Source organism: Rhinoderma darwinii, chromosome 3 (assembly GCF_050947455.1).
Source record: "Rhinoderma darwinii isolate aRhiDar2 chromosome 3, aRhiDar2.hap1, whole genome shotgun sequence".
Lineage (NCBI taxonomy): Eukaryota > Metazoa > Chordata > Amphibia > Anura > Rhinodermatidae > Rhinoderma > Rhinoderma darwinii.
The window spans coordinates 376,077,876-376,222,054 of NC_134689.1; the positions used below are offsets into that span (position 1 = coordinate 376,077,876).

General features: G+C 44.4%; 2 protein-coding genes across 11 annotated transcripts; both read left to right on the forward strand.

Annotated features, from left to right (window-relative positions):
- The first annotated feature begins 7,352 nt into the window (after window positions 1-7,352).
- On the forward strand, window positions 7,353-74,361 carry WIZ (WIZ zinc finger). 7 transcript variants are annotated; one of them, XM_075858766.1, is made up of 13 exons: window positions 7,353-7,482; window positions 23,663-24,016; window positions 24,332-24,389; window positions 24,797-26,322; window positions 31,621-31,854; window positions 50,130-50,255; window positions 60,006-60,269; window positions 60,649-61,422; window positions 64,031-64,384; window positions 65,337-66,170; window positions 66,275-66,631; window positions 67,011-67,200; window positions 69,636-74,361. In XM_075858766.1, the coding sequence occupies exons 2-13, from the start codon at window positions 23,788-23,790 to the stop codon at window positions 69,793-69,795; spliced, it is 5,106 nt and encodes a 1,701-aa protein (XP_075714881.1). In that variant the 5' UTR covers window positions 7,353-7,482; window positions 23,663-23,787; the 3' UTR covers window positions 69,796-74,361. The 7 variants fall into 7 exon arrangements, with proteins under 7 accessions (XP_075714881.1, XP_075714883.1, XP_075714885.1 ...); XM_075858768.1 differs by having other exon boundaries at window positions 23,705-24,016; XM_075858767.1 differs by lacking the exon at window positions 7,353-7,482 and adding an exon at window positions 10,947-11,044.
- A 9,888-nt stretch (window positions 74,362-84,249) lies between these two features.
- Window positions 84,250-119,063, forward strand: LOC142750037 (A-kinase anchor protein 8-like). Of its 4 annotated transcripts, XM_075858776.1 has the most exons (13): window positions 84,253-84,457; window positions 84,803-84,912; window positions 88,050-88,182; window positions 94,650-94,956; window positions 97,764-97,857; window positions 101,831-101,868; window positions 102,057-102,093; window positions 109,903-109,975; window positions 111,398-111,539; window positions 113,497-113,602; window positions 113,961-114,091; window positions 116,893-116,988; window positions 117,915-119,063. In XM_075858776.1, the coding sequence occupies exons 3-13, from the start codon at window positions 88,163-88,165 to the stop codon at window positions 118,119-118,121; spliced, it is 1,251 nt and encodes a 416-aa protein (XP_075714891.1). In that variant the 5' UTR covers window positions 84,253-84,457; window positions 84,803-84,912; window positions 88,050-88,162; the 3' UTR covers window positions 118,122-119,063. The 4 variants fall into 4 exon arrangements, with proteins under 4 accessions (XP_075714890.1, XP_075714889.1, XP_075714891.1 ...); XM_075858775.1 differs by lacking the exon at window positions 84,803-84,912 and having other exon boundaries at window positions 84,250-84,457; window positions 94,653-94,956; XM_075858774.1 differs by lacking the exon at window positions 84,803-84,912 and having other exon boundaries at window positions 84,252-84,457.
- The last annotated feature ends 25,116 nt before the right edge of the window (window positions 119,064-144,179 follow it).

A 144,179-nucleotide genomic window follows, 5' to 3' on the forward strand; every position in this document is an offset into this window, starting at 1 on the left:
TTTTTACTTTTTTACAACATTTTTATTAACTTGTTTTAACTTTTTTTTTGTCCCACTAGGGAACTTGAAGGCATGAAGCCCTGATCGCTATTCTAATACACTGCACTACCTACATAGTGCAGTGTATTAGAGCTGTCAGCTATTCACTGACAGCAAGCCTATTAAGCTTCGCCTCCCGGCGGGGCCTAATGGGCTTCCGTACTAGGAAGCGATTGTTAGGCTACGGTTGCCATAGCAACCATCGGAACACCCGCGGGTGCCGATGGTTGTCATTAGCAACCATAGGATGCGATCGAATCACTTAGATGCAGCGATAGCCTAGCTCCGGTCCTGGCCGTTAGAGCACGATGTCAGCTGTGACAAACAGCGGACACCCACGCCCGTGGCAACCATCGTGGTTGCAGACAGGCTACAAGACACTTCGATGCATCAATCGCGTTGATCGATGCATCGAAGGAGTTAATCGGCCGGATCGAAGCCTAGCTCCGGTCCTGGCCATTGCAGAGGGGTGTCGGACAGCCGATACCAGGTGGTGATAGCGCTGACTCAGCTTCTGAGCCAGCGCCATCACATACACCACGTCATGGAGCTGTGATTGGTCAGTCTGCTTTGACTGACCAATCACAGCGATCGCCGGCAGGAGACCGCTGTGATTGGTCCCCTGCCATCTTACTGTGCCGATCAACTGTCATAAACAGTTGATGGCACAGTTCTGTCACCTCGTCCTTTGACAGGGTGACAGTTTTTAGCCAGGACGCACCGGTACGTCCCGGTGCCTTAAAGCACTGCAATACAGGACGTACCGATGCATCCTGGTGCAGTAAGGGGTTAAAAGAATTAAACCTATTTAGCCTTGAAAAAAAGAAGACTATGGGGGGGGACATGATTAACTTATATAAATATATGAATGGCACATACAAAAAATATGGTGAAATCCTGTTCCATGTAAAACCCTGTCAAAAAAACAAGTGGGCACTCCCTCCGGCTGGAAAAAAAAAGGTTCAACCTGCAGAGGCGACAAGCCTTCTTTACTGTGAGAACTGTGAATATATGGAATAGTCACCGCAGGAGCTGGTCACATTCATATTTATATGAGTTAATCATGTCCTCCCTCAGTCGTCTCTTTTCGAGGCTAAATAGGTTTAGTTCTTTTAATCTTTCCTCATAACTTAGATTCTCCATGCCCCTTATTAGCTTCATTGCTCTTCTTTGTATTTTTTCCAACTCCAGGGCATCCTTTCTATGAACTGGAGCCAAGAACTGAACTGCATATTCTACATTTTCTCATTTCTGTAAAAGGGGAATTCTTGGGAACCAGAAGAAAATGTCTATGTTCCTAGACTTACAAAAGCATTTCATCAGAGATATCCAAAGAAGCCAGCCCCTAGGACGTCCAGAGGACATCCATCAAGAGGATTCAAATCGAGAAACTCCTGTATCCCAGGTAGTGGCTCTTCTCATTGAGCTACTGGTGCTGCTGGGCAGCTCCAATGCAGAATACATTGTCTAGATTCTTGTAGAGGATCTGCCAGGCACAACTTCTGTGTATACGCCCATGGGTAGTCAGTCTGCACCTGAGTCTATGTCTCTGAGACTGACTCCATCTTCCACCACTCAGAATGGCGGGCTTAGGAGTGGGAGAGCCTATCGCAGCCTGGCCGGACGGAGCTAGCTCCCGCCCTCTGTCTATTTATACATGCCTTTCCTGTTCCTCCTTTGCTTGTGATTCTTCTCGTGTGGTTTCCTGGCCCAGCTACAGCTTCTGACTATTTGTTCCTGCTCCATACTGACCCTGGCTTACTGACTACTCTCCTGCTCTGCGTTTGGTACCTCGTACACTCCTGGTTTGACTCGGCCCGTTCACCACTCTTGTTGCTCACGGTGTTGCCGTGGGCAACTGCCCCATTTCCCTTAGCTTTGTGTACCCTTGTCTGTTTGTCTCGTGCACTTACTGAGCGTAGGGACCGCCGCCCAGTTGTACCCCATCGCCTAGGGCGGGTCGTTGCAAGTAGGCAGGGACAGAGTGGCGGGTAGATTAGGGCTCACTTGTCCGTTTCCCTACCCCCATCATTACAATTCTCTTGTGTCTTGCCTTTTGAGATTCCTTGCATCGATTACATGATTAGTTTCACCCTTTTGGCTTTCTATATAAGCCTGGCCCTTACACTTCCTCCTTTTCCGACTATTGAGTTTTCTGCCTCTAGTCTAGTTCTTTGCTGCCGATCTACAAACTATTGCTGTTTATTTGTGTACTGAACTTAGGCTGTTTCCTGACCACGTCTCTACCTTACTTTATAACAGTTTCTGCTTATATGCATACAAAACCTGGACTGTTACTTGACTAATCTTGCTATTATCATCCAATTTTCCAGATTGTTTCAGCCACTGAACTCCAGATCTGTTTCCAGCTCTTGACAGCATCATTAATACTTGCCTGTCCTTGCTCCTGTGATGCAGACTGCTCCTCTTCCCTATGACAAGGTAAATATGTTCAACTAGTGATGCCATAACATAATCACAAGCCTTTAAAAATGATCTTTTTTCACTATGGAACCTATGCACGCCCTGGTGGAACAAATGCACGATCCGACTCATACTTTTGAACTAAAATAATTTTATTTAGCATCGCCGCTTTCCAAGAGCCATAACTTTTTTATTTTTCCATCAATGTCGCCATATGAGGGCTTGTTTCTTGCGGGACTTCATTGCTACCATTTTGTGGTACATGGGACTTATTGCTTAACCTTTTATTATTCTTTTTTGGGAGGGGAATGGGAATAGCAATTTTTGCGTCGTTTCTTGCGTTGTTTCTTGCGGATTTTTTTACGGCGTTCAGCTTGCGGTTTAAATAATATGCTAACTTTATTTTTTGGGTCTTTACGATTGCGGGGATACCATATATGTATAGTTTTTATTTTTACACTTTTACTAAATAAAACCATTTTTTTATGGCAAAAAACATGGTTTTATTTTTTTAATGTGTACATTTTTATTTCACATAAATAATTTTTTCAGTCTCACTAGGAGACTTCACTATGCAATCTTTAGATCGCAGATATAATGCTTTGGTATACTTTGTAAACCAGAGCATTATTGCCTGTCAGTATAAAACGGACAAGCATCTATTAGGACGTGCCTCCGGGGCCACCGATGGGTGACAGAGGGAGCTCACTCCCTCTGTAAACAACTCATATACAGCAGTCGCTAATGACCGCGGCATTTGAGGGGTTAAACGGCTGCGATCTAAGTAAACTTTGATCGCTACCGTTGGAGCAGGAGCCCGGCTATTATCAGACAGCCGAGCCCCAGCTCCAGCCTGCAAGGGAGACCCGCGCAGGACGTTGATTAGGCCGTCGTGAAAAGGCTGCAGCCTAGAATAAAGCCCATTAATGACCGCCGTGAAAGAGCGTATCGGCGGTCATAAAGAGGTTAAAGACAGTCTCCGTAAGGGTCATATTCGTCCACCTACTTCTCCGGTGGGTGCAGGTCTTTTCTTTGTTGAAAAAACAAGATGGCGGTATCGACTACCGTGAATTAAATAAGGATTACCATTAAGGCTACATTCACATGAGCGTATCAGATTCACGCACATGAAAAACGCGTGTGAATCTGGTCCGTGTGTTGCATTATGCATCAGTGAGCTTTGCGAGTGGCATGCGTTATTCACGCACTCGCAAAGCACATCTTTTTTTTTTAAATTATTATTTTCAATTGAATTGATGCACAAATCACGCACCCATTGACATCAATGGGCGCGTAGGTACCTGAAAATGCACCAATATAGGACATGCAGTGAGTTTCACGCAACGGACTCTCGCTGCATGAAAACTCATGCATGTGTGAACGGCCCCATTGAAATCAATGTGTCCGTGTGCTGCGCGTGATTTCCATGCGCAGCACACGGACGTTATTCACATTTGTCTGAATGAGCCCTAAGAATGAATATCCTCTTCCACTCATCCTGGACCTGTTTAATCAGATCTCAGGAGCCAGGTGGTTCTCTAAACTAGAGATTTACGCGAGGGCTACAATTTGGTTCGTTTCCGCAAAGGGGATGAATGGAAGACAGCATTTAATACTCCAGATGGTCATTATGAGTATTTGGTCATACCTTTTGGGTTAAGTAATTCTCCAGCGGTTTTACAGAACCCGGTTAATGATATTTTCAGAAATTTTATTGGAAGCTTTGTGGTTGTGTATCTGGACGATATTCTTGTGTTTTCGTCCGATTGGTCTTCTCATGTTCAACATTTAAGATCTGTCCATCAAGTACTGAGGGAAAATTGTCTTTACGCGAAATTTGAAAAGTGTCTTTTTGGAGTTCATGAAATTCATTTCCTGGGGTATGTTCTGTCTCCTCATGATGTTCGCATGAACTCCGCTAAGGTTCAGGCGATTCTTGATTGGGTCAAACCCACTCCACTAAAAGCTCTGCAGAGGTTCTTGGGTTTTGCTAATTATTACCAAAAATGTATTGATAATTTTTCCTCCATTGCCAAACCTTTGACGGATCTTACAAAAGTGAGTTCTGACCTTGTAAATTGGAAACCTACTGCGGTCTCCACCTTCGAAACCTTAAGACAGGGTTTTATAGAATCGCCTGTACTTGTTCAACCTGACCTTTCTAGCCCCTTTATTGTTGAGGCTGATGCCTCAGAAATAGGTGTGGGGGCTGTGTTGTCTCAAGAATCTTCTGTACTGACTAATTTGGAAATTAAATCAAATAAACTGTGCACAGTTTGGGCTCAGGTTCAATTGAACCTAAAGAATTCCCAAGTTATTCAAAAGAAAAATGTTGACAACAAACATACGGTTTGTGTTTAGTGTGGGTCAAAAGGTTTGGCTTTCTACTAAGAATCTACGACTGAAAGTACCGTCTCATAAGTTTGCTCCTAGGTTTATTGTTCCATATGAAATTGTTGAAGTTATTAATTCTGTGTCTTTTCGTCTGACTCTTACTTAGTCTTTTAAAATTCATGATGTTTTTCACAAATCCCTACTTAAATTTTTTTTGCCACCATCTACTGCACTCGAGAAACCTCGCCCTCCAGTTCAGGTAGGAGATATGGAGTTTGAGGTTCAGAGGATTGTGGATTCCAGAAGGGTCAGGGGTACTCTCCAGTACTTGGTGCACAGGAAGGGGTATGGACCAGAAGAACAAACTTCGGTTCCTTCCTATTCTGTAAATGACAATCATTTAAAGTCTTTCATTTGAAGTTTCCTTTGAAACCTAGGCCAAGATTTAAGGGTCTGGGGGCCCCTCGTAGAAAGGTGGGTATTGTTAGGAAATGTCCGTCCCTTTAAGATTGCCATGACTACTAGTCTAGCTTCTTGCCGACTCTGGTTTTCATTGCCTATCCCACTTCTCTGTCTTTCTTCCTATCAGATTGAAGGGATGTGTATTTAAATCTGGGTTAGTTCTGTCTGATTCTCCTTGTTTTGCATTTGTTTGATCAAGCTACTGATTATACCCTGTACCTGTGACTATTTGGACTCGGCTTGTCTCTGGCTTTACCCTTTGCTTACTGATTTGCACATTCTGCTCCCGGCTGGTTTTGACCTCAGCAATTCCTGATATCCTCTAGCTTTGTGATTTGGGCTTTCTGTTTTCCCTCTGGCTGTTTATCTGTTCTGGTATTGCCTGCATTGCAATTTTCCAACACCGAACTCTGTTAAAGCAACCTGGATTGTATGCAGCCAAATCCAACCTGCCTTGCGGTGGGCTCTGGTGATGACCATGGAGTAGCCTTAGACTCTGCTGATCAGAATAGAGACGGATTTGAGGTAGCAGATTTACTTGCACGCTTGTTCCAGACAGTCTCCAGCTGCCTTTGGGGAATCACTCACATAGCAATTCCATCAACGTTCACTCTGGGAATTGCTCAACTAGTGATTCCATAACAAAATACAGGTGACCAGCTTCCACGACTTGCACTGATCTCTATAATCCATGCAGGAAGGAGAAAACAGAGCTAGTGACGGAACTCCATTCTCAGGATGTGGCAATCTTTGGATTGTTGTGTCTTTCAGGACATTCAGGACTCAGACAACCCAACCACGCCTTGATTGCTGGATGCCGTACAGTATGGCATCACGTGCCGCATGTTGTGCACCCCTTTAATAGCTGATAAAGACAGCTCAGCTCCTACTTCCTTTTATTGCACAGTGGTTACTGCACGTCACAGAGCACGCTCACAACACTCTTCCATTTTAATTAGTAAAACAATATAAGCGGATACATTCCCTTCAGTGTTTCATTAGAGGGAGTTCCAGTGGTCACCAGAGTGGGAGTTCCATGTACTCCATTGTACACATCAGTCAAGAGGAGGACTGAGACACAGGAGGCACACACGGGGGTCTGAGAGGTGTGGAGACATCAAGAAGAAGAGATCCAGTCAGACAAGTGAGTCTAGACAGTCTCTATTGGTAACTGTGGCAGGGAGATCCTAAAGCTGCGGCTAGTCTACTTAAAGAGCCACTGTCACCTTGTACCCACCCCCACAAACCCATTATCCAATTGGCCCTCCCCTCACACAGAGTCTCTGCCACCTACTGTGTCCCTGCTGCCCAGCACAGCCTCTGCCACCTACTGCCTCTCTGCTGTCCCGTGCAGAGCTGTTTTCCTCGACTGTGTCTCAGACCTGGACCCCCACAAAGCCCGGGTACCTGTCTTATCCCTGCCCTTGCAGAGCCTCTACCACTTTGTGCCACCCCTTCCCCCATAGAGCCCCTATCACCTTCGATCTCCCTATCTACCCGCAAAGCCCTACTAATTTGTGTCCCCACTGCCCCCTCTACCTCACCCTGTGTCCTCCTCAGTCCTCTCCCCCTCTCTACAGAGCCATGCCAATTTTTTACTCCCCCACCCTGATATCATTTCTGGTGCACATGACTGACGGTATTCCAAGAGGAAAAACTTCAAATGTGAATGGAGAAGAAATCAACATTTTTATGAATTTTTGTCACACCAATAGGGGGCGGTCTCTACCCTTCCTATATATTCTGCTATATTCACACAGGGATGTTGACATTGCTCATTGATAGGGTTAAAAATAAAACATAGCTCTTCCTTTATATATAATAAAGGCTTTTTTTTTTTATTATTGGAAATTTAAAGAGCATTATCTGGAATAGAACAATGAATATGAATGAAACTAATGAGCCCCTGCAAACCATGAAACATAATAAGGTTATAATACACTGACAATATTACAACCTGCTGTCCATATGGAGCCTCTGCCATTTCCCTCTTCAGCCACGCTGCACTGGCAGAACGCCTTGATATAAGCCACACCCAGTCTCCTGCCTCCTTCAACATGGCGACGTGCCTGGGTCGGCGTCGCTGCTGACGTCACTTTCCTGCGTCCTGCCTGTATTCTCCAGCTCCCCCTTGTCTTCTGTCTCCGGACGCATCGTCTTGTACCGGAGCCGCTCTTAAAGGGGCAATGCACCAAGACCGAAGCCCGATACCCGGCCGGGGGGGTGAGACACTGGGTTGTAGAGTGGGAGGGGGCACAAGAAGGGGCAAAATTGCGACTTTATTAGCTGTCACTGGGGGGGGAGGGGGAGGAATTGTGCGGGGTAACGGGGCAAGTGTATAACATGAGCTGCATTTATGTATGGAGTCACTGATAAGTAGTACACGGGCACCTGTGCCAGATGTGGAGTGTGGACACTGGTCCTGAGCCTGGCACTTAATATTGGGTGCCCTGTTTGCTGTGTGTTGGTGAAGATGGACATTAATGCACGGCTAGTTATGACCGACTGCGAGCGTACGTACTAATAATCTGTGCGAGGACGATGCAATTATTATTTTTAAATTGTATAGGATGTTTGCAAAAAAAATTTCCCCAAGAATTGTACTTTGGTAAAGTTTGTTCTGATTACTCAAGTATATGCCATGCGTGCAATAGTAATATTCAGCTGGACGGCGTTTTCTTGCTGTGATCGGCGGGTATACGAGACCTCTGATCCGGAGAACAAGACGGGAGACGTGACCACCAATGGGACCGATGTCCTATAAAGGCCTAACCGCCATGTTTTATTAGGCCACGTTCAGACATGGAAGACTTTTTGGTATGTAAGAAATAATTGTACACGTTCTGGTAAAAATCGGCCTTCGAAGTTGATTTTTACTATTTCACAGCGTGCTTGTTTTACTGCAGATTTATTGGAGAGTTTGACTTTAATGGAAAAAAATCTACAATGAATTTGGATTTGATTCGTGTTTTCAGTGCGAATTGCTGCCCGGGGCCTGGAAATTATTTTATTCAAAGGAGGAAGAACCACGTTTTTGATGAATTTTCTTCCTAGAAAGGGAGCTTGGCCCTAAAAATATTAATGTAAAATATTTTAGGCTTTCTGCGGCAAATCCGCATCTAAATCTGTGTCATATCTGAACGTAATCTAAGGCATTAGTTGTGGATTTTTCATCCGGATTTGCGTGCGTCGCGGGCAAGTGGATGAGGTTTTAAATAATTTTTTCCACGTGCTGCTGAACGTTTTCCGCACGGAATTCGGAACGTGCTGTAAGTTTTCTAATTTGAAACGTTCTCGTTCTGGATGTTCGCTGCAACACTCAGTCTCAGGCTGGGTTCACACTGCGTTTTTGTCGCGGTTTTAACATGCATTGTTTTTTTTTATTTTAGTTGATGATCTCCCATTTATAGACCTGAGAGATTATCTAAAACAGAAAAGCACGTAACCATTAACAAACGCAGTGTTAACTCGGCTTTATGTAAACTATAAGGCTGGGTTCACCCGACCTATTTTCAGACGTAATGGAGGCGTTTTACTCCTCGATTTACGCCTGAAAATACGGCTCCAATACGTCGGCAAACATCTGCCCATTCATTTCAATGGGTTTGCCGACGTACTGTGCCGACGACCAGTCATTTTACGCGTCGCTGTCAAAAGACGACGCGTAAAATGTCAGCCTCGTCAAAGACGTGCAGGACACTTCTTGGGACGCAATTGGAGCCGTTTTTCATTGAATCCAGTGAAGAACCGCTCCAAATTACGTCCGTAATTGACGCCTCGCAAAACACGAGTACGAGCAATTACGTCTGAAATGCAGGAGCTGTTTTCTCCTGAAAACAGCTCCGTAATTTCGTCCATAATTGTCGTTATCGTGTGCACATGCCCTTAGGGCACATTCACACAATGTATTACCTGCAGATAAGCTTCATCAAAAAATGGATGGGCCGCGGACTGTCACCCGTATTTGCGGACAGTGCTCACAGTAATAAGTATAGAAGCACGGTCCGTAAATGCGAAAAATAGGACGTCGTATTTTTTTGTCGGTTATTTCTATGTCCCAGACACACCCCTGTAAATATACTGATAGAAATGAATGGGTCAGTACTTTATCCACAATTACGGATCTGTAATTGTGGATAAAAATTCCGGTCGTGTGCATGAGGCCTAAGTGGGGGTTTTCCCTTCGGAATTTCCTGCGGTTTTGATGCAGATTTTCTTTATCGAACTCCACAACGTGTGCGTGTAGCCTTAGGCTACATGCACACGTTGTGGAATTTCGTGCAGAAAATCCGCATCAAAACCGCAGGTAATTCTGCAGTTAAAATCTGCTCCTAAGGCATTATTCACACGAACGTGTTATACGTCCGTGAGACGCGCGTGATTTTCACTCGCCTCGCACGGACCTGTGTTAGTGAATGGGGCTGTTCAGACTGTCAGTGGTTTTCACGCAGCGTATGTGCGCCCTTGTTTCGTGCAGCGTGCACCCATTGAAGTCAATGGGTGCGTGCAAATCGCGCACGGCACACGGAAGCACTTCCGGGTGCCGTGCGTGATTCGCGCAACTGCAGTAAAAAGAATGAATGAAAACCGAAAAGCACCTCCTGCTTATATGTTTGTAATAATGTGTCATAATGATGGCGGCTGCGCGAAAAACACGCAGCCATGCACCATATACAGATGCCACACTGAAATTTTGCGCACGAAAAACGCAGCGTTTTTTGCACGCGCAAATAGACACGCTCGTGTGAATAAGGCCTAATGTTGCGGTTTTTTAATGCGTATTTAGGTGTGATTTTTACATTTTGATGCGGAAACAGGTGTTATTTTTTTATTCTGTGGGTTTTGGTGCGCTTTTTTAAAAACGAGTCCGATGCAATTCGCAAACGGAAACGCAAGATAAATTGACATGCTGCAGATTTTAAAATACGCACAGCAGCTCCATTTACGTGCAGAAAAAAAAATCTGCAACGTGTAGATGAGATTTCTTGAAATCCCATTTAGGCTACGTTCACACAGAGTTTTTTGCAGGCGGAATTTCTGCCTCAAAATTCGTTTGGAAGTTTGAGGCAGATTGTCCTCTCCCTGCACGCCGATTTTCGTGGCGTTTTTTGCCCGTGGCCATTGAGCGCCGCGGGCATAAAACGCAGCGAAATATGCTTTCTCTGCCTCCCATTGTAGTCAATGGGAGGTCAGAGGCGTAAACGCCCGAAGATAGGGCTTGTCCCGTCTTTCTCCCACGAGGCAGTTTTACCGCTCGCGGGAGAAAACCGCCCCCCATTGAAATCAATGGGAGGCATTTTCGGACCGTTTTTGATGAGTTTTGCGGTGTGGTTTCCGCGTCAAAAATCTCTGTGTGAACATAGCCTTACTTTGCTGGTACTGTATTACACATGGCAAATCCGCACGTAATACACATTATGTGCGTTTGACCTTAATGGGGTTTTATCCCTAAATTTCCTTTCAATTACCTTTTAAAATGTTAATAAATATATATATTGATTCAACTTCGGCGCCATTCCTGTGCCACCAGTTACTGCTGTTTCCTGTTGTCAATGATGACGTGTCATCCACCGTCCTTCTTACATCGACAGCCAATCGCTGGTGACGATGGTGATGTGTGGTCATCCATAATGCTGTAACCGATTGGGCCAGCGATGTCATGACAACAAGAAGCAGAGTGGGGACCCCAGTGTTTGGTGGGAACAGCAGAAAGTCAAGCCCCTTTGGCTCTGTTCACATGGCAAATTTCTAGGTGTATTCCTGAGTGTAAAACATTCGTGTTAGGGTAAGTTCACACGTAGCGTAAATACTGTGGATTTTCTGCAACAGATTTTTTTTGCGGAAAATCTGCATCCTAATACAGTAGCAGCAAAGTGGATGTTTTGTAATCCGCAGCATTTCAATTGTATTTGCGTAATCGCTGCTTTTTTGATCCGGGTCTTCCCCCGTTGAATACAATGGGGCGGTAAAACCCGCAATAAATAGCAGATATTGCGACTTTTGAGGAGGAAAAGCTGCGATTCCACTGCAAAAATCGCAACTCAGAAAAAAAGCTTATACTTACCCAGAATTCTGTGCTTCATCCAGGCTGGCCTCCTGGGATAACGTTTCATCCTATGTGACCGCTGCAGCCAATCACAGGCTTGAGCGGTCACATGGGATGATACGCCATCCCAAGAGGCCAGGCGGCAGAGGGACGCGTCTCCATGGCTGCATAAGTTTGAAACTTTTTTTTTTTTATGTGCAGTTTTCCGCAGCGGACATTCATGCTGAAAAAATTCCCAATATGGTGCGCTTTTTTTCAGCCGGAATTCCCTGCGGCCGCCAGTATGCTGTGTACTTTTACGCAGTGTATCCGCCCCGTGTGAACATAGCCTAACGCTCAGAGATTTTCCCGCAAACAGCTTCCTATTGATTTTAATAAGAAACACAGTGTGTCGTTTATACAAGGTGGATTTTTACGCTGATTACTTAAAAAACAGCTCTTAAAATTACGCTTATTAAAAAGTGACCTGCCACTTCTAGAAGCGTTTTACAAGCCGATTTTTTATTTTTCCCACTGATGTTTCAAAAAAGCGCTTCAAAATAGTTTCGAGAAATCCGCTCCGATTTCGGACACTTTTCTATTGAGATCAGCCTTGTATTTTCCAGCCTTAACATATGACTACGTGTGACTATAGTACCTATGAGGACAATCGGGCTTGCGTGTAGAAAGAGATCCCATCATTCTCGGATTGGTCTGGGGGTGATCTCACTTAAAGAGGCTCTGTCACCAGATTTTGCAACCCCTATCTGCTATTGCAGGAGATCGGCGCTGCAATGTAGATTACAGTAACGTTTTTATTTTTAAAAAACGAGCATTTTTGGCCAAGTTATGACCATTTTTGTATTTATGCAAATGAGGCTTGCAAAAGTACAACTGGGCGTGTTTAAAGTAAAAGTCCAAGTGGGCGTGTATTATGTGCGTACAACGGGGCGTGTTTACTACTTTTACTAGCTGGGCGTTCTGATGAGAAGTATCATCCACTTCTCTTCAGAACGCCCAGCTTCTGCCAGATCACGTTGTGACGTCACTCACAGGTCCTGCATCGTGTCGGCACCAGAGGCTACACTTGATTCTGCAGCAGCATCAGCGTTTGCAGGTAAGTAGCTACATCGACTTACCTGCAAACGCCGATGCTGCTGCAGAATCATCTGTAGCCTCTGGTGCCGATGTGTCCTCGCTCGTCTGACACTATGCAGGACCTGTGAGTGACGTCACAGCGTGATCTCTTGAGAACACGGCTGTGTCTGCACTGCCAGAAGCTGGGCGTTCTGAAGAGAAGTGGATGATACTTCTCATCAGAACGCCCAGCTAGTAAAAGTATTAAAAACGCCCCGATGTACGCACATAATACACGCCCACTTGGACTTGTACTTTTAAACACACCCACTTGGACTTTTGCAAGCCTCATTTGCATAAATACGAAAATGGTCATAACTTGGCCAAAAATGCTCGTTTTTTAAAAATAAAAACGTTACTGTAATCTACATTGCAGCGCCGATCTGCTGCAATAGGAGATAGGGGTTGCAAAATCTGGTGACAGAGCCTCTTTAAAGAGGCTCTGTCACCAGATTCTCAAATCCCTATCTCCTATTGCATGTGATCGGCGCTGCACTGTAGGTAACAGCAAAGTGTTTTTTTTTGTTTTTTTTTTTCAAAACTATCATTTTTGCCCAAGTTATGAGCAATTTTAGATTTATGCAAATGACCTTTTCAATGGACAACCGGGCGTGTTTTCTTGTTTTACCAACTGGGCGTGTATTGTGTTTTTACCAACTGGGCGTGTTTACTCGTTTTATCAACTGGGCGTTGTGAATAGAAGTGTATGACACTAACCAATCAGCATCATACACTTCTCATCGTTCCCACCCAGCTTCTTTCACTGCTCAGACACAACGTGTTCTCGCGAGATCACGCTCTGACGTCACTGCCTCCCATAGGTCCTTCACTATCGCGTCGGACGAGAGAAGACACATCGGCTTCAGTTGAATCTGCAGCAGCATATCTCGGACGCCTGGAGCCGATGTGTTTTCTCTCTTCCGACGCGATGGTGAAGGACCTATGGGAGGCAGTGACGTCACAGCGTGATCTCGCGAGAACACGCTGTGTGTCTATGCAGTGAAAGAAGCTGGGTGGGAACGATGAGAAGTGTATGATGCTGATTGGTCAGCGTCATACACTTCTATTCACAACGCCCAGTTGGTAAAACGAGTAAGCACGCCCAGTTGTCCATTGAAAAACTAATTTGCATAAATCTAAAATTGCTCATAACTTGGGCAAAAATGATAGTTTTTCAAAAAAAAAACAAAAAAACTTTTACACTTATCTACATTGCAGCGCCGATCACATTCAATAGGAGATAGGGATTTGATAATCTGGTGACAGAGCCTCTTTAAACCCCTATTACTCCGGCCGAGACGTCGTTGATCGGCGCTCATTTGCTCCTGTCACACGGAGCTATGGATGGGGACGAGCGGTCATTACTCCCATCGCTCGTCCCCATACATTATCATCATGTCGGCAGCGCGTCTCCGTTTACACACCAAGATGTGCTGCCGACAACGATAATCTTTTACTTGTTTAAAACAATACGACCAGAAGATGATCAAGCGTTTGCTCGATCATCTGCTGATCGCTGCCCTGTTTACACAAGGCAATTATCGGCAACAAGCGTTGTATGAACACTTGTCTGCCTGAAAGTCGCCCGGTGTAAAAACCCCTTTAGGACGTAGTTCAAGACAATGCAGTGACTATATTAAGGATATGACCATGCCTTGTAAGTCTTATTCTAGATGAGTCAATCGTTTCCAAATATGTCTGAACAATGGTAGATGTAGCGTCATCCCTTAGGGCTTGTTCACATGGAGTTCTTTGGCCCTGTGTTTGACACGGAAACCGTCGCTCGTAGGAAAACCGCCGCTCTTGTTTTTCTGTCTCTGACCTCTTATTGAAATCCATGGCCGCGGCCGAAAAACAGCGCAAAATACGCAGCAAAGAAAGTACAGGCAGGGAAAAAATCTGCCTCAAAATTCCTGAAGGAATTTTGAGGCAGGTTTTTGTGCCTGAAAAAAAACCTATGTGAACAGGGCTTTAATCTACTATTTTCCAATATACTTTCCGTATCAATTTCGCTTGGTTTTTGAGATCTCTGCTTGCTGTCGTTACTTGCTGGGAATGAAACCCTGTACCGGTCATGTGATGGACACACAGGTACACAGCTAGTTACAAGAGAGCTCGGAAACTGTAACAAGCTGTGTTTCCATTGAATGACGGCAAGCAGAGATCTTAAAACTGTGAGGAATTGATATAGAAAGTATATTGGAAAATGTTTTTGAATTTTTTTATTATACGGTATAAGTTTAATTTGCTGAAATCTGAATACTCCTTTAAAACCAAACATTCTGCCTTGTTTGTCGCGGATGTTTCAATATAGTTGAATGGCGCGGAATATTCTTTGGCTAGATAATTAATGTATCCCAGAAATGTTTTAGTGGAATGTTATACAAACAGTTTTTTTTGGTTTATGTAATAAAGTTTAGTATAATAAAAAGTTCTGCAACTTGCAAATGTACTTTGTTTAAATTCCTCATCCTTTTCAAGATCTCTGCTTGCTCTCAGTGAATGAAACATTCTTGGTTACATCCAGAGACTGAAAAACTGTCTTGAAGTGCGCGGCTCGTTACAGTATATTAGAACTTTGTCTTGTAAAAAGCCTCGCACAGCCTTGTGAATGGCATATTTTCATGACTGGATGTAAACGAGAAGGTTTCCAGTCACTGACACAGATTTTGAAAATGGTGAGGACTATAAATACAAAGGGGCAGTTTTAACAACTTTTTTTTTTTTTCTCAAACAATGTCACTCTTGTTTACGGGCCGTGTTTGGTATTGCAGCCTAGTCACAACCAAGTGACACCACCCACGGGCAAGAGGGGAGCAGCCTTGGCGGGGGAGAGACTCCGATAACTTTTCCTATCTCATACAACCCTTTGACTGTAACTTGAATCTTTACTTGGGGGGGGGGGGGGGGGGGTTGGTTTAGGAAGACAGGCGTTTCATGCGCCTGTCTTAATCTAAAGAATGTTGGCGTAAGATGCGCCTAATTTATTAAGAAGCGCCCGCCTCCTAATCTATCTCTGGTGGTCTGTGCACCACAAAACAAAATTTACGCTAGCTAGAATCTAGCGTAGATTTGCTCTCTAATTTTAAACCAGTTTTCTCGTGTAAATGTATTGAACCATAGTGGCCACGTACAATTATTCAGAAGAACATGTCAAATCGGACCTGTGCGGGACCGGTTTTCACAGATCCCTCATTTAAGTCTATTGATGGATCCGTGAAAACTGTCAAAAATAGGATGTCTGCAGCCAATCACAGGCTGTAGCGGTCACATGGGCTGCACAGATGTCGGGAGCAGGGACGCGTCGCTATGGAAATGTCAGTGAGGTAAGCATTGATTTGTTCATTTATTTTCTGCCTTCCGCAGTGGCGATTTCGGCTGAAAATTTGCACCAAAATTTGGTGCGGTCTTTCAGCCGGAATTTCCTGCGAGTTCTAGGTCGGACACGCTGCATACTTTTGCGCAGCGTATTTGACCTGTGTGAACGTCCTCTAAATGTTACATGACCATTAGGGTTGCACGATGCATTAAACTATCGATACTATTTCGATACTTCGCACTCTCAAACGGGTTAATACCGTGAATTCATGTATTTCGATACTAAACTGTGCGGCCGCACAGCTTAGTATTGTACTGTCAGTGAACAGGCTAATGTACTGGCATATAGATAGATGCCCGTACATTAAAGGGTAACTAAACGTTCCACAAACTTCAAGTGACATGTGAGAAGTTTTGATTGGTGGGGGTCCGAGCACTGAGACCCCCACCAATCGGCATAACAAAGTGACAGAAGCGCTCGTGTGAGCGCTCAGACGCTTAATTTCTGTTTGGCTTTTTGCGGAAATCAATGTAGCGGTGTACGGGCTCAATAGAAAGCCTATGAGCATGTAAACCGCTACAACGGCTTTCCGTAAAAAGCCGAACAGAAATTAAGCGTCTGAGCGCTCACACGAGCGCTTCTGCCGCTTCGTTTTATCAATTGGTGGGGGTCTCAGTGCTCGGACCTCCACCAATCAAAACTTCTGACATGTCACGATGACAAGTCAGAAGTTTGAACGTTTAGTTACCCTTTAAAGTTAAAAAATAAAGTAAAAATTGCATTAAAAGAATACACAAATGCAATTTTTATTATTTTTTTTACAATAAATAAACATTATTAAAATATAAGCCCTAATACTTAAAATAATATACACATATTTGGTGTCATTGTGACTGTAATATGTATGGTGTCATTTAGGATGTTTGGTGTATTCTGTAAAAAACAAAAAAAACCTGCTTTTTTTTAATGTATTTTTGCCAAAATAAGAATTTGTATAAATTGTGTAAATATACCAAAAATAGCACCTTCATAATATGTCCTGCAAAAAACAAATCTCAAAGGCTCATACAGCTACGTCGACCAAAAAATAAGAAAGTTATAAATGCCGTGATGCGAAGAGGGAAAAAAAAAAAATGATTCTGTCCAAGTGTTGTTTTGGTATCGGGAATCGCAATACTACACAAAGTATCGGTATCGAAGTCCAAAATTCTGGTGTCGTGACAACCCTAATGCCACATGCACACAACCGTGTGTGCCGTCCGAATCCGTGATCCGAGGAAAGATAGGACATGTTCTAACTTTCCTCGACTCGGACAATTTTTCACGGACCCGATTCACCCGCTAAAGTGAATGGGTCCGTGAAGACTATCGGGTGCCACTCGGATGCCGTCAAAAACGGCCCGAGTGGCACAACGGTCGTGTGCATGAGGCATTATGACCATCACATGAAATTTAGATAGACTTGTTTTGGAGTATACAACGTGATTTCTGCAAAATCCTATATTTGGATGAGGGCATGAAGCAATAGCCAATCGTCTTGGATTTATTTTTCCCTGTGAATTCGTATCGATCTCACCCGTTTAACCCTTCAGATGCGGTGCTGAATAGCGTGCACCGCATCTGAGTGGTTTTGGAGAGAGGGAGGGAGCTCCCTCTCATCCCACTGACACCCGGCGACAAGATCGCCGAGTGTCTGTGTCTCCGATGGCAGCCGGGAGCCTAATAAAGGCCCTCAGGTCTGCCTGTAATGAATGCCTGCTAGATCATGCCTCTGGCATGACCTAGCAGCTGCCTGTCTGTTTTACACGGACAGGCATAATAGACTGCAATACAGAAGTATTGCAGTGTATTATAAATGCGATCGGATAATCGCATAGTGAAGTCCCCTAGTGGGACTAGTAAAAAGTTTAATAAAAAGTGAAAACAAAAATAAAATTAAAAACCCACTTTTCTCCCTTACAAACTGCTTTCTTATTAACAAACAAAATAAAGTAAAACAGTTACATATATTTGGTATCGCCGCGTCCGTAACGACCCCGACTATAAAGTTATTACATCATTTAACCCGCACGGTGAACCACGTAAAAAAATCATGCAAAAATTGCTGTTTTCTTTGAATCCAGACTTTTAAAAAAAATGTGATAAAAAGTGATCAAATAGTCGCATCTACTCCAAAATGTTACCGATAAAAACTACAATTTGTCCCGCAAAAAAAAGCCCTCATACATTTGAATCGGCGAAAAAATAAAAACATTACGGCTCTTCAAATATGGAGACACAAAAACAAATAATTTTGAAAAAAAGTGTTTTCACTGTGTAAAAGTAGTAAAACATACAAAAACTATACAAATTTGGTATCGTTGCAATCGCAACAACCCACTCAATAAAGTTATTGTGTTATTTATACCACACGGTAAACTGTATAAATTTAGGACGCAAAAAAGTTTGGCGAAATTGCTGTTTTTTTTTGGGGGGGGGGGAATAGAAAGAAAAGTTAATCAATAAATTCTATGTACCCCAAAATGGTGCTATTAAAAATTACAACTTATCCCGCAAAAAACTACCTTATACAGCTATGTCGACACAAAAATGAAAAGGTTATAGCTCTTGGAATGCGACGATGGAAAAACGTAAAAAATTGCTTGGTCATTAAGGTCTAAAATAGGCTGGTCATTAAGGGGTTAATACGTGGACGGGCTTTTGGCCTCTTCGAACACGATGACCTGTATACACCCTCTGCCATTCAGAAGTACCATTTTTATTTGGTGGATGTGTGTAAACTCATAGCACTTACTATGTTAGCTGGAAAAGGGCTGGCCTCAGAATGACAACCTCTGTCCATGTCACCCCTTAAATAGGCTCTGTCACCAGATTATCAAACCCCTATCTCCTATTGCATGTGATCGGCGCTGCAATGTAGAGAACAGCAAAGTTTTTTGTTTTTTTTGAAAAACGAGAATTTTTTCCCAAGTTATGAGCAATTTTATATTTATGCAAATGAGCTTTTCAATGGACAACTGGGCGTGTTTTCTCGTTTTACCAACTGGGCGTTGTGAATAGAAGTGTATGATGCTGACAAATCAGTATCGTACACTTCTCATTGTTCCCACCCAGCTTCTTTCACTGCAGACACAAAGCGTGATGTCACCCACAGGTCCTTTAACCTTGTCGTCGGACAAAGAAGATACATCGGCTCCAGGCGTCCAAAAGGTTAATATGCTCGTCTCTAGGGAGTTTGCTATGCTTGCCTGCACATGGTGATGCTGCAAATGCAACTGTACTCTCTGAAGCCTGGAGCGGATGTGTCTTCTCTCTTCCGACGCCAAGGTTGAAGGACCTGTGGGTGACGGTCACGCTGTGTCTGCAGTGAAAGAAGCTGGCTGGGAACGATGAGGTCACCCACAGGTCCTTCGTGAGACAGTCCCTTAAAGGACATAGATGTTAGATCTGAAGAAAAAACCTGCTTCGAAAGTTTTGGATTAAAGATGCTCTGTCACCACATTATAAGTACCCTATCTTGTACATAATGTGATAGGCGCTATAATGTAGATTACAGCAGCGTCCTGGTTGGTAGTGATGTCTATTCACTGTCAGGACGCTTCAGTAACGTGTGTGTGTGTGTGTGTGTGTGTGTGTGTGTGTGTGTGTGTGTGTGTTTGTCTAGCTAGATCACTATGTGCTGTGTAAATGAATCGAGAGAAGTGTATGACGCTGATTGGTCAGCGTCATGCACTCCTCTGTACAACACCCATTTGGTCAAAAAGTAAAACACGCCCAGTTGTATATTAAAGTCATTCGCACAAAGCTAATATAGGTCATAACTCCGTCAAAAATGATAGTTTGTGTAGGACCCCTTATTTCATCTTCAAGGCTCAGTTCACACTTTGCATTATGATATCATTTTTGCATGCAGTGTCTTATGGCCAAAGCTAGGAATGGAATGGAAAAATGAGACTCGTCTGAGACTGGAGATTTGTTATGCTTTGTTCAGTGTAGGGTCCACTCTACAAAGTGTGAACTAGGCCTTTTTTAGATGGCCGTTATATGGTACTCGGACACCCCACAATTCTACTTAACCAACCTTGGGGGGTGATGAGCTGTTAGAAAGAGGGGGGTGACCCCCTCTAACTATTTAAATCCCACTCGTTACTGTGAAGTGTCTGCTGTGCGTTACAGCCGACACTCGCATTGCATGGAGCGGACCCAGCACGTGAACCCGCTCCATACTTCCCCCTACGCGGCTATGACATAATGCTTGATGTTCTTCAGGTTTAGCACAATTGCCCACATTTACGAAGTCTGGACTATCTTTCTAAGTAATAGGAATAGCTTAGGTGATATGCGCCACAATTTTCACCATTGTAACTTCGTTTTCTTAATAAATCTGACCTAGACTATGTCTCTTTGGAGACCATGTCCACATTTCTTGTAAAGTTTTTTTTTTAATTTGACCAGCAACGAGAAGTTGCAAACTTGTCATACAACACTAAAACCGGCGTAAACTGCTTTGTAAATGTAAGACAATATTAGGGGTATTAAGGTCTGCCCATTTGAGTGCCCAGAGACGTAGCTATAGAAGGTGCAGAGGTAGCAATCGCACCAGGGCCCTGGAGCTTGAGGAGACCCAAAGGCACATAGTAGGTTGGAGGACCTGTTATAGATTTTGCAGTGGTGCCATGGAGCTTCACATTACTCATCTGTCAGTGCTACTTCAAAAATGAATGGACTGCATACCATATGCATGGCTGATTCTGTAAAATGTGCTTCAATAGCTAATGTCTGCACAGCATTCTGGGCACAACCCAAAAATCAAGGAGTACCAGAAGTTGTTTTTTTTTCTCACATGACCAGTGGTGAATGGGGTTTTATTTCGTTTGGGAAGAAGGAAATATAGTTTTGGGGAGTGGACTAGTCTAGATAAACACATAGGGTAGCCACATGTGAGACCCCTTGTAGGGTCCAAGATGCCAAGTGTACCTATTATTTAAACTGACTTCTAACAAGACATAGAGACCTGTTAGAAGTGGTGACTGGCGGGGGCCTGAGTCCTGAAGCCCACCACCAATCTGGAACAAACTGAGCACAAGATTTTCAATAAGTGCCATGTCTCTTTAGCTCCCCCTTAGATCTCTTCGACAGGTGAGAGTGAATTATTATTATATTTTTGTTTAATATGTCACCTCCTCGCCCTATCCCTCGGGTGGTTCCACATCTAAAAGGGAGAATCTTGTGACGAAAGCTAGAGACACGGCACTCGGTAAAGAGCTTGTGCTCCTTCATTCCGATGATTGTACCCGGGCCCCCACAAATCACAACTCTTGATTCCACCACTGTTTTATTTTTTTCAACCCCACATTTTAGAGATATGGTCCACTGTTGTGTTGGAGCGCTATATGCTAATTTGCTGTAGAAGGCCAACAGGGTTGATACCCTGACCAATCAGCACAAGGCAGCTTGAGGGTAGTTTACGCCCTGCTGGCTAACTACAGAAAATTTGCATGTGGGGAGCCAACACAACAGTAGACCATATCTGGAATTGGGGGGGGGGGGGGGGATGAAAAAAAAAACAGCGCTAGAATCCGGAAGAGAAGACAGCGCTATTCAGGTCCGTAAACCGGTTCAACTTATGACCTAATGACAGCCTCTTTTAAAGGATCTTTTTTTCAAAGACCAATCCAGTTCCTTAGACCCATTAGGCCCAATAAAAGCAATTAAACTGGATGATGGCTGATAAACATGCAAGTTCTGCTGGCTAAATATACATATTCTTTGGAGGTGAGAAAGATGAACACCCACCAGACATCTCTGCCGCTGCTTAACAATGGACCGGAGAAAATCGAACTTCTCTTATCTACTATAGCAGCAGGCCTCACAATTGGCCTTTACATCATCTTGCTAGCAAATCGCAATAAAAAAACAAACGTGCCACCAAAAAATAGCTAATATCTATAGACCGCTTACTAAGCACTTCTTTTTCTATAAGTCTGTCCACTTCTTTTCATTTCTGGGTACAGAAGGGCATCAAAAATCCAACAGTAGGTGCATCTATTTTTAACATTGAAGAATAATCTAACCAGTTGTGTTTGGGTTTTTCTAAAAATGTAACGTCTTGTCTAGACTAGCCCCTTTCTAGAAACTCCTTGTGCTGCATTCCAACTAGAACTTGACTCGAGTGTGCTACGTAGTGCTGCATAAATACTTAAGATGAACAGGAAACCTGTGAAATTTTGCTTTGGAAAGAGTAGAATGCGAGGCAAATTAGTCAAAAGAAGCATGAAATACCTGTATCGGATTAGGAAGATCGGGATATTGGCCAAATAGAATTCCTTTCTACGGCTATTGTTAAGAATGAATAGACTTGGGGTTACATAGTTGAAAAAAGACGCAGGTCCTTCAATTACAACCTCTAAGGCCTTGTTCACATGGCGCTAAAAAAAAAACGATGTGTAAACGTGTCAAAAACGCTAGCGTTTTTTGCAAAGAGCGTTTTAAAGTACAGGCGTTTTGGCACGTTTTTGACTCATTTTTGGGTGCGTATTTAGGACTCCCGTTGACTGTGGGAATTTTGGCGCATTTTTAGCACGTTTTAAGAATTTACCTGATGCTGCTTTATTTTACACTACGTGTTTTTTAAATGCGCGTGTAATGAAGACGCATCGTATACACCACAATGCGATTTTTCCATTGATGTCAATGAGAAGCTTAAAGTATGCGGTTTTTTTCGGCGCAAAAAACGTGGCAAAAGCTTGTCAAATAAACGATGTGTGAACAAGGCGTAATCCTACCATGTTGAGCCAGAGGCAGGCAAAAACCCCTTTGAGGCAGTTGCCAACTGCTTCGTATTAGGGGGAAACATTCACTCCCGACTCCAAATATGTCATTCAGAGTAAATCCCGGATCAACATCCCATCTCTAGAATCCAGTACTCATAACTTACAATATTATATTTTTCAAGAAAGGCATACAAGCCCCTCTTGAAAATTTTCAAATAATCAGCCATCTCAACCTCCTGTGGCAGCGAGTTCCATAGTCTAGCTGTTCTTACAGTGAAGAATCCCTGTCTGTGATGGTAAAACCTTCTTTCCTCTAGACGTAGAAGTTTGATAACCTTTCTTGGTACTACCATTCACCCATTCCGTTAATTACCTTGGTCTCCGTCCTTTACACCCGCTCTAGTTCATCTAAGTCCTTCTTATACGCAGTTGCCAAATATTGTAGACAATATTCCATATTTGTTCTGACTAGTGATTTGTATAGAGGCAAAACTATGTTCTTGACATCTGTCCCTCTTTTGATGCATCCCATAATTTTATTTGCCTTGGCAGCAGCTGCTTGGCATTGGTTTCTAAAGTTGTTTGTCTCCATTACTGGTCAAACATGGTGTTGCCGCATTAAAAAAATAATGTGGCCTTTCTAGGTGTATTATAGCGCAAAACGTAATACTGGGACCCTATACTTTTCATCCCAACTAAGCTTGGCCAAGGATTGATTCATAAAATAATTTAATGTATGTAGCCTATTGGTTAGGAGTAATCTTTCAATCTCTTCTGCTCATGTATGGCCATTGCATGTTGAGATGAGGTCTAGAACTTTTAGTTCTGATTCTTTGTTTATTTTTATTAAATGTAGCTGAAAATATGATGAATTTAGTGAATCTTTACAGAGCTTCGGAAACCATGGATCTGGAGTGCAATTTCCAATTACATAGAAATATGTTGAAGACTTTTCTTTTATGTGACGCCTACAATTTGTATCTATAGTTAAATTTAGTAAAAAATAAATAAAACTAACTAGTTCCCTTTTTTTTTTCTCCCCCCCCCCCCCCCCCCCCCCCTTCTCCAACTCTCCTCTCTCTCTATTTCTCTTCTCTTTTTCAATCATGGCGTCTTTTCCATCACCATCCAACTTGACCATCTTTGTAGATTTCTCATATTCTTGCCTTTGATTTCACTGTGGTGTGCTAGGTCCCCGCTTCCATTGTGTTGTCCACCATTTTGTCTTTTTGGTCTTCCTCTCCTAAACCTTCCTCCTCCTCCTCCTCCTCCTCATGGAGGACGTTCCCTCCACATACCTCTCTGCACAGGATGATGTGGATAATTTACCCTACCCATTGCCATCCATTGGCAAGAATGAAGCTTGTGCCCCAATGCCATGCCCAGGAGGTGTGGAGATTGTCCTTGTGGGAGGTGGAGAAGCCAATGTTGGAGCCTATCCTGAAGAAGGTGGTGTCCTCACATCCTACCCACGCATGGGATATAGAGACGAAAACCGAGAAGGTGGGCGGTGTATGTGACTGAAGTATCACATTTTTATTTTCTTTCCTTTTATAGTCTTACATTTCAAATGTTTTTTTTATACAGTTCTTGAACTTTAAATCTCATCAGCTTTCCATACATTCTAACCTATTAGGCCTTTATACATATATATACCACATTTTCTAGATATCAAGAACTTCAAATTTCAATGTAAGAAATAGGTTCCACTTCCATGTTTCCCTATATTCCTTTAGAAGACCAAGTAGTCAGAGAACATCCTTACTGTGTCCTTGTTTGATCTGATTTTGCTACACCATGGTTTCTTTTATATTTTAGGCATCAGACTGACCAAACCCAGGGATTCGGATGGAATCAACTGTGGCATTATGGGGCGGTAAGGACTAGTGTGTAGCTTTGTTAGTTTTCTGAAGGCTATGGCTATAACCTTCAAATATTTCAGTTTAACGTTCGATACAGCATAGCTCCTGTTATAAAGTCAACCTGTACCTTCCTCCGACAGTGTTGTATTTTCAGTATTTGCCACTTTTTGTTACTGTGACGTAAGTGTTGTCCATGCCCAGTAATATCCTGCAGGTCTTGCAACAAGAGTGTTAAACACTTCCGAGTGCTGAGTTTTCTCTCAAGCAATCTTGACTATTTTAATAAGGTCGGGGCATTATGTTATGTATTGTTGCCTGCTGCTGAATAAAGCTCATAATAGTTGGGAAGGTTAGCATGAAGTCCTTCTTAAATTACATCCAATCATTATTTAGCTTATTTTGCCTGCCTAATATCTTACAGCCCAGATCAAGACCAACATTCATCTTCTAAATATACTCTTCCAACACCTGACCATCATCGGAACTTACATCATCTTGGGTCACACCAGCCCGGCACCCACACCTCTACTTGGGGATATTCAACCTCAGGTGCTCATGAAGAAGGTGAAAGGGAATCTGATGGAATGGCTTCAGAAGATCAATACTTGCAGAGCGGAAGGTATGAGTGGTCTTCAGGTTTGGAGGATGTAGAAGGACATTCACAGTTAATGATGATCAGATCAGACCCACCATCCATTAACATGCCATCCTTCAGAGGCGCTCTGCAACTGGGAAGAGCTCATGAGGCCTGGCAAGGAGGAAACTACTCCGAAGAAGATGCACATGTAGAAGTAGAAGAAGACGAGGAGGAAGAGGAGGGTTCGGTTTACACTTGCATTGAGTGCAACATTTATTTCAAGAAAAAAGCCCATCTTTTGGAGCATATGTTCCAGCACTCTCAGGAAGGGGAAGCCGAGGGTGTGCAGGCAGTTGAAGGATCTCACACCTGTGGGGAATGTGGAAAGGGATTTGGAGATGAAGAGAGTCTGGAATCACATCGTCAGCTTCATCAGGAGTCAAGACAGAAAATAATAGAAGAAATTAGTAAATTGGAGAATTTAGTAGATGAAGGACGTGATGCCCGTTTGCAGTGTCCCAAATGTCTCTTTGGTACAAATTCTTCCAAGGTTTTTGTTCAACATGCCAAGACTCATGTGAGGAAGATCAGTGGAGACACTCGGGGAACCCCAATGTCTTTCAGAACATCATCTGAGATGCTAGAAGGAGGCGAAACCTCTGAAACGACAAATGAAGTTATGTGGAAGAGTCCAGATGCGGAGGCTGCAATTGAACAGGGATGGAGATCAGATGTACCTCAACCTGTGGTGCAGGGACCCAGTAAGATGAAAAGAAAAATTTTGGCTGGCAAAGACTCCGGCAATTCTTTGCCTGAAAAGCTTGGTACTGAGGGAGAAATTGGTGAGCCCACAAAGACTATCCAGCTCCCAGATGCTGCAGTAAAGCTGAAGAAGAAATTTCGAGAGGCCCTTCAATCCGGTGCCGGAGCTGAGGAAGACCAGAGTCGACAGTTAAGAGATCAGGTTGCTGTTGTCGTCCTAAAAAACATTGGCCCCAAGAAGAGGAGACCAAAGGGACATCAGCCTTGGGGTTATGGAAAAAAACTTACAGCAGCCAATAAAGCACTGCTATCACGCTTTGAACGCCATCTAACCAGAGATGAATGGGGAGAAGATGATGATGTACCTATAGATGCCCTATTAATGGATCCCAAATATGCAAGTCAACTTGAAGCCCTTGGGCTGAGGAGTGAGGAAAGAGAATGCCCATATTGTCCAGATCGCTTCCATAATGGGATAGGTCTCGCCAATCATGTCAGGGGCCACTTGAACCGAGTTGGAGTTAGTTATAATGTACGGCACTTCATATCGGCAGAAGAAGTCAAGGCTATTGAACAAAACTACTCTTTTCAGAAGAAACGCAAGAAAGGTAAGGGATGAGTTCATGTTGTTCATTTACCTGGAGCATATCTGACAACGTTTACATAAAGCTGTAACAATGTGGATGCAGGTTATTATCGTCCAAGCCAATGATTAAAGAGAGAAGCTGGCTCTATAAAACTATTCAATCTGAAATTTGGCACACTCCTTCACCAGGCAAAACGAATACACTGTTATTCCTAGTGCACGATCCAAATGCGGGGGTTTCACCTGCACTAGGTATAACCGTGTATTAGTTTAAGCTATTGGCTTGAAGATGACCTGTCACTTTTTTTTTTCTGACCTGTCTGTTTTAGTAAATACTTGCGTTTCCTATGAAATAATTCTGGAATTTTTTTTCTTCGAACTCCGCATAGTGGCGTTCACACGTCAGTTCCTCCTGGGCATTACTATTCTCTTTGTCAATAGATTGTGTGTGACACCATCAGCATTGATTGGACAGTGTCCGTCTGTGGAGAAGCCCCATGGGCAAAGGGAATGTTATGTCAATTTATTCATATATTTCCAGAAGGCATAACAAAGAAACCGCACAATGCAGCGTTTTAACTGGTTGCCAACACAGGACGAGAATACACGTCCTGAGCGGCAGGTACTTGGCACATTAGGACGAGTGTTCTCGTCCTGTGTTACAGGCAGTGTCCGCGTTCCACGATGAGCGGGGGAGAGAAGAGAATCCTCTTCTCTCCGCCGTTAACCCCTTGAATGCCGCTATTAAAGCTGAGCGCGGCATTCAAAGCTAAAGTGAGAAGGGGGTCTCCCCTTTGATCACGTCACAGGAAATCCCTGTGACGCGATCAATGGCTATACCTGGTATGGGCAGACAGCCCAGGGTCCATTGAAGGACCCCAGGGCTGTCTGACCAGATTTCCTGTTGTTCGGGCATACTAAGGTATGTCCTAACAACTGCCTGTGTACTATCCGTACGTGGGCTAATGTACTGGCATATAGATATATGCCAGTACATTAAAGTTCAAAAATAAAAATCAAACTGACATCTGTTTATGGGATTAAAAAAAAAAAGTTCAATTAATAAAAAAATTTAAAAAAAAGTAAAAACATTACACAAATACAATTTCTTTTTTTATTACAATAAATAAACCTTTCAAAATATAAGTACCAAAACATGAATTAATCTACGCATATTTGGTTTCGCCACATCCGTAACAACCTGTACAATAAATGTATAACGTTATTTATGATCGGTGTATGTTGTAAAAAGAAATAACGAAAACTGCAGCGGAACTGCTTTTTTTTTTTTTTATTTTATTTTTTTCTCCCTACGTTTTTGCCAAAATACAAATTTATAGAGATTAAATGATAATGTAAATGTACCAAAAAAATGGTGCCTACATAAAGTACAACTCGTCCCGCAAAAAACAAAGTCTCATACAACTACGTCGGTCAAAAAATTAAAAAGTTATAAGCACCGGGATACAAAGAGGGAAATATAAAAAAATTGTTCGGTCCTCAAGGCCAAAATTGGCTGTGTCCATAACCGGTTAAGAGATGTTCACAATTATTTTATAGGGAATCTGAGTACTTGGATATGTAACCAAGATTCATATTCTTAAAGGAGAACTCCACTTGTAAAGCAACAGTTTACAACATACAATGGTCACAACGTACATACATTGTTGAGCAACTTTGTGAATACTTTGCTTTACTTATCTTGTGCCATGATGTTTTCTTCTCTGTTCGTGTCTAAAGCCAAATCCAGAATTCTGCTGGTATCCTGTTACCAGAGAGCAGTGCATTGTGGGAGCTCAGCTAAAAGTTACACACTTAGAACAAAGCCGTCATGTCACATGTCTGACAGCTGATTAGAGATGAACTTCTGTCTGTTTCCATGGGCAACCAGTAGAAAATTTTAAAGGATTTAAACTGTGCAGCGTTGTAGAAAGTGGAATTTTCCTTTCTAAGAAGAGTGATCAATATTCTATTCTGAATAGTTTTATAGAGTCATTTAGGGCATTTTATTTGCTGGTAATTTCTGTATTTCATTTTCGAACAGTTACAGGGGTTGTAGTCCAGTCCATAAAAATTGACGTCCTATCCTCAGGATAGGCCATCAATATCTAATCGGTATGGGGCTGACTCCCGGGACCCCCACCAATCAGCTGCTTTGATGGGGCCACAGCGCTAGTACCTTATTTCATTCCTTATCTGAGCGTACTGTGAATCGCCGACACGCTTGTAGCAGCGGTTCATAGTACTACATCCTTCTCCCGTCGTACCAGCGCTGCAGTCCCTTCAAAACATCTGATCGGCGGGGGTCCCGGGAGTCGGACCATGACCGATATATAAAATTTTATTGCTATGTATTTTTCCATCATCGCTATAGTATTAAAGAGAAATGTAATCTTTATCACTGATCATTTTGTCATGTAATGCATTGTTGTATAGTCAGGATCCATATGTACAGTGGGTGCGTGTGCAATAATTGTTTTGGGTAGCGGTCTTTTATAGTGAAGAAACTAGTTCAGCTGCACAGGATGACCAAGAGCATTTCCACCTTTTAAAGGAACACTCCAGGTAAAACTAATACACTGTGGTATGTCTAGTGCCAGGCCAGAGGGTGCAGTGCATGATTTTCCCTTTGGTTTTCTTTAAATCCCTGTGTCATGCCCCGCCCCCTCAGGCACTGCACTAGGTATAACACCGTGTATTTTACTTGGAATGTTCCTTTAAAATAATAAAAGACCTGTAAATCTAAGTCTTTGTTGTCCTTTTCTGCTGTTTTTCTGTTCAGCCATTTCTAAGTTTTGTTTCTTGGAAAGCTGGGTGACTGCCATTATAGGTCCGCCCACCTATCCCAGGTTGTGTATTGCTAAATATAATGCAAATGTTTTATCATTCAGACTTCTGGGAAAGATGGGTGACAATGCATGTGGGATCTATACTGGCTGCCAGAAGATGACCACTCTAGGCTGGGTCTCCTGCCCGTAGTTTAAACCGGTGGCGGGAGGCGCTGCAGGGGAGGCAGGGCGGGTAGCTTGCTATGACCATCATCAGACTCTGAAGCCTTACCCTCATGAGTTTTGCGGGTGAGACTTTGGCATCTGATAGTTGCCGTTAGCAGCCAGCCCATCTTGCCTTCACTTCAACTTCCCCTCTTCAGCTTCAGTTTTAAACTTCGAGCTTGAGACCGAGCATGCTTCATAACTGGAGCTACACTTTTTAATTGTAGTTGGAAATGCTCTAAAAATGGAAAAATAAATGTTCTAGAAGGTGGGGTGTAGGCCGGAAAAAGATTAGTCCTAGTCTAAATAGTTTAGAACTTATTCAGAACTGTAAAGTTTTACCAGGATAGCAGGGGAGCCAATATGACACCTGAATGGTGCCAAGCATAAAAAAAATACGAAGGGCTTTGGAGGTCGGGCAATCAGGAGAGCTGGAAACATGTCTGACAACAGTGGAACACCCGGCCTGAGGTGCAATTTTATCCTGTCTCTGTATGGTTTGTAGGATATCTATGACTATGTTAGGTGGCGTGAGCCTGAGCTGAGGAGGATGGGGAGACTGTTAGGTGGAGTGAGTCGAGGATGGGGAGACTGTTAGGTGGAGTGAGTTGAGGATGGGGAGACTGTTAGGTGGAGTGAGTCGAGGATGGGGAGACTGTTAGGTGGAGTGAGTCGAGGATGGGGAGACTGTTAGGTGGAGTGAGTCGAGGATGGGGAGACTGTTAGGTGGAGTGAGTCGAGGATGGGGAGACTGTTAGGTGGAGTGAGTCGAGGATGGGGAGACTGTTAGGTGGAGTGAGTCGAAGCTGGGGAGGATGGGGAGACTGTTATGTGGAGTGAGTCTGAGCTGAGGAGGATGGGGAGACTGTTAGGTGGAGTAAGTCTTAGCCAGGGTTGCCAACCTGCATTTCAGAAATTTCTGGACAACGGAGCTAAACTTCACGGACATACCAAAATTTTTACAAACCAATTCCAGAATCATTGCCTGTCCACTGTGTTAGGAGTGACTCCCCAATTACAGCTCAGCTTGTAGCTTTTTCCCGCTAACTTAGGTGATTTCTCTGATTAGTCGTTCACTTTCCTTTATATACTATACCCCATCCTCCACACCTATACCCCATCCTCTAAACAAACTCGTGATCCAGATGGTAATAATAATCCCTTAGTGCTCAACACAATAAGTGCCCCCTGCAGATAACGCCACACACAGCTCCCCCTTGTAGACGGCGCCACACACAGCTCCCCCTTGTAGACGGCGCCACACACAGCTCCCCCTTGTAGACGGCGCCACACATAGCTCCCCCTTGTAGACGGCGCGCCCCCCCCCCCATCTTCCCTTGTACTTCGTGCAAACCCCGCAGAGAGCGGTAGCCTACCGCTACCACTCTCTGCTCTGCCTGACACGACTCGCCGTCATGAGGGGGAGGTGTCATGAAGCGAAGCGGCGCCGCGGGAGATCACTTTTGACTGGGGTCGGTAACTGCACAGGACTGGTCCAGTCACCTGACCTCCTGTCCGGTGACTGGATTGGTCCATTCCCAGCACCGGCCTCACTTAGCAGCAGCCGGCCTGCATATTTTCAGATTCAGTAGAAACAGAAACTATGCTTGGCCGCAGCCTACTATTCCTTTGCACTGCGCACGTGCATTTTGGCGCATGCGCAGTGCAAAGTTCCAGAAGACTGCAGAAAAATCCTGGATGGTGCTTTTTTATTTCTGCCAGACACTACGGACGACAGAAAAAAAAACTCCCATTTTTGCGGACTGTCCGGAAGTTTATGGACGGTTGGCAACCCTGGTCTGAGCTGAGGAGGATGGGGGAGTATCTTAGGTGGAGTAAGCCGGAGCTGAAGAGGATGGGAGGACTATGTTAGGTGGAGTGAGCCAAAGCAGAGGAGGATGGGGGGGGGGGGAGGAGAGTATGTTAGGTGGAGTGAATCTGAGATAAGGAGGATGGGGGGGTATGTCAGGTGGAATGAGTCCAAGCTGAGGAGGATGGGGGGGGGGCTATGTTTGGTGTAGTGAGTCTAAGCTGAGGCGGATGGGGGGAGTCTGTGAGGTGGAATGAGTTTGAGCTGAGGAGGATGGGGGGGGGGGCTATGTTAAGTGTTATGTGTCTGAGCTGAGGAGGATGCAGGGGCATAGTGAGCTAATAGAGCAGCACAGGGTGAAGGAGACCCCAGCTTTGTAAAGGAAACTGGTTGCCTTTATTGGTTAGCACAGTTTAAAAAAAAAAATGTAAATAAATAAGGTGAGCAGGGTTAAGTTGCAGAGGAGGCCGGGTGAGCAACATTGAGACGACAGGTGATCTCATCTCCCCCTCTGCAGTGGCGAACTTCGACCCCAGTACCTTCAGCCTGATGCGATGCGATTTCTGTGGTGCTGGTTTCGACACTCGTGCTGGCCTCTCCAGTCACGCCCGTGCCCACCTGCGAGACTTTGGTATCACCAACTGGGAGCTCACAGTGTCTCCCATCCATGTCCTTGCTCGACTGCTAGCCCGCTCACCCGGTCGTCCACTGCCACCCTTTCCACCTTGGCAACAAGACACTGACACAGACGGTAAGAAGCCATTGTGCCTGTTTTCTGACATCACTGATGACATCATATTGCATCATCACCAGCCTGTAATCAGACCCAAGTGTGTATCCTGGCTTTTTTTTTTTTTTTCCCCCCCTTTCTCTGCTAACAACCTTTATCTGTGGCTGTGCATCTCCTCTACCCTTGATTTACCCTTGCAGTGATAATGTCACGAGCCGTAACATCGTTGGTGGCATCATCACACGGCCGTCCTCCTGAGATTAAAAGTTTACAACCATTTTGGAAATCGTATGCATTTCACTAAATCATAAATGTGAATACAGAGGGATGGGATGTCTAGCCATCCCGCGAAGAACCCGGCTGTTGCAGAACGTTCCCCTATAGAAGCTCAAACAAGTTATTTTATTAACCTTAGAATCACTTTGATAAGCAAAAGCATTACGAGATTTTCTCGTGACACATTGAACTTGGGTGTAAATTTTGTCTGATTCTTTCTGTGGTTACTTGGGAAAAACACCAAACCCCAAAATGTATTGAAAATTTTGAGAAAATAGCATTTTTTAAAATTTTAATTTCTCTGCTTGTAAGGCCTCATGCTCACAACCGTAGTTCTGCGCCGCATACTATCCGCAATTGTGGATAGTATAGAACACATTCTATCCTATGGGCCAATGCACACGACCGTGGTTTCCCAGACCGTAAAAAAATAGGACAAGTCCGTTTACGGGCCGCCTTTGCAGTCCGGGCTCTTTAAAGTCAGTGCACATCTTGTGTGTGCAAGGTCCGTGATCGCTGATGACACTCCTAGGGCTGTCCATGCCGTAATCAGACCGTGCACGCGACTACGGTCGTGTGCAAGAGGCATTAGACGGATAGTTATACCACATAAAATAGTTACTAATTAACATTTCCCATGTGACTACTTTGTTGGCATCATTTTTTTAACCCCTTAAAGAGGCTCTGTCACCAGATTTTGCAACCCCTATCTCCTATTGCAGCAGATCGGCGCTGCAATGTAGATTACAGTAACGTTTTTATTTTTTAAAAACGAGCATTTTTGGCCAAGTTATGGCCATTTTTGTATTTATGCAAATGAGGCTTGCAAAATTACAACTGGGTGTGTATTAGGTGCGTACATCGGGGCGTGTTTACTTCTTTTACTAGCTGGGCTTTCTGACGAGAAGTATCATCCACTTCTCTTCACAACGCCCAGCTTCTGGCAGTGCAGACACAGCCGTGTTCTCGAGAGATTACGCTGTGACGTCACTCACTTCCTGCCCCAGGTCCTGCATCGTGTCGGACGAGCGAGGACACATCGGCACCAGAGGCTACATTTGATTCTTCAGCAGCATCGGCGTTGGGAATGATGATGTCACCCACAGGTCCTTCAACCTTGGCGTTGGAAGAGAGAAGACACATCAGCTCCAGTTGAATTTGCAGCAGCAGCATCACCATGTGCAGGTAAGCATAGTAAACTCCCTAGAGACAAGCATATTAACCTTTTGGACGCCTGGAGCCGATGTATCTTCTTTGTCCGACGACAAGGTTGAAGGACCTGTGGGTGACGTCACTCTGTGTGTCTTTAGTGAAAGAAGCTGGGTGGGAACGATGAGAAGTGTATGATGCGGATTTGTCAGCATCATGCACTTCTATTCACAACGCCCAGTTGGTAAGAACACAATACACGCCCAGTTGGAAATACGAGAAAACACGCCCAGTTGTCCATTTGAAAACCTCATTTGCATAAATATAAAATTGCTCATAACTTGGGAAAAAATGATCGTTTTTTTTTTTAAAAAAAACGTTACTGTTCTCTACATTGCAGCGCCCATCACATGCAATAGGAGATAGGGATTTGATAATCTGGTGACAGAGCCTCTTTAACATCACGTTTTGTTTTTTTTACTACGTTTCACATATACGCCAGGAGTATGCTCCATCACATAGACTTTAATGGTATCCATTAAACGCATACGTCGTGAACTTGGAGAGTTCATTATGACCTACGGATACCATTATAGTCTGTGTGATGGATGTCACTATTAGGCATCCGTTTAACGCATCAGTCGCCCCTTAGACTATAATGGTATTGTTTAAAGTATACATCATGAAAGGCTATTGAAAAGCCCATGACGTATAAGTTAAACGTATGCCATACAGTGGCAAAGGTCATAGGCTCCTATGTTAAAAAAAAAAGAAAAATACTGCGCAGTATACGTTTTTTGCAGAAGTCTACTGCGCTATTCTATTCTTCAAAAAAAAAAGCCAGCCTGTCGGATGCCAGAGATGCTTCTTTTGACCTCCGTTGAGCTAATGGAGCCCTATGGACACATTTAGCGTGCATGTCAGAGCTTTCTCGACGTAAGTGCTGAACGTAGGGCATAAACGTGATGTGACAGGGCCTAAAGTGCGCCCCTGAAGCTATAAATGTAGCGCTACAAGCTGTTCTGAAATAACATTCGTTTGCCTATTGATTGGCATATGGCACGTGGCATCTGGGCTCCTGTGGTATCCGCTATGAAAGGATGTGATATGCAATGTGGTGGACACTTAGTTATGATTCTTTCTCTGCGCAGTAGGGTTGATGCCCTCGTGCTAAGGCTTTATGTATGCAGCCGTAATAGGACTCCCGTTCTATTGCAGGGGGCCTTTACTGGACCTCAGTTGCCTCTGATTTTGTGGCATTCTCCATTAAATTGCATATGTATGGAGGTATTTTTTCCTAGCAGTAATACTCTTTTACATACGGGAACTCATTTTTAGTTCTTGTTTCTGACCTATAGTCTCTGGAATATTTCCACATGTATTCTATGTTTGCATCTACATTACAGAGCCATGTTTATGGTTAATGTGCCATTTTTATAGCTATTTCGCTAGTGCAGTGTAAATGAATGGAGAGGAGTGCATGACACTGATTGGTCAGCGTCATGCACTCCTCTGTACAACGCCCACTTGGTCTAAAGTAAAAACACGCCCACTTGGGCATTAAGCAACTCATTTGCATAAAGCTAAAAATCGCTCATAAAGTGGTAAAAAGAGATTTGTTTTTCTAAATAAAAAGCACTGCTGTCACCTACATTATAGCGCCGATCTCCTTATGTAGGAGACGGGACACTTATAATGTGGTGACAGGGCCTTTTTAAGGGAGCATAGTTAATGGGATTTTCTGATTTTCATTCTTGTATATTCACCTTTGAACACCATCTTACAGTTTTCATATAGAAGTAATCTACAGAAAAAGTAGTTTCTTTGTAAATACACAACATTACTTATCTTGTACTGATCCTGTATTATGCTCCAGAACTGCATTCACAATTCTGCTGGAAACTGTCAGCAAGATTGTTGTCCGGGAAATTCCTACCAGCTGAGCGGAGTTCCTATGCTGTGTACAGTGCCTGGTGTAAAGACAACACTTACTAGCATGCAAATCACCAGAACAAGGAATGCTGGGGGACTTCTTTTCTGTACTTTGCAGAATTGTGAATGCTGCTCTGGACTATAATAATGGTTGTGACAACGGATCAGTACAAGATAAGTAATGTCATGTATTTACAAAGTTACTGAACTTTTTATTTAGGTTAATTTTATATGGAAATTGGGGCTCTGTAAAATATACTGCAGTACACATGCCCCTCCCCAGGATAGTCAAGTGTCTGATCACTGGGGGTCCCGAATTCCCCACTCCTACTCGCTGCACCCCCCCCCCCCCCTGCAGTAAGGTGGAGCTTGAATGCAATGGCACCACGGATTCTCGGCATCCACTTCATTCAAAGTCCTCCCCACTATGGAGTGTGGAGCAAGGAGGATCTGGTCTTTCGTAACCCCCTGTTCTCACCATCAGTTGGGGGTTCCAGATCTGGGTCCTAGTGATCAGACACTTGTCAATTCTGGGATTACGCCTTAAATCAATTCTGCCATGTTTTTGTTTTTTTTTAATCTTTTATGGCATTACTGTGCAGCTTTAACCCCTTAATGACCGGGCCATTTTGCCCGTTAATGACCAAGGATTATTTTTTGTTTTTTCATGGTCGCATTCCAAGAGTCGTAACTTTTTTTTTATTGCGTCGACATAGCCGTATAAGGGCTTGTTTTTTGCGGGACGAGTTGTATTTTGTAATTGCACCATTTTTAGATGCTTACAATATATTGATTAACTTTATTTTAGGAGAGAATTGAAAATAAGCAGCTATTCCAGCATTGATTTTCACGTTATAAATTTACGCCGTTTACTATGCAGCGTAAATAACATGTTCACTTTATTCTATGGGTCGGCACGATTACGGGGATACCAAATATGTAAAGGTTTTATAGGTTTTCCTATGTTTGCACAATTAAAAACCCTTTTAGAAAAAAATTTACTTGTTTTTCCATCCCCGCGTTTTTATTTTTCCGTCAATGTGGCCGTATGTGGGCTTGATTTTTGCGGGCCAATGTGTAGTTTTCATTAGTACTATTTTGGGGTACATAGGACTTATAGATGAACTTTTATTTTATATGGGGGGAATGGGAGAAAAGATAATTTTGCCGTTGTTTTTTGCGTTTTTTTTGGACGCCGTTCATCCGGCGGTTTAATTAATGTGTTCATTTTATTGGTCAAGTTGTTACGATCGCGGGGATACCATATATGTGTGTGTGTGATTTGTTTTGACACTTTTACTGAATAAAACCACTTTTTGGGCAAAAAAAAGTAGTTTTATTTGATTTTGACTAATTATTTTTATTATTTTTCCACAAACTTTATTTAACTGATTGCCATTTTTTTTTTTTTAGTCCCACCAGGGGCGATCGCATATATAATGCTTTGGTATACTTGGTATACAAAAGCATTATTGCCTGTCAGTGTAAAACTGACAGGCAACCTGTTAGGTCATGCCTCCGGCATCGCCTAACAGGCAGTTGCGGAAGACAGACCTGGGGGTCTTTGTTAGGCCCCCGGCTGCCATGGAAACCCGACGGCGACCCGCGATTTGTTTGCGGGGGTGCCGATCGGGTGACAGAGGGAGCTCCCTCCCTCTGTCAAACACATTAGATGCCGCTGTCACTATTGACAGCGGCATTTAATGGGTTAAACTGCCGGAATCGGAGCGCGCTTCGATTCCGGCAGTTGCAGCAGGAGCCAGGCTGAGTATAACAGCCGTGCTCCTGCCGCTGATCTCGTGGGTACGCTGGCAGTACTCGCGCCATCACAGGACGGATATATCCCTCCTCCTGCGCGAACTAGCAGCTGCTGAGGACGGATATATCCGTCCTTCGGCGTTAAGGACACAGCCTGTTTTTACCTAATCTGACGTGTCACTTTGTGATAACTTTGGAATGCTTTTGTTTTTTCAAGCGATTCTGAGATTGCTTTCTCGTGACATATTGTACTTTAAGATGGTGGTAAAATTTGGTCGATAAATTCAGTATTTATTTGTGAAAAATACCAAAATTTGGAGAAAATTAGCAAAAATTTGCATTTTTCTAGATTTAAATGTATCTACTTGTAAAACAGAAATGCCACACAAAATAGTTACTAGTTAGGCGAGATTCACACGACTGGGTCCCGCCCGAGTATCGGCCGGTAAAATCGGCCATTTTGCCCGGCCGGTTTGCATAACGTTTTGCATCCGTTCCAGGCCGGGCAGATCTAGACAGTGACATCAGCGGAAACTCCTGAAGGGGAATCCCCATGTGTTCGGGGATTCCGCTTCAGGAGTTTCCCCTGATGTCACTGCCCAGATATGGACAGAGACATCAAGCGCTCTGTCCAGGAGCGGAATCCCCGAAAACACGGGGATTCCGCTCCTTCAAGGAGCTAAAGTGGGGCTAGCACATAGCAGAGCGGGGAGATACCTCCCTGCTCTGCTATAGTGGCGTCGCTACAGTAGTAGCAGCAGCAGCAGCAGCTGCTAGCGGCGCCATGGAAGTGTGGCCGGGACAGGGCGCTTTTAAAACAAGCAGGGGAAGGGAGCCAGCCCCATTAGGGGTCTATTATTCCTAATGCGGCCGGGTGCCGGCCGATTTTATGAACGGCCGGCACCCGGACGGGAAACCCTGTCGTGTGAATGAGGCCTTAACATCCCCCATATGTCTACTTTGTTTGCATTGTTTTCTGAACATTCTTTTATTTTTCTAGGACGTTACGAGGCTTAGAACTTTAGCAGCAATTTCTCATATTTTCAAGAAAATTTCAAATTACCATTTTTTCAGGGACCAGTTCAGTTCTGAAGTGGCTTTGAGGACCTTATATATTAGAAACCCCCAATAAGTCACCCCATTTAAAAAACTGCACCCCTCAAAGTTTTCAGAACAGTATTTAGAAAGTTTCTTATTCCTTTTGGTGTTTCACAGGAATTATAGCAAAGTAGAGGGGAAATTTACAAATTTATTTATTTTTTGCAGAAAATCTGTTTTAATTCATTTTTTTTTCTGTAACACAGAAGGCTTTACCAGAGAAACGCAACTCAATATTTATTGCCCAGATTCTGCAGTTTTTAGAAATATCCCACATGTGGCCCTAGTGTGATAATGGACTGAAACACCGGCCTCACAAGCAAAGGAGCACCCAGTGGATTTTGGGGCCTCCATTTTATTAGAATATATTTTAGGCACCATGTCAGGTTTGAAGAGCTCTTGTGGTGCCAAAACAGTGGAAACCCCCCAAAAAGACACAATTTGGCAATCTACACTCCTCAAGGAATTTATCAAGGGGTATAGTGAGCATTTTAACCCAGCAGGTTTTTTTGCTGAATTTAGTGGAATTAGGATGTAAAAATGAAAAATCTAAAATAAAAATTCCAAAAAAAATGTAGAAATCTTCAATATTTACAAGATATAAATGACAAAAAACACCCTAACATTTGAAAATCAATTTCTCCCGATTACGGCAATACCCCATATGTGGTGATAAACTGCTGTTTGGACACACGGCAGGGATCAGAAGGGAAGGAGTGCCATTTGGCTTTCGGAGCTCCAAATTTTCTGGAATGGTTTGTGTCGCCATGTCACATTTGCAAAGCCCCTGTGGGACCAAATCAGTGGAAACCACCCTAAAGTGACCCCATTTGGGAAACTACACCCCTGAAGGAATTTATCGAGGGATATAGTGAGCATTTTGACCCCACAGTTTTTTTGCTGAATTTAGTGGAATTATGCTGTGAAATTGAAAATTACTTTTCTTCTGATAAAACGTGGAAATTTTAAATTTTTACAAGGAATAAAGGAGAAAAAGCACACCGTTTGAAAAGCAAATTCTCCCGATTTACGGCAATACCCCATATGCTGTCATAAATTGCTGTTTGGAAACACTGCAGGGCTCAGAAAGGCAGGCGTGCTATTTGGCATGCAGATTTTGCTGGCTTGGTTTTTGGGCGCCATGTTGCATTTGCAAAACCCTAAGGTACCAGAGTACAGTGGTAGGCCCCAAGAAGTGATCCCATTTTAGAAACTACACCCCTCAAGGCATTTATCATTTGCCTGGACAAGACAGGGCTCAGAAGTGAAGAGCACCATGCGCATTCATTTCAGTTCCATTTTGGTGATTTTCACAGCATTGGCCCACAATTGCAGGGCTCTGAGGTCAAATAGTGAAACAAACCCCAAGTAGTGACCCTAATTTTGAAAACTACACCCCTTAAGGCATTTTAAGGGGTGTAGTGAGCATTTTGACCCCCACAGGTGGTTTTTTTTTTTTATGAAAAATTAATGCACAGCAGATGGTGCAAAGTGAAAATTGTCATTTTTCGCTGATATGCCATTTTAGTGCACAATATGTTGTTGTGCCCAGTTTGTACCACCAAAGACAAATACCTCCTAAAATTTTAAGCGGATTCTCCCGGGTATGGTCGATGCCATATATGTGGACGTAAACTGCTGTTTGGGCACGCTGTAGGTTTCATAAGGGAGGGAGCGCCATTGGCTTTTGAAGCGCAGATTTCGCTTGATAGTTCTGTTTGGGGTATTGATGATATTTCAGTTTATAATGCGGGGGCATATGTAAGCTGAGGGGTACATGAGGGTATAATAATGGGGTAAAGAAATAATCCGCAGATATGTGGCCAGTGTCGCACTGATAAATGGTGCCCGATCTTAACCGCTTTTGGAACGCTCTGCACCTTTTGTCGCTATAGTCTGAGAGCCAGAACTTGTTTTATTTTATTTTCACTGGAGCGGTGTGAGGGCTTATTTGTTGCGGGACAATTTGTAGTTTTCATTGGTACCATTTTGGGGTACATGTGATTTTTTTTTTTTTTTTTTTTTTTTGATCACTTTTTATTCCGTTTTTTGCAAGCAAGGTGACCAAAACCAGCAATTTTATTTATTCATTTTTTGTGTCACCATATTCTGAGAGCCATAACTTTTTTTTTTTTTTCAGTCTGTGTAAGGGCTTGTTTTTTGTGGGACCAGTTGTAGTTCTTATTGGTACTGTTTTGGGGTACTTGTGACTTTTTGATCACTCTTTATTACATGTTTTGGGAGGGGTGGTGATAAAAAAAAAAATAGGGATTATGGCATTGTTTTAAATTTTTTTTTTTTTTGCGGTGTTCACTGTTCAGGAAAAATAACATAGTTTGGGTCGTTACGGACGCGGCGATACCAAATATGTGTACCTTTTTTAACGTGTTCATTTTTTTCCTATGATAAAATACTTATAGGAAATAAGGCAGTTTTGTTGTTTTTTTTAATGTTAAACTTTTATTTTTACACTTTTATTAAACTTTTTTTTTTTTTGTCCCACTAGGGGACTTCAGGGCCTGCACTTCTGATCTTTACTCCACTGGATTGCACTACCCATGTAGTGCAATGGATTAGAGCTGTCAGTCATTCACTGACTGCAAGTCTATTAGGTCCTGTCTCTGGGCGGGGCCTAATAGGCTATCGTACGTGGCAGACCAGGAGGCCATTGTTAGGCCTCCGGTTGCCATAGCAACGATCCTCCGCTTCACCATCAAATCGTGTCGATGCTAATTGCTACAAACCACTAAGATTCCCCAATCGCTTTTGATCGCGGCATTTAAGAGGTTAATAGCCGGGATCAGAGCTAGCTATGCCCCGCCTCCGGGCAGGACCAGCAGGCTTCCGTACTTGGCAGACAGGAGGCCATTGTTAGGCCTCCGGTCTGCCAGAACAGCCATCGGAACCACGCGATTTGCATTGCGGGGTTTTGATCTGCTAGGAAACGCCATAGATGCAGCCCTCTCTTTTGAGCGCTGCATCGAAGGAGTTAATCGACCAGATCGGAGGGCAGCTCCGGTCCTGGCCACTCAACCGGGTGTCAGCTGTAATATGCACCTGACACCCGCTGGCGATGGTGCGGGCTCAGCTTCTGAGCCGGCATCAGCAACACAGCAAATCAGTACGTTGTGTTGCGTTAAGTCCTTAACGACAACGATGTACTATTACGTTGGATGTCGTTAAGGGGTTAAATGACATTAACATTATTCTGCGGGGCGTTACCATTACGGCGATAACAAATGTAATTATTATTTTTTTCGTGTTTTTACTACTTTTTTTTGTCAACTAAGCTTTATGCCCCCTGTACACGCGGAAGATTTTGTTGCAGGAATTTCTGCGACTGAAAATCAGTCCTTCATTTGAATGGAGTTGTTTGTGCAGCAAACACAAAATCTGCAACAAAACCTGCTGCATGTGCACAGGGCCTTATGAGGGCCTGTTTTTTTTTATTGGTACTGTTTTGGGGTATGTAAGGCTTGACTAACTGTTACACACTTTTTGGGGGGGGGGGGGGTTTGCGATAGGGATAATCACAAAAAAACGTTTTTCCTTAGATGCTATAGTCACTATTGACTATGGTATCTGAGGGGTTAAAGGGTTTTCCTGTTTAACTAATTTATGGCAAATCCACAGGATATGCCATAAATAAGATACTCTGGGACCTGCACCTAGAACGAGGGTCACTCAACCCCCGTTTCGTCTGGTGCAGCGGCTGCAAGTTGCTGATTCCAGGCAGGGACTAGTGGAAAGGGGGCCACACAAGCACGTGGCTCTCTCCATTATGTTCAATGGGGCTTGCTCGGGGGTTTTTTGTTACCCCCATTCAATAAAATGGAGCGAGCCGCACGCACCCGCAGCCCCTTCTATACTGGTCTCCGCCTGGAATCTGCGGCTAGAGGCCGCCACACCAGGCAAGACAGGGGTGGGGTGAGCTGGGACCCGCATCTATCAGACTAGACATTTATGGCATAGCCACACAAATATCGGATAGTCATCCGATCCCGACCGTTGCAGCCTTGACACCTGCTGAAGATGATTCTGTGCCCTCACAATGCCCGCCCTGTTAATTTATGGCGCTTGGTGAATTTGTTTGTTCTGATAAATGCGGCTCATTGTGCCATTGTCAATTCCAGCTAAATATCATTGTATAATGAATAGTTCTTCTACATCTACTTTGAGGAATTCCTCAACCTTTTCAAAATGTCTGCTTGCTGGCAGTGAATGAAACCAACATAATCCTGTATGGTTTCTATTCACTGACAGCAAGCAAAATCAAAGTATATTAGGGAGTTGAAGAACTTTTTATTATCAAATGAAACGAGTGTTACGTCAATAAAACCATAACCAAAACCGCAAGGTGTCGGTGCCCAGCAGATGCCATTGCTGTCAATTGACTGGCAGGATGTTTGGCAAACTATGCAGAAGTTGCCAAGGGGACCGTTGATCGCAATAATGTGCAACCCCAGAAATGGTTGATTTCTATTGGGGGAAAAAAAGCCTAGCACTGGTGACCGTGACCAGCCTCACCAGGAGAGACGGCCAGTCATGCTCACAGCCATTTTTAACTCTGTATAAATATACAGTGGTCTGCAACCTGCAGTGAAACTACAACTTCCAGCATGGCATTCTGGGAGTTGTAGTTTCATAAACCGCTGTAGAGCCCACAGGTTGCAGATCGTAGTTACTGTATATACGATTGCTCTGTGCTCTATTGATCCCGCCTGCCCTGCTGTGTGTTTCTGTATACTCCATCTGTGTCCTTCCATCTGATTGGCTACTCCCCGATTCTCGCCGCCTCTCGGTACTCCATTGAGGGAACTTGTGCTCGTATCCGCGCATTCTCACTCCTCCCCCGCCTTTACTTTTTTTTTTTTTTTTTTGTAAATAACCCATCATGTCTGCGCCCTACCAGCGGACAAAAGAGGCCGGGTCGGGCCAGTCACCAGAGAGCGCGGTCCTGCGCGCCAGCGGGCCAGGGGAGCTGGGGACACCGCCGGAAAGGAGGGGCCAAAAGGAGGAAGAGCAGAGTGCGGCGGGAAGAGGCGGCCTTCCGTGGCAGCGGGAGGAAGCAGGGCCTGCGCTGTGGGGAGAAGTGGGGCCTGAGCTGTGGGGAGAAGCAGAGGAGGCCATCGGGGATGAGGGGTCTGACGGTGAGACTCCGGGAAAAGTGAGGAGGATGAGGCAAAGCTGATGTCCCGTACACATGATCGGCCATGACAGGGGCCTCATAGGTTACATATATACAGGCTGCGTGTTACGTGTGTCCTCATGTATCTTATATGTACATATAGTGGCTGCATAATACTGACCATATATTACATGTAATATACAAATAGTGACCTCGTATATGACATGTAATATACACGTAGAGACCTCATATCACATGTAACCTACACGTAGAGATCTCATATCACATGTAATATACGCATTGTGACCTCATATATCACGTTAAATACACATAGTGACCTCATATATCACATGTTCTATACACATAGTGGCTGTATAACACACCTGAGCTCATATATCACATGTTCTATACACGTAGTGGCTGTATAACACACCTGAGCTCATATATCACATGTTCTATACACGTAGTGGCTGTATAACACACCTGAGCTCATATATCACATGTTCTATACACATAGTGGCTGTATAACACACCTGAGCTCATATATCACATGTTCTATACACATAGTGGCTGTATAACACACCTGAGCTCATATATCACATGTTCTATACACGTAGTGGCTGTATAACACACCTGAGCTCATATATCACATGTTATATACACGTAGTGGCTGTATAACACACCTGAGCTCATATATCACATGTAATATACACATAGTGGCTGTATAACACCTGAGCTCATATATCACATGTTATATACACATAGTGACCTCATATATCACATGTTATATACACATAGTGACCTCATATATCACATGTTCTATACACATAGTGACCTCATATATCACATGTTATATACACATAGTGACCTCATATATCACATGTTATATACACATAGTGACCTCATATATCACATGTTATATACACATAGTGACCTCATATATCACATGTTATATACGCATAGTGACCTCATATATCACATGTTTGTTATATACACAGACTGCGTTTATATCCATAATGGCAGCATATTGCATGGAATCTGATTGTGGTCTCCTGTAGTGTAGTATACATTCTATAGTGACTGCGCAATACGTGTTCTACTCATTCAGATATCTATTCCTATTCTGTTACTTAAAGGCTATGTGCACCTTTTTGAAGGCAATTATTTTTTTTTATTTTTTTAGTAAATGTTTTTTTATTTCATTCTGATCAACTTTTGAATTGGGTTTTACTTTTGAGATTGTTTCTGTGTATCCTGTTTACATGTAGGTCAGGTCAGCAGGACTTATATGCCTTCGGTGAACGCCGGTCTCACGCAGGATCCAGCTATTCATGAATTTAGATGTGGTCGTTGTTAGCTGGATGTCAGACACGCAGCACCAGCCCTCACCAAAGCAGTCCGTCCCGCTGACCTGACCCATTCAGCTTTGACCGCAAGATACATCTCAAAAAGTAAAAACATCTTTTAATAAAACCCAATTCAAAAGTTGTTCAAAATGAAATAAAACATTGATTTATTATTAATAATAAATAAAAATTGACTTCAAAGGTGTATATAACATTTAAGGCTCTGTTTACATTGACGGTTTTAGGTTTCCATCAGGGCTACAGGTATTTTGATGGCACAGTTGGGGCTTATTGACACGACAGGGTCCCGCCCGAGCCCGAATGTCGGCCGATAAAATCGGCCGTTTTTTCCCGGCCGGTTTGCATTAAGTTTTGCATCCGGGCCGGGCATATCTGGACAGTCACATCAGGGGCAACTCCTGAAGGGGAATCCCCATGTGTTCGGGGATTCCGCTTCAGGAGTTTCGGCTGATGTCACTGCCGAGATATGGACAGAGACATCAAGCGCTCTGTCCAGGAATGGAATCCCGGAACACACGGGGATTCTGCTCCTTCAGGGAGCTAAAGTGGGGCTAGCACATAGCAGAGCGGGGAGATACCTCCCTGCTCTGCTATAGTGGCGTCGCTGCAATAGTAGCAGCCGCAGTAGCTGCTAGCGGCGCCATCGAACGTGTCGCCGGGCCAGGGCGCTTTTAAAACAAGCAGGGGAAGGGAGCCAGCGCAGCGCTCCCTTCCACCTGCTGTACACCCCGGCCCTGCCACACAGTGTATAAACTTACCTCCGAATGGCATCAACTCCTCCTCCTCACATGCACTCTGCGCTGTGAGGCGGGAGCGAGCGACGGAATACATGGCCATCACTCGGGACACATTCCGGTGATGGCCGTGTATTACCCGCCCCCATAGACTTCTATGGTGGCCGGGTAAACGGCCGAAAATAGGACATGTCCCATATTTCGCGGCCAGGTTTCCCAGGCCGTCAAAAAATCGGTCGTGTGAATAGCCTCATTAGGGGACTATTGTTCCTACAGCAGCCGGGTGACGGCCGATTTATGAACAGCCGGCACCCGGCCGGGAAACCCTGTCGTGTGAATAAGGGCTTGGTGTAGTCAGCAGTGTTACTCAGAATATGGAAGGAAGGCATGAATGACGCAGTGTAAGCAGAGCCTTGTTCTGTGCATTGTACTTGCACATGGTATACAAAGGCTCTTTATTTTCCGTTATGCCTTTTCTCTTTGTTTCCTTGATTGTATATGTATGGTTATATATGGCTCTAAGTGTTTATACCGTATTTCTAGTGTGTATATATATATATATATATGGTTATATATGGGTCTAAGTGATGCTGCTGCAGAATTATCTGTAGCCTCTGGTGCCGATGTGTCCTCGCTCGTCTGACACGATGCAGGACCTGTGAGTGACGACACAGCGTGATCGCTGGAGAACACGGCTGTGTCTGCACTGCCAGAAGCTGGGCGTTGTGAAGAGAAGTGGATGATACTTCTACACACAACGGCCAGCTAGTAAAAGTAGTAAACACGCCCCGATGTAACACACATAATACACGCCCAGTTGTACTTTTACTTTTAAACACACCCACTTGGACTTTTGCAAGCCTCATTTGCATAAATACAAAAATGGTCATAACTTGGCCAAAAATGCTTGTTTTTTAAAAATAAAACCGTTACTGTAATCTACATTGCAGCGCCGATCTGCTGCAATAGCAGATAGGGGCTGCAAAATCTGGTGACAGAGCCTCTTTAAAGTTTGTGTCCCTTTTGCTGTGAGCGGCTCGCTGGTGGGGGGGGGTTACTCTAGACCACCCGTGTGTGTGTGTGTGTGTGTGTGTGTGTGTGTGTGTGTGTTTTACATTGCACCATATGTGATGTAAGTTCAGCGTTGTTTAGTACAAAAATGTCCTGTGTGGTGTTGACGTATGTAATAAGTGTTGACACCCGGATACATTGTTACACAAGTGATAAGATCTGTGTGTGAACACTGCTTGTACAGCTGATGTTTGCTTCTCACTGTGGGGGAGAAGTCTGAGCCTACAGGATAAAGGAAGGTTTATAGGACGGATGCGATTTGTCAGTCCAGTAAACCCAAATGCGATTTATGAGTCCTGTGAGTGCGATTTTTGTGTTGTTTCTATATAGCGGTCGTCCCTAATCTTTGCAAAACTACAACGCCACACTGTAGGCTGTCCGGTCATGCTGGGAGATGTCGTTTGAAAAAATGCTGGAAAACCCCAGATTGGAAACCCCTGCTATATAGTATGGATTTAACTGATCGGATGGAGGACCCAGCCGTACTAAATATAAATGCCATATTCATAAAGAACCCCACTACTACTGGTGGGATAATGGGTACGGCTTAGGTACAACATGGTGGTGTTAATGGGGTTGTCCCACAATAGACCTTTATCACCTTATTTACAGGTTCGGTAATACTTGTCTGATCGCTGGGGGTTTTGAGCTGCCCTTTGTTCCTCACTGCATAATGTCCATAGGCCTGATGGAAACCGCTGAGTAGCTGTAGCGTCCGTCAGTCTCAAACTTTGAGTGCAGCGGCATCGCACGTGCTCGACCGCCGCAGCCGCTCCATTCAATGTTCTCTGACCTGCACACTGATTTAGGATACGGTAAATTAGCGCTTTAACTTCCTATTACACATGGCGGCACGTTTACTAATGCAGCACGATGTCTGGACAATCTAGCCTACACTTGTCTTTCCAAAGACAGACCGTGGTGATTAAGATACTAAACTATGCCGGGGTGTAATGGTCATAGTTCACCGACATTTTTCTGTATTTTTTAAGTTTATTGCGATTCAGTGACCGTTTTTTTTTGGGGGGGGGGGGGTTTCTCTTCAAAAAATACATTAATTTCCTATGTATTGGAAAGAGTTTTGGGGGCTCCTTACAGTAATAAATGGTCCCCACTGAGTTAAAATTTAGTTACTGAGAGGTGGTACTTTTCAGGTTATTTTTGAGGCTTACTAGGTGTCTTGCCAATAAAGTAAACTGCAACCCCCACCCCCCTCGGCTATGTATACTTCTGAAGCCAAAATGTATCATTTTTAATCGGTTTTATTTGATTTTAAATAACTTTTATATCGTTTTTTTTTATTAAAATGTTTTACTTTGTAAGATTCAGCTTCTATGTATCCTGTAAACACGGAATCGCCTTTGAATGTAAGATACAGATTATCAGGCCAGCAGGACTGACGGCTCGGCTGAAAGCTGGTCCTTGCAGGATCCTACTAATAATAATCACGTCTAAGCTGATGAACTTAGATGTGATTTGTTATTCGCTGGATCCAGCATGTCCGAGACAAGCAGGACAAACTTTCACTGAGCCGTCAGTCCAGCTGACCTGACGGAAGGATACAGCTTCTGGGTTTACAGGATGCATAGACACTCATTTTTTTTTTTTAAATCAAATAAACTTAAAAGATGTGTAAAATAAAACTAGTGCAGACTCCCCCCCCCCCCCCCCCCCCCTTCCACAGGGCCCCCAGAGCAGAAACCACCTTTTAAGACCGACCCCCAAACCAGTCGTCCACAGCGTCTCCCCTTCTGCCCGCCTGCTCCCTGGAAGAAGCATGAAAGCAGTTAAAGAGGCTCTGTCACCAGATTTTGCAACCCCTATCTGCTATTGCAGCAGATCGGCGCTGCAATGTAGATTACAGTAACGTTTTTATTTTTAAAAAACGAGCATTTTTGGCCAAGTTATGACCATTTTTGTAATTATGCAAATGAGGCTTGCAAAAGTCCAAGTGGGTGTGTTTAAAAGTAAAAGTCCAACTGGGTGTGTATTAGGTGCGTACATCGGGGCGTTTTTAATACTTTCACTAGCTGGGCGCTCTGATGAGAAGTAACATCCACTTCTCTTCAGAACGCCCAGCTTCTGGCAGTGCAGATCTGTGACGTCACTCACAGGTCCTGCATCGTGACGGCCACATCGGCACCAGAGGCTACAGTTGATTCTGCAGCAGCATCAGCGTTTGCAGGTAAGTCGATCTTACCTGCAAACGCTGATGCTGCTGCAGAATCAACTGTAGCCTCTGCTGCCGATGTGGCCGTCACGATGCAGGACCTGTGAGTGACGTCACAGATCTGCACTGTCACAAGCTGGGCGTTCTGAAGAGAAGAGGATGTTACTTCTCTTCACAGCGCCCAGCTAGTGAAAGTATTAAAAACGCCCCGATGTACGCACCTAATACACGCCCACTTGAACTTTTACTTTTAAACACACCCACTTGGACTTTTGCAAGCCTCATTTGCATAATTACAAAAATGGTCATAACTTGGCCAAAAATGCTCGTTTTTTAAAAATAAAAACGTTACTATAATCTACATTGCAGCACCGATCTGCTGCAATAGCAGATAGGGGTTGCAAAATCTGGTGACAGAGCCTCTTTAAGTGAGCGCAGGGACGTTACATCAGTGTTTCCAATGGCAGCGGATGACATGCCGCTGCCGTGGGGAGCGGGGGCTTAATTTGATTTTGATAAAAACGTGGCGCATTAAAAGGATGAATTAACTTGGTAAATCGCCCAGCCCTAATCTTAGGTTCCTTCAGCCGATCACCCTATATTCTGCTTATGGTCATGGACACTCCTAACATATAAGGTTGTCCACTATGTACAATCCCTCTAAGATAGATATACTCTTTAAGCACAAATGGCCTCACAATATACTCAGCGACTACAACCCTGAGGCCGTTGAATAAATGTCGGTGCCCGAATATCTTGATATTGCTGAAACATCACCTGGTGTCTGTGGGAATTGGAGAGTATTACTACACTAAAGATCCGATTACCTATGATCTGGGCCATGTAAACGAGCGCCGATCAATGAGACAGCTCGTTGATCGGCGCTCATTTGCTCTTTTCACAAGGAGTAATGATTTCTTATGTATGGGGACGAGCGATCATTACTGCAATCGTTCGTCCTCATACATTTTCATCGTCGACAGCACATCTCCTTGTTTACACATCGAGATGTTCTGCCGACAACGATTATTTTTAACGCTGCATAAAAGATGGGATCAGCCGATGATCAAGCCTTTACTCGTTCATCATCTGACGGTTCATATGAACGCTCTCTTGCCCAATCATTGGCCAGTGTAATGGGGCCTTTAGGCAGTGTTGGTGTAACCACGGTAAACATCTGTATTGTGATGAGGCAGGTCTGATCTTTACAAGGCTCACCTGTCGGTACTATAGAGAAGACATTAGGTCCAGTCCCTTCCATCCATTCCAGCTTGTATCATACAGGAGGATCGCTGCTTGCATGTCACGCGTTATTAGTTGGGGCTTTCTCCATTACATTGGTGGGAATACTACGCAAATTTGGGGGCCATGAATTCTCCACCGCGCGTCTCTTGCCATTCATGAGTTTATTAAAAAAAAATAATAATAATTCCATGAGCGACAAGAATTGCGGGAAGCCAATCACTAACACCCCTACCCCCCCTCCTCAATATTGATTTCTGCCCAGCAGCTCTCATTGTCCTGTTACCCGCCTATTCCTTACTGCTGGTGATAATCAAATTGTTTGTTTTCTTTCTCACCGCCTCCCTATTCTCCCTTCCCGTGTTTCTCAGCATTGTCGGATGAGGATGATGGGACACCGTTAGATCTGGGACGTCCACAAATCTCCAAACCAGATCAGGGCCGAGTAGAGAAAATGGCGTCCGATCAGAGTGGGGAGAAAACGGAAGAGTCCAAAGGTACGTGACTCCTATCTTATATAGTACTCTTATAGGACCAGTCTACCTTGGCTGCTCACAACTGCACCACCCTAAGGCTGGATTCGCACATGCAGTTTTTGATGCACTATTTGAGCCAGTGTCACAAGAGGATCCGAAAAGAAGGAAATGTATAAAGGAAAAACTGATACATCTCTTCTTTACGGTGTCCTCTTCTGCCTTTGGCTCAAAGAACTGTAAGTGTGATTCCAGACTAATAGTTATACAGAGTCAGTGGAACTGCATTTACTAGATGGGCTAGACCCCCACAAAGTGCCATTTGAGGGCTGAAAAGGATGCACTATCTAGTTCTGTGGAGTCACTTGGCCTATCACATGATCTCTCTTGGCCAATCGGCAGCTCTGATCATGAGACATCACAATTCCTCAGAATTTTGACACTTTAGGGGGCTGGTTAGTGGATGTAATTACATCTTCTAGTATAATTAGCACATTGATTTTCTTTATTTCTATAGGGCTGCCATGGTGACAGTCTCTTTTTAAAGCAGATCTGTCACCTGAATATTCTGCTCCTGGGTAAGGGTAGCAATTACAGGTACAGGTCCGTTCCTCTAATAACCAAAAAGCAACAAAACAATATTGCGCCATTTGACTAATAGGAGTGATCAAAGAAGACAGCAGGCTCCTAGTTACCGGTCCGGTGTATTCATGAGGAGAGCGCTGCCTCCGCCTCTCAGTGATTGACAGCTGGCTGTTGTGTATCTGCATACATAGCAACCCGTCAATCACTGAGAGGCGGAGGCAGCGCTCTCCTCATGAATACACCCGACTGGTAACTAGGAGCCTGCTGTCTTCTTCGATCACTCCTATTAGCCAAATGGTACGATATGTTTGTGCTAGCTAATAGAACGTGCCTGTAATTGCTACCCTTACCCAGGAGCAGCATATTCAGGTGACACCTGCTTTAAAACCATTGGCTCGAGTCTGAATGAACACTAAACGGAGGGGTTAGAGAAGCTGTGAGGCAGCCTAGGACTAAAAAAGGGGTTTTAGGGACTTTCCACAGTAAACGGTATCCAGCCTCGTTAACCATATTTAAAAATCGAATGATTATTTTGATGGAGAATCCCTTTAAGTCTAGAACCATACAGCAGCATGCAGACACTTGTCTCGAACTAGAGCCTCAATTTTACTTTCCTCTGAAAGGAAATAGTGATTTATAGTGGTAAGACTTGTCCCTGAGGTCTGATGTGTGCAGTTGTACCAGTCTATGGCCAGTGGCAGCAGAAGTCAGCACAGACTAATCAGGTGTCACCTATGTGGATTGTTCTCATAGCGATGAATGGGAAGCAATTCCATGCCATACAGTGTTGCAGCGATCAGCTCGTGTAGACCTGTAGGAGCTGACACCTGGCCATGTGCCGTATGAAAGTATTCACCCCTTGGGTGTTTTTCCTGTTTTTTCTTTTCCTGCAGTCACAGATGTGAGTCTCTTGGGATATGTCTCTATTAGTTTAGCACATCTAGACACTGGCATTTTTGCCCATTCTTTCAGGAAAATCTGCTCCAACTCCGAGTTACAGTAGATGGTTGTGTTGGTGTCCAGCGTCTTCGTCATCCCACAGATTCTCAATTGGTCTGGGCTGTGACGAGGCTATTCCAATAAACTTCCATTTTTGCCCTTAAACCCCTCTAGTATAGCTTTATTAGTATGTTTGGGGTCATTGTTCTGCTGGAGCGTAAACCTCCGTCCCAGTCTCCAATCTCTGCCAGACTGAAACTGCTTTTCCTCAAGAACTGCCCTGTATTTACGGTCATCCATTTTTTTTTTTTCTTTCAACCCTGATCAGTTTTCCAGTCCCCCCTCTTCCCCTGCGTGATGTGATGCTGCCACCACCATGCCATGCTTCACTATGGGAATGCTGAACTTGGGTGAGAAGTGTTGGGTTTGTACCACACACTGCATTCCCATGAAAGTCAGAAAGTAACATTTTTGTATCCTCTGACTAGAGAATCTTCTTCCTTGTGTTTGGAGAGTCTTCCACATTCTGTTAGGCAAACGCAAAACATGTTTTCTTATAACAACAAAAAAACCTTTAACCCCTTAATGACCGGGCCTGAATATGCCTTAATGACCAATGACATTTTTTTTCTTTCAGCAGCCATAACTTTTTATTTTTCCATTGATGTGGGCGTATGAGGCCTTGTTTTTATGCGGGAGAAATTCTATATTTTTTTCGTAGTTTGGGGGTAGAAAAAAATATATTTTTACGGCGTGAATATAGGAAAAAGCTATTTTTGGCATCGTTTTTTGGGTTATTACAGTCGTTTAGATATCTAGTGTGTAGGATTTTTTTTTTTTTAATGTAGAGGCAATAAAATATATTTTATGCAAAATAATGACTCTTTTTTTTTTTTTTTCCTAATCCCTTTAAGGGATAACTTTTATTTTTTACTTCTAATGTATTAGCATACTCTTGTATTCTGATACATATGACTGTGTCACTATGACACGGGCTGCTATTAGGGCAGTACATAGTGTGCCCTAACAGCAGGCAGACTCCGCAGACAACACTGGGGTCCTTTGTAGGTCCCCAGGGATGACTGCAGAGGGATTCCCTGCTCTTTGATCAAGTCACCGGGTTTCCAGTGACATGATCAAAGAGGGGAGTTCCCTTTGATAATGCCGCGGTAACGGACCGCAGCGATCGAAACAGCTGGGATCTGAATGTTTTCTGACCCCAGCTGTATTCAGCAGGCTGCTCTAAGATCTGGAGCTGTTAGTTACAGCTCCTGCTTAGAGGATGAGCGCTCATCAGCCTGATCTACAGCGACGTCAAAAGACCGTGCGCGGTCGTTTAGGGGTTAAAGGTGTTGTCTCAGATCGGGGTTTTAGAAACCGTTCACATGTCTATTCAGGTAACTTTAAAATTAAAGACACTTAGGCCCGATTCACACGTCCGTATTTTTCATCCGTAATTACAGATCCATTCATTTCTATGGGCTACGGACCGTGTCGTAGAAAGTATAGAACATGTCCTTTTTTTTGGTCCGTAATTATGGCACAAACTCCCCATGGAAGTCTATGGGCGCTTCCGTAAATACGGACTGCTACGGGTGTGCACCTGTAGCCGTCCGTAACTACGTAAGCGTTGCTAGGCGACGCTAGGTGTTTTGCAACATCTGTACATTTGTGGTTTTCTTCGTTTTGCGGATCTGTAAATACGGATGCACTACGGACCGTATTTACGTACACCGAATGATTTACGGATGTCGTGTGCATGGGGCCTTTGTTTTTAAAATGTTTTGTACTTACCTGCCCCTCCTCCTCCTCTTCCTTGCTCACAGTGAGCTGCATTTGACTTCCTGGTTTGGCGGCAGGCTGACATCCAGGCCCCACGTGACCTCTGGCGGGTTCTAAACAGAAATAGAATGTCATGAAATCTCAATCTGCAAACCAGGTTCCTCTCTGCGCTACCATGAATTCACTTCTGAGAGATTAGATGTATTTCTAACTACTATTTTATTGGTTTGGAGTTTTTTTTTTGGCATACGCAGAGAGCGACGACTGATAAGGTAACAGGAATATGTGTTTTAGTGAACAGGTCCGATTTCACTACAGCACAGCTCTATAGGACAGCAGTGGGATTGAGCCATGCTACCAAACACAATCAATTGTTCAAGTTGTCCGTCACTGAGCAGCGCGGTGCCCCCCTCTACTACTGTGTAAGTGCAGGACTGACGCCAATGTAATAAGCATGCCCAGAGGCTGTGTTCAGATAGGACCTGGGACAGGATGGCAGAGGGGTTAGTGCGCGAGGATGGCTCAAGTAGCAACCAATTCTTACCGGAACCCCCCCCCCCCCCCCCCTCCTGTGGAATGTAAGTGCTTCTTTATCTGGAAAAGGAAGTATTTAAAGGGAATATGTCGCTAGAATTTTTTTAGTTTAACAGTTCGTATATACATGATTAGACATTGTTCTAATTTTTATTTTTTTTTCACAAGTCAGGAAATATTATAAATGACTAAACTACTGATCCGTAGGAATGGATCAGTAGTTCGCAATTTTGGCCCCTACGCACTACTGCTCCATTCCTGCGGGGCTCCCAGGAACGGCAAGGTCTCATCCCCACCGATCATTATTTATCACCTATCCTGTGGATAGATGATAAAGATCTGATTATGGGGAAACCCCTTTTGTGTTATCATGGTGACTTTATTGAATCTCTGACTAATGCCCTCCTTGCCCCCTTTGAGTTTTGGTGGGCGGCCTTCTCTTGTCAGGTTTGTAGTTGTGCCATATTCTTTCCATTTTGTTACAATAGATTTAATGGTGCTCCGTTAGAGGGATTGGGATATATTTTTTATAACCCAACCCTGATCTATACGTCTCCACGATGTTGTCTCTGACCTGTTTGGAGAGCTCCTTGGTCTTCATGTTGCTTTGCGGTGTAGTAGACTCAGAACGGGTGTATTTATACTGATGTCATGTGACACTTTGTACCTAGGGACCTTGTTTAACGAATTGTGACTTCTGAAGTTAATTGGGGATTAATAGCAAAGGGGGTGAGTACATATGCAATCGCAGCTTTTCAGTCTTTAGTCATTTAAAAAAAAAAAGTAGCGATTTGGACTATTTTGTCAGGTCCATTACATAAAATCAGATTTTAAAATTCCTTTTAATTCCAAGTTGTAATGCAACAAAACAGAAAAAACACAAAGGGGGCAGATGTTTTTGCAAGGAACTCGTAGGTATTGCAGTAAGAACGAATAAGATAAGTTTACCCTGTGGTTCATTTTCTTTAAAGGGAATGTGTTGCCAGAAAAACATGTTTTGTTTTTTTTTTAATTAAACATTTAGTGTGTAGGTGATTAAACATTGTTCAAATTTTTTTTATTTTTTTTCACGAGTCAGGAAATATTATAAATTAGATTCTAATTTATAATATTTCCCATTGCTGGTCACTAGATGGAGCTATTCCCAAAATTGCAGCATTGCAAAATTGGGTAAAAAGCCAGTAGCCAAAAGCCATTGGGTAAAGAACTCTAGTGAGCTCTCAGCATCCCCCCCCCCCTCCTTTATCCTGGCTAGTGCCGGGATAAACGAGGGGTTTGAACGGTCTATCCTCCTACACTGTGTGTCGCCATTTTTTGAGCTAACACACAGTGTAGTAGGTTTACATACAGTAGTAAACGTACACAAACACGAACATACATTGAAATCTCTTACCTGCTCCTGCCGCCGCGGCTCCCTCCGGCCCGTCCGCTCCGTCTGCTGCCGCTGGTCCAAGTGCACAAGTCCAGAAGCCGCGACCGGAAGTAGTAATCTTACTGTCCGGCCGCGACTTCCGGTCTACAGGAAAATGGCGCCGGACGGCGCCAATTTCAAATTGGACTGTGTGGGAGCGGCGCATGCGCAGTTCCCACACAGACGGCGTACACAGAAGTGCATGGGACGGGAGCCGTTCGCAGTCCCTATGGGACTGTGGCTGCCGTATTCCATGTCTGTATGTGTCGTTAATCGACACATACAGAAATGGAACAAAAAATGGCAGCCCCCATAGACAAGAAAAAGTGTAAAAATAAGAAAAAGTAACACACAAATAAATATAAACATTTTTAATAAAGCACTAACATCTTTAACATATGAAAAAAAAAATTGTGATGACACTGTTCCTTTAAGCTGATATCTTAGTGCTGTGATCCTTCTTTTTTTGTTTTTTTATGTTGCTTGTATTTAACACTTGCATAGTGTTTTTGTGTAACTGATTACAACCACTTTGACTACTCTTAGGCCCAGTTCACACAGAGTTCTTTGGCACTGATTTTGGCGTGGAAACCGCATCGGAATCTGCGCCATTGAAATTAATGGGAGGTGGAGGTGTTTTTGGTTTTTTTTCCCCCTTGGCGGCTTGAAAGTAATTGGAGGCAGAAAATGCCATTTTCACAGTGTTTCTTTGCCCGCAGTCAATGGCTGCAGGCAAAAAAAACACTGCGAAAGCCGTGGCAAAAGTGCAGGCAGGTCAAAATTTTCCGGTCTGAAAATACTTGTGTGAACTAGGCCTTTAAAGCGCCACTTCCAGATTGGCATTACAAATAGTTGACAAAAAAAATTTCGTCACTGTGCAGCCGTAGCTTAAACACTTGGGGATGGTGAGTTACCAAAACAGGTGCAAATTAAAAGTAGAGGAGTTGCCCAAAGGAAACATTCAGATGGCCACTGAAAAATGAGGACTGGAAGATTGAAGTTTATTGGTTTCCTGGGGCATCGGCTCCACTTTTCCTTTTACCATTTCTTGATCGTCCCTTTTAGTTTAAAAAAGAAATTTAGGCAGACCTAATGCTTTTAAGGGCTGTTCTTTGTTGCCCATAGTTTTTTTTTTTTTAATTATATATGTATATGACAGGCCACAGACCTCCAGTGAGTGGATTGGGGTGGATGTTTTTGAAGGACTCCTTTTCTAGTCATCACATGAAGTAGCAACGTTGCGGTTATAAAAAAAAATTGTCCTAATAGTTTAGGATTATTAGGACTATGATGTGTGCTATGCGAGGTACATGTCCATGCATGTCAAGTAGATTTATTTTCCCTCCATCTTTTCACCAGGTAATGTAGTGCCGGGAGGTTGCTGTTCTGTTGGTCCAAAGTTTAAAGGGAATGTGTCGGTAGAAAAATATATATATTTTTTTTTTTTAGTTCAACTGTTCGTGTATAAATTGTTCTAATTTTTTTCACAAGTCAAGAAATATTATAAATTAGATTCTAATTTATAAAATTTCCATTTGCTGGTCACTAGAGGGAGCAATTCCCAAAATTGCAGCATTGGCATGTGGCAAAGCAACCTCATTGCTTTATGCTACAAAATTGGAGAAGACGCACTCGCTCTAGTGTCCTCACACAATCCCCCCTCCCTTATCCTGGCTAGTGCCAGGAGAAAGGAGGGGGTTGAATGTTCAAACCTCCTACACTGTGTGCTGCCATTTTTTGAGCAAATGCACAGTGTAGGAGGATTAGATACAGTGGTAAATACACAGTATAACACTAACATACACAAACATAACTTACCTGCTCCTGCCGCCGCCGCTCCTAGTCCTTGCTTCTGAACATATGGACGGAAGCCGCGACCGGAAGTAGTCATCTTACTGTCCGGCCGTGGCTTCCGGTCCACATGAAAATGGTGCCGGATGTCGCTCGGCCGAAGACCTTCCTTTTGGACTATGTGGGAGCGGCGCATGCGCCATTCCCATACAGACGGCGTACGCTATAGTGAATGAAACGGCTCCCATTCACATTCTCTATGGGGATGTATGTGCCGTATTCCATCTCTGTATGTGACGTTAATCGACACGTAGAAATAAAAAAAAAAATGGCAGCCCCCATAGAGAAGTAAAAGAAAGAAAAAAGTAAAACACAAATAAATAAAATGTATTTTAATAACCTACTAAAAGCAATAACATAAAAATTTTTTCCCCCTGACACCTGTCCTTTTAACATATACACCGGGTAAAGCTCTCGTCCTACATGTTAAACGTAGGCTGTGACTGATGCCTAGCAGTGGCATCCGTCACCATAGAGCTTTTCTGGTGTATGTTTAATGAAAGGCTATTAAAAACGCTCATGATGAATACGTTAGACATAGACCTGTGATGTATGCCTTGCAGTGGCATTTGTCACCCATTGACTTTAATGTTAAAAAGAAGTATATCATGCAGTATACGTATTTTTGCGGGTACCCGCGGGATAGAGTGGCGTAGTCTACTGTTATATTCCATCCTCCAAAAAAGTATACTGATATATTGCCCTTTTGGCCTCCGTCGGGATAGTATACAATTGTGCCGTAACAGCAGGCTTGCAGAAGAGACAGCCTTGGGGTCTGTTCAAGGTTCCCAGGGCTGTCTGCAGAGGGAAACCTGGTGACATTATTGAAGGAGGCAATCTCTTTTTGAACATTCTGCAGTCACGGGCCGCGGTGATCAAAGGGTTAGATGGCAGGAACCTGCGGTCCCTCCAAACCCTGCCGTACTCGGCAGACTTCGTTAAGAACAGAAGCTGTTAGTAACCGCTCCTGCTTAGGCCACATGCACAAGAACGTAAAATCGCCAATAATTACCGGCCCATTCATTTCCATGGCCGACGGGCACCTTCCCGTATGTCTACGGGAGGATGTCCGTGCCATAGAAACTTGCCAAAGAAAATAGGACATGTCCTATTTTTTCATTTTACTGACCGAGCTCCAATACTTTATAATGGGAGCACGGCTCATAAAAACAGCCGGCTGTCATTTTTACGAGTTGACGGTTTTTACCACACGGTGAAAGCCGTAAAACGAAACCCAAACCACAATTGAGGAATCGCAGTTTTTTTCAAACTTCAGCCCGCAAATAATTTTTTTTCAGTTTCCCAGTAAATTACGTGGAACTATAAGGCCCTGTTCACACTAAGTTTTTTTGCAGGGAGAAAATTCTGCCTGGAAAAATCAGCTCCATTTTATTTCTTTTTTGTCGCGTTTTTTACCATTTTCTTAAACAGGCAAAGCGAAAAACCGCGAGCGGTTAATGACCTAACCCACGTCAATTACCGCGCCAGCATGTTTTCCATCTCTGATTGATTTCAATGGAATTTTTGAGGTGGAAAACGCCAAGATAGTGCATGTCGCTTCTTTTTTCCCACAATGGGAGGCAATTTCGGCCATTTTTTGCTGCGGTTTCCATGGCAATAAACTTGTCAAATAAAACTCTGTGTCAACAAGGCCTAAATGGTACCAAAAGAAACTACAGCTCCTCCCTGAAAAAATAAGCCGCCCTCACACCACTATATTGACGGAAAAATAAAAAAGTTATGGCTCTTGGAATGCAGGGAGAGAAAAACGAAAATCAAAAAACGGCTTAGTCCCAAAGGGGTTAAACTCCATGAGAATCTCCAACCGTATTTTAGATTCATGTGGAGCATATTTTCCTGCACTTGGGTATAAAGGATTGTGTTAGTTTGCAGTGCAACTTAGAATGCGTCATCTTTTCGGGGATAAAGTTAATATAGTATCATTTCAGCAGTGTCAGGCGGTGTAGGAATAAACCGCATTGACAAGGGGAATAGTAACACCCAAGTTGTCAATTTGTTCATACATTTCCAGGAGGCATAACGGAGCAGCGAAATATAGACTCTTAGAATTTATTTTTATTTATTTTTTGGTTTTTTTTCCCAAGAATTGATGTTTTATGGAGAATGCAGGTAGTTACTACAACTGAGCCGCCAGCTCTCCTGACATGTCTTTGTTCACTTGGGTAATCTAGTCACTAGACTCTGTAAGACATAATTTGACAAGTAAACTTGCGCTGCAAATGGTAAGCCTTTTCATGCTGGGCCTTCCCTGTAGTGGAGACGCAGAGGACATATGGATTTTTCTTTGTAATTCTTGGCAAGTAAAACCTGGGACTCCAAGATCCCGCAACAATAAGAGGTTCATACAAGGCAATCCTATTATCATGAAGAAAACCTCTCCCAAGTGATGAGCATATTGCTCCATCTAAGCGCTGTAGAATAAGAGACTAGATCCTGTATGTCTGCCAAGAATAAGCGTTTATCAAATTGTGGCTTGGTTTGTGTTCTCTTCTGAGTTAAGCATTGCTTATAGCACAATAATTGTTTTGCATTAGTCACAGGATTGTTTAGAAACCTAATTTGGCTTCATAGTAGAAATACTCTTGGGCCCTTTTTTTCTAATTCTCACGTGCCCACTTAGTAATTCAGTTTGTGATTGGTACCCCTGCCAGGCCTAGGTTCCACTACGTGTGAGTTATGTGGAGCATGCTTCGAGACCCGGAGGGGCCTATCCAGCCACGCACGCTCCCACCTGCGGCACCTCGGGGTGCCAGAGTCGGAGAGCAGTGGGGCTCCCATTGACCTGCTGAACGAGCTGGCTAAACAGGGCAAGATGCCGAAAGACGAGAGCTTAATGGGGGCCAAGAAGGTGGCAAGCCCCCAGCCAGGAACCCCCAAGGCCCAGTGGGGGGAGGAGGACGGGCCTCTGAATCTGAGTGAGTGGTGTTGGGGGCCACTTTGGCCACAAGGGATGGGGCGTGAGGCTTTTTTCAGGGCTTTTTGGTGGGTAGATGCCGTCACCTCTTGTACTATACAGCCTATCTTGCCCCCTTTCTTACTTCATTCCTTTCTTCTTTCCTTGTTTCCATTCTTTCATCATCTCTCCTGTTGCATGTTACCTCTTCGGTCTGTTTCCTTCCCTGTATTATTTCCTTACCCCCTTATATTCATAAACTTTGTTATATTTTTAATCATGTATGTATACATTTTTCATGCATCATCTTTCATTACTCACCCATTTCCTCATTTCATTTGTGTTGTCTACTTTTTTTTTTCTCCCCCTTCCCGTCCCTGTGTCATTCCTTCATTTCACAGCTGTAGAAGGTGAAACCAGCAGAGAAAATGACTGTCAGTTTTGTGGTGCTTGGTTTGAGACTCGAAAAGGCTTATCCAGCCATGCCCGTGCTCACTTGCGCCACTTGGGAGTGAATGACCCGGATGCTAAAGGTGCCCCAATTGCAGCTCTCAACTCTCTAATCAAAAGTGAAGAGTTCAAGAAGAGACTGTCTGGACACATGCCGGCTGATGATGGTCTTACCAAAACTTCTGTTGATGGCACGTCCAAAGAACCTGGCACAGATCTGAACCAGGCAAACAGCACAAAGGTCAAAGAAGCCAGCGTATTCCCCAAGAGGGTTGAAGGAGCCAACAAAGGGAATGATGACTCCTCTGCTGAGGTATCTGATGACAGTCCCCGCTCTGCGCCAGCAGAGAGCAGCTTAAAGTTAACTGACAGCATGGGACCAATAGAGACTTCCACACACTTCAAATGTCCCAGTGGGTCAGGAAACAGTACCCAGATAAAAATAGTTGAAGCCGGTGCCCCACACGTTTTATCATCTGATGTTGGTCACCATACCAAATTAGTGGAGGCTGCAAGCTCCCACGGAAAGCCAGAGAATGTGCGCCTTCATGGCAAGATGGAATCCGCCAACCAACCCAAAGCCTCAATAACTGGGCTCGGTCATCCCAGGCCATCTCAATCTCACACTCCACCTACCAAAAAGCTGAAGATGTCTCCCTCACACTTTAAACCCAACATGGAGTCTTACTGGTCACAAAAAAATGCCTCGACTCCACTTAATCTATGTAAGTATAATGCTGTCTGCCTAATACATGCTGGGAACAGGAAAGATACCATAAATGGTTTCAGATTAGCCTTGGTGATAATTGGGCACGAAGTGTGTTCACGAGCATCTGTAATTATTTTTGGGGGCATTTAGTAGATGCAAAAGGGAAGAAGCGCAAGACTATCCGCACAGCATGTAAATGCAAGCCTTCTCTCCTACAACAGGCTCACTCTCTATCAGGACATATCACAGGAGCCTCCCCGGCCAGCAAGAAGAACAGAGAGGGCTCACATTTGCATACCGTGTGGGTAATCTTTCGGACCTTGATTAGTTTCTTCCAAGTGCGCCACTATCTTTGCTTTAGCGGGGTAGTTTGGAGGAAACCATGTAGGCTTTCACTGTACATTGGTTATTTTGCTCATCGTCAAGATCGATGCACCTAAAGGGGGTATTGGTAGAACAGAAAGTATGTGGTCTCTTGGGCCATTTTGTTATTTTATGGGGAATGCAAGAATTTACGAATACCCACATGTTGTGAGAGGTGACAGGCCCTCTCTATCACCTTCATTCTGAGGAGCTGTGAGGAAGTGATGCCATATCCTAGTGACACAATCATTTCTGTAGATGTCCGGTCTAGATGGTAACTTTTTCTGATAGGGTCTGCAATCTACTTATCGCATAGTAATCAGTAGGTTACATACAATACCAGCATAAACGGGAAAAATTAGATGATATAGCCTCTTCATGAAAATCTCAGATTCACACCCATTGTGACCACAGACTTGTATTGGTTTAAAGTGTACCTCCACTTGTGATCGCCCACCTGACTAGATTCCTGCACGCTGAATGGTACAGTTGGTATGACGACTGGACGGCGGTTGAGTATCGTGCATGGGCCTAATTCTGATAGGCCCTGTGCATGAAACACTCCAGGCGTCTTACCCAGCTTGCAGGAGTGTCTCTCCACGCTCGATGTCAGGACGGAGGTCACAAGTGGAGCTGCACTTTAATGAGGAAATTGCGATATCCCCTAATTGTCAATTGTTACTCTACTATTATAATGTTTGTACTCTGATGCAAGGTCAGGGGAGATGTATACAAACTTAGAAAGGTTTTATTACGGTCAGTAGCCAGCGGTGCATAGTTGGCAATTGGCACCAGTTTATGTATATAGAGTAGCTCTGTATTATCTGTACATCTATGTAACCGTGGCAAAGTTACCGAATCTTTGCTGTGTGATTATTAATCTGTGCAGCTTTTTTTTTTTTTTTTAATGTTGTTTTTCTTTGCTGCATGGTTGTTGCTTTCGGCGATTTTGCGCATGGGAGATTTGTGAGCGGAGACCTGTGGAGCTTTATGTATTATGTGCTGCTGACACTAACTTTCTTCTTTCTGCAACTAATAGTAATGCTACCTTATCCCCCCCCCCCCCCAGTACATACCCTTCTGTGAATGTTCTACTCTACTCCATACCAAGACCTCTAAGCCATGTGCTATTCCATCTACTGAATAGTGCCCTGAACTTCTCTAAAGCGGGCACCAAATTCTTATAACATTGCCTCCCGGGCTGCGTGGCTCCATTTGGTTGCTGCCACAGCACCAATCAGACCAGAAGGTGCTGTAACGGATGTGTGACTGGGTAGCCAGTGGCACTGTTCAGCCACCCTACGCATCACACTGAGCATCTTCTAGATGATCTTTATTAAAGGGGTCTGTCTGATGACGAGAATATATGGATATCATATTGGAATTACTATGTTCGCCAAAGCAGAGAGCCGCTAAGTAAGCGCAGCCCCGCAATGGTGGATTTGATTCAGCCATGAATTACATAGTTACCTACTTATTTTAATTGGCGCCATGTAATATTACATTTCTCATGCAGTGGCTGGGGCAAAATAATTGTGCGGCTGGGCTAGACTTCACCAGTAAGAACCCGATTACCAGGGGCTCAAGGAGACCGACCTGTGGCCACTTTTAGAGAAGACGTTGTCTTGACCCCTTTTTTATTGAGCAATTCCAATAACCTATTGGGGACCAGCTATTTAAGACATTCAATGGTGTATTCTGGAGGATTCGGCAATACGCGTCAAAACAAGCCGCAGCACCCCCTCCCCCTTACACATGAATTTTTTGTTTTCGACTGTATCCATATTCGTTTTTGTACTCTGCATTGTCTTGCATGGCTCAAGCGAGCGCCTTGGCTTTATCCTTCAATTCCTGCCTCACTTTCTCTGTTTGAAGATTGTGTACCAGTTTTTGTCTTGATTTGATTTTATTTTTTTATGACACATCGCATTGATGCCAGAGAAAGGACTTAACGCTTTGCTTTGCTACTGACCACTGAATCTTTGTACTTGTAATGTTTCATGGTCTTGTTTGGTGCACACCTAGATGTCTTGCCTAGCCTTTGGGTGATGTGGGCACTTCAAACTCTCATTAAGCTATTATGGTGCCCACCGTTCTAGAAACATGTAAATTATTGTGCAACACTGTTAAAGGGAGTTGTGGACATCCTGTTTTTATTAACGTAGGCTAAGCCACATGAGTATGTGGAAATCCTATACTGCCCCATGCCACACTTTTGTTTTTCAAGGCAACCATTTATTTGTCGTCCCCTCCTTCCTCAGCCCCAAGTTCGGAAGAAGTCCGCTGCGAGTTCTGCGGCGAGTTCTTTGAGAACCGAAAGGGCCTGTCGAGCCACGCACGCTCCCACCTGCGCCAGATGGGCGTCACAGAGTGGCATGTCAACGGCTCACCCATCGACACTCTGAGGGAGATCTTGGCCACAGGGAACTGCCCCAGATCGGCCAACAGAATTGGAGGCCCCAACTCGGACAAGCTCCTCTCACATCATCCACCCTCTTCCCCCTCTGGATCCCACCCGTTCAGTGGGTTATCTCCAACAATGCAACGCAAGCCGCCTCGGCTTCCCACCTTCACGGCCAGCGAGTGGCCCGCCGATCTGTCACCTCTGAACTTGTGTAAGTGGGCCAGTGATCCGCAGGCTCTACATGTACATTGCTCGTCATCTTCATCGCTTTCCATCTTGTCTGTTGCATTCATCTTTCAGTCCAAGATCCCTTCCTCTTTACGAATAACGCTTACTTAGGTCTAGGCTCAGGATTTGGTTTATTGACTCTAGGTTAGAGAGACTGTACAAGTGTTGATTATAGTCCATAGGCATATTTTGCTTGTTGAAATCTTAGCTTTATGACTGCTTTGCATTCTTACTAGGCTTCCATGACTGTGGGAGTAGGAAACTGAAATTGGATAGTTTTACATTGGAAGTGGTTTCTATTTCTTACAGCTTGTTTTTAGGGTATTGTTGAAGGTACTTGTGGTGTATGATTCAGATTTTTGGTGATGACTGCCCTGAAGCAAACAGTCTGATACAAGCCCAGTAACGTACGGGGGAAGGAGCGCAGAAAGATGGCAGCATCATAGCATCCCACCCTAAGTTTGATATGCAGTGAATTCCATGATGCTCAACTTTTTGACTGTATAAGCAGAAAGTTTAGTAAGATTTGCAAATGTTGGTGCTATTACACAATGTAATTTTATTCTGATTCCCTTTAGTCCACTTCATGAGGCCGTAATAACCATCAGATTGCACCATTTATATGTTTAAAGTGAAAGTCAGAGTCCGGTCTTTCCATGTAAGCCATCCCGAACTAACGTATTTTTTTTCTCTTTGATTGTTGGACACGACCAGGGTGCATGTGCGTGTTTTGAGCTTTTATTAGGGAGTGACTATCTGGCTGCTTGTGTGAATACTGGAGTATATCCGGCTATTGCTCTTTTGTATTTTCTCCCCTTTTCAGTGTGATCCTTCCCATTTGCTTTTTCATTATTTAACCGTTTTTGTTTTTTTCCCCGGACTACTGTTTTTGCTTTTGTTGTCCTTCCTAAACTTTCATTCTTTCCTCTCTCCAGCCTCTCGAGCAGACCCCACCCGTGACATCCGCTGTGAGTTCTGCAATGAATTTTTTGAGAACCGCAAGGGACTGTCTAGTCACGCCCGTTCTCATCTACGCCAAATGGGTGTTACGGAATGGCACGTGAATGGCTCACCTATTGACACACTGCGTGAGATTATACGCAAAAGACGCCCAGCGCCACTACATCAACTTTCTACCATTAAGAAGGAACCTCGAGGAGATGATGAACCACCCAGTCCATCGCAGAGACTGTCTCCCCTTGGCATCGGCTCTCAAGGAATGGCTCGAGATCTGTCCGTGTCTCCTCATGGGCGTCCCCACAACAACTTTCTGTCTCCAATGCCAGCTAAAAGGCCAGTTTCCCACGGACCAAGGCAGTCTGATCCAAGGGGCTTTGTGAATATAGAGCCAAAGACTTGCAATCAGTCTAAAACTTACTTACAGGGAGATGCTAGGCCAAAAACCTACATTCAAGATGATGGTAGGCCCAAGACCTTTCTTCAAAGTGATGGGAGACCCAAAACGTTTTTGCAGAGTGGCGATGGGAGGCCGAAGACTTTCATTCATGAAGGCAGACCAAAGGGCTTCTTGACAGGTGATCACAGACCCAAGCAATTCGTGCACGGGGAGCTCAAGCCCAAGGCATATTTGCAAGGTGACGGTAGACCCAAACCATATCTTCCTGGGGATGGAAAGCCCAAACACTTCATGCATGGTGACAGCAAGCCTAAGGTTTATTCCCCAGATGGCAAGCCAAAGGCTTACATCCAGACGGAACTTCCTTTCAAGGTGAAGGTGAAATCCTCTCCAGAGAAGAATGTTACGTCATGTAAGTTGAACATTTTATGAAGCGGATTGCTTTTTTTACAATATTTGTAATGTTCTCATCTCTCATCTTCCACTTGTTCCCCCACAACCTTTTTCCTTTTGCAGTAGAGGCATGCTGTGAGCTATGCGGACTTTTCTTTGAAAACCGTAAGGCTCTTGCTAGCCATGCTCGAGCTCACCTTCGTCAGTTCGGCGTCACAGAATGGTGCGTCAATGGATCTCCAATAGAAACACTACGTGAGTGGATGAAACAGCGGCCTCAAAAGGCTGGAGCTTATCTCAGTTATATTCAAGGAGGGCGTCCTTACACTAAAAAGTTTAAGCGTGCTTTACAATCGCCAAAGCCTGGAATGACTGAAAGGGAGAGTCAAGCTGTTGTCCCAGGGAAAGCTTTGGAAACCGAACGGATTGTTGGAGCACATGGGGCAGCAAATGAAAAGCCGTCAGAAGTACATGGGCACAGTAAGTGCATACATAGTTAAAAAGAATGATTGAAAAGTGTGTATATCCTTCATTTCTCAACGGCATATCCAATAAACAAAAATGAACCAACTTTGATGTAAAATATCCCACCGTTTGGTTGTATAAACTAAGGAGATCTAGGGCTCCATGACGTCAAACTACAGACAGAAATCCTAAATGTGGTCTGATCCCACAATTGTTTTATTCCATCTTCTTGCCAACATACACACAGTAGAGAAGGGGCAAAGTAGTGGTGTTTGTAGTCTGTAACCAGGGAGACACAAAGGACTGCATAAGGGCTGTATGCACAAAACGGTAGAATGCAGTTTTGCAGGGCACGACTAGAGTATGGTCTAATCTGTATTCCTACTTGCAACAGAAACGGAGAGGCGTCATCCTAAGCCTGCGGAGATTCCACCTACACGGGATGAGACCGTCTCTGACCACCCTTCTAAAACGGAGGAGCCACGACCACCTGTAAGAGCTCGTCCTGTCCCTTCTTTGGTGCCAAGGCCGCCACAGACATCCTTGGTTAAGTTTGTGGGGAATATTTACACATTAAAATGCAGGTGAGTTTAAATAAATGGTAATTGGGTATGAGACGTTTTATATATATATATATATATATATATATCAGGTCTATGTGAATTAAAGTGGACCTAGCACATATAAAACAAGCTGGATAGCTTACGAGACGCTGCAATGCTAGTTTTCTTTCCCTGCTAGCCACCCACGTTCCTCTGCTATCAGCCCGGTAAGTATCAGTGCCCTGTAAGAGTAGACTGTCAAGTGGGCAGGCCCCAGCGCTCAATGCCAATCTCCGTCATGGACATGGAGCGCCGGGGCCTGCGCACTTGACAGTCTACTCTTACAGGGCACTGATACTTACCGGGCTGATAGCAGAGGAACGTGGGTGGCTAGCAGGGAAAGAAAACCTGTGCTCCAGCGACCGGTAAGCTATCCAGCTTGTTGTGTTAGATGATGTGACAGGTTCACTTTAAAGCTTCCTGCTTTTGATGTTTTAGTATGATGTAGTGAACAATCTTCACATTCCCTCTTTGGGCAGCTGTAGAGGTGTATTAGATGTAGTGCAGTCAGTAATGTTGTGTCTAACTCTATATTTTGGGTCATTCTCCTCCTCTGCTGGCTTCTGTAAATGTTACATGTTCTCTTCATGCTTGCTGAGTGATGTCATGTAAAGCTGTGATGTGTGCACTGATCCAATCTGACGTCGTCCCCTTGCTGCTGCTGACCCTCCACTTTCCTTCTCATGCTGTTTCACTGCAACACAGCGAGAAACTAAGCGGCGGAGCGCTTCATCTGCTCAGGGGGTATATATTATATACAGTAGTATACCGTTCCGCTAACACTTAGCTGAGGCATCTCGGTGCACAATGTCAGCTCCCCCCGGACGGTCCTCATGCTCTCTGCTGCCGTCGCCGCTCACCCCCCTCCCCCCGGATGGTCCCCATGCTTGTTTAACAAAGCTGAAAGCATGGGGACCATCCGGGGTAGATGAGCGGCGACGGCAACAGAGCGCATGAGGACCGTCCGGCAGGGGTGAGTGGCAACGGCAGCAGAGAGCATGGGGACCGTCTGGGGGAGGGGGGATGAGCGGTGACAGCAGCAGAGCGCATGGGGACCGGGGGGGGGGGGGTGAGTGGTGACGGCTGACCAAAACAAAGTGTTAGTGGACTAACCCTAAATAGTGCAGCGATTGCCCTGCGCTGCTCGTGTGGGCCACTATTGGCACAGGCAGGGCCCACCGGGTGATTTGGTGGGTCTGCTTGTGCCTGTATATGTTTGTGCCTGTATATCTGCCTCAGCATCCAGCCTGCAGCTGCTGTAACTGACCGCATATGATATTCCCTGCACTCCAGGCAGCCATACCTTCTGCGTTCTGGAGGAGTAGCGTCGATGCCGTCACATCAAGCCTGCTCTGCCATTGGCTATCCCAAATGTCAATAACTGTATGCTATCCAATAAGAATCGCTGATATGTTAATCACATATCAGCGATTCTAATTGGGTAGAATACAGTTACTGAGGGTAGAGGCTGGGCTGCATGTAACCGAACCGGGAAAAATAAATGCAAAGATGACGTCTTATCTGCGCTGTATTTCGGTTTCGGTTATTTTTCTATTAATTGGCGTGTATATGTATGTATGTGTGTATGTATATATGTGTATATATATATATATATATATATATATATATTGCTCTGCCCTCTGCTGACTGTCCCAGTGAGTTGTCTGATTCTGTGGTAAATCTTAGCCATGTCTAGTCCACCACCTAGTAGTAAAAATGGTGCCCCCCATAATTCCCAGTAGTCAGTGGACTCTGTTTTCCACTAGTGGGCACATCGAGGTTACATTACAAGCACCACCATCCTCTACTCACCTGGGTGTCACACCAGAGCTCCTCCTGCCATCTCCTGACACTATATGCCCTCTACCGACAAATTGCATACAGCTACTTTTGTTTTTTTTATGTTCCACCATCGACAAGATTGGTGCTGTTTCTCCAATCTTATACGGCTTACTTGGCTGAAGAGCCTCATCCAAAAATGAGTGGACTGTTATGAGTAGTCCTGGACCATAACTACCAATCTCATGCTTGTCCTGTACCAGTAGAAGCGGAATCCAATTGTATGGACTTAATCAGAAACCTAACAATCTCACAATATACCCGTAAAGCCACACCTTGCCAAAAACCGCAAGAGCATGCAGTATTACCTGCAAACCCCTTAAAAACAGTAATGCCTCATGCTGTCGTGGCTCTTGGTTGCAGCACGACTGCACGCCAGCCGAACTGTGGCCACTGCATGAAGCCTCACTCTCCGTCCCACATGCCTTACTTTCTAGTACAAGTATTATGTTTGTTACTTGATGCTTTATACAAGTGGAGACCTGAGGTGAATACTATCCTTGTAATCTGTAGGACTGGTGGTATTGGGGTTTATCAGTGAATATTCACTTTTTTTTTTTTCTTCTCCATTCAACCAGGTTCTGTGATATCCAATTCCAAGGTCCCCTTTCCATCCAGGAGCAGTGGGTCCGTCATCTCCAACATCACATACTGGAAATGAACTTCTCTAAACAATCCAGCCCACCACATACTCCCTCATCAGAGGAGCAGCAGCCTGAGCCTGCCAAAGCTCAGTAACCACAAACATCAACGTTACATCGACCAGATGAAGGGATAACGTGTCCTCTGGGCAATGGTGGCTAGCAGTTTGTAACACAAGTCTGGATGGGGTCTGAAATAAATAGATGGACCGTTTTAGAAGATGGTTAAATGGAGAAGAATGGTCTGGCCTTTGTGTGAAGATCCAAAAGCACCTTTTTGAGGTTGCATGAGCTGGTTTTGCAGTATGTACGGGGAGGGTTGGCGACGTAGACTTCTGTCTCTGTCAATGGGGAGGTGTTATGGAAGGTGTTGGACGGTAGGGTCTTCTTTTTAAAAGGCCTCTAATGCTGGCAAGTCATGAAGTTCCTACTACTTGGCCTGGGGTAATGAAGAATGTTGTGTATTCATTACGAGGTGGAAGAATAAAGCTGTGATCTGGTGACCTCTTCTATATGATAGGTGGGGGTTTCACTGTCCTTTTGGAAAGTGGTTTTGATTTTTTTTGTCTTTGGTCTTCCTTCATACTTTTTTAATCTTTTACCACTGTGCCCTCGACATATCCGTTTTCTTTGGCGTTCTGGAGAATCTCCTGACTAGGTGTGAAGCTGGGATTGCAGAGCTTGTTGGAACTCTGCTGCGTCCTGATGTAGTTGCAGGGCTGATTTATCAGTTTTGGATTTTGACTGCACGCAATCCACTCCCCCTGGCACACTATGCCCTGCTTTTATTGTCTTTTAGTTCTTACTCCTGGTCATGGTTACCCAGTCATTGTGTGCATGTTTAAAGAGTGTGTACACTGTTGCAACCATTGTTTATTCATTGCATCTGAAAATAGCTATTTTGGAAGTAGTTTAGTCTCTCTAGCTCCTATGTAGATTATGGGTCTTCATGGTTACAGTCTACAAATAAACATAGTGTAGTCCTATCCTGCAGTCCTATGGTACTCCACCCCTTCTGCCGTCTGTCTTCTTCATAATTTAGACAGAAGAAGAGTAAGTAGATGGGGGTAACTCATGACTGCAGGATCCGACTACGCGCAGGACTTGTAGTCTGTAACCATGGAGACAGGTCTGCAGAGACGCTATATACACAAAACAGTAAATCGGGAGTATTCGCAACATAATAAAAAAAATTGCCCATATCCTTTCATGTTACAATCAATCGCCCCTATCTAGAAGAATTTCTGTGGGCGGAACCTTGTAGAGCAATAATACCTTGCGGAGTAAAAAGTTTGCTGTACAACTATCAGTATGGTTTCTTATCGGACGTCCATATTTGCCAGGCCAATGAAAGCTCACTCTCATACTGCATTCTGCAAACAGGTAAGGCTGTGTTCACACCTGCATTAAAGCCTCCGTTAGGTGGCTTCATTGCAGATCCGGTGAAAATGGCAGGCAAAATTTCCTGTGCAATCCTGGGAAAACAAAGTACACCCTGACGGAACTAATTAAAGTCAATGGGTCCTGTCTGACACCATTAGTGTCCATGATGCAGTGGCTCCAGCACTTTTTTTTTTTCCCCCCTTCCTTCTTCGGTCTCTATGACTGGACAGAAAAACTTAGCACAGATGTAAACAAAGCCTAACCGCAATAAGGCTATGGTTACCAAGCAGGCTTTGCTGCAACAAAGCAGATGGCATTAAATCCCAGTGCTGCATTTTGTATAATTCTATAGGAACATGCTGCTTGGGTGAGTCTCTGTGACTATCAACCAATCTGCATTCTTAGATACCAACCAAAGATTGTTTCAATTTGCCACTTGTATAGATAATTTTATCACGTACAATCTCTACACAATTTGTTCTTTGTCCTTCATTATTTACTATGGGAATTTTTTAGGAAAGAGTATTCTGTACTGCAGCATAGATATAAAGCCGCACATGGATTATTATTTTTTCTTTGCAAAGAAACGTCAGAGGCTAGCCAGGCAGCGAACAAGCGTAATTTAAGTGGACACGAACTTCTCAAACAACTTTATAGTATAAACCTAATAGTATACCTGATTATATATTATCTTTGTTATTTACTTACTGTTAAAATTCTGTTGTTTTATCCATGCAAAGTCTGTGTGTAGCACTGCCGCTAGGTTTCTCCCTTCCTGTAATCTGCTGTCAAGCAAAATACATTCCTGGTTACAGAGCAGAGGAGATGGACTACAGGAAGTTGGAGGGGTGTCTCTTCATTGCCTGTCGATGGGAAGGGGGAGAAGAGTCAACTGCCACACTACATACAAGCCTATGGAGATGGTAGGTGGGAGGAGCAGAGTGAAAAAGGTTCAGACACGTGCTGCAGCCTCCTGGTAAGATTTGTCACCCCAGTGCTGGATTCTCAGCTACACTGCTTATTACTGCTGTATAATCTCCATGCTGCTGCTTCAGCTTCGATGGGTGGATAGATAGAAGAGGAGATTCCTGCTCTCTGTGTGCTGTGTATAGAAGACATGTTAGCAGTTAGGCTCCGGCAACTAGCTCACAGACAACTGAATTAGAGAGCCTGCAGAGGGTAAAGCTGCTAAGTAATGCCACATACAAGTCAATGTATTCCTCATGTACACACGTGGCAGCCTATTTTGAAAAGTTAGGAATGCTTTAAAATCCTTAGGAAAACGAAAGCTCTGTAAAAGCTGAACTTCATTTTTTTTTATTATACCAAAATGCAGAGGTTCATTGGCAATACTGTCTTAGTTCTTATGGACTGTGTGCGGTCGTATTGGACTCTGTTGGGCGCTATATGTCAGAGATATTCTCCCCTTGAAGCAGACAGAAAAGAAACCTTGGTATAAAATTGTAGGTTTATGGAGGTGCAGTAGGTCCTAGTGGCATTCTGGTTGCTAGGAAGGTGTTGCCTGAAAACTGAACTGGTATCTCTAGCAACCAGACTGACAGACATAAGATAGGGGCAGTCCTGTTAGCAGAGAGAGAAACAATCAGCTTGGCAACCGTCACATAATGGTACTCCACATCAATACTGCGATTTAATGTATCTTTTATAGGACCTTGCAGATGACCAAAGCCTTAGTTGTGTTGCAGCTACCCTTGGGACGTTGTGACAAAAAAAAAACCCAATTTGTAAACCCAAAACATGCATTTTAAATGTAATGTTGAGGGTCAAACCCCATTTTAATATGTCATGGTATATACGAGTGACGTTTTCACCAGTATATCAGAAAGTGTACCTAACCTTTCAGCTGGTGTGTGTGTGTGTGTGTGTGTGTGTGTGTGTGTGTGTCTCTGTCTTCTATGAGCAGCGTGTCTGTCTGTTGCTGCTCCCTTCTCTATAGACTTCTATAGGCAGCAGCGTCTGTCTCTCCTCCCCCTTCTACATAGACCTCTATTGGCTGTAAAGAGGCACCTCCACACACACTTTCTGTAGTACATCTCCGGTTTGTAACGTGAAGGTGGATTTTTGACACCTAGTGACAGTATCTTCACACAATTTGCATAAATAAAACAAATCTTAACAGTAAGTAAATGACAGTTGATATTTATCAGGTATACTATTAGATCAGCGTGTGAAAAGTTTGTGTCCAATAAATGGATGGCTTGCTTAATAAGGAGATAAAGTTTATGGGGTTATCCCCCTAAATATTGACAATACGCAACGTTTCGGAGGACATTGCAGAGTGCTGAGATGTGGTATAGTAAAAGCCCAGCCTTCCGTTACGGAGTCCACTGGCAGCATGTAAGGTTGGAGAAGGGAAGGTGCTGCAGTCACTTGGCAGTACCTCCCGGTCATTATAATTGTCATATCCTTGTCATTGGGACAGTTACTCTACAGAACATGGGGACAGTTGCAGGGTTCTTAGGCGAGGTGCCTATGTGTATATAATATATATACGTTGTAATGTTGTGGTTGTATATCTTGTCACTACCCCCCAACCCCCCCCCCCCCCTGTTTTGGGGCACCACCTATGATTTTTAGTTATTCTGCATTTTACAGGATCACATGCATCTTTTTTTAATTATTTTTTTTATCTAAGGGCAAATCTCCCCACCTGAATGTATTCTCACAACGTCATCATTTTTAGGTATTCTCTTATATGCCCTAATATGTAGTTGGGGTGTGTGTATTCTAATTATCCTCCTCTTGAATGTGGAGGGGTCTTATTTATTTGGGCTATATTAGGATGCCGTCGTTCTGGCTGGAGTAGATGCCCCTCGACCTCGCTCTATATGTTGGGGTAGTTCAGTTCCTATCGTGTGTCTTCCACTGTTCCTATGTTATCACTGGAAGCTGTTACTGGAACATTTCTTACTCGTTTCTTACCGGAGGGAAGTCCTAATGACCCCCATCGTGTATATTGTCTTCTCTTGGGGTGCCGGACGTGTCTACCTTATGCTGTAGCTACTACAGATAGGGCTCCGTATAGGATTTGTTCTCCAATCCACCCCATGTAATGGGGAGCTTAATATGTTTTATAGCATCCCCCCTCCTTTGATCTAAAGACTATGATGTGACGCCATTAATCACCTCCCATACCTGTACTGTATGACATTCTTTTCTATGGTAACCTGCTGTTTTATTTCCAGATTCAGTTTACTTTGATTTACTATGTTAATGTGTAGAATTTCAAGTAAAGCATTCGGTTTTTACCCTCCATGAATGAGACTTCTGGTTATTTCCAACTGAATACATGCAAAGTGCGGGTGGACTTGGCTCCATTCATCTTACTTGGGTAGGTTTTTCGCTGTGTATTAAAGTGAAGCTGAATCTTTTGACCAAAACTGGGAACTAGATTTTCTTTTTACACTTCGTTCCATTTTACATTTGTTTGTACTTCTCAAATTCTGTGCTGCCTGGAAACAGTCAGCAAGTAGGCTAGCTGCTTTAGTAGTCAATAAGGAAACTGCAAGCAAAAAAGGCTTACGCCCCATGCACACGAATGTGCTTTTGCGGCCGCAATTTCCCCGAAAATCCACGGGAGAATTGCGGTCCCATTCATTTTTATGGGGCCATGCACACGACCGTGGTTTTCACGGTCCGTGCATGGCCCAAGAGTGGACCGCAGAAGAATGGACATGTCTTATTATGGCCGTGTTCTGTGGTCCAGACTCATAGGAAATAATGGACGTGGCTATGTGCACGGCCCGTGGGGTGCCACTCCGCTGCGGTCCGACCCGAAGATCACGACCGTGCACATGGCTACGGTCGTGTGCATGAGGCCTTAGCTTGCCATGTGGAGAACCCGCGACCCCTTAGTGATGGAAAGTTGTGTTGGCACTTCCTTCTCTGTCTATCGACACTTTTATGCAAGTATATTGTAGTCCCTTGCAGTTCATCCTCCCGTCTGTGCCTGATCAGACTATCTTAGATTTTAAATTTCATCCCGCATTCTCTGGACTATGCTATCAATCCCATGATGCTTCAGCACAGCATCACATGAGCAGAGCCAGTACCATCTCTCCTGGCTGGGAGACATTGTGAATATCATTCCCTCAATATTCTATTATAAAAACTAAGCGAGCGGTTATAAGTATAAAGTCAGGGGGGCTGAACTGTGAACTTCACTATTAGACCATGTTCACACACTGCAAATTTTGCATGTATTTTCTATCTATTTTTTTTTTTTTAAACCAGAAGCGGTACCTATAAAGTAAGATCTCATAGGTCTGCTCTCCTGGATCTATTTCTTCTCTAAAGGTTCCGTTCCCGGTTTTAGCTTAACAAATACATGCAAAATCTGAAGCAAATCTGCACTGTGTGAACAAGGCCTAATTGTGACAGGAGCCTGTCTAATCATCATCATCATCATCATCAGTAACTGTGATAGGAGTCCAAATAAATTTGTCTACATTCCAAATGTATAGACAACCTACCTGCTGCCTTCTCCTGTATGATCCAGTCTCCGTCTTCCGATCTCTGATAAAGAAGATCTGATCCAGCGTGGTGTGTAAATAAAAAGGAATTGATGTTCCCTCTTTTATTGGTATAGAAAGTAAAAAAGAGAATGCAGTAACCAGGTGGTCTGAGTGGCATAATGTAAAGGCCAACGCGTTTCGAACACTGTTCTTATTCATGGCAGATCCTTATCAATATTGGAGTACAATAAAGGCAGCCATACTGGAGAATTGTGGAAGAGGTATCAAAATGAAGGCCCCACCTAGATTTTTAACAGATTAAATTGGTTATCCGGGGACCAAAAATTGCTTTGCATTCATATTTTTATGTAAAAAGAAGTCACTAATATACATTAATTAAAAATTTGGTACTAAATGGTGCTGTTCAAATCCAGTGAACTGTTCCCGGAAGTCCTGGAGCTTTTCTAATATTGATGACGCGCCAATACGGCCCCACGTAGCTGATCACTATACACCGAAAAGTAATTTTGTCTGCCCATTGTATAAGGGAAGGAAGTACGATACTCCTAGCCGCATCACCTATCGCCTTCACCAAAGGGTTCAACCAATTGACACGGAGCCCAAAGAAGGAGGAAAAATCAATCGAACAATGACAATACTGCACGCAGAGATGGACATGGATTGATGAGGAGTAAGAGTGTATCATCTGCATAGAGGGAGACGTCCTCTCCCCCATCCCAAAGCCCTTTATAGCAGGAGGGGCTCTTACAGCAAGTGCTAGTGGCTCAATGGCCAGTGCAAAAAGGGAAGGAGATAGACAACCTTGCCTATTTCCTTGGGCTAGTGTAAATGAAGGGGAAATGTGACAATTAGTTTTAATACTCGCTGTAGGTTGGGAGTATAGCAACTACCCACCGGATAAATCTGAGGCCAAATCCAAATTAGCCTCGCACAGACCAAGGATAGGACCACTCCACCGAGTCAAAAGCTTTTTCAAGATCCAAGGAGGCAATAACTGGTGCCGCTTGACTCTAAATTAGATGATAAATTAGTGAAGAGTCTCCGAAGATTAACATCAGTGGCCTTCCCTGGCATAAAGCCAGATTGGTCCGGATGAATAACATGAGATACAATCTTTTGGATACGCATCGCCAAAAGTTTGGCTAATATTTTAATATCACAATTAAGGAGTGAGATAGGGCGGTATGAGCCACAATCTCGAGGATCCTTACGTAGCTTGGGGATCTGCACTAGAAGAGCCTCGCTCATAGAAGGGGGAGAGTAGTATCACCACTAAAGGATTGAAAAAGAGCAAGCAGATGAGGGGCGATCAGGTCAACATGCAGTTTATACCATTCTATTGGCAGACCGTCCCGACCGGGGGTCATCTTGTTTGGGAAGGAACTAATAGCCTCTGTAACATCCTCTATGGTCAAATCAGCTTCCAAAAACTCTACGCCTTCACTGTCCAGGGTGGGGAATACAATGTTATCAAGGTATGTTTCCTTCTCAGAGGGGTCACTTAAAGGGAATGTGTCGCTATAAAATGTATTTATTATTTTTTTTTTTTGTAAAACAGTTATTATATACATGATTAGACAGTTCTAATTTTTTTTAATTTCTTCACGCGTCAGGAAATACTATAAATTAGATTCTAATTTATAACATTTCCCTGTGCTGGTCACTAGAGGGAGCAATTCCCAAAATTGCAGCATTGGCATGTGGTAAAGCAACCACATTGCTTTATGCTGCAAATTTGGTGTAAACACACACGCTCTAGTGAGCTCACACAATGCCCCCTCCTTTATCCTGGCTAGTGCCAGGAGAAAAGAGGGGATTGAATGTTCAAACCTCCTACACTGTGTGCCGCCATTTTTTGAGCGAATACATAGTGTTGTAGGCTTACAAACCGTGCTAATCACACAGTAAAACACGAACATACACAGAAATAATTTACCTGCTCCGTCCGCTCCTAGTGCTTGCTTCTAATCACATGTCCGGAAGCCGCGACCGGAAGTAGTCATCTTACTGTCCGGCCGCGGCTTCCAGTCCACAAGAAAATGGCGCCGGATGTCGCTCGGCCGAAGACCTTCCATTTGGACTGTTCCCACACAGACGGCGTACAGCATAGTGAATGCGAACGGCTCCGGTTCGCATTCTCTATGGGGATGTATGTGCCGTATTCCATGTCTGTATGTGTCGTTAATCGACACATACAGAGATGAAAAAAAAAATGGCAGCCCCCATAGTGAAGAAAAAGTTAAAAATAAAAAAGTAAAACACACAAATAAATAACGTTTATTTTAATAAAACACTAAAAGCAAATTGATATATAAAAAAAAATAATTTGCGACACCCTTCCTTTAAAACCTTGGATGAGTACAAATTAGAGTTGAATTTAGGAAAGATATCATTAATAGCTAAGGGGTCACTGACAGGCATCACAGTAGACGAGGTGATTTCTAATATAGGATTCGGTGTGGTGTCCTCTTTAGCCAAGTAAGCCGACAAGAGACCATTCTTATCCAAAGATCAAAAAACTGCTGTAGGAAATACAGGGTTTTCTTCCTGGTAAACTCAGTAAGTAGAAGGGTATATTCACGTTGCTTCGCCTTGAATGTAGTAAAGGCCGAGGGGTCCGTAGACCTAAGATATTCCTCCTCCGCCACAGCCAGTTCAACCTCCAATCCTATACGTTCTTTAGCTAGTCCCTTTCTATGCAAAGATATTGCTCGCACAACCACCCCCTGATGTACGCTTTGAAGGCATCCCACACCAGATTGCTATCTAGACCCCAGGTTAGTATTCCAGAAACCAGTAGTTTCTTGTTCTAGAGAAGTCACAACTTCTGTACAGGAGAGCCATTAGGGACTCAGTCTCCATATTTTCAGTTTTGCAACTTCAGGAAATCCCAAAATTATCATAAGGGGAGAGTGGTCTGAGATACCCAGAGGGAGGTATTTTGCGTCTATCACATATACATGAGAGGTATCATTACCAAATGCCAGGTCAATTCTAGAAAAGGACCTATGAGCGGGGAATGACTGACATGAATAGGCTAAAGAATGAGGGTTGTGAGCCCGACAAATTTCCTGCAGATTATACGTTGCAGCCCAATTAGCCAAAGGGGATCCAGACCCCAGGACTCCCCCAGTTTATCCAATACAGAGCACAGCAATAGGTTGAAATCCCCGAGGATTAAGAGAGGAGCAGGACCTAACTGAGCTACCAGCAACATTGTCAGTGAGCAATTGTACTGCGGTTGGAGGGGGATTATATACATTAAAGTGTAGCTAAACGTTCGACAAACTTCTGACATGTCATAGAGACATGTCAGAAGTTTGGATTGGTGGGGGTCCGAACACGGAGACCCCCACCAATCGCTAGAACGAAGCAGATGAAGCACTCGTGTGAGCGCTCTGCTGCTTCGTGTCTGTTCGGCTTTTTCTGGAAATAAATGTATCGGTGTACTGGCTCATAGACGTTCTATTGAGTCCGTACTCCGATACATTTATTTCTGGAAAAAGCCGAACAGACACGAAGCGCCTGAGCGCTCACACGAGTGCTTCATCTGCTTCGTTCTAGCGATTGGTGGGGGTCTCCGTGCTCGGACCCCCACCAATCCAAACTTCTGACATGTGACTATGACATAGTAAACCTACAAAAAACCTCACAACAGAGTAAAGCCAAAAGGGAGAATCCCCAATAAGACTCAGAAGCAACCTACAAAGCACAAAAGCGCACGGGGATACAGCATCCCAATAGAGTGTAAAGATAACTACCATGGATAAAAAATATACATCTTTATTAATTCATATCAATACATGGTATTACAATAATAATTACAGCGAACAATGAAAGATCATATATAAGGAGAAACAACAGTATGGCAAGAGTGACAACATACCATAAGGAGAACTAGAGATAACCGAACTCTAAAGCACGTCCCAATGCAGCAACAATCATGCACACAGGTATAGAAAGTACCCAAAGTACCCCTCCTGACGAAGCCGGTTGTAGGCTAAACGCGCGTCGAGGCGAGGCGTTTCTGTGCCGATCGCTCCACGTTCCCGTGTTGCCATTATGTCCACAGGTACATTCACTTTTATATTGTTCAATCTTTTGGCTCATATCTGTTATTTCTGCCCGTTTTTGCGCCGTCTATCTGTAGTGGGCTTTATCTATGCATTATTTGCAACGGGCAGTTTTTCCTCATGTGATATAGCCTCTTATATACATATTATACCCACTTTGGGTACTTTCTATACCTGTGTGCATGATTGTTGCTGCATTGGGACGTGCTTTAGAGTTCGGTTATCTCTAGTTCTCCTTATGGTATGTTGTCACTCTTGCCATACTGTTGTTTCTCCTTATATATGATCTTTCATTGTTCGCTGTAATTATTATTGTAATACCATGTATTGATATGAATTAATAAAGATGTATATTTTTTATCCATGGTAGTTAGCTTTACACTCTATTGGGATGCTGTATCCCCGTGCGCTTTTGTGCTTTGTAGGTTGCATGTGACTATGACATGTCAGAAGTTTGTCGAACGTTTCGCTACACTTTAACAATGATAGAGGACGTAAAGTGAATATGATATAGTGACAATAAATCCTCCCCCAGGATTTGTCTTATCAGATGTAACCTCACATTGCAAAGACTTGAGGACCAGCATCAAGACCCCACAGGAGTAATTGGAGTAAGAGGCGTGATAGCCATTCCTAGCCTATGGCCGTGTAAAAGCTTGTGGCAGCTTTTTTCAGGTTAAAGAGGCTCTGTCACCACATTATAAGTGCCCTATCTCCTACATAAGGAGATGGGCGCTATAATGTAGGTGACAGTAATGCTTTTTATTTAGAAAAACGATCTATTTTAAACCACTTTATTAGCGATTTTTAGCTTTATGCTAATGAGTTTCTTAATGCCCAAGTGGGCGTATTTTTACTTTCGACCAAGTGGGCGTTGTACAGAGGAGTGTATGACGCTGACCAATCAGTGACCAATCAGCGTCATGCACTTCTCTCCATTCATTTACACTGCACTAGCGATATAGTTATATCACTATGTGCAGCCACATACACAGACATTAACGTTCATCAAGTGTCCTGATAATGAATACGCATGACCTCCAGCCTGGACGTCATGTGTATTCAGAATCCTGACACTTCTGAATCTTTTCTGTGAGATTCCAGCAAGCCACGCGTAATCTCGCGAGATTACGAGGTAAACGAGATTTCGTTTCCCTTGCTGGAAATCTCACAGAAAAGATTCAGAAGTGTCAGGATTCTGAATACACATGACGTCCTGGCTGGAGGTCATGCGTATTCATTATCAGGACACTTGATGAACGTTAATGTCTGTGTATGTGGCTGCAGACGCGATGCTGCTGTGTAAATGAATGGAGAGGAGTGTGTGACGCTGACTGGTCACTGATTGGTCAGCGTCATACACTCTGTACAACGCCCACTTGGTTGAAAGTAAAAACACGCCCACTTTGGCGTTAAGAAACTCATTAGCATAAACCAAAATCGCTAATAAAGTGGTAAAAATAGATCGTTTTTTTAAATAAAAAGCATTACTGTCACCTACATTATAGCGCCGATCTCCTTATATAGTGGATAGGGCACTTATAATGTGGGGACAGAGCCTCTTTAAAGAGGCTCTGTCACCAGATTTTGCAACCCCTATCTGCTATTGCAGCAGATAGGCGCTGCAATGTAGATTACAGTAACGTTTTTATTTTTAAAAAACGAGCATTTTTGGCCAAGTTATGGCCATTTTTGTATTTATGCAAATGAGGCTTGCAAAAGTACAACTGGGCGTGTTTAAAGTAAAAGTCCAACTGGGCGTGTATTATGTGCGTACATCGGGGCGTTTTTACTACTTTTACTAGCTGGGCGTTCTGACGAGAAGTATCATCCACTTCTCTTCGTTAACACCCAGCTTCTGGCAGTGCAGACACAGCCGTGTTCTCCAGAGATCACGCTGTGTTGTCACTCACAGGTCCTGCATCGTGTCGGCCACATCGGCACCAGAGGCTACAGTTGATTCTGCAGCAGCATCAGCATTTGCAGGTAAGTAGCTACATCGACTTACCTGCAAACGCCGATGCTGCTGCAGAATCAACTGTAGCCTCTGGTGCCGATGTGTCCTCGCTCGTCTGACACGATGCAGGACCTGTGAGTGACGACACAGCGTGATCTGCCAGAAGCTGGGCGTTCTGAAGAGAAGTGGATGATACTTCTCGTCAGAACGCCCAGCTAGTAAAAGTAGTAAAAACGCCCCGATATACGCACATAATATACGCCCACTTGGACTTTTACTTTAAACACGCCCACTTGGACTTTTGCAAGCCTCATTTGCATAAATACAAAAATGGTCATAACTTGGCCAAAAATGCTCGTTTTTTTTAAAATAAAAACGTTACTGTAATCTACATTGCAGCGCCTATCTGCTGCAATAGCAGATAGGGGTTGCAAAATCTGGTGACAGAGCCTCTTTAAAGTCAGTGGGATTGAACGGTATCAGAACGGCGTTGTGTGAATAGGATTTATTTAATTTATTTTTTTGTCTATTATTTACAAAGTACAACGCCGGAGCCACAAATAATAAAAATGAATATTCTTATACACCTAGGCGTGAGATAAAAAAATAACTTACATCAGCAGCTTGTTGCTGGTTTCCAATTATATATATATATATATTTATTTATTTTTTTAAATGTGACAACCAACAAATAAAGGTAATGAAGATCTATTACAAAGAAGTGAATCGACAAAGTTCTCGTATGATTGCCTTATTAAAGTCCCATGGAACAAACATGATGTCAAAAGTAGAGGTTTTTTTTTATCGCGGATATGCTTATACAACCCCTTTATTCCGCATTACCACATGGAGGAATGATTTGACATTCATTTCTTGGTTGAAAGGGGTAATTTTATATATTGGATTGTCTGTATATGAAGGGTGGGTAATGCAGATGCGCAATGGTGGCTAATACCCACCGCCGACATCACCATGTAGAAAACGTAACATGGGAGTTTTGCCCTAGAGGATCTGTTCACATGTCGGATACACTGCGGAAAATTCTGCAGCGTATCCATCCTGGAATGGGGATGTCCGCACCAAATAGTGCTAATTTTGGCGCAGATTTTCAGGTGGATTTACCGTTGCGGAAAACGTCTGACAAAGAAAAAAATGGTGTCTGCTGTAGCCTGTGATTGGCTGCAGTGGTCACATGTAATGAAATGGCATCACAATAGGCGGCTGTCCATAGAGCAGCTGGGGGAGTAGCGACAGGTCATCCGCGTCATAAATTGACAAGCTGGATTTACAGATTTTTTTTCTGCAGTATGTGAATGGGATTTTTTCAAATTTCATCCACTTCACTGCTTCTGTAAACGCTGCATATTTTCCATATCGTATATGCCAAGTGTGGACTTGGCCTAAGTGTCCCTTGCTGGAGGAGTTTTTTCTGGGACTACATAGACTGCAGATACACAGAGGTAACTATGGAATTAAAGGGAAGGTGTCACAAAATTTTTTTTTTTTATATGTTATTGCTTTTATTATGTCATTAAAATACATTTTATTTATTTGTGTTTTTGTGTTTTACTTTTTTCTTTCTTTTACTTCTCTATGGGGGCTGCCATTTTTTTTTTCATCTCCGTATGTGTCGATTAACGACACATACAGACATGGAATACGGCATACAGCCCCATAGTGAATGCGAACGGGAGCCGTTCCATTCACTATGGTGTAAGCCGTCTGTGTGGGAACGGCGCATGCGCCGCTCCCACACAGTCCAAAAGGATGGTCTTTGGCATAGCGACATCCGGCGCCATTTTCATGTGGACCGGAAGCCGCGGCCGGACAGTAAGATGACTACTTCCGGTCGCGGCTTCCGTCCATATGTTGAGAAGCAAGGACTAGGAGCGGCGGCGGCAGGAGCAGGTAAGTTATGTCTGTGTATGTACGTGTTTTACTGTGTGATTACCACTGTATGTAAGCCTACTACGCTGTGCATTCGCTCAAAAAATGGCGGCACACAGTGTAGGAGGTTTGAACATTCAACCCCCTCCTTTCTTCTGGCACTAGCCAGGATAAAGGAGGGGGGATTGTTTGAGCACATTAGAGCGAGTGTGTCTTCTACAATTTTGCAGCATAAAGCAAGGAGGTTGCTTTACCATATGCCAATGCTGCAATTTTGGGAATTGCTCCCTCTAGTGACCAGCACATGGAAATGTTATAAATTAGAATCTAATTTATAATATTTCCTGACTTGTGAAAAAAATTACAACAATGTGTAATCATTTATATACTGTTTAACTAAAAAAAATAAAAAATAATTTCTAGCGACACATTCCCTTTAAAGGAATTGTCCACACTAAGGGGTGACTTTTCCATATATGGTTATAAGTGGACAGAAGAGGCTTCCTACCAGCCTTGACGAAGTAGTATTTTGTTGTAATTTGCGAAATATCATAAATTATATTGTCCTATTTTTTTATTTATTTTTTAAAAAACAACTTTATTTACAAAATCATTGCATCACATTCCCCTTGGCTGCAGGAGAAACGTTCTAGATCACATGACCGCACCACTACATATCGTTTGATTGACAGAAAAAAAATAAGGGCGGGGCTTCCTCGGAACGGAAAGATAGGTTTAATGCCAGAAGAGGCGGGGTCACGGAGCTTGCGACCACTCATAACTGGTGGCAGTGAATGACAAGTTACGTCGACCAATAAGCGCTTGAGGAGGAAACCGCAGACTTGTGGGCGTGGTTAGATGTGAAATCGGAGCTCGGTATACACGGACGCGTTACCGGACATTGGACCCTCGGCATGAGCGGAAGGCAAGGTGGTGAATACCCGGGATGTGCCGGAAGAGACGGTGGGGGCAGAAAAATATATTCCTTTATACAAAATCTTGGTCCAACAATGGACACGCTGGGAGTAGTAGTTCCTGAACAGCTGGAGATGAACAATGCAATGCAAATAGTAAATGCATGTCTATAACGCAGCCAGATGAGCAACGCTAAACACACATTTACAATAAATGCCCCTTCTCGTTGCCGCCTGATCAGACGATGCAATTAGTTCGCTGGTTTTCCATCCTGTGTGATCATTTATTATATTAGTGGAAATAAACAAAGCAATCGCTCGTCGCAAATAAAAGCGCCTGTTGGTCGGAAAATGTAATAAAGCGCTGGATATCACATTGTCTACCGTCTTCTAGATCACACGTAGTCTCCGAGGACAAAGCGCGGCGTGAGGTGGCTACACGTAAACCCGTTAATAAAGATGTAGTCGCCAGGACGACAAAGTCGCTGTGTACGTCGCAGCAATGTAAGTGAATGTGGCCGCATTATGACCCGCAAATTACTGCAGCCGTCGCAAAAAATCCAAGTGTTTTGCAGCGGGACAACGATATTTGGATGAACGACCGGTCACGGCCAAAGTCGCCCTAGCCTTAATCTCCACCGAAGCATCTACGCTGTAATAAAATCGCAATCGCTGGTCAGTCCAGGGAAGAAATCACTATCCGTAAAGCCTTGCGGTCACTTTAAAGAGGCTCTGTCACCAGATTCTCAAACCCCTATCTTCTATTGCATGTGATCGGCGCTGCAATGTAGAGAACAGGAACGTTTTTTGTTTTTTTTAAAAAACGTTCATTTTTGGCCAAGTTATGAGCTATTTTATATATATGCAAATGAGCTTTGAAATGGACAACTGGGCGTGTATTGTGTTTTTAACTGGGCGTGTTTATGTGTATGACGCTGACCAATCAGTGACCAATCAGCATCATGCACTCCTCTCCATTCATTCATTTACACAGCAGCATCACGTTCTTACTAGAACGATGTGCAGCCACATACACAAGTGTCCTGATAATGAATACACATGACCTCCAGCCTGGATGTCATGTGTATTCAGAATCCTGACACTTCTGACTCTTTTCTGTGAGATTTCCAGCAAGCCACGCTTAATCTCGTTTACCTCGTAATCTCGCGAGATTACGCTTGGTTTGCTGTAATCTCACAGAAAAGAGTCAGGATTCTGAGTACACATGACGTCCAGGCTGGAGGTCATGTGTATTCATTATCAGGACACTTGTGTATGTGGCTGCACATCGTTCTAGTAAGAACACTATGTGCTGCTTGTAAATGAATGGAGAGGAGTGTATGACGCTGACTGGTCACTGATTGGTCAGCGTCATACACGTAAACACGGCCAGTTAAAAACACAATACACGCCCAGTTGGACATAACTGAAAAAAAACGCCCAGTTGTCCATTTCAAAGCTCATTTGCATAAATATAAAATTGCTCATAACTTGGCCAAAAATGAACGTTTTTAAAAAAACGTTCCTGTTCTCTACATTGCAGCGCCGATCACATGCAATAGGAGATAGCGATTTGAGAATCTGGTGACAGAGCCTCTTTAAGGCCCAGTTCACACGGTGTACGTTGATGCGTCGGAATCAGCACCAAAAACTCCACAAATCTCTCCATTAATTTCATTGGAAGGTAAAGGCGGTTTTTGGCCGGTCGTAGAAATAAAAAAACGTCATGCCCTATCTAGGAGCGGTTTCCGCCTCTAAACCTCAATTGAAATCAATAGGAGGTAGAGAAAACAAAAGTGCCATCTGTATGGAGCGTTTTTGACAAAAAAACGCCCAAGTTTTTTGCATTTGATTAAAAAAAAAAAACTGGCTGAACAAAACAACATAAATAAAAAAGCGCTTGCATTTCAAAATCTTCTCATAAATCCTGAAGGAAATTTGAGGCAGATTTTTCTGCTTGGCAAAAAACTGTGTGAACTAGGCCTAAGATCTATATTTTATTCCTATTCCCTAAATCACACCCTTTATTAATTGGTACCTTTTGGGTACTGTCCCAGGTAGTGGCGTCCACGTGCGGCTGAATCCATTCCGGTAATACCTGGCAAAATTTTCTGGCCATTCGCCACCACAAATGAGCATGGTTCTAGTCGCATGCGGACGCCGCAATTTTCTGCAGCAATTCCGTTACGTTTGGACAAGCCCTTAGGGTTACATATAGTTTATCAATTAACCTTTAGGCTGGGTTCACACGACCATGTTACGTCCGTAATGTACGGAACGTATTTCGGCCGGAAGACCCGGACCGAACTCAGTGCAGGGGGCCAGGCTCCTAGCATCATAGTTATGTGCGACGCTAGGAGTCCCTGCCTCTCCGTGGACCTACTGTCCCATACTGAAAACATGATTACAGTACGGGAGAGTTGTCCGGCAGCGAGGCAGGGACTCCTAGCATCGTACATCACTATGATGCTAGGAGCCCGGCTCCCTGCAGTGTGTTCGGTCCGGGACTGGCGGCCGAAATACGTCCGTCAATTACGGACGTAATTAGTGTGTGTGCACATACCCTTATACATTTTCTTTTGGGGGGAGAAGGGAAAAAAAAACCCTGCACATTTTCCCTGTTTTTTTGGGTGTGTTTTTCTACGCAATGTGTCGTGCGGTATAAAGGTATGATCAAAAGTAACGTAAAAATTGCAAATTTTCTGACCAGATTTTTTCTGCGGAAATTCCTTTAGTGTGTTTTGCAAGAGAAATTGACGTTCTGCAGATTGAGAATCCGCGCTTCATTTCTGCTGATTTTTCCGCAACACGTGGTTAATATTTTTTAAATCGCATCCACTTTGCTGCTACAATAATCTGCCGCAGTATTTCTGCATAGAGAATCTGGTCGGAAATTCTGCAGTGTTTACGTTACATGTGAACAAATCCTAAATATTGTGTTAACTTTATTCCACGGGTCGTTACGATTGCGATGATAGTAGTGTATGGCCCTGTTCACTCCAAGTTTTTTTGCAGGCAGATTTTGACCTGTCTGCAAATTCTTGCCGCAATTTTAGAGGGTTTTTTTGCGAATTTTTTTTTTGCCTGTGGGCAAAAAAAACCTGCGACAAATGTTTTCTCTGATTCCCAGTGATTTCATAGGCGGAACCGCAGCATGTTCGGTAGAAAAAAAACGCCTCCGCCATTTCTGACTTTTTTGGTGCGGGTTCCATGTCAACATTTACCCTCAGAAAACTCCGTGAACTAAGCCTATAAGTATTTTTTTCACAGTTAACTATTAAAAAAAAAAAAAAAAAAACATGAAAAAGGGGCTTGTTTTTGAAGGGGGAGATTAAATTTTTAATTTTTTTTTAAAGGGAACCTGACATGTCAAACACGCCGTCCTATCTTCGGATGTCATGCTATAGAGCAGGAGGAGCTGACCATATTGATGTATAGTTTTGTGGGGGGAAAAAAGTTTGGGAAAAGGTTCTCTATATAGGTGCGGGTCCCAACTCTGAGACGTTTATGGCATATCCTGTGGATAACTCAAAGATTTGTATTTACTGGGGATATTTTTGGGTGTTTTTTATTGGGGGGGGGGGGGGGGGCTCTTTTTAAAAACATATAATGTCTTTTTTCCTTGTATTGTCCCCTTAAAGGATATGAATCCTATGATTATGGGTATAACTATTGTCAGGACTTCCCAGGCCTATGTGCGTCAGACACTTGGGTGACCTCCTATCCGACACCCCCTAGTGGTGGGGCCACACACATGGGAACAGCCAGAGAGAGGTAAGAAGTACATATCACTATGAATAGACAGGCCTTATTTATCAATACCATCTAATAGTAATACCAGACTTGTTGCCCGTAGCAACCAATCAGAGCTCAGCTTTTATTTTTTCAGAGCAGTTTAATAAATGAAAGCTCAGATCTGATTGGTTGCTATGGGCAACAATGACTGTTTTGATAAATGAGGAATATGTATAACTAGCAGCATGACATTATTACGGTATAACAGAGGGATGCTGGGAATAATCTGTATTCGGTGCTGCATGGAGCTTGTCCCGGATCTGTCCTTTCCTATACATTTTCGTCTTTTATTAAAGTGCACCTGTTATGACAACTATACACAGTGGTATTTTTCACAAAGGGCGGAAAACGGTAAAAAAAAAAATTTTTATATTCCTACTGTTAGTATTCTTCTGTCCCCCTCCACCAGTCTGACGACTTGGTCAAAGCAATGTTGTGTCAGTAGTGACTTAAAGGGGTATTCCCATATCAGACATTTATAGCATATCCACAGCTCTGGGACCCGTACCTGTCTCGAGAGCAGGAGCCCCCTGACCCCGTCTTTGCCTGGCAGTGCGGGGCACCTGGCTGCTGCAACGGCAGGCAGACTCAGTGGAGAGGTAGCTGGGAATAGAGAAACAGCCAAGCTCACTATGTTTCTGTAACTACCATAGACATGAATAGGAGCTAAGGAAATAGTGTAGCACAGAGAGCGCTGCTGTGGAAATAGTGTAGCACCGAGAGCGCTGCTGTGGAAATAGTGTAGCACAGAGAGCGCTGCTGTGGAAATAGTGTAGCACAGAGAGCTCTGCTGTGGAAATAGTGTAGCACAGAGAGCGCTGCTGTGGGAATAGTGTAGCACAGAGAGCTCTGCTGTGGAAATAGTGTAGCACAGAGAGCGCTGCTGTGGAAATAGTGTAGCACAGAGAGCGCTGCTGTGGAAATAGTGTAGCACAGAGAGCGCTGCTGTGGAAATAGTGTAGCACCGAGAGCGCTGCTGTGGAAATAGTGTAGCACCGAGAGCGCTGCTGTGGAAATAGTGTAGCACCGAGAGCGCTGCTGTGGAAATAGTGTAGCACCGAGAGCGCTGCTGTGGAAATAGTGTAGCACCGAGAGCGCTGCTGTGGAAATAGTGTAGCACCGAGAGCGCTGCTGTGGAAATAGTGTAGCACAGAGAGCGCTGCTGTGGAAATAGTGTAGCACCGAGAGCGCTGCTGTGGAAATAGTGTAGCACAGAGAGCGCTGCGGTGGGAATAGTGTAGCACCGAGAGCGCTGCTGTGGAAATAGTGTAGCACCGAGAGCACTGCTGTTTAAATAGTGTAGCACAGAGAGCGCTGCTGTGGAAATAGTGTAGCACAGAGAGCGCTGCTGTGGAAATAGTGTAGCACAGAGAGCGCTGCTGTGGAAATAGTGTTGCACAGAGAACGCTGCTGTGGAAATAGTGTTGCACAGAGAGCGCTGCTGTGGAAATAGTGTAGCACAGAGAGCGCTGCTGTGGAAATAGTGTAGCACAGAGAGCGCTGCTGTGGAAATAGTGTAGCACAGAGAGCGCTGCTGTGGAAATAGTGTAGCACAGAGAGCGCTGCTGTGGAAATAGTGTAGCACAGAGAGCGCTGCTGTGGAAATAGTGTAGCACAGAGAGCGCTGCTGTGGAAATAGTGTAGCACAGAGAGCGCTTGTAATGGCAGGAAGGAGGTGAAGGGAAAGTGAGCCCTAATCTACCCACCGCCCTGTCCCTGCCTACTTGCAACGACCCACCCTAGGCGACGGGGTACAACTGGGCGGCGGTCCCTACGCTGTATAAGTGCATGGGAGAACAAACAGGGAACACGCAAGGGAAGGGGCAGTAGCCCGCGGAACGGCGCGAGGAAACGGAGCGGTGAATGAGTTGTCAGGACCAGGATGAAGTGGAGTATACCCAAGTGAGCACGGAGGAGGAAGCAAGCCGGAGGCAAAGCAAAGCGGGTTAAGCAGAACAGCAGCAAGGCAGAAGTAAGGCAGAAGCAGGCTGGAGCAAGCAGCAGTGGGGCCAGGAATCCAAAAGAATTACAAGCACTGAGGAGGAGAACACGGCAGGTAATAAAGGACAGGGGGCGGAGCTAACTCCGACTGACCAGGCCGCGATAGGCTCTCCCACTCCTGAGCCTGCCACCCTGGTTGGTGGGAGATGGTGTCAGTCGAACAGGTCTGGCCTTAGGTGTGGATTGATTAATCCCAGGAGTAAACCTAGACGTAGTACCTGGCAGATCCCTCCCTAACAGCGCTGCTGTGGAAATAGTGTAGCATAGAGAGCGCTGCTGTGGAAATAGTGTAGCACAGAGAGCGCTGCTGTGGAAATAGTGTAGCACAGAGATCGCTGCTGTGGAAATAGTGTAGCACAGAGAGCGCTGCTGTGGAAATAGTGTAGCACAGAGAGCGCTGCTGTGGAAATAGTGTAGCACAGAGAGCGCTGCTGTGGAAATAGTGTAGCACAGAGAGCGCTGCTGTGGAAATAGTGTAGCACAGAGAGCGCTTCTGTGGAAATAGTGTAGCACAGAGAGCGCTGCTGTGGAAATAGTGTAGCACAGAGAGCGCTGCTGTGGAAATAGTGTAGCACAGAGAGCGCTGCTGTGGAAATAGTGTAGCACAGAGAGCGCTGCTGTGGAAATAGTGTAGCACAGAGAGCGCTGCTGTGGAAATAGTGTAGCACAGAGAGCGCTGCTGTGGAAATAGTGTAGCACAGAGAGCGCTGCTGTGGAAATAGTGTAGCACAGAGAGCGCTGCTGTGGAAATAGTGTAGCACAGAGAGCGCTGCTGTGGAAATAGTGTAGCACCGAGAGCGCTGCTGTGGAAATAGTGTAGCACAGAGAGCGCTGTGGTGGGAATAGTGTAGCACAGAGAGCGCTGCTGTGGGAATAGTGTAGCACCGAGAGCGCTGCTGTGGAAATAGTGTAGCACCGAGAGCGCTGCTGTTTAAATAGTGTAGCACCGAGAGCGCTGCTGTGGAAATAGTGTAGCACAGAGAGCGCTGCTGTGGAAATAGTGTAGCACAGAGAGCGCTGCTGTGGAAATAGTGTAGCACAGAGAACTCTGCTGTGGAAATAGTGTAGCACAGAGAGCGCTGCTGTGGAAATAGTGTTGCACAGAGAGCGCTGCTGTGGAAATAGTGTAGCACAGAGAGCGCTGCTGTGGAAATAGTGTAGCACAGAGAGCGCTGCTGTGGAAATAGTGTAGCACAGAGAGCGCTGCTGTGGAAATAGTGTAGCACAGAGAGCGCTGCTGTGGAAATAGTGTAGCACAGAGAGCGCTGCTGTGGAAATAGTGTAGCACAGAGAGCTCTGCTGTGGAAATAGTGTAGCACAGAGAGCGCTGCTGTGGAAATAGTGTAGCACAGAGAGCGCTGCTGTGGAAATAGTGTAGCACAGAGAGCGCTGCTGTGGAAATAGTGTAGCTCAGAGAGCGCTGCTGTGGAAATAGTGTAGCACAGAGAGCGCTGCTGTGTAAATAGTGTAGCACAGAGAGCGCTGCAGTGGAAATAGTGTAGCACAGAGAGCGCTGCAGTGGAAATAGTGTAGCACAGAGAGCGCTGCTGTGTAAATAGTGTAGCACAGAGAGCGCTGCTGTGGAAATAGTGTAGCACAGAGAGCGCTGCAGTGGAAATAGTGTAGCACCGAGAGCGCTGCTGTGGAAATAGTGTAGCACCGAGAGCGCTGCTGTGGAAATAGTGTAGCACAGAGAGCGCTGCTGTGGAAATAGTGTAGCACAGAGAGCGCTGCTGTGGAAATAGTGTAGCACAGAGAGCGCTGCTGTGGAAATAGTGTAGCACCGAGAGCGCTGCTGTGGAAATAGTGTAGCACCGAGAGCGCTGCTGTGGAAATAGTGTAGCACCGAGAGCGCTGCTGTGGAAATAGTGTAGCACCGAGAGCGCTGCTGTGGAAATAGTGTAGCACCGAGAGCGCTGCTGTGGAAATAGTGTAGCACCGAGAGCGCTGCTGTGGAAATAGTGTAGCACCGAGAGCGCTGCTGTGGAAATAGTGTTGCACCGAGAGCGCTGCTGTGGAAATAGTGTAGCACCGAGAGCGCTGCTGTGGAAATAGTGTTGCACATAGTGCTACACTGTTTCCAGAACTTAGTTACATTAACAGCGTAAGTCGTAGTTTTCGTGATAGATGCAGGTCCCAGCACTAGGACCCGCAGCTATCAGACATTTGTGGCATATCTTGTGGATTTACCATAAATGTCTATGACAGGAATACCCCTTTAAGGTCATGTGACCGTGTCGACCATTGGCTGCCACAAGACATTATATCACTTAGTGAATGCGTTACATAGCCCCCAGAACTCCAGTTAGTGAGGGGGGAGTATGTACACCCTTATGAACACTTGTAGTTGTCGAGTTTGAAGTAAACCGTCTCATGATAGGTGCACTTTAAGGCTTTATGCACGCGATTCGTATTACGTGCGGTTTTGCCGAGCATATTTGCAGGCGGCAAAACCGTAGTGTAATACAGTACCAGCATAGACAATGGGATTTCAAGAAATCTTATGTACACGCTGCAGGGTTTTTCTGCACGGAAATTGACATGCGGTGCATATTTTAAAATCTGCAGCATATCAATTTATCTTGCATTTCTGCTTGTGAATTGTATCTGCCTAGTGCTGAGGAAAATCGCATGAAAACGCACTGATTTACGTAACAAAACATAAAAAAAGCACCATAACATGCATGATCTGGTGCAATTTTTTCCTGCGAATTTCCTGCGTTTTGGTGCGTATTTTCCGCAGCAAAATACGAAACGTGCATGTAGCTTAAATGGGATGAAACTATATGTGTATATGTGAAAACAATAGGTATCCCTGTATAAATGCAATTTAATAATGTGCACTATTCTCAGCAAGAGGCCTCACTTTATAGTCCCAAAAGGTGGAGGCCTGGCCCACTCTACATATGATTGAGGGCCGCTTTACAGTTTGACTTTTTGCTAAGGCTGTGGGCATTGTTGGGATGTGATGTTTCTCTTTGCCAATGTTACATCCTAATGTGCACCACATCAAGGGCCGAGATCATTTTTAAAGGGACCCTTTCACCTCCCCATACATGTGCAGCATGTAATGGGGAGGGCTGCACAAACCCTGGGCACATTTTTTTTCTACCTCCCTCCGTTATTTAGATATCGGTGCCGTTATATTTGGCGCCCGATATTTAAATAACCCCTGAACTGTCAACGGGACGTGTACTGGCAAGGGGGCGTGCTGCTATGGCTTGGCTATGACACTGTCCAATCAGATATGGACAGTGCCACAGCAAGAGCGAGGAGAGTGCGCGCGCACGCTCTCTCACTCTTCAGCTTTGAAGATCAGTCTTTTCTCCCGAACTGGCAAGGGGGCGTGTTACTGCTACGGACAGTGTAAGAGCTGGGGAGAGCTTACACTGTCTGTAGCAGAGACACGCCCCTTGCCAGTTTGGCAGCCAATACAAGACTGATCTATCACAAGAGCTGAAGAGAGGAGAGCACGCTCTCATCTCCACAGCTCTTACACTGTCCGTAGCAGTGACACGCCCCCTTGCCAGTTTGGCAGACAGTACAAGACTGATCTCTCGCAAGAGATGAGAGTGCGCTCTCCTCTTCACAGCTCTTACACTGTCCGTAGCAGAGACACGCCCCCTTGCCAGTTCGGCAGAAGACTAATCTAGAAAGAGTGAGAATGCGCGCGCGCGCGCACACTCTCCTCGCTCTTGCTGTACTACTGTCCATATCTGATTGGACAGTGTCACAGCCATAGTAACACGTCCCCTTGCCAGTACACGCCCCGTTGACAGTTCAGGGGGTTATTTAAATATCGGGCGCCAAAATATAACGGCACCGATATTTAAATAACGGAGAGAGGTAGAAAACAAATGTAAAGTGCCCCAGGGTTTGTTCAGCCCCCCGCATTACATGCTGCACCCAGCTGCACATGTATGGGGAGGTGAAAGGTTCTCTATAAAGAGGATCTGTCATCTCTCCGGTCTCTTTTTAGTAATCACTTGTATTCCCCAATATGCCGTTCCTCTGATATTCCTCCTAAAAATGTATGAATAACTTGACAACTAGGTGTTACCATTACCCTTTTTTAAGGGGCGGGTACCTACACGTCTCACTCTGTCAGCACTGATTGGACATTGTCAGTCTGTGTAGGGAGGCACCCTCAACTGGTAACAACCAGTTACCTATTTATTTATACATTTCTAGGAGGAATATCAGAGGAACGGCACAATGTAGAGTTATAAGAAAAGATGTTCCGGAATTGTTGTTTCTTGGAAAATACAGTTATTTACTAAAACAGACACGTCAGGAGAGGTGACCGGTCCTATTTAACAGTACTTTTAAGGTATGCTTCTCGTTTTATTGAATCATCAGATCCAGTGATCCTACAATTGGACTTAGTTTTATAGAAGACAATAAGAGAACTTATAAACATTATTTCTGCTGATTTTTTTCCTTAGCAGTTACTGTGATGGAACAAATCGGACCAGATACAGCTACTCTGAGCCTGAGAGAGGATATGGGGGCCATAGGGAGCAGTGCCCACCTCATGCAGCACAACCAGGGTGGATGGGTGGCCCTAGAGGAAGCTTTAGGGGTTTCTTTGGGTCCCCTCCACCAGTAAGAGGTGCAGGACATCCCAGTTCACTTACCAAGCAAGGAGCTTTCCCAGAGATGGTCGGTTTTCAGGGCCTGAGGGCATTCACTGGAAACTCCTACTTTGGCGGAGGGTTCAAGCAGAGATCAAAGAGGAGCTGGAAAGAAAAAGTGAGAAAACCCAATGTGTGAATGACTAATGTCTCCTGTGATAATGGTTGGTTACATTGACACCTAAGACTTGTGTACAGTCAATAAACATACTAGTTACTTGTTAGGGGGATTCTCAGGATCGACATATCCGCAGGATAGGTGATAAGTGTCTGATTGCAGGGGGCCCCACTGTTGGGACCCCCACCAATCACTAGAACATGTGTCCCCAGCCCTTTGTTCCTACTGTGTATTGAGGAGGAGCTGGAATGGAGAGGTGGATGGGCTTGCTTCCTGCTATTCCATGCAATGTCTTTGGGGCTGACGGAAACTGTCAGTTCCACAGACTTTGAACGGAGCAGCACCGTGCATGCTCGTCTGCCGCTCCATTCAAAGTTTGCCTCACTGCGCTCAAGCAGTGGGGAGAAACAGGGTGCTGAGACCCCAGTTCTAGTAAACGGTGGAGTCCCAGCGGTAGGGCCCCCAGCGATCTGACACTAAACACCTATGTTTATTCTGGGAATACCTCTTTTAATGTGCCAACAAATGCTAATTTCCTAGATTTTTACATCTATAATGGTCCAGGGCGTCAGGAAAAACTATTTCTGCTATAAGCAGAGGCATCAGCAATGATCGTCAAACCCACCCATCCCCCCAGATAGTGCTCTGCAGCTATTGGCTATGCCTACAGAGCAATGACATCACACTTCCTTTCTGCTTCAGTACCTGCCCACTCTGAATAATGTTGTGGAGCCCGCCCACTCTGAATAATGTTGTGGAGCCCGCCCACTCTGAATAATGTTGTGGAGCCCGCCCACTCTGAATAATGTTGTGGAGCCCGCCCACTCTGAATAATGTTGTGGAGCTCGCTTGCTCTGTATAATCTTATGGAGCTCGCACACTGTATAATGTTGTTGAGCTCGCCCGCTCTGTATAATGTTGTTGAGCTCGCCCGCTCTGTATAATGTTGTGGATCTCGCCGGCTCTGTATAATGTTGTTGAGCTCGCCCGCTCTGTATAATGTTGTTGAGCTCGCCCGCTCTGTATAATGTTGTTGAGCTCACCCGCTCTGTATAATGTTGTTGAGCTCGCCCGCTCTGTATAATGTTGTGAAGCTCGCCCACTCTGTATAATGTGGAGCACGCCCGCTCTGTATAATGTTATGGAGCTCGCCACTCCATATAATTTTGTTGAGCTCGCCCGCTCTGTATAATCTAGTTGAGCTCGCTCACTCTGTATAATGTTGTGAAGCTCGCCCACTCTGTATAATGTTGTGGGGCGCGCTTGCCCGCTCTGTATAATGTTGTGGATCTCGCCCGCTCTGTATAATTTTGTGGCGCTCGCCCACTCTGTATAATTTTGTGAAGCTCGCCCACTCTGTATAATGTTGTGGAGCACGCCCGCTCTGTATAATGTTGTGGAGTTCGCCCGCTCTTTATAATGTTGTGGAGCTTGCCCGCTCTGTATAATGTTGTGGATCTCGCCCGCTCTGTATAATTTTGTGGAGCTCGCCCACTCTGTATCATATTGTGAAGCTCACCCACTCTGTATAATGTTGTGGAGCTCGCCCACTCTGTATCATTTTGTGAAGCTTGCCCACTCTGTTTAATGTTGTGGATCTCGCCCGCTCTGTATAATTTTGTGGAGCTCGCCCACTCTGTATAATGTTGTGGCGCTCGCCCGCTCTGTATAATGTTGTGGAGCACGCCCCCCAGTTCTGTATAAAGTTATTCAGCATTCCTGCCGGCTCTGTATAATGTTATGGAGCTCAGTTCTCTTTTGCATCAAATTCCTCTAGCAATTGATGGCACATTATCAAAAAAAGTGAGCTAAGGTATGTTAATTGTCCCCATTGGGGTCCATATAATGTCTTATGGAGATGTTCGCTGTACTATTAGGGCATATGGATATCATAGAGGGGGTCCCACACTTGGACACATTATATCTGCTGGAGGGGAAATATCTGGCCAGACGGCTTCCCCCAGTCGTAACAGCTGATCATTGGGGGTTAGAGAAGTTTATTGCAGTACCGACTTTTATCCAGGATTTTACCTTAGACAGCATAGCAAAAAGCGATTTGATGTCTCCATATTTCATCCTGTTCTGCTCTACTGCCATCCTTGCCCATTTTTCCTTATAAACAGATACAAATTTCAGCGAATGGGGAAAACGAGTGAGTGGAGCCTAAAACCTGAGAGAGAAGTGAGAGATAATCTCTTGACATTTTGATCAGCCGTTTCCTAATCCCGAACTGAAATATATTGCAGTTCTGTGATGGGAACAAATGCTGGATTATAAGACTAGATTTTTTGGTGATGGATTAAAGAAGATTTACTATACATTGATGGAAATGTTTTTAGGGGTATCGGCCAACAGTGTATTTATTTGAGATGTATGGCCATGCATCTCTTTGGCAGATTTCCATCATGGCAAGTTTGAAGTTGGCCATAGACATTAGATATATGTCTGCCTATATTGCCAATCTCGTTGAAACCTGCCAACCATTTATGTTTCTAATCCGACAGCAGATGTTGGGGGAGTGAAGGATCTGGCTTTTGAATTTCAACATGCCCGATCCTTTTGTTTGTTTGGAGATAAGCTGCTGCCAAAGAAATCTGGCAGCGGCTTTCTCCCTTTCTGTATGGGGGAGTCGGAAGAAATAGCTATCGGCTAAACGATTCTTCGGCCGAAAGCTAAAGCGTATGGCCAGCCTATGACTAGACCTCCAAGATAGAAAGCAAAGTGTTACAGACATTGTATACAGTTGCGTATTTCTCTAACTTTCCCTTTTTTTTTCTCTTTTGGGAATTTTGCGAATTTTTTTCCAGAAAAATATGTCAAATGATGGAGAACTACCAGCAGAAAAAAAGTTGAGGATGTTCGCCGAGAATAGCAAGAGTCAGGAAACGGGATCAGAAGGAGGTGAGATGTCAGTAGATTCATACAAGAGACACAGGTCATGTGGAAATTATATACAAGGTTCAACATGGTGGATATTGATTCACATCTGCCCAACCTCAGATCCCCAAAGTAGGGATCACCGTTTGTCCTTTAACTATTATTGTGCAATAGTGAAGACTTGCAGTCAATACAACTGCTGCTTATATCTCTTGAAGAGGTACTCCACCTTTGGACCATATCTACTTGTTAGAAGGTTCTCTTGACAGTAAGCAGATCACAGTGTGCATCCCTGCTGAGACCCCCAGCGATCAGCTGTAATCTATGTGGAAACCTGGCAGTAAGTGTTCAGTTTCCCTGCAGCGCCACCACAGGGGAAACGAAGCATTACACAATGACAATATATATTTATATGGGTTGTCTGTGTATTACAGGACAGGTCCTCCAGAGACAGAGATGCACATTATAATCGCTCTCGACTCTCGTCAAGAGATGAGAATCCTGAGCTGAGGACCCCCTCTAATAATTCTATAATAGGGTATATGAAAATGTTTTTTCTAAACTAGATAACCCCTTTAAAGGGAATCGGGACACACCCTATATGTAAATTAATATGAATCTCTGGCGCCTTGTAGTTACGGCCCCTGCACTTTAGTGCCTGAAAGAGCAGTGGCCATGTGGCGCCTCTTGGCCAATGAGAGAGGCACATTCATTTACGTATAGATTACACTTTACAATGGATTACTATCGCATCTGCTGGTCTGTTTCGTATGATGGAGTCTAGCTTGATGACAGATTCCCTTTAACCCTTCCCGCATTTTCACATACATGTACGTGGGGAAATTCGGCCTGTTCGCGCATTCCCACGTGCATGTACGTGATGGTGATCGCGTGGGCACAGAAGCTGTGCCCGCACGATCGCCGCGGGAGTCTGACTGTGACAGACAGCCGGGCTCCCGCTGCAACGGCTGAGATTGAAGAAACCTTCAATCTCAGCCGTTTAACCCATTAAATGCCGCGGTTAATAGACCGAGAAAAGGAGCTCCCTCTGTCACCCATCAGCAGCCCGGGATCGCCGGGTGCCGACGGGTTGCCATGGCAGCCGGGGGCCTAACAAAGGCCCCCAGACCTGCCCTGGCTACATGCCTATTAGGCACGGCCTAATAGATTGGCTGTCAGTTTTACACTGACAGGCAATAATGCTTTCGTATACTAAGTATACCAAAGCCTTATATCTGCAATCAGAAGATCGCATAGTGAAGTCCAGTAGTCGGACTCCAAAAACTTTATTTAACTGTTTTTAATTATTTTTTAAACAGTAAAAATATAATAAAACCATTTTTTTCCATAAAAAATGGTTTTATTTAATACGTGTAAAAAACAATGTAAAGCACACAAATATGGTATCGCCGTGATCGTAACAACACGAAGAATAAAGTTAACACATTAATTTAACTGTATAGTGAACACCAGAAAAGAAAAAAGGCAAAAGACAACGTCAAAATTGCTTTTTTTCTCCATTTCCCCACCAATAAAATATAATAAAAGTTAATCAAGAAGTCCCATGCACCCCAAAATAGTAACGATGAAAACTACACCTTGACCCGCAAAAAACAAGCCCTCATATGGCGATATCAACGGAAGAATAATAAAGTTACAGCTCTTTGAATGCGGTTATGCAAAAATGTATTACTTTTGTTTAAAAGGTTTCTTATTGTGCAAACGTAAAAAACCTAAACATATGTGGTATCGCCGTAATCGTACCGACCCATAGACTAAAGGTAACATGTTATTTACGCCGCACAGTTAACGGCTTAAATTTAAAACGCGAAAAACAATGCAGGAAATTGTATTATTAAATAGCAGGTTTTTTTCAGCACCCTCCCCCAAAAAAAGTTAATGAAAGTTAATCAATATGATATATGCCCCAAAAAATGGTGCCATTGAAAAACACAACTTGTCCCGCAAATAAAAAGCCCTCATACGGCTATGTCGATGGAAAAATAAAACGTTATATTTCTTGGAATGTGAAGATGAGAAAAATAAAAAAGAATGCTTGGTCTTTAAGCCCAAAATAGGCCTGGTTGTTAAGGGGTTAAAGGCAGTTTCCCATAATAACATTGAATTTCCATTAAAAACATAACAATAGATTTGGTATCCGTGTGGTTCCCAGCGTTTATACCTCCACTGATCCGACATTGCATATGTGATTTGTAACCCCTTGATAGAAGACATCAATACCACCACTGTCCTCTCCTGTAGTGCCTTGCTTGCATTTTGGAGGTGATACAGAATTGTGCTGGGCACATGTATCAATGCAGCTCCCTTTAAGAATCTGGATATATGGATGTGTCACGATCTATCAAGTGTGTGAGTTTAACACCATTAATATATTTTTTTTTTTACGAGCCCAGATGTCCCGGTTGCTGAGATTTGTCCTTACCCTGACTTTTTCCATTCTCTGCATATGTATGTCTGTGTGTTTGAGATACTTTTCAGCAGGACTCGTGCAATGGGTTGTTATGCCAGGCATACAGAAAAGTTAATTGTAGTATTTCTTGACATAATCTATGCCTATATGTGTGACACATTTCCTAAAAGTTTGGCAAAATGTGACAAAATGAGAAAACTTCTGTTGTTTCACCTCCTAAGGCAATTCCACTTCTATGTATTCTGATGACTTCTTGCATTCATGTAGAAATACCGCAGCTGAGTTACTTAATAAATAATAAGAAAATGACACATTAGATCATCTATTCCTAGGTGGATTCTCTACACAACCTTTGAGGGCTTTTACGCCTCACGTACATGGTCTATTTACAGGTCCATGTTGTACCACTATGTGACTCTGATGTTATACAGAGGCACACAGGGGTCTTATTCTCATGGTGGTCTAGGTTAGTGACGGGATTAATGTCTACATCCTTGGGGGTCAAAGTTAATGAAGGAGTTAATATCAGCATCCCCGATGGTCAAGTTTAGATATGGAGTTAATGTTTGTATCCCTGGTAGTCTAGGGTAGTGAAGTGGTTAATGTATGTATGCTTGGTGGTCTAGGGAAGAGAAGGGTCACTATTTCATACCTGGTGTCCAAGTGGTTTACTGAGCCCTCCAGGCTCCAGCATTGCCCCTGTAAAAGGAAGCTGATAGTTGAGCTTCCTTTTCTCTACCTGCACTGATCATAGAGATCAACGCAGTGCAAGGTAAATCATTTTTAATGCAGAGTCTAGATAAATAGTTGTACCTGTATCCCTGATGGTCTAGGACAATGAAAAAGGTTAATGCCTGTTTGACTGGTTGCCTAATGTAGTTGTTATTACTATCCCTGGGGGCCTAGGTTAGTGAAGGAGGTAACATCGGCATCCCTGGTAGTCTAGAGCAGAGATAGGGTTAATGTTTGTATCCATGGTAATCTAGGGCAGTGAAAGGGTCACTTTTTCATACCTGGTGTCTAGTGGTCCACTTACCCCTCCAAGTTCCAGCATTACCACTGTAACAGGAAGTTGATCAATGATCGTTCAGCTTCCTGTTCTCTCCCTGCACTAATAATAGAGATCAGTGGAGTGCAGGGATAGAGGATATTGCGGCAGTGATTGAACAGTTGCACAGCTTTTTCTCTGGTTATTCGAAGTGCTTATTGAGCACTCTGCCTGACCTCTACAGAAGAGATCATCGAGTTTGTCGGTTGGGTGGTGGGGTAAATGTAAAGGATAAAACAGTGACCTTGGTTGTAGCTGTCACAACATTCATGGTGCAAATCGGTCAGTGTTTATTCCACTCAATGGAGAAGAATGGCCCTTTAAACTTGGCATTTATTTGTTTGTATTTGATGAGCAATCAAACAAGTCTTATGACAAATATGTACAGAAAAACATGTATTTCATCTTATCAGATAAAAATTGGATTCTGTATGCCTTGTCGTAATATATCCATGATGTAAGATGAAGGTCGGGGCACTGAGAGGAATAGGGTTCAAAAGCCATGTTTTCTCTTCCAGATGGCAATGCTGAGGAACCAGAACGGGGCACACGGACTGTAAGTTCTGTAGATCACTGGCCAGGGCTAGAAGTGACACCTGTCCGTCCTTGGTTGAGTGAGATGTAGACGTATATACAACCATTCTATGAGGGGTCTGTAATGTTACAGGCCTCTTTGTTTCGCTGTCTGTGCTTCATTTAGCCCATACAAGGCATTTTTGGATCTTTTTCAATTTTTTTTTCCAGGATGGAGACAGCATAGATGAAGAACAAGAGAAAACAGGTAAAAAAGGAGCTAGAAACTAAAGCAGTCCACCAGTTCAGTGGAGTATAAGGAAACAAAGGCATTTTGGAATATAATGATGCCAAATTCTGAAATGTTCCAGATTATAAAATGGTTTTAGAGAAGTATTTAATACTTATAAGGACAGAAAAGACAGTACAAACTTAAAGGAAACCTGTAGCGTTGATCATGGTGTTATGTTATAGAGCAGGAGGAGCTGAGCTGTATTGTGGGAAAAGATTTCTCGCTTGTATCATTGTGGGACATAGACACCCTGGATATACCACAAGGAGGATGACACATACCACAAAAGAGTGTTTGTGCCTCCTGTGCAGGCTATATCCCTCCTGCATGCACTGAGCTAAACCAACTGACCTTCGTCCAACCAAACTGACCTTCGTCCATAGCCGTTTTTGCAGGGCGCTGACAGGACCAGTTTTGCCTAAAAAGTGTTCTCGGATGGGAGGCAGGCTCCTTCTTTTTCAGGATGTCTGGTTTTTCCACATTTCTGACGCCTGTATGCGCAAGGTAGTCTACAACATCGAGTTTCTCTCCATCCACCAATCGTTTTTTCCAATCCACTCTGCCTCCCATCCAAGTCTTCTGCCTTTTTTCAGGCAGTGGAGATCCTCCTGCATCAGAGTTAAATCCTCCCTGTCCCTCTAGATCAAAGATTTCGGAGCTTCTGCTTCAACCTCTTTGTCGTACTTAAAGATGGACAGATCAGATCCCCTCATCCTAGTACTCTCAATGACATGTCCGTGTCCGCATGGATTTCCTGAGGTCAGTGATTACTTCCATGGAAGAAGGAGAATTTCTCTCCTCAGTGGACATAAAGGGTGTGTACTTACATATTCCAATCAGCCCCTCTCACCAGTGTTTCATGCGGTTTGTAGTACTCTCCTCCCACTTCCAGTTTGTGGTCCTTCCATTCAGCCTGGCATCAGGTCCCTGGGTATTCACCAAGGTGCCCTCAGGGTGATGGCTTCTTCATTCCGTTGGAGTGAAGATCAAATCTGTGGCACTCTGCAGGTTGTCTCGGTGCTATTGGTAGTGTTCCCACCCCGTCAATATTTAGAAGATAAACTCAAGCATTCCTTAGATGAATATGCAAAAAAGCTTTTTATTCGGATAAGGCAATGTATAGAGTACAGTAAAGTTTCGGCCACAATCTGGCCTTTGTCAAAATTTATTGCTGCTGGTCAATAGGAAAAATTGTATACGCTACCCAATAACACAGCGCTATTTCCCGGAGGACCTTTTTTGCATATTCATCTAAGGAGTGCTTGAGTTTATCTTCTAATCATTCTGTTGGATTGACAGTCATTCCGTATTTAGACAACACCTTAATAAAGGCCACATCCAGAGCAGAAAACCAATCCAGTCTTCAAATTAACCTGGACACCTTACCTCGCATTTGTTGGATAGTCAACTGCCCCAAGTTCTCCCTGTCTCCTTCCTAGATTATCTCTTTTTTGGGCATGTCTTTTAAAACCGTTTCAGCAAGAGTATTTCTACTTCATGCAGAAAGGCAGACTTCTTCTGAGGGGCTCTCTGATCTCAGTTCAAGCATGCCTAGTTTCACACCTGCCCCTCACACCTACAGGTGATTCTCTCTCGTGAAACTGCTCTATTCAAATTCGTTGGATCGGCTGATCCTTCTTTTCCTTGCGGTCCGCCGCTCTCTACAATGGTGGCTCTTCTCCCCAAGGCTGCTTTTTCTCTCTCTTCGCTGGCTGGTTTTCTGCATTGACACGAGTCTCAGGGAGGGGGGCTTTCCGGAACCTTATGGTCTAGGGTCTGTGGTTCCGGGAGGAATACTCCCTTCCCATCAACGTTATGGAGCTGAGGTCCTTTGCAACATTGAACGGCTTTCCTGAATGGTCACCCTGTCCAAGTTCAGACAGACAACGCCAGAGCTGTGACCTACCTCAACCACTGGGAAGGGACCCTCAGTGCAGTGGCCATGGCAGAAGCAACCAGGATTATGGATTGGGCAGAGAGTCATCTTCCAGCTCTTTTTAGTTTCTCTAGGGTTGCTGCTTACCTTAGCCGCGAGCGAGTCGATCCTGAGGAATGCGAAAGCAAATTGGTGTGCATAGGCACTGTTGATCCCAATTTCCCAGCTGCTAATGAGTTATGATTTTAATTAAAACGTAACATTTATTTTGTAATTTAGAAATGAAGCGCAGCAGAGAAAGTATACCTATAGGGCAATACCTCAGAGCCAGGAGAAACTGCTCTGACGAACAAACCTTTCAACAAGAATGTGACACCTTGTTTCAAAAATTCTCGGTACGAGGATACCCCAAAAAAATCCTACACAAAGCATATGCTAGAGCAAGGGCCACCCCGAGAGATGAACTCCTATATGGAAATAGACGCCTAGGCATAAACAAAGATAAACACTCTTCTACCATCAGATGCATCGGCAATTTTGACACCTGTGCCCCTTTGATATCAAATATACTACGGAAACATTGGCCTATTTTACAAGCAGACCCTGATCTAGCTGAAGTTATCCCCGACAGACCACGCATCACCTATCGACGTGGCAAGAACCTACGGGAATACTTGACGCATAGTCACTACACTACAACCTCTATTCCTCGGAAGTACTTGGCTTCCACCACCCGTTATAGGTTCGTACCCATGTGGCAGATGTACTTTCTGTCCATACATGCCAAAGATAAAGGTTTTTGATAACCCCGTGGATGGAAAACAATACATTATTAGGCAATTTATTAATTGCCAAAGTAGCGGCGTCATATATGCCGCTAGTTGTCCCTGCCCTAAACTGTATATTGGCAAGACCGTTCAACAACTTAGAAGAAGGATCTCCAAGTATGTAAGCATTATCAATACTCATGAAGACACACCACTTTCCAGACACGTCAGATTCACACATCAGGGAAACGCCAATTCTCTCCTCTTTTGGGGAATTACGCAAGTCAAACTAGGCCCTAGGGCCGGTAACCTGGATAGAAAACTACTACAAGAAGAAGCCCGTTGGATACACAGACTGAGTTCTCTCAGCCCCAACGGTCTAAATGAGGGCTTTACTTTCGCTGCCTTTTTGTAGTTTTCTCTTTTCTCTCCCCCTTCTCTCTCTTCATTGACTTGATAAGTTACTAATTTAAAGAATATCTACTTAATAACTCTAATCTATACAATATTCATAATCATAGGCACTAATGGCCTTTATTGAATATCCTATCAAATAAAGCTACATATACTATACTATTACTAGTTGATACAACCCTCCTTCTGAGGAAATTCTTGTATATATTTACAAAGTATCGATATACTTCTCTCAGCAGAGTTTATGTTAAGTTTACTCAAACATATACACCAATCACCTCTTGTTACAGTACAACATCATAATTATATCATTTTCTTCTTCCTTTCTCCATATGCCACTGCATGGGGCACCTCTATGAAACATGGATGCGCTGACAGCACGCCATGTTCCTATGTCCCAGCACATAATCCGACCTCCTGATGTAATCTGTAGGGAACATATGTCCCTTTAAACCTCCAAATTCCATCACCCGATTCAACATAAGTGCGCCTGCGCCAGAAGCGCCCTCTAATGTTGATAGCGATACTTCGAGACATTTATCTCTATTACCTGATCCGACTAATGAGCACATGCGCGCTAACTTACATCTGTTTGGAGGAATAGCTATACGATCGCATAGGCCAGCCAGCATGTCATTCAAATACAATGAGGGCTCGTCCCTCTAAGCAACCACTATTGGCTGCCTCCTGGCAATGACGCACCCTAGTAGGTGGTTCCCCCTCCTATAACAGGAAGAGGAAAATGAACGCGCGGCTACTAGCCCCGAATTTATCCCCTGAGGACGCTGCTGTAGCAGCGAAACATGTCGGGGGGGCTAGCGCTCTTTTAAAATCCAAGTCGGCACCAGCAATTGCACTTAATCCGTATGGCAAAGAGGCTCTCCAGCAGACTGCAGCCGCTGGTCGTGCCTGCCATTCCATTCATATGAGACCCTAATACACATTGGCTCTCTACAATCACGCTAACCAACTTGGAACTATTTTTACTCACCTTCATGTTGTACGTCTTTCTCTTCTCTGCTGCGCTTCATTTCTAAATTACAAAATAAATGTTACGTTTTAATTAAAATCATAACTCATTAGCAGCTGGGAAATTGGGATCAACAGTGCCTATGCACACCAATTTGCTTTCGTATGTAACTTATCCCTGCCAGCTGCTAGGGTCTGTGCTATTCTTTTTGATCCTGAGGAATGGTCTCTGCATATGGAGATTTTCGACCGTATCTACTCCAGATGTGGACCTGATAGCATCCAGGTTCAACCACAAGATTACTTGCTTCATATCGCAGGTTTTGGATACCGAGGCTTATGCAGTGAATGCTCTGGTTGCCCCATGAAATCGTTTCAGCTTACTCTATGTCTTCCCAACTCTTCCTCTCATTCACAGGATTCTCAAGCGGAACAAGGCAAAGGGAATACCAACACTCCTAGTTTTTTTTTTATTGGCCCGTCTAATTTGGTACGCTGATGTGGTGTCTCTTCTAGTGAGCGTCCCCTGGGGCTTGCCATCCCGGGACAACCTGCTCTCTTAAGGACCACTCTTCTACCAGAGTTTTGAGTTCCTATCTTTAACACCACCGTTTTAAGGGCTTACGATTTTTTGGGGCAGAATATTCCAACCATAATGAAGGCCAGGAAATAGTTCTCGCCACTGATTTACCACCGGACTTGAATGTCCTATTTCCAATGGTGGGAGGTGAAAAGGCTTCATCCATTGTGTTTTTCCTTGTCCAGGGTTCTTTCCTTCCTGCAGGGGAGCCTGGAACTGGGTTTGGGAGATCTCTCTCCATCTGTTGACTTGGAAGGTAATCGTGGCGGTTACCTCCATCTGGAGGGTTGTCTGAACTGGCAGCCCTATCATGTCATTCTCCTTTCCTGATCCTCCACCACACCAGGAAAAGGTGGTGATTTGTCCGGTGCCCTCCTTCCTACCAAAGAGGGATTCCTCCTTCCTCTTTAACGAGGACATTATCTTGGCCTCTTTTTGCCCATCTCCATCACACTTGAGGGAATGCCCTCTTCACAATCTTAATGTTGTTCAGGCCTTACGGATCTACCGGTCTCTCAATTTCTCTCTACATCGTTCATACTTCTTATTTGTTGTCCCGGAGAGTGCGTGTAAAGGCCTGCCAGTCTCCAAGGCTACCATCACTCGTTGGATCCGGTTGCCCATCGATTAGGTGTACCGTGTCAACGGCAAGGAGCCCCATTTAGTGTTAATTCATACTCTACTAGAGCGGAGGGAGCATTCTGGGCTTTCCGCCATTGGGCTGCTGCTCTCCCAAGTTCTACAGGGTGCACACATTCACATCCTCAAACATTTCCCTTGGTTGCAAGATCTTGCAGGCTGCTGTGGATTATGCGACCTCACTTGTTTACTCTGTTGTTGTTCCCTCCCCTGGGAGTCCCAAGGTGTCTTTGTCCCCCAATGACATGAGTACTCACCATAAAATCCTTTTCTTGTCGCGTTCATTAGGGGAAACCGCTCCCACCCCAAAAATGTCTTTCCAGTTTTCTTCTTTTTTTGATGGTTCGTTTGTCTCTGGATCCTGTCTTGAATTTCTTACCTTCTCTAGGACGTCTTTTTATTTTTGTCTCTGCTTCTCCTACTGCTTGTTACATACTGGTTTAGCTCAGTGCCCGCAGGAGGAGTATAGACTATGTAGGTTACCTTCTTTTGTGCTTATTGTCACCCTCCTTGTGGCAACAACATATACCCAAGGTGTCTGTTTCCCTCAATGAACTCAATGAGAAACGGATTTTGCAGTGAGTACTCAAAAAATCCCCTTTTTTGTATAATAAAAAGTTATTTCCCAATATAAATTTTCTGGATAAATTCCTCACGGTTTTTAAAATCTCTGCTTGCTGTCATTTAATAGGCTTCATTCTTTACTTCCAGTGGATATTAAATTGTCCTGGTCATATGACCAGTCGCCCAGCTTGTTACAAGACAGATCTATGATAACTGTAGCTTCACTTGTGTATCCAGCACATGACCACGACAGTTTTTTATCTACTAGAAGTAAACCATGAAAATTCCTATTGAATGACAGCAAGCAGAGACAGTGAAAACCATGAGGAATTGATATGGAGCACAGCATGCAGTCTCATTCAATGATTGACAGCCATCCATTTAGGAGTATACATACAGAGATAGCTGTCAATCACGGTGTAGACTCACCCGCTGGACCCTTTGCCCAGAAAGAGCAGAAAATCATTATTTTCCAACCTTTATTAAATCTTTTTCAACAAATCTATATCTGAATCTGCTCTTCGCTTTTGTGCTAGGCATCAGATTTGTTTCATCATTGATTCTTCCTGCTCAATCTCCCGCTGCTGCGGTGGTGTGCTGTGCGGTCGAGAACCACATGGCAAAACAGTTTTACCACGAATTGTTGCGGTTGTGCAATGCGGTTTTCAGTTGCCGGGATTTTAGAAATGAACACATGTAATCCAACCTGCAGACACTGCTGCAGCACTAACGCTACGTGTACGGGCAACCTCAGAAGTTTCCAGATTATGTCAGAACCAGGTGTGGGCTATCAGAATTACTGATTTATGGGATGCCAGGTTATATAAACCAATCTCATCCATTAAAGAGGCTCTGTCACCAGATTCTGAAATCCCTATCTCCTATTGCATGTGATCGGCGCTGCAATGTAGATAACAGTAACGTGTTTTTTTTTATTTTTTTAAAACTTTCATTTTTGGCCAAGTTATGAGCAATTTTATATTTATGCAAATGAGGTTTGAAATGGACAACTGGGCGGTTTTTTTTCGTTCTGTCCAACTGTGCGTGTATTGTGTTTTTAACTGGGCGTGTTTACGTGTATGACGCTGACCAATCAGTGACCAGTCAGCATCATACACTCATCTCCATTCATTTACACAGCAGCGATGTGCAGCCACATAAACAGAGATTAACGTTAATCAAGTGTCCTGATAATGAATACACATGACGTCCAGGCTGGATGATCATGTGTATTCATTATCAGGACACTTCTGAATCTTTTCTGTGGGATTTGTAGCAAGGAAAACGAAATCTCGTTTACCTCCGTAATCTGGCGAGATTTCGTTTCCCGTGCTAGAAATCTCAAAGAAAAGATTCAGAAGTGTCAGGATTCTGAATACACATGACGTCCAGGCTGGATTTCATGTGTATTCATTATCAGGACACTGCAGTACCGTTAATCTCTGTGTATGTGGCTGCACATCGCTGCTGTGTAAATCAATGGAGATGAGTGTATGATGCTGACTGGTCACTGATTGGTCAGCGTCATACACGTAAACACACCCAGTTAAAAACACAATACACGCCCAGTTGGACATAATGAAAAAAACACGCCCAGTTGTCCATTTCAAAGCTCATTTGCATATATATATATAAAATAGCTCATAACTTGGCCAAAAATGAAAGTTAAAAAACAAAAACAAACTTTACTGTTATCTACATTGCAGCGCCGATCACATGCAATAGGAGATAGGGATTTGAGAATCTGGTGACAGAGCCTCTTTAACATATCCTTTGATGTCTCATGAATGTATAGCAGCACAGGGAATGCTAGGATTTGGTAAGTTTGGTCTGAATTTCTGTGTTTTGGGTGGTGGGGTTGCACCAGAGATTTGTCTCCAAGCAGTCTGCACTAATAAAGGGTTATTGACTCTCCGTAATGGAGAGGGGGGGAGTGATCTTGGCAGGGGATATTATATGACTTCTTTTTCCCATAGACCATACAGAGTCGTCTAGCAAAATGGACCAAGTGACCCAGAGCCGGCGGCTGGGAAGCAAGCTGGTGGAGAGGTACATGGTCAGATTAAATTGGACAGAAATAATCATAAGGCTAGGGCTAAACGGCGACTTTGGCCACAACACAGGTCACGCAGGCAAAAATCGCTCCGTCGTGCTGCCTGTATCGCAGATTATGAAAGTCACTGTGGTTGCTTTGCACCCTGCAAGTTGCCTCAATCATGACTTCGCAGTCGCAAAGCCCCATCCCAGGTAGTGCCACACAGCCTATCTCCTTTGCAGTGCCATACAGCCCCCCAGGTAGTACCACACAGCCCCCACCTCCCAGGTAGTGCCACCCAGCCCCCACCTCCCAGGTAGTGCCGCACAGCCCCCACCTCCCAGGTAGTGCCGCACAGCCCCCACCTCCCAGGTAGTGGCGCACAGACCCCACCTCCCAAGGTAGTGCCACACAGCCCCCACCTCCCAGGTAGTGCCACACAACCCCCACCTCCCAGGTAGTGCCGCGCAACCCCCACCTCCCAGGTAGTGCCGCGCAACCCCCACCTCCCAGGTAGTGCCACACAGCCCCCACCTCCCAGGTAGTGCCGCGCAGCCCCCACCTCCCAGGTAGTGCCGCGCAGCCCCCTCCTCCCAGGTAGTGCCGCCCAGCCCCCTCCTCCCAGGTAGTGCCGCACAGCCCCCTCCTCCCAGGTAGTGCCGCACAGCCCCCTCCTCCCAGGTAGTGCCGCACAGACCCCTCCTCCCTGGTAGTGCCACACAGCCACCCTCCTTGGTAGTACCACACAGCCTGGCTGGGGATTCCGCTTCAGGAGAAACCCCTGACGTCACTGGTCATATATGGACAGTGTTATCAGGGGCAACCCCAGAGCCATAGTCCTGGGCAGAGCACTACTAGCACTCTGCATGAGACTCCTACTCTGCTCCTGACATCACTGTCCATATATGGATAGTGATGTCCGGAGCAGAGCTGAAGTCCCGGGCAGAGCGCTAGTTAAGGCTCTGCTCCGGTACTCCAGCTCTGGGGAAGCCCCTGACTTTACTGTCATATACGGCTAGTGATGTCAGGGGCAACCCCAGAGCCAAAATCCCGGGCAGAGTTCTGCTAGTGCTCTGCCTGGGACAATGCTCTGCTCCTGACAACACTGTCCATATATGGACAGTCATGTCAAGGGCTTCCTCAGAGACGGAGTCCCGGAGCAAGGCCGCTTGTAGTGATGTCAGGGGCTTCCCCAGTGACGGAGTTCCGGAGCAATGCTGCTAGCGCTCTGCCTGGGACTCCTTATCTCGTCCAGACATCACTGTCCATATATGGACAGTGATGCCGTGACGGCGGCAGCGACAGCACCCAGTGGTCGAGTGGGCCCACCAAAGGGTAGTGGGCCCCGGCACTTGTTTGCCGGGTGCTGACGCTGACCCTGGTCACGCCAAATACTGCAGCCCTATAATAATAAAATACATTGTTTCCCTTTGCAGGATCCAGTTTGTCTGCTCTATGTGCAAGTTCCGCACATTTTACGATGAGGAGATGAGCAGTCACCTGCAGAGCGAGTTCCATAAGGAGCATTTCCATTATGTGGGGGAGAAGCTTCCCAAACAGGCGGCTGACTTCCTGCAGGTATACTATGGGATTACTATATCCTTACCACATCTAATGCCGGGCAGCCACGCTGATACAACAGAAATTTTAATGCATCTAATCTATTCATGGATGTGTAACGCTGTCCGGGTAATTATAGGCCAAAAGGTCCAACAACTGAATACGTGCCCATGTTCAGTCTGACAAGCTAGTGCTATAGTGGTGGTGGATGAGCGCTGAATTAGATGGCTGGCAGACGGCATTACAATCCAGTGTCTACAGACAACATAGTATGTACCATAATTACAAGGAGGGTCAAAAACAAAGAACTGTTGGATTATTGGTGGAAAGACTTCTCACACGTGTCTAAATATTTCTGTTGCATTTGTGAATACAGAAATATCCCACTAGTAAAATCAGTGGTACGCCACTGGTGATCCGCAGTTGCCCATTCTGCAACCTCCGGCCCCACTTAACCTCCCCCGCTAAGTGCTTGACTTGGCAAGCTTTGGCTGCACTCTATAAATTGGCATATAGCTGAACTCGGGGGCACATGTGACTGACATTTATATAGTTGGCATATAGCTGCACATGTACCTGCACTCTTTATGGGTGGATATACTGGACTCTTTATAGAGTGCATATACTTGAGTTTGGTGACTGCACTCCGAGGGGCACATGTGGCTGGCACTGTATATGAGCAGTATGTGGCTACACTGTATGTAGGAACTTTCTGGTTATCACTGGATATGGAATCGGGTAGCTGTCCGTACCGTGGCTTTAACTTTATTTGTGTTCTGTAGCTGACACTCACCTTAAAAGGCAGTACACAAAAATTTTCCTCAGCGAACTGCAGGCTTGAGTTCTGCCGTTTTTATATCTGGATCATTACTAGCATTTTAGGGTAGATTTTACTTTTTGATAGATTTTTTTTTATTCATTTTTTTGGGAGGTAGGATAAACAACAAAAACAGCAATTCTGGGATTTATTTCTATTTCTTTTTTATGGCGTTCACACTGCGAGTTAAATAGCATGATCATTTTATCGGTAGGGTCGTCATCGATGAGACAATACCAATTATGGATATTTTTTTTCTTTAGATTTTTTTTATATTATAAAGCATTTTTAGATTTATTTTACATGTTTTTAGTCCCACATGAGCTCTCTCTGGACGGGTACACTAAGACCATTGTTAGGTCCCTGGCTGTCATAACAACCCATCAGCATCCTGAGCGGGTGACAGATGTAGCCCCTTCCCTTTGTCTAACCACTTAAATGCCCTGGTCACTATTGACTGTGGTATATTAGGGGTTCAATGGCTAGGATTGGAGCAATTTCTGATCCCTTCTGTTGCAGCAGGGTGTCAGTTGTATGTGATTATTGTATAACGAAAAGTTCTGCAGCTTTCTTATATACTTTTGTGCTTTAAATCTCATCAACACATTCAAAGTATGGAAAACTCCAAAAATGGAAAGCACCAATCAGTTGTGATTGGACGTTGGAATTCTGGATAATTTATAAGTTTTTTTTTTAGCTTTTTTTGTGTGCACAAAAAGTAGTAAAACCTAAAAAAAAATTATATAAATTTGGTATTGCCATAATCTTACTGACCTGCAGAATAAAGTTAAGATGTTATTTATACCACATTGTGAATGCAGTAAAAACAAAACCCAAAAATCAATGGCTGATATGTTGTTTTTTCCACAACCCCACTAACCCCCCCAAAAAAATAATATTATTTTTTCAATACATTACATGTACCCCAAAATGGGGCCATTAAAAAACACCGCTTGTCTGGCAAAAAACAAGTCCTCATATGGCTACGTCGATGAAAAAATAAGAGTTACGGCTTTCAGGATTCAGAGATAAAAAAAACGGAAAAAAACATCACTGCGTCCTGAAGGCCAGAATCGGTAGCGTCATTAACGGGGTAGATAATACTTTGTGTTTGCCATGCCCCTTCCTCTGACAAAATAATTTTGCTTCTTCTTCCAGGAGTATGTGCTGCACAAGACTAAGAAGACCGAGGAACGCCGCGGACTCATTGAAGACCTTAGTACAACAATCCAGCAAATATATCGGAGTCAGGATCTCACTCAAGGTATTAACCAAGCCACATGCCAAGGTTAAAACTGGGCAAACACCCATTGACTTCTGCTTGTCTATATATATATTTATATATATGTGTGTGTGTGCTAGATTTGTATCCAGAGGAAGATATAGCGCAACACATTAAGGCAAAGTATATAGTTGGAAGAAGTATTTCATTATACATATTACAGGGCTATGGGGGCAAAGCATGATATAGTGTGATTCTGCCTGCCATCAGCGCTACTAATAAAGCCGCTGGAGTAGGCAAATCACCAATGACTGGTTGCTTTAATATTTTGGCCATTTTATAACTTCATTAAAGGGGAGGGGGCATGTGACCGTGAGAGAGATTTTGTTCCTTTTCACAGGATTGGGCATAGAGCATTTTGTGAAGAAAGTTGAAGCCGCTCATTGTGCTGCATGTGACATACTGATCCCTATGCACTTCAGTGCCCTGCAGCGACATGTCAAATCCCCCTTACACAACCGGAACCGCAGGGTGAGTCTTATGTACAGCACTGGGTTATATGTTTGTATAGGATATACTTGGTACTGTGAGCAGTGATGATTTCCGACCTGCAAAGAAATGAAAAACAATGAGAACAGATAATAAAAACAGTATTTGCTTGTTGTCAGTTGATTGAAGGGTTTGTTCTTTTTTTAGTTTATTTTTGTTGTGTTTTTGTTTATTTATTTTTTATTTTTTTGGAAGGAGCCAAATAGGATATCCACCTGCCTACTTATTGTTGGGAGAAGCAGCCACACAGCCGCTTCAATGGGAGCTATATTCACTATATGGTCAAAACTTTGTGAACACTTGACTAGAAGGGCTTCTCCACACGTAACTGAATTTTTGCGTATTTTCAGTCCGGAATTGTGGGCGGAAATATAGTGGCAGCAAAGTGGGTGAGATTTAACAAACTCTGTGGAAAATTTTTGTCAAAAAAATTCACCTTTGGTGCGTAATTTTTGTTCCGCAGCATGTCAATTATTACTGTGGAAAATGGACGGATTTCCTACCTTTTTTTTCCCCATAGAAATCAATGAGGCAGGACAATTCCGCAGCAAACTACAATGTACTGTGTAATTTGCTGAACAATTTCTTACAGGAGGTGGAAATAACATCACAGGAAGAAGAAATATCACCATCACACAGCCCTTGAAAAACACAGTAAAAATGGCATGAAATGGTGCGGATTGTCGGCTAGTTGATTTGGTAGAAATTTTCCGCAGCAAATCCATTATGTGTGGACAAGCCCTAACACCTATATGAACTTCTTGGACATCCTATTTCAAAACCATGGGCATTAATATGGAATCGGCTCCCCTTTTGCTGCAGTAACCGCTTCCGCTCTCCTGGGAATGCTTTCCACAAGATATTTGAGTGTGTCTGTGGGAATTTTTGCCCATTTAACCAAAAGAGCATTTGTGAGGTCAGAAACTGAAGTTGGATTAAAAGGTCTGGCTCACAATCGGCCAATTCTTCCCAGAGGTGTTGGGTGGTGGGGGGGGGGGGGGGGGGGTTTGAGTTCAGGGCTTTGGGCAGCAACAACAAACTCATCACTCTGTGTCCTTATGGACCTCGCTTTGTGCACAGGGGCCCAGTCATAATAGAAAAGGAAATTGCCGAACCCTGAAAATCAGCCCCAGACCATTATCTCTTCCCAACCAAATATTTCGGCAGCCACTATGCATTCCAGAAGGTAGTGTTGCCCTGACATTTGCCAAATTCAGATTCATCCATCAGACTTAACAGGTAGTGAGATGCGGGTCATCACCCCAGAGAACACGTTTCTACTGCTTTAGATTCCAGTGGCGGTGTACTTGACACCAGTCCAGCCGATGCTTGGCATTGAGCACGTGATCTTAGGCTTGGGTGCAGCTGCTCAACCACGGAAACTTATTTCATGAAGTTCCTGATGTAGACTTTCAGAGGCAGTGTGGATCTCTGTAGTGAGTGATACAACAGAGGATAGGTGATTTTTATATGTCACGTTCTACAGCACTCTGCAGCCACGCTCCGTTAATCTACGTGGTCTACCGCTTCATGGCTCAACTGTTGTTGCTCCTAGACGCTTTCAATTCATAATAATAGCACTTACAGGTGATCAGGCAGATCTAGCAGGTTAGACATTTTACGCACTCACTTGTGTCCAAGATGTGTCAATCCTATGATAGTGCCACATTTAAAGTCACTGAGCTCTTCAGTATGACCCATACTACTAGCAGTGTTTTCCATAGAGATTCCATGGCTGTGTGCTTTATTGTATGCACTTGTTTGCAACTGGAGTGTTTGAACTTAATATAGTGAGACCTCCCCAGAAGACCCCCCTCATCCAGACCAAATTTTTCTGTGACCGATTTTCTCCACTATAGTCTGTTAGCTGCCCCTTTATAAGCAGGCCACCCCCAAATCTGACCAGAGACCACTTTTGACAGCAAGTTTTTTAGTGGCAACCCCTTTGAAAACACCACAATTGGACCAACGTGCTAGAAATAATCTGGATATGGGTGCATGCTGCATAAACAGACCGGGGAGAGCAGGAGAATGAGACTTGCTTGGCACGTCAGGGGAGAGAAGCTGCCAGCATCGCACCATATCATTGGATCCGGAGGGAGTAGGTAGAATGAGGCTGTCAGAGAATAGGAGGATGCAGGCTCATGCTGCACCGAACAGCCCTCGCGATTGCTGAGTAGAGGAGCCTGTAGGATGCCACTGGGGTGTAAAGGTTACTAATGAGGATATGGAGAGTGGAGCCTGACTGGGGTCTAACATTGAGGGGAGCGATGCTGGGGAACAAGATTTAGAGGGGAGTTGTGCTTGGGTCCAGGAATGAGAGGGGAGCTGTGCTGCAGACCAAGAGGGGAACCATGCAAGGAGAACAAGATTTAGAGGGGAGCTGTGCTGGGGATTAGGAATGAGTGGGGGCCATGCTGAGAACTAGGAATGTGAGGGAAGTTATGCTGAGGACTAGGAATGAGAGGGCTTTTTATTTGTGTTCTGTACATGTTTGCGGACTGTATTACACACTTTAATCTGCATTCTGTGTACTTTTTACTTTGAAAGAAGCAACCCCTATAAAAGACCCGTGCAATTTTTGTCGTCAGCTCAAAGAGGTTTCACTAGTAGAAGTGGTGTATGCATGGCCATATATTGGATATCAAGTGAGCTCAGCCCTAGTGGTGACTTTGGGCAACTGTTGTTGGGGAACAAAAATGCACAGAATTTTAAAGAGGGACGTTACTGGTATTGGCAAACTTCACGGAGTAGTCACTGTCTTGTCTTCCCGTCCATTTTAGATCATGATGGAAAACTCCAAGAAGACAGCGCTGGCTGTAGCAAGGAGTATCCTGAATAACAAGCAGATTAACCAGAAACTGGACCAATACATAAAGGTAGTGACCTGATTGCACACGTTACTGGTTCTCTCAATAATATGTCCAAAGATGTATCATTATATAACGTGAAGTTGTGCAACTTTCTGTATCAATTCTTCACTGAATGTTGATGTGTTTAGCTCACAGAGGGTTGTCTAGGCTGGATTTTGCTCTTGGAAAGCAAGCAGCGATCTTTAAAATGGTGAGGAATTGTAACTAAATATATTTGAAAGATGCAGACTGTTTCATTATAAAATGGATAGGCTTTCTTTACAGAAAACCCAAAAATCCCATTGTATGTCAATTCATCTTGTTTTCAAGATCTCTGTTTGCTGTTAGTGAATAGGAACCTTCATTCTTTATTTTCAGCGCATAAAAAACTTTCCGGCCATGTGACGTTCACACCTGTGCAGTACTAGTAGAACAGCCTTTGTAATTCATTACATGTTCACACTCTTTGAAAGAAAACAATGACATTTTCCATTCACCAACAGCAAACAATTTGTAATAAAGTATCCAGGACTGATAGAAAAGTGCAAACTTATTTAATGAATTTAGCAGGGGAACATGTACATGTGAACAGTTACTGAGTCATACAGTTGCAGACACTATCCATGGATAAGAATAGCGCAGATCCTTTTCCCAATCTTGTACAATGGAGTTGAAATAAAATAATATGAACATAGGGGGCGCTATTCTGTATCGTTTTTTTAGGCGCAGAGCTCTCTGCATTGTTAATGGGAGCACTTTGCCTGTTTTGTATTGGGGCATAGCCTGTATTTTTGTGGTAGGGATTACGTAGAAATATTCCACAGCACCCACAGTGTACCGCAACTCAAGTCTCCCCTGAAAATTATTCCTAAAAGTAGGCTATATGTAGAATAATAACGATGAAAATTTAAAATAGGGTTACATTACACCAGAATTGATCATTGATATTCCAGGGCCAAAACCCTTTCCTAGATGACCACGAGGGCAGAAGTGGCTGCAGCACAGGTCCAGCTCCAGAAGACAAGGATTCGGAGCAGCCGTCATGCAGTACTCTCTTTGACTCTTTGGGCTCAGTGTCTGAGCAATCTTATAAGAAGGAAGAAAGAGAGGAGGAAGATCCCCAAGACATTGGGCACGAGGATACGGACGATTCAGTGTAAAGGTTTTCAATACACAAGAGGTTGATGTCGACAAAAAGACAAAGGTGGCAGGAGCTTGTTCCACCAATGAAGACACCACTAGAATCAGTCTCAACCCTGAATAGAATACGGAACAAGCATGGCAAACCCCAACATTAAAGAATCTATAGATAGAAGTAGTAGCGCGAAGACGTGATGATAGATAGAAGTAGTACATAGAAAAGGGATGCCTTTTGTGTCGCATGTCTCATAAAAATTGTCTGATTCCTTCTTCAATAAAAAAAATATACAATTAACTTGATTGCACAAAATATATATGACTGGTGGTTCAGGAAGCTGAGATATGGGGTGTTTAGTATGTTGTAGAGCCAGCAGAAAATCTTTCCTTCGCGAACACCCCGATATAATCTCAAATCTGATACCTCTAAAATGACTCAAATCTTAAATATAACCTATCTCCATTTTTAAATAAATGCAATCTATTCTTCTCTGTTATCAGCCTTCCCAGGCTGGGGAGAGGCCTACTGTGGTGTCCTTCAAGACCAGGAAACTTCCTGGCTCCTTGTTCACTACTGTATCTCATATACACTGATCAGCCGTAACATTACAACAACGGAAAGGTGAAGTGAATAACCTTGATTATCGGGTTACAATAACGCCTGTCGGGGGCGGGATATATTAGGCAGCAAGTGATTAGTCCGCTCTTGAAGTGTTGAAAACTCGAAAAATGGGCAAGTGTAAGGATCTAAGCGACTTTGACAATGGCCAAATTGTGACGACTGGGTCATAACATCTCCAAAACGGCAGGTCTTGTGTGGTGTTCCCAGTATGTAGTGGTCGGTACCTACAAAAAGTAGTTCAAGGAAGTATAACGTGTGAACTGGGTACAGGGTCGGGGTGCCCAAGACTCAGTGATGCACGTGGAGAGTGAGGGTTAGCCAGCTGGTCCGATCCCACAGAAGAGCCACTGTACCACAAATTGGTGAAAATATTATTGGTGGCAGAAAACACAGTACTTTGCAATTTGCTGCGTTTGGGGCTGCGTAGCTGCAGAGAGTTCAGAGTGCCCAAGCTGACCCCTGTCTACAACTGAAAGCGCCTACAATCGGCATGAGGGCATCCGAACTGGACCATAGAGCAATGGAGGAAGGTGGCCTGGTCTGATGGATCATGTTGTCTTTTACATCATGTGGACAGTTGGTTGTGTGTTTGTCGAAGAGATGGCACCAAGATGCACCATAGGAAGAAGACAAGTCGGCGGAGGCAGTGTGATGCCCTGGGCAGTATTCTACTGGGAAATCTTGGGTCGTGGTATTCATGTGGATGTTACTTTGACACGTACAACCTACCTATACACTGCTGCAGTCCAAGTACACCTCAATCATGGCAAAGGTATTCCCTAATGGCAGCGGCCTCTTTCAGCAGGATAATGCGACCTGCCACACTGCAAAAATTGTTCAGGAATGGTGTGAGGAACAGTAAAGAGTACAAGGTATTGACTTGGCCTCTAAATTCCCCAAATCGTAATCCGATCGAGCATCTGTGGGATGAAAAGCATCTGTGGGATGCTAGAAAAACAATCCTGATGCATGGAGGCCCCAACTTGCAATTTAAGATTTGCTGCTAATGTCTTGGTGTCCGACACCACAGGACACCTTCAGAGATCTCGTGGAGTCCATGCCTCAATGGGTCAGAGCTGTTTTGGTGACACGAGGATATTAGGCAGGTGGATTTAATGTTATGGCTGATCGGATTATATCTAATGTTGGCAGCTTCTAAATACATTTACATAAGTATGTGAGTGATATGAGTTGCTGCACTCTAATAAGACGCCTACATTAAGGTGGGTGATCCTTTAAATTTGGGACTTCGACTCCTTGGATGTAACCATAATGACAGAGGATGGAATGTAGGCCAGATTTAAATTGTATCTTCAATTATATAAAACAACTTTCCATAGATCAATCGTACAAGTGAAAATAAGAAACTTTGTAATATATCCTCGAAGTCATAAGTTTACGTACACCTTCGCCATATTCATTAGAATTGAGTTTTTCACAATTCCTGACATTTAATCCTAGTACACATTCCCTCTTACGTCAGTTAGCATCATTACTAGAATTCCAGAATGTGAAATGTCAGAATAATACTAGAGACAATGATTTATTTCAGCCTTTATTTCTTTTATCACATTCCCTGTGGCTCAGAAGTTTACATACACGTGGTTAGTATTCAGTAGTATTGCCTTTAAATTGTCTAACTTGTGTCCAACTATTTTGGTCGCCTTCCACAAGCTTCTCACAATTAGTTGCTGCAATTTTGGTCCAATCCTCCTGACAGAACTGGTGTAACTGAGTCAGGTTTGTAGGCCTCCTTGCTTTTTTCACATACGAGTGCCTCTCCTTCTGTGGGTCTCCACCGCCGGGTTACTCACCCCTGCCACCGGCACTCTGCTCTGTGATAGTGTATGCGTTCCATGCCCTCCAGCATGCTGCCTACCCCGGCGGACGCCAGTATGCCTCTGCTCCCCGTACTCATGCTCCACCTCTCCTGCTGTGGCCGCTTCTGTGTTCTATAGACGCACTCAAATCATTCCTAACCAATCCCAGATGCCCATTATATATTTAAAGTCGCCTCACTGGTCACCTGATGAACTGAGCAACTTTGGTTCAACGTTAGTTTGTTCCTGCGAAGGTTCCATTACCGTGTCCAGTTCATCCGAGCGTCTATTCCGGCCTGTCTCCTTCTCATGTACCGGTACTACCTATCTTGACCTCCTGCCCAGTTACGTCCCTGCACGGACTCAGCTTGCCCTGACCTCGGTCAAACCCTGTCTGCCCTATTGCCTGACCCATCGGTGTACTTCACCTTTGTCTTCTGGTCCATTGGGCCAGCTGATACTCACACCGGGACTACCTCAGGAGATAGCGACCTGTAGTCTCACCGCAGCAAAGTCCAGATTAAAGGGTGAATACCAGGGAGGCTACTCAGATAACGTCCTTAGAGGTCGGCCAAATTCAAACCGGTTGATTAGCACAGTGGGTCCACAACCCGCTGGTTATTATACCCGTAATGCATGCCTTGCCTGGCTGCTGCGGAATGATGAATGTGTCTCAATGATGTCCTTGGGCCACCTAAATCATAGAGGAGGTGCCGACAGCGCTATTGCTCAATTGTATGTGCGTCTGTTGAATGCGAATAGAATTCAAGCTAGGGGGGAACCGGATCATCATCCCGCTTCTCCCCAGTTCTGCAAACCAGCAGGGGAGAACTAGCTATATCCCACTCCTGCCCGAATACCCCTATTCTGGAGATCCCCCACTATCCTCTAATAGGCCAGAGCTGAACCAGGAGTTTGTCTTGACAAGTTGACCACCGAGCAGCACTGACATAAGCTACTTCCAAGACATGATCAGCAATGAACACTGATGTAACCAATATGACTTCACACGTCACACACCGACCCTGACTGGTACCGCTTACTTTTGATATTAATGTTTATTGTACAGCAATTTTGTTTAAAACTGATAAATAAGAGACAATATCCTAATTAAGACAAGAGCTTCTATACCCATTGAACTAAATGTATCTCCTAAAGGACCAGTTTCATCTTTTCGATTTGCGCACAATAAGCTTTTTTATTTGCTATCAAAATAAGATTTTTTTAATAAGAATTTTGCTTAGTTCTTTTATTGACACATAGGGCTGCTTTTCAATACTTTTTTTGTTTTATTAGGTAGGGGTAAGTTATACATTTAAAAAGCAGTAATAGTTATCTCCTTAATGGAGACATAATTAACATAATTATTGTGTCCAGTAGGTGGCAGTATCACACAGCTGCCTCCTGCTGGTACTTAAACCGCATGGAGGACTCTGGAGTCGACTGTTGTCTGTGAAATAGGAGGGAAAGTTTTTAGCATTCCTCCATCCCTCTCTGCAACCAGGAGAAGCTGCTGGGACGCCTCTGTGGAGGTGAACACACTTCAGAGGTCAGTTGTGGCCACAGCTGTGTATTTTCAGCTGTAGGAGAGTCTGTGAAGGAGGCGCTGTCCTGTACAGGGGTGCAAAGTGAAGATAGGGTGCCAATAGCTTGTGCCAGGTACATTAGGTAATTAATAAAGGGGTCGTCAAGATGTAAAAAAAAAAAAATCTGGCTGCATAAAACATGTTTAAAATAATAGACAATACTCGCCTTTTAAAAACCCCTGCCGCTCCATCATTGATGCCCCTGCGGCACCCTGAAGTCTATGTTTACATGTCAGCAGCGATTAGATGCCGCACCAGCACAGGATCACTGCAGCCAGTCACTGTCTGCAGCGATGACATGTTTGTCTACTGAGGCCAGTGATTGGCTGCAGTGATCCTGTGCTGGTGCGGCATCTAATAGCTGCTGACATGTAAATATATAGTAATGTCTGTTTTATTATAGTAAGGCGGAGTTCACACTGTGTTGGCAATGTCCACTTGGCATATGAGCTTTCTGGCACAAAAACCAAACATATTCATAGGTGTCATCTGCCATGTTTTGCATCACCTGCCGCCAAGGTCCCATCTGTTCCTAAGCCGTTGCTACTGTCTGGACTATTACAGGTACCCTTGTGCTTGACTTGGTACTCTGTTTGGCCAGGTGCTACCCCGCTACGGCGGTGCGGCCCATTGGGTCCACATACCCACAGATCGTGACAGTACACTCAGGCCATGGACCCAGCTGGTCAACCTAAGACCATGACAACGTCACAAGCCATGCAGGCAGACCTGCGAGACCTTCGGTCATGGCAGGACCAACTCCTCCTGGCGGTGAATTCCATGGCACATCGGCTGGATGCGCAAGCTGCAGTCGCCACAGCACCTGTTGCTCCGGCTGTTCCTCTTGCTACACCTCCTGTCAGTACCAGTGCCGACTCCCGATTCTCTCTGCCACTACCTCCTCGCTACGATGTAGACGCGTGGACCTGCAGGGGATTTTTGAACCAGTGCCAGATCCACTTCAGTCTACATGCCTGAGTATTTCCTTACACAGTTTCGGCTACATCTCAGGTACACGCAGCTGACTCTGCATTTGGGGACTTTCTGCAAATATGGCAACAGATCCGGTCCTCTATTCTGCTGGCAGTCGATCGCATGAAGCGAAAGGCGGATACAAGAAAAAGAGAACCGCCTCAGTATCTTCCGGGTATCAAAGTCTGACTGTCCTCTAGGAATATCCCTCTTCATACAAATTTGACCCCAGGTTCCGCCGACCTTTTCAGATCCTGCAGCAAATTAACCCAGTCTCCTATAAGCTTCGGCCACCTCCCACCCTCAAAATCCCCAACTCCTTTCATGTGTCCCTCCTAAAGCCTGTGGTCCTAAAACGCTACACTTAAAGAGGCTCTGTCACCAGATTTTGCAACCCCTATCTCCTATTGCAGCAGATCGGCGCTGCAATGTAGATAACAGTAACGTGTTTTTTTTTCAAAAACGAGCATTTTTGGCCAAGTTATGACCATTTTTATATTTATGCAAATGAGCCTTTCTTAAGTACAACTGGGCGTGTTTAAAGTTATGTCCAAGTGGGCGTTTATTGTGTGTAACATCTGGGCGTTTTTACTTGTTTTACTAGCTGGGCGATGTGAATGGAAGTGTATGATGCTGACGAATCAGCATCATCCACTTCTCTTCGTTACGACCCATCTTCTGGCAGTGCACAGACACACAGCGTGTTCTCGAGAGATCACGCTGTGACGTCACTCACTTCCTCCCACAGGAACTTCATCGCGTCGGATGAGCGAGGACATGCTGTGTGTCTGAACTGCCAGAAGCTGGGTGGTAACGAAGAGAAGTGGATGATGCTGATTCGTCAGCATCATACACTTCTATTTACAACGCCCAGCTAGTAAAACAAGTAAAAACGCCCAGATGTAACGAACACAATACACGCCCAGTTGGACATAACTTTAAACACGCCCAGTTGTACTTAAGAAAGGCTCATTTGCATAAATATAAAAATGGTCATAACTTGGCCAAAAATGCTCGTTTTTGAAAAAAACAAACATTACTGTTATCTACATTGCAGCGCCGATCTGCTGCAATAGGAGATAGGAGTTTGAAAATCTGGTGACAGAGCCTCTTTAAAGAGGCTCTGTCACCAGATTATAAGCGCCCTATCTCCTACGTAATCCGATCGCCGCTGTAATGTAGATAACAGCAGTGGTTTTTATTTTGAAAAACAATCATTTTTGAGCACGTTATGAGCAATTTTAGATTTATGGTAATTAGTTTCTTAATGCCCAACTGGGCGTGTTTTTGCTTTTTACCAAATAGGCGTTGTACAGAGGAGTGTATGACGCTGACCAATCAGTGGCCAATCAGTGACCAATCACCGTCATACACTTCTCATTGTTCCAGCCCATTGTTAGTGTGATTGTGCAGTGAAAAAAGCTGGGCTGGAACAATGAGAAGTGTATGACGCTGATTGGTCACTGATTGGCCACTGATTGGTCAGCGTCATACACTCCTCTGTACAACGCCCAGTTGGTAAAAAGTAGAAACACGCCCAGTTGGTCATCTGCCACGTTTTGCATCACCTGCCACCAAGGTCCCATCTGTGCCTAAACCGCTGCTACTGTCTGGACTATTACAGGTACCCCTGTGCTTGGACTTTATATTGACTTGGTACTATGTTGTTTGGCCAGGTGCTACCCGGCTACGGCGGTGCGGCCCAGTGGGTCCACATACCCACAGATCGTGACAATGACAGACTGCCATTTCTATACATTATTAGTGAGTTTATATACAGCTTTTAGGCCCCATGCACATGAGCCTAAAAATTCTCCCTAATTGCGGACTGTAATACGGTCCGCAATTATGGACCCATTCGGTTGTATTGGCGGCGGACACCTTTCCGTATCGCTACGGATAGGTGTCCGTGCCATAGAAGTGAGGACAGCTCTCCGAGGCCGTCGGCGTCCGGCCGTGCCCGCAATGTCAATGGGAGGTCAGAGGCGTAAATGCCCGAAGATAGGGCAAGTCCCTTCTTTTTCCTGCCAGACGTTTTTTTCCACTCGTGGGACAAAAACGCCTCCGCCTCCCATTGAAATCAATGGGAGCCATTTTCGGCCTCATTTTGACGTGGTTTCTGCGTCAAAAAACTCATAAAAAAACTCTGTGTGAACTCCCCCTTAGGCCTCATGCACACGACCGTGCTCGTAATTACGACTCGTAATTACGAGCACGGCCGGGCACGGGCGGCCACGGGCAGCCGGCCGCTTTTGCGAGCCATGCTGCCATTATAAAGTATAGCAGCACGGCCCGTAAAATAGAAAAATAGAACATGTTCTATTTTTTTAACGGCACGGGCACCTTCCCGTGAGAAAACGGGAAGGTACCCGTGGCTAACAGAAGTATATAAGCCCGTTATTGCGGGTCGTAATTACGGGTGTTTTTACGGTCGTGTGCATGAGGCCTTAGACTGGGCTTTTACTACATCAGCTATAATATTTTCTCATGAGTTTGCACAATACAAAATAACATTACATTCACAATTTTTCTTAGAATTGCAATATTTTCCTATAAATTCATTATCTAGAAGGCTCTGTGGTGGTGGTGGTCATGTTTCATTAGTGGCACATTATGCAGCACAGTGGTCGGTATTGATTCCTGGTATTATCTTTGATGTCATTTCTTTTCATCTCTAGGACGGCACTGATAGACAGTAATTTACTGGGTGTGTATTTCATGTCCTTGATGTAATATGTATAGTTATTACTAGTAATATTCTGTGTTTTTTGATCAATGTAGATTGTGATATGCTTTTCCGTGTATTGTGGTCCCCCAACCACCACCATGTTATTTTAATTTGTTTGTAATTTTATGTCTTGATGGCCATTGTGTTTTTTATTCTGGAGAATAATAATAAAAAATCTTTTGTATGGTACAAATGGTGTGCTATTAGGTTATTCCAGTATTTACATGGTAGTATCTACATATATGTTTATAGGTATTGTATTGATATACGTAGATCATTATATAGGTTTTTGGCCTGGATTGGTATGGGTATTGATAGAATGAATTGAATATTAAGTCCTTATCTTCTCTCCTGTATAGGAGGGCACTGTAGAGGGTGGGGTCTCGAGTCATCAGTTTTCCCGAGTACAGTCTTTTTTCTTGCTGAGTTAATTGTTTTGTTATCCTGCAAAGATTTCTCTCTCACACAGCAAAAACACTATACTTTCTCTCTAAGGCTGGCGTATTATGCCTCGTTTTACGTCTGAAAATAGGGCTGCAATACGTCGGCAAACATCTGCCCATTCATTTGAATGGGTTTGCCGACGTACTGTGCAGACGACCTGTAATTTACGCGTCGTCGTTTGACAGCTGTCAAACGACGACGCGTAAATGGACTGCCTCGGCAAAGAAGTGCAGGACACTTCTTTGCCACGTAATTTGAGCTGTTCTTCATTGAACTCAATGAAGCACAGCTCAAGATTTACGAGCGTCTCAGACGGCTCGCAAAATGCGAGGAGGAGCATTTACGTGTGAAACGAGGCAGCTGTTAACAGTCTGTCTTTTCACACGTAAATGCCTCTCATCGTGTGAACATACCCTAAGTATCATTCCTATATTGAAGTGAAAATGGAAGTATAGAATACAAGACAAAATGGTGGAATTAGTTAATTTCTTTCACAATTTGCAATGCCACAGTTTATGGGGAGGAGGCAGTAGTACAAAATACTGATGAACAGCCACTCACCCACCTATCCTTCAAATCGCATCCAAAAAAACGCACTACAAAAAACGAATTTTACGGCGATTTGGTGCAATTCTCAACGTGGTTGCAGTAATACCGTATGCGTTTTTTCGAAAGCGTTTTTTGGATATAACTGCACCCCACCCACACGTCTAAATATAGTTCAAGTCTTCTATAGGGTGCCAGTCAAACACGTACGTGTAGTGCACTATCCTGGCTTACAGCCTATCAGTTATTCAAGTGAATAGGAGCAGAGCTGCAGCACAGGCGCTATACAGTGTACGAAGCCTCCTGCTTCCAGCACTGAACACTGTTTAACTCCTGTGCCCTGGGGCAGCTGTTCGGTGTGAGGTCCAGGTGTCGGACTATGGATAAGTCATCAGTATAGAAAACTGCTCCCGGGACAATAGCCACAACGCAGTACCGGATTTGTCAAGCGACGGGACAACAGCGGCACCCGAAATATCCCATTGACTTACAATGGGATCCGTTGGGTTTCCGACGAGGTGTCCGTCGTCTGCATTTTCTCCGCCAAATTTGATTGAATTTGCCACAGAGGCTCAGACACAGATGTGAACTTATCCGAAGTGTCAGTCCTTATCCATATCGCCTTGTGGCAGGACAGGGTGGGCAAGACACAGCTGGGTGGAGTGATTTTGTCTTTCTGGTTTACTAGAAGGTCTCTTTTGCAAGCATAAACAACATTTTCTTAAAACACAAAAGGATGTTGAGTACAAGATGTGGAGCTAACTAATGTCTGAGGCCCCATGCACACGACAGCAAAAAACCTCCGTTTTTGCGGACCGCAATTGCGATGAGAAAATCAGAATATCATTGAGATAGACCACAACACAGACATAGAGAAGTTCTCGGAAGATATCATTGACAAATTCCTGGAAGACCGCGGGAGCGTTACACAGACCGAGTGTCACGAAGAGGGTTAGTGGACCCACTAGTCCGTACCGCCGTAGCGGGAGGGCAGCTGGCCAAACCACAGGAAACGCCAGAAATATAATGTCCCACACAAGGGTACCTGAACAGTCCAGACGGTGGCCACAGCTCTGGCACAGATGAGATGGGTGCAGCAGATGGCGCCAAATGTGGCGGATGACACAGGAGCCGCAAGTTGCGCCAGACGTGGCGGATTCCTCCGGACGTGGCAGATGACACAGGACAGGGCAGATTCCTCTGGACGTGGCAGATGACACAGGACGTGGCAGATTCCTCTGGACGTGGCAGATTACACAGGACGTGGCACGACTTGATACTAAGGCAAAGCACGGGAAATAGGAACAGGGAACAAGGCAGGGGTAACAACAGGAACGGGAAACACTAAGGGACCATTTGCAAGAAAGACTGGGAAAACTAACAACGCTCAGGCAAGGATTAGAAGGCCAGGGGCCTTCTTATAGACCAGGAAATCGTGGCAGTTGATGATGATGACGATTTCCTATTGCGCGCGCTGGCCCTTTAAGGCCGGGTGCGAGCGTGCGCGCGCACCCTACGGGACACAGCCGGACGGAGCGGAAGTGAGCGCTGGCGTCTCCTAGGAGGGAGACGGGGACCAGCGCTCACAGATCCATGGCTGCGGGCGTCGGGAGGTGAGTGAACTAGACGGCCCGCGGCCATGGACGCTACACCGAGGGGCATCACCAGGTATTCGTAGTGCCCGTCCCGAGTGTTAAACACTGTCTTCTACTCATCACCTTGACAGATTCGGATCAAATTGTAAGCCCCACGCAAGTCTAGTTTAGAGAAGATCTTGCGTATTTTGTCAAATAGTTCACAAATTAGTGGCAACGAATATTTGTTCTTGACCGTGACTTGAATGAGACCACAGTAGTCAAGGCAAGGCCGAAGAGATCGGTCTTTTTTCTTTACAAAGAAGAACCCAGCCCTGGCCGGGGAGAAGGATTTTTGTACCCCTCTCCAGATTCTCCTTGATATAGGACGACATAGACTGAGTCTCTGGCAAGGAGAGAGTATATACACGACCACGGGGAGGGGACGCTTTTGGATCCAGTTCAATGGGGCAGTCGTAAGCCCGGTGTGGAGGAAGCGTCTCAGCCTCCGTCTTGCTGAAGACATCCGCAAACTGAGAGAAATGAAGGAGTTATCCTACCAATGACTGAGGCAGAGGAGGCTGAACAGGATGGATCTGTAACGGACAGCGGCTGCGAGATTTGGAGCCCCATTGGAGAACTTCTCCGGAATTCCAGTCCAGGACTGGTGCATGTAGTCGGACCCAAGCAGGCCCAGTAGGACAGGATTGACTGCTTTAGGCAAAACAAGAAACGAAATTAGTTTCGAATGGAGGGCTCCAACTTGGAGCTTCAGCGGCTTGGTTTCAGATACGATCTGGTCGGGCAGAGGCTGTCCATTCACCGAGGCAACAGCCAAAGACATCTCCAGAGGGACTGTGGGCAACTGGAGTAGATCCACTAGGTCTTTTTGGATGAAGTTTGCTGCGGACCCTGAGTCCAGATATGCAGAGACCCAGTGCGTCTTTTCAACGGACACTATGGTCACGGGAATAGACAGTTTTGAGGAGAACTTTCTATCTAGCGCCGTTCCACCTATGGTTGTCTCTCCAACCAATCCTAGGCATTGGAGTTTCTTTTGTTTCTGATTGCACAAACACACAACATGGCCCCTCCGAGGCTGCAATACAGACAAAGTCCTGAAGTGCATCTGCGGTGTTTCTCCTGGGCAGACAGTTTGAGCCGGTGCACCTGTATAGGCTACTCTGGTGGGACAACTGGTGAGGGCAACAGGGATTGCTGGAAGATGGGATCCACCTTAGGGAATCTTCTCTCCCGACGAAGCTATTGGGATCGCTCCCGGATCCTCATGTCAATCCGGATGGCTAGAAGTATGAGGTCATCCAGGGTAGGTGGCAGATCACAAGCGGCAAGCTCGTCTTTAAGTTTAGGAGACAAGTCACTGCCAGAATGTAGCCACCAAGGCCTCGTTGTTCCAGGACAGCTCTGCTGCCAGGGTGCGGAACTGAATGGCGTAATCGCCAACGGAGGTGTCCCCCTGGCGAAGGGTCAGAAGAGATGCAGCTGCGGAGGAGACTCGTCCAGGTACCTCAAATACAGTGTGAAAAGTCTGTAGGAAACACTGGAAGTCACGGTTCACTGGACCCTGACTTTCCCAGATAAGACTTGCCCATGCTAGGGCCTTGCCAGTAAGGAGTGAGACTATAAATGCGATCCTTGCACCATCAGTAGGAAATGCTCTGGCATGTAGACCGAAGTGGATCTGCCACTGGTTCAGAAATCCCCTGCAGGTCATCGTGTCTCCGTCGTAGCGAGGAGGTAGTAGCAGCGAGAATCGGGAGTCAGCACTGGTACTGACAGAAGGTGTAGCAGGAGGAACAGCCGGAGCAACAGGAACAGATGCTGAGATGACTGCAACTTGTGCATCCAGCCGATGTGTAATGGCGTTCACCGCTTGGAGAAGTTGGTCCTGTCGTAATTGGCAGACTAGCATATCCGCCTGCATGCCTTGTGATGTCTCACGGTCTTGGGTTTACCAGCGGGGTCCATGGCCTGAGCGTACTGTCACGATCTGTGGGTATGTGGACCCACTGGGCTGTACCGCCGTAGCGAGATCGCAGCTGGCCAAACAGTGTACCAAGTCAATGTCTATATAGTCCAAGCACAAGGGTACCTGTAGCAGTTCAGACAATAGTAATGGCTAGCCTCAGTTGGGACCTTGGCAGCAGACACCATGTGTGGTGTAACACAGCAGGCGTGACCAATGGCACAACACGACTCCAACTTTCTAGGGCACAGGAGCAACGGTAGCATGGGATACAGGTACGGGAACTCTGGGAACAGGATAACACTAAGGGACCATTTGCAAGACTAACACGGGTAAACACAACGCACAGGCAATGAGTGAAAGGGCAGAGCCCTTTTATAGTCCAGGGTGATCATGGGTTAATTGATAATTATTTTGATGTGCGGATCACAGCAGAACGGAGCAGATCCATGGCTGCGGCCGTCGGGTGTGAGTAATAGCGACGGTCCACGGCCGTGGACGCTACAATTACTATAATAACAATACTACATTACTTTAAGAAGAGTGCTAGGTTTAAACTTACCGAAAATTTGTGAGAGTACTCCACGTGCTTATTTTAACAATCCAGTTTTCCAGTTTAAAGAGGCTCACGTTGTGAATGACAGCACAGCGTGATCTCGCAAAATCACGCTGTGCTGTGAGTAAGTCCCACAGAAACTTTACCGAAGTGTCGGGAGTGTGAATAGACATCGCATCCTGGCTGGAGGCGATGTGTATTCACTCTCAAGACACTTTGGTAAAGTTACTGTGGGAGTATGTGACAGCACAGCATGTACTCGTGAGATCACGCTATGCTGTGAGTACAGCTAAACATGAATGAAGAGAAGTGTATGACGCTGATTGGTCAGCGTCATACACTTCTCTATAGAACGCGCAGTTGGTAAAAAGTAAAAACACGCCCAGTTGTCTATTAAGAAACGAATTAGCATATATCTAAAATTGCTCAAAAATGATTGTTTTTCAAAATAAAAACCACTGCTGTTATCTACATTACAGCGCCGATCAGCTTATGTAGGAGATAGGTCACTTATAATCTGGTGACAGAGCCTCTTTAACCCCTTCCCGCCTAAGCCATTTTTCAGATTGTCATTTTTGTTTTTTCCTCCCCACCTTCCAAAAGCCATAACTTTTTTATTTTTCCGTCGATATAGTCCTATGAGGGCTTGATTTTTGCGGGACGAGATGTAGTTTCTCGTAGCACCATGTATTGTGCCATGTAATGTACTGGGAAATGGGCAAAAAAATTATTTGTGCGGCAGAAAATGAAAAAAAAAGCGATTCCTCCATTGTTTTTTGCGCTTCGTTTTTACGTAATTCACTGTGCAATTAAAACAACATGTTAACTTTATTCTGTGGGTCAATATAATTACGGCGATACAAAATATATATCATTTTTCCTATATTTTACTACTTTTACAAGTAAAAACCTATGTGTAAAAAATTAAATTTATTTTGTGTCGCCAAATCCTGAGAGCCATAACTTTTTTATTTTTCCGTCGATTAAGTGGTATCAGGGCTTATTTTTTTGCGGGATAAGCTGTCGTTTTAATTTATACCATTTTGGGGTACATGCGACATTTTGATCACGTTTTATTTCATTTTTTGTGGGAGATGGGGTGACCAAAAAATAGAGATTCTGGCGTTTACAACTTAGTTGTTTTTTACGGCGTTCACTGTGCGGGTTAAATAATGATATATTGATATAGTTCAGACTTTTACGGATGCGGCGATACCAATTACGTTTATTTATTTTTTTACTATGCTCTAGGGGGAAAATGGGAAAAGGCTTTTTTTTTAACTTTTAATATTTGAATTTTTTTTACATTAAAAAAACACTTTCTTTTACAAATTATTACTTTTTTTTATTCGTTTCCCTAGGGGACTTCAACCAGCGATCATTAGATCGCTTGCACTATATACTGCAATACTAATGTATTGCAGTATATCGTGATTCTGACAGGCTTCTATTAAGCCCTGCCGGAGGCACCGCTTAATAGCAGCACAAAGATGGCGGTCCTGGGGGCCTTCATTAGGCCCCCAGGCAGCCATAGCAACCATCACCACCCCGCGATCACCATCCGGCTCGCTACTCTGAAGTGTCGGCTGTAACATACAGCCGACATCGGCATCATATGGAGCGGGTTCACTCAGTGATCACGTTCCATACTTCCCCTACCCGACTTTGGCGTATGGATATGTCAAATGTCGGGAAGGGGTTAAGGGATTTTCCGCAACCAAATTCGTTCGCAGCAAATACAGTAGTAGCAAAGTGGATGAGACAAGCCGCGTAAATACTGAGCAGGAAAAAAACAGTCAGAAGTTGACCTGCAGTTCAGAGTTTTATTCGATGTCATTTGTATTTGCGTAAATGCTGCTTATTTGTTGCAGGGTTTCCCCATTGAAGTCAATGGGAGATAAAACCTGCAACAAATAGCGCTTGTTGCGTTTTTTGTGACAAGTTTGCATCTCAAACGCATCTCAGAAAACAAAAAATATTTATTATACTTACCTAGGAGTCTGTGTTTCTTCCTCGAGTCTGGCCTCCTGGGATGACGATTCATCCCATGTGACCGCCGCTGCAGTTGTCTCCAGGAGGCCGGCCTGCTAGCAGACCAGCTAAGTGCTGCAGTTTTTCGCAGTGGACATTCCGGGCGACTAACTGCACCACAGTTTGGTTCGGTTTTTCGCCCGATATTCCATGTGGCGGACAGGGCGGATACATTGCATGCTTTTACGCAGCGTATCCGCTCGTGTGAACTCAGCCTAAGTGTCACTAAATGCAGTTTGGCTGCTTAGATGGCAGCGTTTGGCAGACATAAGAATGTCAAGATTGGGCAGACCCTTTTTAGATACTGCCACAGTGCCCACTGTAGATAGTGCCCCAATGCCCACTGTAGATCGTGCCACAATGCCCAATGTAGATAGTGCCACAATGCCCTCTGTAGATAGTGCCACACACACCCACATGTAGATAGTGCCACACACCGTTTGCAGATAGTGCCACACACACCCCTTTGTAGATAGACAGTGGAGAGTGACGTCAGGGGATCCTCCTGGACCGGGTTCCCCGGGAAGAGCTTTGCCGACACTCGGGCCCGGGATTCCTCTGCTGGAGGAGCCCCTGAAGTCACTGTCCATGTATGGACAGTGACATCAGGGGATCCTCCTGTACCGGGTTCCCCAGCCAAAACGCTAAGGCCGGGGAGTCCTCTGCTGGAGGAGCCCCTGAAGTCACTGTCCAAATATGTCAATGCTCTGGCTGGGGATTCCACTCCTAGAGTGAGCCCCAATGGAGCTAACTACAGTGAGGGGGGGTGTAGTGCTGTCAACAGGGTAGGATTTGTGGGGCCATGTTTTTCCACTGTAACTGGACACTGCACAGCAGCCCCAGTTACAGGGGAAATCAGCCCTCTTATAGTGACTATTGTCACTAATAAGGCTGTGCTGGGTCTAGTAAGACCCAGCAGCAGCCTGCCACTAACGGCATCCCGGTGATCATGTGACCAGTCACATGATCACCGGGACCAATGGAGACAGCGGCGCTGCCTCTATTCATATACACAGCGCTCATTGAGCTCTGTGTAGAAGCGATAAGAGAATATAGAAGCAACGAAAGAAGCTGCTTTTACTCCTCAGGGTCCCCGGCAGTCACTGACTGCCGGAGACCCGACATTCAGCTGCCCGATCCCTCGGGCAGCAAGCCAAAACCTGCGTTGTAAATAGTCTATGGCATGGATATTAAGGACTCTGACCGCTGGCCGTAAATACACAGCCAGCGGTCGGGAACCGGTTAACCAGTATTTCCTGATATACAGAATATTTTATCTGGTCTCTTACACCATTAGCTTGTTCCAGACAAGAGAGATTGGGGAACCCTACGCAGTTTAATTCCAGGTCTGAGCTTGATGACCATTGGGACTACTTGTTTTATTAGGCCCACTAGTCAATCTTTTATAAGCCAGAATTCCTGGAGACATTTTCCAGCTCAGGAGGGATATCCTTTACCAGAAGACTCCAATCCAACTGACATGTCACAATAGGTTCATCCACTGTGTAATGAAAGTTTGCTTTCCGTTTCATCAGTGCATCTCTTTCCGGCAAGTATCAGGGAATAGAGTCACTGTGCACAAAAGAAAGGTAATTAATACCTGGACCTATATGTACAGGGGTCTTTAAGTTTCTTCCAATGAAATTAGTTTACCCCCTAGTCGTCCAGCATCTATTAAAGGGAATGTGTTGCTAGAATTTTTTTTATTTTTTTTTAGTTAAACAGTTAGTGTATGAATGCTTAAACACTGTCCAAATTTTTTTCATTTTTTCACGCGTCAGGAAATATTATAAATTAGATTCTAATTTATAACACTTCCCAGTGCTGGTCACTAGATGGAGCAATTCCCAAAATTGCAGCATTGCATGTGGTAAAGCAACCACATTGCTTTATGCTGCAAATTTGGTGTAAACACACTCGCTCTAGTGAGCTCACAGAATCCCCCCTCCTTTATCCTGGCTAGTGCCAGGAGAAAGGAGGGGATTGAACGGTCAAACCTCCTACACTGTGTGTCGCCATTTTTTGAGCTAACACACAGTGTAGTAGGTTTACATACAGTAGTAATCACACACTAAAACACGTACATACACACCTAACTTACCTGCTCCTGCCGCCGCCGCTCCCTCTGGTCCGTCCGCTCTGGTCTGCTCCCTCCGCTCCTCGTGCTTGCTTCAGAACACAAGTCCGGTAGCCGCGACCGGAAGTCGTCATCTCACAGTCTGGCCGCGGCTTCCGGTCGACATGAACATGGCGCCGGATTTCGCTCTAGCGAAGACCTGACTTTTGGTCTGTGTGGGAGCGGCGCATGCGCCGCTCCCACACAGACCGCGTACGCTATAGTAGATGGAATGGCTCCCGTTCGCATTCACTATGGGCATGTGTGTGCCGTATTCCATCACTGTATGTGTCGTTAATCGACAAATACAGAGATGGCAAAAAAAATGGCTTCCCCCATAGAGAAGAAAAAGTTAAAAAATATAAAAAAGTAAAACACAAACACACACATAAATAAAAGATTTTATAATAAAACACTAAATGCAAATTGATATCAAAATTTTTTTTTTCGTGACACTCGTCCTTTAATCCATTAGTTTCTAAATCGGGGGCTCCTTCTCTCTTGAGAACAATGCGAGTTGCTACAGTGTCCACCAGACACTTTACCGTGTGATACAGCATTTCATGGATGATCAAGTGGACAAAGGCATTGCCCCCTGCTCTCAGACCGGACCGGACCATAAATATACGGGAAGGTGTCCGTGTGCCGTAGAAATGAATGGATCCATATTTTGATCCGCAATAACGGATAAGTAATTGTGGATCAAAATTACGGTCGTGTGCATGCGGCCTTACGTATTGTGAAGGGAAAATTTCTCCACACTTAGTCTTGATCAGGGTGACATATTAAAATTCCTTTGAGTGGAATTTTCAGACTCTGGGGGGTTCTGCGGTATAATGAGCCTGGTGCATATGGCAGCTGTGTCTATTTGACCAGCTGTTGCTTTTATTATCTGCAACAGGTGCCTTTAAGTGAGATTGTAACTGACCGTGATGTTGTGCAGCTCATCTACAAACCCATGTGGATTGTTTCTTGGTCTAGGGATTGATGAGAAGAATCCTCTAATTTCTCTGGGTGTCCACGGGACATGTTAGGGGATTCTTTTATCTGCCTGGCCATGTGTGGCAGTCATAAATTGTTCTCAGACAGGGTAGGCTGAGAACTGTGATAACAGTTGTTGATAAGTCAGCTACTTTTACAAATTGGGTGTAGTAGTGTGAGGAGGTAGGCTCTATTTACATGACAGGGTCCGAGTGTCGGCCAATAATAACTGCCGTTTTGGACCGTTTTTTCCCGGCCGTTTTGCATCCGTTCCAATTCCGTTCCGGGCCGTGTTTCCGTTTTAATGGCCGATTTTGACCCGTTTTGCATCCGTTTTTTTCCCTGTCCGTTTTAAAATCAGATGAATTTAATTTGTAAATTTACTGCCACACACTGCCCTCTGTAGATAATGCCGCACACTACCCTCTGTAGATAATTCCACACACTGCCCTTTATAGATAACGCCACACACTGCCCTGTGTAGTAGATACTGCCACAGCCCCCTGTAGGTAATGCCACACAGCCCCCCTTGTAGGTAGTGCCACACAGACCCCCTTGTAGGTAGTGCCACACAGCCCCACTGTAAGTAGTGCCACACAGCCCCCTGTAGGTAGTGCCACACAGCCCCATGTAGGTAATGCCACACAGCCCCCTGTAGGGAACACCGGCCACAGGGTCGGGGATTCCGCTTCAGAAGTGCCTGATGTCACTGTTCCATATATGGACAGTGTAGTCAGTGACTTCTGAAGCAGAATCCCCAATCCCCGGCCACAGCGTTGCCGAAGCTGTGGCCGGGGATTGGGGATTCCGCTCCTACAGGGAGCAGAAAAATACCCTCCTCCACCTCCTCACATGCACTTCGCACTGTGAGGAGGAGAAGGAGAGAGCGCGAGCGATGGAAGACACGGCGGTCACTCGGGACACATTCCAGTGATAGTCATGTATTACCCAGCCTCATAGACTTCTATGGGAGCCGGGCGGCCGGGAGAACCGCTGAAAATAGGGCATGTCCCATTTTTTGACGGCCGGGTTTCCCGGGCCGTCAAAAAATCGGTCGTGTGAAAAGCCCCATTTGGGGTCTATTGTTCCTACTGCAGCCGTGTGACGGCCGTTTTTTGAACAGTGGCCCTGACCTAAAGCTTAACATACCTTGGATGGTTATAAGTGCCAAATCTCCAGTGGGGTACATCGCAGCTGACCAGTGGGCATTTCATGTGGGATTTTAGGTTTAGCCCTATGTCCACTGGTGTACCCTGGGTGCTTAAGTCAGGGACCTCTGCCTTCGTTGCAGTGGGCTCCACTAGGGATATTGCCACTTATTCACAATTGATATAAATACATGTGCTGCGATCATTTCGTTTTGGTGTATCTAACGGGACAGTTTGGATTATGGTCAAGTTCACATAACACCCTATGCTCTATCTGTTTGAAGTGCTGCTTTCCTGGTCATCCTTCAGGCAGCACAGAAAGGGTTAAGTTTCCATTAATCCCATTGGACAAAAGATTGAGAGTTAACTAGCATCGTGGTGCCTGTTCACATCACTGTTGCCCTTCCGTTGAGGGGTTCCGTTGAGGTTTCCGTCGGGTTAGCCCCTCAACGGAAAGGCAAACCGAAACCTAAGCTTACGTTTCCCTCACCATAGATATCAATGGTGATGGAAATCTAGCTAATGGTTTCCATCTGTCACCGTTGTGACAGGGTTCCGTTGTTCTTGATGGAACCAATAGCGCAGTCAACTGCGCTATTGATTCCATCAAAATGACGGAAATCTGTCACAACGGTGACAGATGGAAACCATTAGCTAGGTTTCCATCACCATTGAGTTCAATGGTGAGGGAAACGGAAGCTGAGGTTTCCGTTTGCTTTCTGCTGAGTAGTTATCGCGACGGAAACCTCAGACGGAACCCCTCAACGGAACACAGACAGTGATATGAACACAGCCTTAAATTGACAGTCTGACTTCCTATAAAGCTCCCCACTGCACACAAATCAGACGTTTTTTTCTTCTGTTGGATAGAAGAATAGAAGATACAGAAGAAAACAGGATTATTTGACTCCCTGTAGCCCCTGGTCTGGAGTGATCCTGCCATAAGGAACGCTGATGATGATTTTCCAGCTGGTTCTAAGCGAACACTTTGTGTCACTGCTTTGTGGTATACATGCTTTCCCTCCTGTTCATAATGGAGTCTGGAGGAGGTAGTGTAGGCTTACCAAGATGCCAGGTATGCATACCATTTATATATCTATGTGATACCTATCACTGCTTTACTTTTTGGCTTAAAGTATAGCTAAACGTTTGACAAACTTCTGACATGTCATAGTGACATGTCAGAAGTTTGGATTGGTGGGAGTCCGAGCACTGAGACCCCCACCAATTGCTAGATCGAAGCAGCTGAAGTGTTCGTGTGAGCGCTCAACCGCTTTGTGTCTGTTCGGCTGTTTCCGGAAATAAATGTATCTGTGTACGGACTAAATAGAAAGTCTATGAGCCCGTACTTTGATACATCGGCTTTCCGGAAAAAGCTGAACAGACAAGAAGCGGCTGAGCACTCACACGAGCACTTCAGCTGCTTCATTCTAGCGATTGGTGGGGGTCTCAGTGCTCGGGCTCCCACCAATCCAAATTTCTGACATGTCACTATGACATGTCAGAATTTGTCAAATGTTTAGCTAAACTTTAAGTTTGGCGCTCTCTAGTGCGTGCTGCATTTTTGCTCCACATTGGTTCCTCCTCATGTGCGCTCCTATATCATTGGAGGCTTAGTTGATTGTTGAGCCTCCCGCATTGGTGAGGCCTGCTGTTGTGTGCGTCATACGTCAGGTGATTCTGACAGCGTTGCATCTGACATCATGTGCATGTACAATCATGTGATCTCAGGAGAGGATTGACCTTTTTATTAAAGCTATTATGGCGCCAGCATTAGTAGCGCTGAGCCGGGGCTGCAGAACTTATTGTATAGCACTGTAAGTGCTTTATTACTGTGGCCTATAACTTTGAAAGTTGTCAGACACTATTGTGTGTTTCTTATCCTGCAGATGTTTCAGGAGGAAAAAGAGCCAGAAAGTTCAGGCACAGAATGTGCTCCAAATGCTCCCAGCCTCTTCCTGAAGACTGTGATAATGGTTTGTGTGAGACTAAAGTGGGTTTTACACTGGCCGATTATCGTAGAGACGAGTATTCGTATAACGCTCGTTACCAATAACTGCCCTGTGTAAAAAGGGCAGCGATCAGCAGATGAACGAGCAAACGCTCAATCACCTTCTGATCGTATCGTTTTAGCATTTTAAAAAAGTTAAATATTATCGTTGTCGGCAGCACATGTCCCTGTGTAAACAGAGAGATGCGCTTCCGACATGATGATAATGTATGGGGACGAGCGATCGGAGTAACGACCGCTCGTCCCCATCCATAGCTCCGTGTGACAGGAGCAAGCGAGCGCTGATCAACGATGTCTCGTTGATCGGCATTCGCAGAACCGGCCGATTGTCGGCTGGTGTAAAAGGGCCTTTACTTTGCTTCACAGGAGGATTTATCCACTAATACAGAAACTACTCAGTTTTTGTCTTTGGTTTAGATCCCAATTGTCTCTGGCCTTTAACAAGGTCTCTGCAGCTCACAAAGCCAAACACAGGAGAACAAAGGAAGCATCTGACACTAGTTTATCTCCTGCCACACCCCAAACAAAACAGGTGTTATCTGAAGGAGAAGTGTGGTCTGATGATGCCGAGCATTGTTACCTGTTCCACAAAGATAGAATAAGTAAACTCATCAGATCTGTGAAATCCACTCTGGAAGTTCCACTGAGGACGGGCCGGACAAAGAAGCTCTTTATTATTTTTCCCGGTCTGAGGGCAAATGTCTCCCTGAACATCCAGTACTAAATAAAACTACTGGTGGTTCACTGAGAAAAAACAGATCAAAGACGGGGATGAAATATTAAAAATCTGGCAGCCATTAATGCATCACAGGATGCGTATTTCGTGCGGCTTTGCCGCGTGTATTTGCGTGCGGCAAAACCGCAGCTTATTACAGGTAATCTCATGTCCACGCTGCAGTATTTTTCGGGACATAAATTGACCCGCGGGGTGTATTTTCGAAACCGAAGCATGTCAATATATCTCGCGATTCCGCTTGTAAATTTATCCCTGTAGTTCTACAGAAATACGCAGCAAAATCCGCAGCATGAAAAACGCTGCGATTTACGCAGCAAAATTTAAAAATTGCACCGAAAAATGGAGATATATCATCGAAGTCTAATTTCTGCTTCTTACCCTTCCATTCGGAAAGTATGTTCGGACCCCAATTTGACAAGAAAAACTGAAAATTTTCCCAGAGCAGCCAGACGTCAAGCCTTTCGTCCTTTCCGCTCCAAATTCAGGAGATCACCTAAAAACAAAAAAGAGGTTTGACAATAAAAAAAACTAAATTTTGGTGACAAAAGCCCAGCTCGTTAGACAGGATGATTTCCATATCTCCAGAAACCAGGATAGATCTCCATTGGTGGACGAAGATGCAATTCAAGGGCATGTCTCTTCTTCATCAAGTTCCCCTAATAGTCACATTGGATGCTTCAAATTGGGACTAGGGTGGTGCCCATGTAGAGGATTGGTGGATACAGGAAAAATGGAGCCCAAAGAAAGTCGCTATGCCAGCAAATCTCAAGGAATTGAGGGCAGTGTGTCTAGCCTTGATTCACTTCCAACATCTTCTGCAACAGCATCCTCATCCAGTCGGACAACTTAGCCTACTATGTGAACAAGCAGCGGGGCACAAGGAGTCTGTCTCTGTCCAAAGAGTGTACCCTCATGATGAACTGGGTTGAGAGGATAGTGTTAAAGATGTCGGCAGTGCATATGTCTCAGCAGAATGGAGCCACCACAGGAGGATGTTCCAACAGATCACTTCCAGGATGGGCATGCCAGAAATGCACCTGATGGTGACAAGGGAGAATGCACAACTTCCTACCTTTTGCTCCCTCAACAGTGTGGATGTACCATACAAGCTATACACTCTGTCCTTTAATTGGTCTTACAAATTTCTCTATGTCTTCCCCCTCTGCCTCTAATCCAGAGAGTCTTGCAGAGATTCAAGAGAGAACAAACAACAGTAATAGCAGTGTTACCGTTTTGGCCCAGGAGAATATGGTTTCCCCAATTTCTCACACTTCACAAGGGAGAGTATTGGAAACTACTGATCCACAACGGGATATTGCATCCAGATCCATCCAGATTACCTCTGACTTCTTCTAAACTGAAAGTGGGTCCCTGAGAGAAGCAGGGTTTTCGGAAGATGTAATAAAAACCTTGTCATCTGCCCGTAAACCTAATCCCAACTGAGTCTATAATAGAGAATGGGGCATTTACTCAGTATGGGTGTCTCAGAAAGCTCTGATTCCTTCTTAATCTCCAGCTCTCCTTCAGTTTCTTCAAGAGGGTCTTCAAAAGGGTTTAAAATTCAACACTCTGAATATACAATTCACAGCCATAAATTCTTCCCTAGGAGGTCTATATTCTAATAATTTAGTTATTCGAAGATTCTTCAAAGGAGTGAAGAAAATCAGATTCAGCGTCCAGCTCCATCTTGGGATTTGCCAGTGGTCCTTCACAGCTTGTCATCGTCTCCTTTTGAACCAGTTCATGACATTTCAATACAATTGCTATCTTGGAAAACATTGTTTCTTGTAGCCACAGCCCAGCTAGGCATGTGAGTGAGATACGAGCCTCCTCTTGCAAACCTCCTTATCTATGTAACCTCAATGACTTCTTGGCCCTTAGAACCATGCCCGGATTCCTGCCTAAGGTATCCTCTAACCTTGCTGTTAAGAAATAATGTTTCCTGTTCTTTGTGCAAATCCTCCGGACGAAAATCTGCAGAAACTTTATGCCTTAGATGTCCAGAGAGCAGTCCTATCCTTCAGATTATCAGAAGCGTAGTTTCTTCAGTTTCAGGGCCGTAACAAAGGTAGTAAGGCTACTCTATCAAGGTGGATACGCAATGCAATTTCGAAGTGTTCTTAAAGAGGCTCTGTCACCACATTATAAGTGGCCTATATTGTACATGATGTGATCGACGCTGTAATGTAGATTACAGCAGTGTTTTTTATTTAGAAAAACGATCATTTTTTACGGAGTTATGACCTATATTAGCTTTATGCTAATGAGTTTCTTAAAGAACAACTGGGCGTATTTTACTATATGGCCAGGTGGGCGTTGTACAGAGGAGTGTATGACGCTGACCAATCAGTGTCATACACTTCTCTCCATTCATTTACAAAGCACTAGTGATATAGCTATATCGCTATGTGCAGCCACATAAACACACTATAACGTTACTGCAGTGTCCTGATAATGAATATACATTACCTCCAGCCAGGACGTGATGTGTATTCAGAATCCTGACCACTTCTGTAGCGTCTGTGTGAGAAGACAGCACAGGACAGCGACATCTCACTGTAAATGACAGTTTACAGAGTAATCTCGCGAAACTACGCCTGCTATGCTGTAAATCACAGAAAAGTACAGAGAAGTGCCAGGATTCTGAATAGACATCACGTCCTGGCTGGAGGTAATGCATATTCACTGTCATGACACTGCAGTAATGTTACAGTGTGTTTATGTGGCCGCACATAGCGATATAGCTATATCGCTATGTGCTGTATAAATGAATGGAGAGAAGTGTATGACGCTGATTGGTCACTGATTGGTCAGCGTCATACACTTCACTCCACAACGCCCACTTGGCCATATAGTAAAACATGCCCAGTTGTCCATTGAGAAACTCATTAGCATAAAGCTAATATAGGTCATAACTCCGTCAAAAATGATCGTTTTTCTAAATAAAAAACACTGCTGTAATCTACATTACAGTGCCGATCATATGTACAATATAGGGCACTTATAATGTGGTGACAGAGCCTCTTTAACTTCAAGGTCTGGACAGTCCAGTCCAAATAAATACTCATTTTACCAGGTCCTTATCTACGTCATGGGAAGAGTTTGCACATATCTCTCTAGATCAGATCTGCAAGGCGGCTGTGTACTTGAAGTCCAGATACCTTCATCAGGCTTAATCATCTAGACATAAGTGCTTTAGTAGGCTCAGACCTTGGCAAAAAAAAAGTACTAAAAGCTGCGTGTCCAATACCCTCCCTTTCTGTGCTGCCTGAAAGACCACCAAGAAAAGGAAAATTTTCTTACCGAGATTTTTCTTTTCTGTAGTCCAAAGGCAGCACCGCTATATCCCCCCCCCCCCCCCATACATTTCTATTGCTGTATAAAAAAAACAACTGTTTTGTGTGCTGTGGGGAGCTTTATAGGGAGTCAGGCTGTCAATTTAAGATTCTGATTAACTCTCAATCTTCTGTTCAATGGGATTAATGGAAACTTAACCCTCTCTGTGCTGCCTTTGGACTACAGGAATGAAAAATTTCGGTAGGCAAATTTCCATAGTGGAATCGATCCAATAGTTGCATAAGCTTTAAACTCGCACGGTACATTTAAAGTAGCGCTGCTTGAGTTGAGATATTCCAATTTTATAATGTTAGAAAGATTAAATAATGATGATGAATGAAATACCACAAAAAAATGTTCCTGTTGCCATCTGTTATAATTAGATTTGACTCTATCAATACTATATGTGGCTCACATTGCTTTGCTCTACAACCTCAGCCTACCCAACATGGGTTGTATTCATTTCTCCATTATATAATGTTATTTTCACTAGCCATGGCAACACATCATCATTTTAGCATGTAGATTTTATCTCCCGGAAGAATCTATTCTTTGAAATTGCGACCCATTTCCCTGGCTGCCAAACATGACTAGGGTTGCCACCTTTTCCACGCAAAAATATCAGCCAGATTTAGGGTGTATTTAGATTGTAAAGCCTTTTTGCTGATGTTGCAACAAAAATGGAAAAAAAAGGCACACATGTGAATACACCGTAACAGGAGTAAAAAGTGGGTGTGGTTTTGGGGTTTGACTTCACACAGGGATTTGCCATTTGGGTCTGGGGGCCTCACACAGGCAATGGATCATTGTAACTCTGTCCCTATCCTCCTCCTCCTTCCTCCGCTCTTGACACTTGGGTTGCATAGGCAGGTAATTTGCGCACGTCC

What these genes read in the sequence shown, in the direction of transcription:
- WIZ (XM_075858766.1), top strand. Translation starts at nt 23,788, where the DNA reads ATGGAGGACGTTCCCTCCACATACCTCTCTGCACAGGATGATGTGGAT. An exon ending in TCAGAAGAAACGCAAGAAAG is followed by an intron (nt 26,323 to 31,620) that starts GTAAGGGATGAG and finishes CCCCCTCTGCAG; the next exon opens with TGGCGAACTTCGACCCCAGT. An exon ending in GTCAGAAGTACATGGGCACA is followed by an intron (nt 66,632 to 67,010) that starts GTAAGTGCATAC and finishes TACTTGCAACAG; the next exon opens with AAACGGAGAGGCGTCATCCT.
- LOC142750037 (XM_075858774.1), top strand. Translation starts at nt 84,409, where the DNA reads ATGAGCGGAAGGCAAGGTGGTGAATACCCGGGATGTGCCGGAAGAGAC. An exon ending in CAGAACGGGGCACACGGACT is followed by an intron (nt 101,869 to 102,056) that starts GTAAGTTCTGTA and finishes TTTTTTTTCCAG; the next exon opens with GATGGAGACAGCATAGATGA. An exon ending in TACACAACCGGAACCGCAGG is followed by an intron (nt 114,092 to 116,892) that starts GTGAGTCTTATG and finishes CGTCCATTTTAG; the next exon opens with ATCATGATGGAAAACTCCAA.